Source organism: Wyeomyia smithii, chromosome 1, assembly GCF_029784165.1.
Source record: "Wyeomyia smithii strain HCP4-BCI-WySm-NY-G18 chromosome 1, ASM2978416v1, whole genome shotgun sequence".
In the NCBI taxonomy this organism is placed as follows: Eukaryota; Metazoa; Arthropoda; class Insecta; order Diptera; family Culicidae; genus Wyeomyia; species Wyeomyia smithii.
Window position 1 is genome coordinate 34790050 of NC_073694.1, and position 112358 is coordinate 34902407.

Consider the following 112358-nt stretch of genomic DNA (forward strand, 5'->3'; position numbering starts at 1 on the left):
TTGCTGAATTTCAATTTCATAACAATATTAGTTGTAAATTTTATACCTTCTTGAACAGCCTCGTACATCGAGTTACAGTTCAACAAAACGGACATTAGCTGCAGCATGGATTGTTGTAGGTATTCAATCTTTTCTGGAGTTGGACTACCTAAATCAATACTGGCTGACTTTTCAGCACCAAACACGAATGGTTTGTTACTGTTTGAATTTGAAATATTACCCGAAGGACACTGGCATATGAACAGCCTGGTTTTGCCTGAACAGGTTTTTTTGTCTGAAATTTGTTATCTGAATTTAAATTATTACCTACAGACACACCTGCTAATGAAAGTGCTGGTGATGCCTAAACAGTATTGAAAGTCTTTTGTACCGTGCTGGATCGAAATCCGTACACTTAAGCACATGATAATCTTCAACGGTCAATATAAAATCAAGAAATTACATATTGCTTTAAACTGACATGTTAACTTATAGGTCTACTTATATTTTATCACTATTTTCAAGCGAAATGATTTAAACTACTCTGAAACTCGAAAAAATCATGTTTGATTAGAACATGTTTTGAATCGAAATCCGTACGCAGTTTTTCATCTGAATCGAAATCCGTACACTTTTGAATCGGAATCCGCACGCACGCGATATAGACTGGATTAAAGACCGTACAGCAGTGAATCAAAATCCGTATAGATATAGAAGTACGTAAATGAATTTTATTTTTCAATTTATCTTTAAATTTACGAATAAATATATTATATTTATTTATTACTTGTTTATTTGAGCATGTAGAGTAAAAATACTTCTTATAAAATTCTACACTAAGCAAAAAAAAAATTGTGGCGGTCAATTGGTTCCTAAAGTGTTACACGATTTTCTAATTTTTATATTAGCTGAAATAGTGCAGCTTTCTGTGCAAAACATGTTTTTAAAAAATGTTTATCGTTGTCCTTCAAATTTTAAATGAAGAATAAAAAACTGCTCGAAATGCCCTGAATTTCGAGCAATTTTTCATTTTTCGTCTAAAAATCGAAGGAAAACGATAAACTTTTTTTGAAAATCAAGTTTTGCTCAGAAAATGCGGCTTTTTTTTAATGATATTTAAGAACTGGAATAGCTTCAGGTCCCTATTAAATGATTCGACATAAAAAACATAAAATTTTTCTCAACTACCTTTCCAGGCCCAGATTTAAGGAGGGGGCAAATGCCCCGGGCCCCCCGATTGCTATACCCCACTTCATGATCCAAATCTTCCTCTCCAGCAGTGAAGGTTGGTGGAACTCCTTTTGATTGAGATTCGTAGCCATAAGTTACGGCTCTTTTATCGTAGTCACTAGAACGCCGGAACCTCTCGAAGCTTCTCGGTACGACTTGCCCTCGCGCACCTCTATCACAGCTCTTTCGGGATTGTTTGCCGTATATTTATGCTTGTTTTCTTCCATAAAATGCTGAAAACAAGGATGAAAGTTCAACAAAATATGCATGATACACACGCTGTACGGATTTAGATTCAAGCGATTAACAAGGATCAAAATCCGTACGGCACAGGTTTTGATGAATAAATACTATTTGCACTATTTACCAGACAATACACAGCTAGAAAATGACAAAGACTTACCTTTTCAATCGATTTCAAAAAGATTCACAGAGTAAAACACTTATATCCCACTTGAAAAACGTTTTTATCTGAAGAACGTTTCCTTAGTGAAATTGATTTTTGATTGATTTTTTATTCTTAATATTTTTATTTCATGGCCTACTGGCGCATAGTTCAATTTAACAGAAAGCCAATAGTTCAACGGACATGTACATGTAACTTTTATATGAGTTTTCATTTTTGTAATGCTTAAAACTGAAGAAAAATATCAAGGTGTACGGATTTCGATACTGTACGGGTTTCGATCCAGCACGGTATACCCACATTGACAACAGGTTGCTTAGAATTTCTACGTTGTCTGGAAGCAATAATTTTTGACATTACAGGACAATTAAAGAAATTAGATTTGTGATTTCCCCCACAATTTACACATTTGAAACTATTAGTGGTCTCTTTCACGGGGCAGATATCTTTCGTGTGACCAGTGTCACCACAAATCATACATTTTGCTGCCATATGGCAGTATCGAGTTCCATGACCATAGGCTTGACAATTCCGACATTGAGTAAGATTATGGATTTCTCCATGTCTCTTGAAATTCTCCCACTTTATTCGCACGTTAAATAAAACACGTTTCCAAACATTTCAAATTATTTACTTTTTTACGATCAAAATGTACTAAGTAATTTTCCTGGTGTATTCCAGTTTGATTAATTTTGGCATTTGCCTTTCGTTTCATCAAAATTACTTGGTTGGGAGCAAAACCAAGTGATTCTGACAAACATTCTTTAATTTCCTCAATAGTTTGGTCATTTGAAAGACCTTTGAAACAGCCTTAAACCGTCTCTCGTTTTTGGCATCAAAAGAATAAAATTTATACATTTTTACAGTCAAATACTGTAAAAGATGTTTATGGCCATCAAGAGATTCGGCCAAAATACGAATTTCGCCTTGGCGGCCAATTTGAAAATTAACTTTCACATTCGACAGAAACGATGAAAGCTCTGATCGAAATGCTTTAAAATTTGCTACAAATACCACAATAGGTGGAACTTTAACCTTCTTCATAACGGCTTTATGCTCAGTATGAGAAGTTTGAATTTCTTGATCCCCAACGAAAGAAAGAATATCATACCTGTTAGTCGAAATTTCAGTGTCACTTGGAGGAGATGCCTCACGTTTCCTTGAAGCCGCATCAAAGCGAGCTTTTTTATTTTTTCCAGGCATAACTGGAAAACTTCACTACACTTTCACTTCACTATAGAATTTAATTAGAAATATCTCAAACCAAATTTACTCACTAAACACTCGTTAACGTTAAAAACAAAATTATTACTTTGCGTTTCAACAGGTAGTCTTTCAAGAAGATTGCCTGTTGAAAGCGAAAAACAAAATTTCAATATCTCTCGGTAGTCTAAGACTTAGCCTCGAGCTGTTGGTAAAATGCGACCGTACTGTAGGACAGTTCAAGTCGATCTGTTGACTCATCATCTGTTCATCGTCTTCAGGGCGGCGTACGACTTAGTTAAGAGAAATAAGTTGAGACAGATAATGCGCGAGCATCGTTATTCAGCAAAACAAATTACACTGGTTTGTGCTACTCTTGATAACTCCTCATCAGGATAGTTGGTGAAATGTTGGTTGCCTTCGTGACGCTAGATGGATAGAATCAGGGTGATGAGCTATCAAACTTATTGTTAAACATCGCATTGGAAAGTGATATACGGAGAGCTGACGTGCACCATCACGACGAAATTTTACACGCTTCTAGGTTTCACCGACGAGATCGACATTATTGGCATTTATCGTTGAGCGGTAGAAGAGCCTTTGGACCTCTAAAGATGGAAGCTGCGAGAATCGAGCTTGTCATAAACTCTGCCAAAACGAAGTACATGGCGGCTGGTAGAGAGCGTGGTAGCCTGTCGGATGTTGGTGTTGCGGTAGTGACAGATCGTTTTGAGTAGTCGACGAATTTATTTACCTGGGTACATTAGTGAAGTGTGAGGTTAGCCGTGAGATAAAGATAGCGGTCTCAAACAAGGAAATCTACAGATTGCGTAACCAGCTGAGGTCCCGTACAGAACAAGCACTTTATAAACACTGATTCTTCCGGTGGCCATCTATGACCATGAAGCATGGACACTGAAACAGGCTGATCGGAGATCTCTTGATATTTTTGAGCGTAAAATCTTGCGTTCAATCCTTGACGGCGAACTGGCATACAAACCGGCGTGTATTGTCAAGCGGATAAAGCTTGTAGCAACTCCTCGACAATCAATGCGGATGTATCAATTTTTGACGTAGAACTACGTCTTACGGCAACATATGCAGGGGTCCAATTTCAATGCAGGGATCCTATTTCAAAAACTGAAAACATCGAGAGCGTTCAATTTCTAATGTTTTCAACTCAGTCAGTTTCCAACCTATTTCCGTCATTTTTGCAGCAATCGTTTGGAAAATCCTTTAAGCAGTGCAGAAAATTGTAATCTAACGATGTGTGACAAACGTAAAACTGCAAGTTACAGCATTTGCAAGGCAAGAAAAATTCAACATTGCCTTAAGAACGGCCGGTTGTAATTCATACTTGTTCTCGTGCTAGATGGCAGCAGATAACAGAAATGCAGCACTTACGCTATTGCGTCTTGAAACAAAAACGGTTATAGTTTGACATCACAGCAGAATCTCGACCTTCATACTTATGTCTACCATCGGCAATATCAAACGCGCAACAACCTGCTTCCATTCGACGCGGGGAAGGGAACATTGTCTCCCTTCAAGCCGCAACACGACATGATACATGTTATTTTGTTGTCTTTATGAGAGCTCTAAGGATCCAGCTCAGACAGACAGAATGTCTACAAGAAATCATTTTTTGTATATCCGTATTACGAAACTGAGATAAACTGTGGGAACTTGAAATTGAGGTGGGGCTATTCAGAAGATAGCTCTAAATGAGATTCATTTTTCGCACATTAGTATTGCAACATACAAAATAAAACTTTTCGAAAGTTGGATAATGGTATAACTGGAAATAAAGGAGTCACACAAAGCTACTACATGTATTTGGAAGAGCATAATGAATGGTTATTATTAAACTGCAACTGTGGTTTGATGTTGCTGCAAATGCACAGCAGTGTGATGTTTATTCCGATTCGTTGATACTGTGCATAACCGGCGGTATATACGAAACAAATCCGATTTCAAACAGAGAAGTTCGGCACGTTCTGCTCACGGTGCTGAGTTCGTTTTAGGAAATTCACAACACTTCATTACCAAAGATGTAACGTCTTGAAAAAGACGTTATAGTTTGGCATCACAGCTAAATTTCGACCTTCATACTCATGTCGTCGGTTTCGTGCAACATTAGCACAACTCAAAATTTTGCATTTTTGAGTTTTTGGTGGCAAACGATGCCAAATTTTTTTAGGTTTCATCCCACAAAACCCCGTTTCAAAATTCCCAAAAAAATCCAGAGTTATGAGTAAAAGTGCCGCGTTTTTCTCGGAACTATGATTTTTGAGTTGTGCCCTTTTTGCACGAAACCGATGATGTCTACCATCGGCAATATCAAACGCGCAACAACCTGCTTCCATTCGACGCGGGGAAGGGAACATTGTCATGTTATATTGTTGCCTTTATGGGAGCTCTATCGGTCCGGTTCGATAGATTTGATTTGATTTGATTTTTATTAGAGAGCCTTAAAGCCTGAGGGGTCATTCAGCTCTTCCACCGGCTTGACAGAATGTCCACAAGAAATTATTTTTTGTGCATCCGTATTACGAAACTGGGACAAACTGTGGAAACTTGAAAATAAGGCGGGGATATTCAGAAGATAGCTCTAAACCAGGATAAAATGAGATTCATCATGTCAGAGCGGATATCGCACGCGATAATGAAGCATATATGAATTAATAGTACAATAGTACTCCCATTTTTCATTTTTCTTTCAACAGAGTCAACTTAAGCACATCGATTAGTGCGCTTTTGACGTAGAATTACATCTTATGGCAACATATATAGGGGTACAAATTGTAAAACCCAAAACATCGAGAGCGTCACGAAAATTGCCCACTTTCAAATGTTTTAAACTCTTTCAGTTTCCAACGGATTTCGTTTATTCTTGAGGCAAAAATAATATACGAAAAAATATACGATATTGAATAACCCCAATCGAGTGTGTTTCAGGCTGACGTAAATCTACGTTGCGGTCGTGTCTTATAAACAACCTCTTCAACTTTTTTGTTTAACGGTGTTCTGATGTTCTTGATGACTTTTCTTATAAATTTTATGCAGGCTCTTCGACGATTTTTCAACTATTTCTGCAGATAATTTTTCAGCAAAGTTCACCTTACTCTCTATCAATCAAACATAAACATTCTGAAAACTATTTTGCTTGATTTTGTTGCGACTTTTTGAGGATTTAAAAACGATTCGAAAAAAAAGAAGATTTTTTTTTTAATTTTTAAGCAACTCTGTTTTTTCTTTGGGTTTTATATTTCATTCCTGCAACATGAAAATTTTTATAGAAATTTGAGTTATGGATTTTAAGCGGTGTATGAAAAAATCGAAATAAAAAACCCATTTAGAATTCTTCAGGAAGATGAAGGTTCTTATTTTTTTGTTTCTTATATTTAGTGTTACCTGTAAAAAAATAATTTGAGATTCTAGGTTGAAAAGTTCTAGTCATACATCTACAATTTAACATTTTTCTTGTCTTTCTAACTTTCCTCTCGTCCTCGTTTTCTATTGTAAGCTGTGGTTCTACGAAATAATTTACATCCTATCATATCGAACTCTTTTTTAGTTTCGGATTTTGTGTTTTTTTGTTCATTAGGGTAGAGCGGGGCTAGTTGGTTACGGTAAGTTGGTCAATGAGAATATCTTCGAATCTACGTATCAAAAAAATCGTGTTATATGGGAGATTTGTAGCGGATAACCAGAGAAACTAAATGACAAAATGAAGTACCGTTTTAATAAGGACGTGTAAAAATACAGGTTGGTGCCAAATTGGCCATCAATTCTACTCGGTTTTCAAGTTGAAACTTTTTGTCTAAACAAAGCTAGCCAAATTGAAATAAACATAGCTCAACGTATTATGAAAGTCATTTTGGTTAGTTTTCAGTTGTGTAAAGCAAACTTCCGCCAAAATTTTATTTTCATATATTTCAAGTTATTTTCACATTTAATACATGAGGGGCTAGTTGGTCACATTCTAGCGGGGCTGGTTGGTCATATGTACATCATAAATGAATTCGAGAAACCAAGTAAATGCAATGTCAGGAACAGCGCATTTCGTGATGCAAACTTAATCCAAGCAAAAAAAGCATGTGCTCTTGTTAGTAAAACCATTTAAAACTAAAACTTTTTAGTAAAAATTAAATTAAACTATAAACTATTTAGTAAAAATTATCTCCATTTTAATCGTCATTTTGATGAATATTTTATTGCAAACTATAAATGCTGAGTCATTGATCTGAAATAACTATAACGTACACTAATGCATCGACAAATGCCTTCTACCTGTTGAAAGTTTCGGCGAAAGTAAGCTTTCATAGAAAAAACTAATGTAGCTATAGTTTTGTGCTTGTGATTGCGATGCGAATCTAGAATTTGGCTTCAGTTCTCAATTCAACCCGTATTGTCTTTAATTTAGTTCCCAACCAAACTTTTAGAGAGATTTCAACATATATTTCTCGTCAGGTATGAAAGAGAAACACGTTTTTTTTCATGCAATTATGAGTTACTTTTCTCATGGTTTGGGATTTCGGAAAGCAAACGTATAAACAAAAAACCGGATGCGGTTTGACCTCCGCTGAGACGCTACAGGCTGCCGCAAATGCAGTGAGGAAGGAAAACTGAATTGTCCTTCCGAAATATAAATGGTCAAATTACCCCACACACTGACCAACTTACCCCGGCTGAGGGGCTAGTTGGCCAATGAGACATCCACTCAAAAAACATAGAATATCCGCTAAATCATTAACTATTCTGAACAGTTTATATTTTTTCTAGATGCTATAGACTTAACACAATATTTACATGGAATGAGTTTTTGCCATAAGTTCAACAAGGAAGAAAACGCTCCAAAGGATTCAGAATAAAATTCTGAAAATGATTTTGAAGCGTCCTCCTTGGTTTGGTACACTCGAATTACATAGACTTACTGGTGTTGAAACATTAGAAGCTATGTCAAATAAAATTATTAACAATTTTCGACAAAAATCGTTGCAATCCTCAATTGTTACGATAAGCTCTTTTTATAGCCAATAAGTTAGCAATTAAGTTAGTTGTAAGTTTACTTCCCCTTTTCTGACAAGTAGGTTTAAATCCCTACGAATGATAAGTCCTAATTGCGAAAGCAAACAAATCCTAACAATTAAAATTACAAATTTCTAACAGTGTTGAGAAGTCACCATTTGTGATTGGACACACATACTCATTATTTACTAATATTTATCATAAATACTTAAGCTACTAACAAATCCCCCCTTAAAAAAAAAAAAAAAGTTTTTGCCATAATGTTTCCTACAAAAAGTTACAGAACATTTTGACCAAATATGACCAACTAGCCCCGCTCTACCCTACTCAAAATCGCATCCGAATTCGGGTTTCATGTTTCATGGCGATCGTTATGTTTGTTTGCCCCGGTAGTGAACCATCTAACCAAGCAATGCACAACAAACAAGTAGAATAAGGCAAAAGACCCGTTTAGTGCAGAATCTGTATACAACAAAACTAAATTTATCAAATAGCCATAGTTGAAGCAACTTTACCTCACGCATAAGCTCACGTCGTTGCTGATAATATTTGCCAGCCATAGCTCATATGATTATAATTCTCTTAACACAGAGAGAGATTGCATTTAAAAAAAAAATACAAATAAACAGGAAACCGTAACCGAAAAGCAGTAAATTTCAATGCACTTTTAGCCGTTCTTGAAGCACCTCATTATTCCTACAAACGAATGCAACTGTGTTCTAACTTTTTTTTCGAAGATAATGTAAAACTGTCCACTTTAACGCCTTCCGCCGCTTTTTCCTTCCTATACAGCACACTCTTCGGTAGAATTGCCAGAAAATGAATGCTCTATTTATTAAAATTGTGTATTATATACCTATTTATCAACAGAAAAACGACAGAACAAAAGCATAAGTACCGAGAACGGGGGAAGCCTATTGTAGGATACGCAACATTGGCAAAGCCACAAGAATGATATAGACGTAGAAAAAGATATGGTAATAATAAAATGCAATGATAAAATCATCGTGCTGTTGTTTCATTCAGTTTTCGGAAAAAGTTCCCATCACTGACCGTGACGACGGTTGCTTATTGAACTTGACAGGTAATTTTGCTCCTGATTACCATCGAAGCGTCGTCAGCCAAGGGAACGTACAAATTACAGCAAAATTACAATATTTGCTATTTTGGTGGAGTATGCAAATGGCTTGCTGACTTGGTGGGTGGTTATTTAGAACGAGTCAAATTAGTTCCGCTTGGTTAAGCAATAGATGTTGTATGACGATAGGTGCATTAGTTGTAATTTGAGTTCGAAACTGCATGAGCAATCAGCCGTTGCGTTGAAGCAGCCCTGTCAGATTTGAGTGCAAAGAGGTCAAATTAAAATTTGTAGCTAAGTCAAAATCAATCACATTTTCATGTTTTATGCACCAATCGATTTGTGCAAACAATCTGGATCGAGGAACTACCAAAACATACTACACTCACCTAGTTAGAGACCATGATGACCGTATCGACTGCCAACGCCCATTTAATTCCAGCTGAGGAGACAAATAAGGTGACCTGGTTGTTGTTGCTGCAGCTGATGATGACAACTGTAATGACTGTCATCCGAAGAAATGCACTGCACTGGCCCTAGATGCGGCCAGGTGTAACGTTTCGCTCATTGACCGATCGATATAAAACTGTCCGCGCGAGTATTGGCCGCGATTAGTTTCAAGTTCACCGGTGATCATGTGAGTGCGTGTATTCTGCTGTATTCAAAATGAAGCTGCTTTTCTCAACGGTGCTTGTGTTCCTGAGTGTTTTACTCGCTTTCGGGGAAGCGAGTTCCACCGTTTCGGCCTTACGGAGAACGCTGAAGCAGTTACTGTGGGAAAGTAAAGATTTGCTGAAGTTGTGCGTTTCGAAGAATGACACGCAGTGGGATTGTCTGAGGAGGGAAAGTCTTGCCATAGTTGATAACTTTGCCCGCAGTGAAAGAATCCCGCTTTTTGCGGGAACTTCATTGGTGCGAGTGCAGAATGTTGCTGAAAAGTGAGTTTGTGTTGCAGTTGAAAGTTTCCTGGATTTTTTTTCATGCAAAAATTGTTTATCTGTTTTCAAGTAACCAAGAGAATGATGTGGAGATGACTTTGAATACTGATGGTAACGAAACCTCTTCGGTTGGAGTAAAACAAAGCCGAAACAAAGCGATTCCGAGCGAATCTTGGCAAGACCACGTATTGAATGCATTGGATACCATGCTTGAAACGCATGTTTTGCAGGTGGATCTGCTTCAGGATGGCACCGGCGAGAAGCGGCGAATTAAAGCAAAAAAGCATCTATGGTTTTGGCAGCAAGATGAAAAATCGGCTGTAGAAGGTAAGAATGATCGTGGTTCAAACTTAGAATTCAAGGATCACAAATTTAAAATGTATTATTTATGATACCAATTGGCATAACAATGTTAAGCTCTGACGGAATGTTTTTTTTTTGTTTCAAGTTTATACTATTATGTTATCAGTTTTGTCTCAGAGAGTGTTTCAATAATTTGTTTGCATTTAATTCGGTTATCAACAGAATTTTGTAAATCGACCGATATTTTCTTATAACCTAATGGGTAACAACGAAAATTTTTAAATTTTTCATGCTATCTTACCTACTCAACAACAAACACGTTCAGAGAGAATTATGCATGCTCAGTTCTGTTCAAAATAGCGTCGAAATAAGGAGCCTCGTGCAAGCGGATTAGTGATAACAAAACAGGAAAAAAAATTGGCAAAAAGTTTCATATTGGACTAAAAAACACTCGTGTCATTCAACCGACCTGATTTTTTAACGTGAAACTAAAGCACAAATTAAGAAAGCGATCCATTGTTTGTTCGCAAGAGGCCGCCGCTCCCGACGATGGGTCGGTAATAATCAAACAGCGGCTAATGAAGTGGCTAAAGGCCTGATTGATTACAAGATAATGCGTTTCCGTTTTAATACTGAAAACTGAGGCAGTGAGAAACGGTACGGAAATATTTTTTAAGATTTTTTACTGCCGTTTCTAGCTCATCGGTTGAAATATTGATTGCCAAGTATGAATCATATTGTATCATAAACTCATTTTTTCTAATATTTTTTTCACTAGAAAAATTTATTGGTTGTTTTGGTATTTATAACTAAATTATCAAAAAAAAAAAAAAAAAAAAAAACAATTGCTCTGTTCATTAATATTTGGCTGCAAAGTCTGTTTCAAATAAACAGAAAGATTAAGTTCCAACAGCGAAATGTTAGTACCCAAGCTTTGCTTTTTATGAAACAAATGTCAGAATGCTCTTATTGTTAGTGAAATTAGTTAAACTTCTCAGCAAATTTTTTTTAGGAAAGATCGAGGTTTTTAGCTTTACTACCTGCACAGTAATGTTGATCAGGGTGAGCAATGAAAAGGTGGTAATGTGATACGATTATAGGCTTTAGGAAGGTACCACCGTCCCAGTAGTTGAGTGGGATAAAACACCATGTCGGGTTTATATCCCGTCTGGATGCGGTATATTTCTCAAGGTCTGTATCATATCTTTCAGTTCGCTTATTTTTCGTTACACTGTCTGCCTTAACCCTCTAGTGCCCAGTGCCGCTTTTAGACGGTCTCCAGTTACACTTCTAAAAAGCTTCAATAAGAACTAAAAAATGTTTATAAAGCTCTATAGTGATTTTGACGTAGGACTACGTCTTTGTTTTCTATACTAGATTATACTTTGTGAAATTGAAAATGAAACTGGCAAATGTTGCGTCAGATTTCAAACGATTATAGCGAGCGAACGACTCAATGCATCTTAGTCATTCATATGTCTGTGGATAGATCAATAGATAGAACAATTGTTTGATATAATGTTCAACATTGTTGCTTTGCTGCTTAATGGTGGAAAAAGATGAAAAGTTCCAAGGTCAAGCTTGCCCATATATTTCCCTCGTTATTGGCTTACTTCCCGAGCACAGATAACAATAACATGGACGAAATAAATTTCACTGCCTACATATTTTGACTCAACAAAGTGTTGTGGTTTGTTCCTTTTTCTCCAAGTTGTGTGGCCACGCCTTAATGGCAAAAATCTACCCTGAACTCGATACAAAAGACTGCGTGTAGAAAATTCAGCTTCAGTCTAGTTTGTCACACAATAGCGAGTGGAGTATAGCTGTTAAAGGTACGCGACATTGAGAAACGAGAGCTGCATACGAGTTAACTTCCTGGCACCGCGGAGCATGTTACTTTTATTTTGCATACGGCAGCAACAGTTACCATCGTACGCTGCAGGATATTTTGCTGGCTACTTTTGCAGCGGAGAGCAAATTTTATGCGCGGCCAACAAAATATTCAATTCTACCGGTGGTGGTGCGATCATCAGCGCTCTGTAGCACACATTTCGAGCTGAATATTATTGAATCGGTTCTTTTCAGACCTATAAAAGCTTGAAGATGAGAGTTATGAGAATTTTCGCAGCCACTACTGGTGTGAAATTTTCATGTATTCATGCATCGTTAGTTTTACAATAACGACCATCAAATAGAAACGGTAGTGTTGCCTATGAACAGTTTATCGCAGCATATAATGTATATTTACCTTGTAGTATTTTTCAAATCCGTCTAAAAATTAATTTGGGCACTAGAGGGATAATACATCGCTTTTAGACTTGCGATGAATTTTAATAATGTTGTTATTATCATATTTAAGACGTTTTATTCTCAGCATTGTGATATTTACTTTATAATTTTGCAAGGTTAGTATCCTGACAAGTTGGTAAAACTAGAATGGTTGGCTCTGATGAATATTTTGAGTTACAGGCAAACTTCGATACAAGGTACCCTCGTTATAAGGTACCTTCGATATAGCGTCACTCGATATAAGGTACATTTTACCTCGATATAAGGTACATATTTATATTATGTTACAAATATCTTCGAAATTGGTATGGAAACTTCTATAAACAACATACTTGTTATCTTGTCAACATTTCTGCTTACTATTGATTATTTAGGGAGTGTCCATAAATAAAGTTACACTCAGCGGAAGTTTGAAAAAACGTACAAAAATTTATTTTTGCCGAGAAAACATGATATAGTGTGGATGGGAACGGGGGAGCTGATAAAAAAAAACTAACTTGATGTTTGACCCCTGAACAATCTATGTGAAATTTAAAATACAATGCTCGAAAAAATGTTCCAAATCCAGTTTTTCTTTCATAAACCGCACTTGAACACTTTCTCAGCTGAAACAAGTTTTGATTTAAAAAAAGAGCATTTTTATCAAAAACGTCATAAAACCTAGGAAAAGTTGAAAATATGCTTGAAGTATGTTCGGCAGAATAATGTATTTCTCAAATATGAAAAAATGCCTAGGACATAGTAGGCTTCTTAAATCACACCCCAAAAAGTTTATTGGTATTTGTTTTTTTTTAGACATTTCGAGAATGTGCGTTTATGAAACTACCTGTATGTGGTCTATTTTCATGAGATAGAACCAAGGTGTCTTCAGCAAAGTTTTTCTACATAAAATTACCTACAGCTTTGCTAAAGATTTCATTTTGATTTGATAAGTAATAAAATAAATACAATTATCATCTTCCTTTTAGGCAGATTATTCAAGAATCTATTTGCATCAGAAGTTTTCTCCTTAAGATATAAACAAAATTTGTCAAATACACTATAGCATTTAAATGGCATTTTTGCACTCAAAAGGTTGACGATCACGTTTTTCACGTTTTAAACCAATATGCAATGTGCATTTCTGGGTCACTTTTATGTGCAATGAAAAGTTAGTTCAAACGGTCGTTTTAAAATTCAACGAGGAAAATGCAAGTTTCGAAATCCTAAGGAACGGAGAAATAATTGAAAAAGATCTCATTCCGTAAGCAGATATTCATGGTTCTTATTCATTGAACCAAAAGTTAAAAACACAAGAAGAAAAAAAGAAGTATTTTCGATACAAAAATGTGCATATTTGTTAATAAATGGTAAATAAAAACTAGTAATAATAACATAACGGCTTGAATTTTTTTCAATTTTTAATGCTCTAGACTACCTTTTTTTGACGCGGCTGAAAGTCTCCAACAAAGCAAAAAAAATATGTGATTTGAATTGTATTTAAAACAAGTCGGTTCACACTTATAGTTGGATACTATTTCCAAAATAAACTATACGTAGACAAAAGACAACAAAATAAAGTGTTTAAAGCCCTATTGTTGAAAATGTTTCATGATTCGATATAAGGTACAATTCGATATAAAGTACAAATTAAAATTCGAAATGTACCTTATATCGAAGTTTGCCTGTATTGACACAGTTCATATTTTCTCAACATCATAACAATTCTTAAAATTTAGCTTCTTTTGCAACTTAGAAATACACTAAAGTCGCTTTTTACGCGTGGGATACGTACCGCGTAAAAAAACACGCGAAAAAACCGCGTAAAAAGACCGAGTAAATTCCGAAATCCGCGTAAAAAAACGCATAAATTCAGGAATCTGCGTAGAAAAAGCCGCGTAAAAAGCGACCTAAGTGTAGTGTAGTTCATAACTTTTTTTACCAGAAGAGATTGATTTCTTTACAAAATCCAAAGGCATTTGTTCAGGAGATAATTTTGTTTACTGCAACTTAGTTCGTTCATCATCTCAGTTTTGTTTAAAAGTTGTTTCAAATCAGTTCTCCATTTTGTGTCAGAAATAATAAGAGATAGATAGATAGATAGATAGAGAGAGAGAGAGAAAGAGAGCGAGAGAGAGAAAGTTTTGTGTGAATTAATTTTTAGTTCTAGTATGTTTTAAATATTTTAATTTTTTTTATTCAATATTGTCTCAGACCTTATGTTATTCAAATGTTTTTTTTTTATGTTTTTTAATTGATTCTTCTCTATTTTATCATCCTAATACTGTGGTGGTTGATAAAGAGGCTCCTTAACAAACACCGTAAATGGCTGATCAGTGCCTACCATCTGTACTACGTGTATTTGCCAAAAATCTGGCATAAAATGACCCCATTGTGGTCCATAGCCTCTTACCCAGCGACTAATATCGAGTAACCAAGCGAAAATTATTATTATCATCAATGCTTGGTGGGACCTCGGTCGAATGCTACCACGATAAAGGGGGAAGGGGTTGTTGACCGGGAGCGAGCGACTGAAATAAAAACCGTTTTGCCTTAAATGCTATAACCAAGATGGCAGCCCCTTCACGAGACTTGGTAGCGTGGCCCTAGTAAGCAGTATTGCCAGGTCAATTTTTCAAAAATCTGGAAAAAGCGAAAGTAAAATCTGGAAAAAATCTGGCAGTCATTTTGTGAGGCAAAAGGTAATTTTTTCGGATAAAGTTCTCGGAGTACCCAACATTTGAAGTGACAAAATTACAAAATTTTGCGCCAAATTTGAAGTGATGAAAACAGAGAAAAAAAACCTGGATAAAATCTGGATCATATATGAAAAATCTGGATAAATGGAATTCAAATCTGTCTACCTGAATACATGTTCAAAAATCTGGATAATACAGATAAATCTGGATACCCCATCTAGATAATTACGTAGCTTTATAACAAAGCCCCCCCCCCCCCCCCCCCTCCCTCGCAAGATAATTTTTTTTTGCAAATTTTATTATTAAAAACATACCTTGTGTCATAAATGGAAAAGACAAGGAAGTAATAAAAATTACCCTTAACAGACAAAACAGTAATAAAAACAACAATTAGAAATAATCCAATTTTTTCTCTTAGTTTCGTATTTGCTACGTAGCTTAGCTCCCCACCCTCCCTCTCGTCACTTTTTGTCACAAACCTGCAACCCCCCCCTCCCTCCTCGAATGCTACGTCATTTATGAATGTTCCAGAACGGGATTTTGTGTGATGAACAGAATGAAGGTGTGGTCAACCGGAAGGCGATCAACGAAATCGAACGATGTGTTTGTTGAGGATTAAGGGCTGTTTGTTCAACAACAGCATCATTAACGTGAGTTGCCCGCACAAAGGTTGATTTGACGACGAGAAGGAATTGTTCTAAGCGTAGTTGGAGGCAACATCGTTGGATGGTGTGGAACCGCATCAATATTGTGTTTTATTAGCACATCTCCTGTACTTTTTTGCAACCATTACAACGAATGTGCGTTGTTCATAACACATTTGGTGTTCTAGCGAATGTTCAATACCTATACTGGACGGCTTAAAAGCATTACACTTATGAAATATAACCGGTGCTAGTATTGCCATTGTAATTTGTGCTGGTATTGGTAATATTACCAGAATGCTGCTGTTGTTAAAGCAGTGTAACCGGTAATCAATACTTATGATTTTGGTACTGACTCGGTTAAGGCAAATATGAATGAGCTCTTGTCAATATAGTGTCTAATATAGTGACTACATGTGAGTAACAGAGTAGGCGCGCGTGTGTGCATATGATCTCGGGAGCGAATGTGAGCAAGGAAGATAGCGAGAAAGAACGAGAAATAGCTTGAATGGAGAATGCTCCAGTGTGTGATATCGGTAGCTACGAGAATCTCACTTGAGATGTTGCATGAGTTTATGAGTGAGATTAACAACACTGAAGAGGACACATTGGATGATTAAAGCTTGAATTTTTGCGTGTATGAATGCCGCGGTCGGTAGGGAAGTAATGTGATAGGAAGTGATAGAGCTCCACAGCCTTCACACTAAATTTGGGAGGAAGATTTGGGATTTGGGAGGAAGAGACACTTCCAGAGAAAAGGATGGAAGGACTTGTACACTTCATCTATAAAAAGGCGACAATGCAGTAACTACCGTGGTATTATTCCTAAGTTGATTAATGCCGTCTACAAAGTCCTCTCTCAGATTCTGCTCCGTCGTCTATCTAATTTAGTTAAAGAACTCGTACAACAGTATCAACCTACTACGGATCAATCCTTCACTCTCCGGCAGATCCGTCAGAAATGTCGAAAAATGGTAAATCCTTTAGAAATGTTAAGAATGTTCAGAAAAATCCTTCAACGTGCTCACTTATTACGTCTTTGTGGACTTCAAGGCAGCGTGTGATATAGTCGAACGAGACAAGCTATGGCAAATAATACACCACCAAGGTTTTTCAGATAAACTAACACGTCTTATCCCGGCTACCTCGGATTGAGTGATGTGTATCGGGAACACTCTCGAATCCCTTCAAAGTGTGCCGAAGGTTGAGACAAAGAAATAGAGTTTTGTATCGTGATCGGAGAAGTCCGAAATTCTATCATGAAAGGAAATATTTTTCATATGCGAGATTGCTCTACTATTTAACGTAAAGTTATAACAGATATTTGCCAGTATTATTAAGCAACTTTTCCTGATGATGTTCAGAAAGTTTCCCTGAGATTTTTAAGTACTATTATTAGTAGAAAATCTCCCAGCTGGTCTTGAGGTACGATAGCCCCGCAATTGTCCTGTACACTTAAAAGTCGGCTGCGGAGTCTGTGTATAGTAAAACAGAAGGTATAGTTCCGATACGGAATGTAGCACCAAAAGACTTTGCTTATTAGTAGAAAAGTTTGAAAAAGAAATGATCCGTTTTCGAACACAATTTGCCCGTTGTTTATGATTTCATTACACTTGTGTAACTGAACCCTGGAGCTGAAATAATAAAATTTTTGAAATAAAATCCCGCAAGATTTAAACCGAATTCGAACATAGTTCTTAGTACAGTAGGGAAAATTTTGAAAGTTTCCGTTGTTCCAGATTCATTGAGGGAAACCGTGGGAGCATGGTTGCAACATATTGGGTTGGGGAAAAAGAAATGTCATATTTTGTCAATAGATGGCAACAAATAAAAAAAAAAAATAAACATATCTTTTGTTATACTTATCGCGTCGGGTCACACTCTACGGCTATTTAGAGATGACAATCTGTGCTACAAGAGACGTTTCCACAGTGTTGTGATCGTACGTTTCAGTCTCAAGTTATAGCGCGCCAAATATGGTGTCCACCAAGCAAGAAATTCGTCATTTTTTTACGTTTTTACTACCTGAGGGGTAAAAATGCAACGAAGGCGGTCAAAAAAACTTGTGGAGTTTATGAGCCCGATACTGTAACGATTCACCCAGCACAGCGTTGGTTTGATCGATATCGTTCTGGTGTAGTAGCTGTCGAAGACACACCCCGTACTGGTAGGCCAATCGTCATAAAAAACGATAAAATCGGAGAAATCATCCAAGTAGACCGGCATGTGTGCATTCGCTCGATCGGCCAGGAACTGGGTATAGACCATAAAACTGTTTGGAGCCATTTGCAGAAGATTGGATTCCCAAAAAAGCTTGATGTTCCGGTGCCACACGCGTTGACGCAGAAAAACCTCTAAGATCAAATCAACGCCTGCGATGCACTGCTGAAACGGAACGAACTCGACCCATTTTTGAAGCGGATGGTGACTGGTGATGAAAAGTGGATCACGTACGACAACCTCAAGCGAAAAAAATCGTGGTCGAAGTGCGGTGAACCGGCCCAAACCATCGCCAAGCTCGGATTGACGGCCAGGAAGATTTTGCTGTGTGTTTGGTGGGATTGGAAGGGAATCATCCACTATGAGCTGCTCAGCTATGGCCAAACCCTCAATTCGGTTCTCTATTGTGAGCAGCTCGACCGTTTGAAGCAGGCGATTGACCATAAGCGGCCAGAATTGGTCAATAGGAAGGGTGTTGTTTTTCACCAGGACAACGCTCGGCCTCATACATCTTTGATGACCCGCCAGAAGCTACGGGAGCTCGGATGGGATGTCCTATCGCACCCACCGTATAGTCCGGACCTGGCACAGAGTGTTTAGCATCTCTTCCGGTCCATGAAAAACGCTCTTGGTGATACTAAGTTGGCTTCAAAAGAGGCTTGCGAAACCTGGCTGTCCAGGTTTTTTTTGCAAATAAGAGAGGGGGTCTTTTAAAAGGGGAATAATGAAGCAACAAGTTTGTGAACAAAATAGCGCATATTTGACTTAAATCGGATAATTCTAAGTATGTTAAATAAAGCGACAAATTTCGATCAGAAATACGACATTTCTTTTTCCCCAACCCAATATCAAACTATAAGATTTTGCAAAAAACACTGTTGGCGATCGGTATTTGGCCACTTAGATGTCTAATGGCCGCTCCTGGTCGTCGAATAATGCGTCAAAAACTTAATAAGGTATTCGCTCCTATATTCATCTCTTCGGTTTTTCGCTTTTTTTCGAAGCAGAAGCAATTTTATTTTTACTTCTTGATATAATCGAGTGATCTGAAGATTTACTTTGAAAAAAAAGGACTAAAATTTAACGATAAACTGGACGAATATGAGCGATGAGATGAATATTAGACTGGGACACGGTTATATGGGATGATGTTATTTTTTCGCTCCCATGCACCTTTCGTGTTCCTTATGGGTCCTATAGCAGCTGTGTAACTTTTCAGATCGATTGGTGGAACGAAATTTTTGCACCCGATTTTTAAAGTTTCCATACGATTTTATTTGAGAAAATAAACTTTTTCAAAAATTTTTTTATAGAGATGTCCAGTTGGCTTCTAAAAATATATCAATACATGATATTTGTAGGAAATTTTCCTGGGAAAATGAGCTACGATGCTTGTAGAAAAGTTATTCAACTCAAACTGATTGAATATCTGACGAACGGCTCACCATTGAATTTTTCCAGTAATACTGCTGCAGCATGCTGCTGTTGCAAATTCAACCATGTGATAAGTAATGATATCGCGTAAAATTTATCTTGAAGGCTTCTCAGAAGATACTATGAGCAAAATCACACCTTCAAGCTTAATTCCACGAAAATATATTTCAACCTTAAGCAAGTTTGCAATAGCAACATGCTGTAGCAGTGTAGCTGGAAAAATTCAATGGTGAGCCGTTCCTTAGACATTCAAGCAGTTTGGGGTTAATAACTTTTTCTACAAGCATCGTAGCGGCTTACGGTCTTCAAAAGAGTTTTTCCCGAAAAATTACCTACAAATGTCATGTATCGATATATTTTTAGTACTACTTTACGAACTAATTTCATTTTTGTCATATGACTTACATTTTAAGTTTAGTAAAGCGGGCAATGTATGCAGTTTGCCAGGATGCGAAAATAAACGGGAATAGAAGGTGTGACTTTTAGGCTTAGAAAAACATTTCCCTCCGTCTGGACGAGGGAAAATTTTTTCTAAGCCTAAAAGTCACACCTTCTTTTCCCGTTCATTTTCGCATCCTCGCAAACTGCATGCATTGCCTGCTTTACTAAACTTAATAATTTTAGAAGCCAACTGGAAATCTCTAGGAAATAAATTTTGAAAAAGTGTATTTTCCCATATAAAATTGTATGGTAACTTCAAAAATCGGGTGCAAAAACATAGTTCAACCGATCGATCTAAAAATTAACACAGCTGTTATAGGACCCATAAGGACCACGAGAAGTGCATGAGAGCTAACATTTATTTTTTGTCCCACCCTAATGAATATAGATGTTAAGATTGATGTAGGAGCGATTCCTCTATAAGGAAAGGGAGACGCTCAAGAGGAACCAAAATTCGCCTCCCACCGACGGTTATCATAGACGGTGAAGAACTCGAAGTGGTAAATCAGCGGTTCTCAACCTGGGGTACGCGTACCCCTGGGGGTACTCGAAAGCCTTCAGGGGGTACGCGAAAAAAAATCAGTAATGGCGGACGAAGCAATTTTTCTTTATAATACTTTATTTGTTGTTCAATCTTGCTCTTAAAACATGACTGTTGTAATCAAAAAAACCATAGTTCAATTTTAAACCTGAAATAGAACACCACAACATGACCTACCACTACTCTCTCACACTCTGCGTAAACATTTCAAGTCAGGGGGAAAATCGATACGAAAAATGTCGCCAAGGGGTACGCGGACAAAAAAAGGTTGAGAACCGCTGTGGTAAATGAATTCGTATACTCGGTATCCCTGCTAACCATCGGCAATAACATAAGGACAATATTTGGTGGAGTACAAACCGAAAGCGGGGACCGGCGCAGGTGTATGAGGCACGAGCTGAAGGCCCTTTTTAGAGAGATTCCCATTGTGTACTCAATAAAGTTCGGAAGGCTACGAAAAGCCGGACATTTCGCGGAGATGTTGAACGGTGCGGAAAACTCGGCTTTGGGAACCTTGAACTCACCGGCAAAAGAAACAGAGAGGTCCAACGTCCTACATGGCAAGGTTGAAACGGACCTGCAAGAATTGAGGCAATTTGGGAATTGGCGATAAGTAGCTCATGAATTAACGTCTTTATAAGTTATTTGTTTTTGTTGCATACAGGTAAATTTTTCTCAAAAAATCAATTTTTAGAACACTGAAAATAGTATTGAATTTTTTTTGTACATGAAAAAATGATTGTTTCAATCAACGTTCGACAACGTTAATAGCGATAATTAAAAAAAGGGTAAAAGAAGCGATTTTCAGCAACCTTCATAACAGCAAAGTTGAATCAGTTTTAAAACAAGAAACCAGGCGCATATGTTGTAAGAAGAATCTTTGTAGTGTGAGTATTCGGCCCGTGCAGACGCATACGAGTTTCGTAGCAAGTTTGGTTGTGTACTAAATAGGAAGCTTCATTCTGTGCAGTTGTGTATGGTTGATGATGTAGAAGCTGAACTAAAATATGTTTAGATACCACGAAAATATGATTTTGATGAAATCTCTTGTAATAATTGGTAATTGGTTATTATCCCCACCACTCAAATTTCTAATTATTTTAGCGTTTAAATTTTGTTGTTAAAACAAATCAAGTGAAAGGAAAGCAAAACACCAGGCAATATTTCGGTATTAATATACTTTAGAAGGTTAAACAACACTAAAATCCCCAAGTGAAAATGTGATGAAAAATCCATGGAATTTGTATGAAATTGCACAAAACCTGACATGCACTCATCGCACGAAGAGAGGATTAACAGAATAAAACTGACATTCTGGAAGCCATTATTACCATGGTACTCGTATCACAGTTTCGTAAATATTTTTTTATTTATCGTTAATTCACCAATCAAGAATAAGTCAGTCAGCGAAATGCTTCTTATCGTTATTTATTCACAAAACCAGTTCAACAAATCTTTCTTAAATGTGCATTTATTAAAACGTAAACTAATTCAAAAATTGAAAGCACTTATATTTTGGTTCATTTCTGGTTTAATCAAGAGAGTTAATGTCCTCTGTGAAAAAAATGTACATGTTTAACGCACTTTGAGTGTCCATGATGTAGACTGAAGCTTGGATACAGTTAACCAAAATATATAGTTAACCAAAAATCTTATTTGTATATTTCAATTGCAAACAGGACGAATCCGAGTTAAAAAATATCACATCAGAACATATTTCACCATAGTAATTACTATTACTTTAATTCTTTTGAATTATTTTGTTGAGTTTGTTGATTTAGAATTCAAAACAAGTTCAAAAAAAAAAAAAAAAAACAAACGCTCAGTTTTTAATGCAAAACATTTAAACAAACGGTGGCACGATTGTTCCAGGCCCTTGACGCAATAATTGTACGTTTCACTACCGGTGACATTCACGACACCAAAAAAAAGAAGGTTATCGTGTTTTTATTGTTCGCCAAATCAAACTCGACCAGTGATTATTATGCTCATGTGTCGCACTCCGGCGGAATATTGGCGCGCTGGAGTGTTAGTGTTCAGTAACATAGAAACGCAATTATGGTAGTATGTTTTAATGTGACACCTAGTTTTAGTACCCGGGTACAGCTGATTTTTGTGCATTATCTGAGTCCAAAATGAATACGTAAGAGTGGTTTGATGTTTGTCGCAATACTTCTTAGTTTTGGGTAGGTTTATAACAAGAGCACTCTTTTTGGTTTCAGGGCGCCATCGGCGTCACCGCCACCAGATGATTCCGATGATGATTTTCGGCGTGACGGTGTTCGGAATGTTCGTCATCCCGATCGGATTTCAATTTCTGGCGGCACTCAGCGGAAAGGCTTTCCTGATGGCAAAACTCGCACTGCTGCTGGCGTCGATTAACGGACTCAAAAGGGTAAGCTTGCCGTAAGTATGATGTGCTTGTGGAGAATTTATTGCGTCTGGCTGGGGCGGCACTTAAGCGTGAGTGGAAATGCGAGAATATTGGATTTTTGGTGAAAAACAATCGATTGACACTTGTAAAATCCGATTTGGTAAAGATATGTCAAATAATCCATTGTAAGCACAATCGACTAGTCTAATTTTAATTCCCAGCCTTCCTCTGTTCAACAGGTAGCGAGTCCCGGAGTTCACTATGGACTGTACCACACGGTCGATCCCCACCATCTACCGCACTCACCGGCCTTGTTTTACGACCGTGAGTCGACATTTGGTCCTCGCAATTTGCCACCGACAGAATAGCAGCTAGACTATAGCCGTAGAAGAAAACGTAGCCAATTAGGGAGAAACTTTTTCGGTCTGTCCGGCGCCTCATCGGGGCAACTCGCTCAGTCCACTACGATCGGGGCTACACCGACCCCGGCTCCTCAATTCCTGCAGCTTTGGGGTCACGTTGTACCTCCCTATCATCCAGCATACGGACCGTTTCAACCGCACGGGTACCCACAACATCCTTCATTTGGTCCCGTCCCGGAGGGACCTCCGGGTCCACCACTCTGGACTCCGATGACCCAGTACCTAGCCCTGATGTCCAACGCAGTGTCGGCCAGTTTCCACATGTATATGAACTTCGTGCGGAGTGTCTACGCCAGCTGTCGGCACTTCATGTCCGAACTATTTTGGTCCAACGTAAGAACGCTGATGCCATACTTTGCGTCGCCTTGGATGATGCGGTGGCTGAATGGGGCCGGACCTATTCCACACCCTCCGTTGCCACCCCCACAGCATGCGGCCTATCCACTGCTTGGCCAGTATGGTTACTTGCCAGGTAATTTACCCGAAGCCGGACCAGAAGTTGGAATCCAGTAGAGCGTCGTTGATATATTTTGTAGAATAAAAAAATGATAGACTGAGTAGTGAAAATTGAACGGGGCATTTTATCATAATACATTAGTAGAATTTCAGAAGATAAAAGTGTGTCTATTTTAACAGCTATGGCATACAGAAGCATTGAGTTAATAATAGTTTAGAGTTTTCTTGTATGTTTTTTTTGTAAACTATTTTTGTTAAAATAATTTCATCTCATATAAAAAAATCGAAAAAAGTCATACGATGGTTGGTTATAATTTCGGCTGAGCAGTCTTGAATAAGTAGAACGATCTGGTTTTTTACTGTCCGACGTTTCGTCACTGACATCAGTGACGAAACGTCGGACAGTAAAAAACCAGATCGTTCTACTTATTTAAGACTGCTCAGCCGAAATTATAACCAACCATCGTACAATTCCCAACAGTCGAACTCTCATACAACAATCGAAAAAAATCTGTAAAAACTGAAAAATCTTCAAATTAAGGTAATAAAGAAAGAGCTATACTTCAATATGGAATCTCAACCTCTTTGTTGACGCAGCTGTGGCATTAGTTGCTAAATTGAAGCAGAACAAACTTGTCAAAAATGGTTTCGCATTATCTAAACTAAAATCTCAAAACCACGCAATTACATATGAAATGCATTTTTCTTTCGACCTAGTAAATGTGTCTCCATGATTCATTTATCGCAACCAACACTTCGTTCGGCAGGAAAAGGCGGGAAAACTCATTCATTTCCTATTTGACCGTTTGCCACCCACTGCCGTTCCACCATCCACCGTGAAAGCGGTCACCAACCACGATGTTGCTAACTGGTGGCGCCGCCCAGCGGTCGGGCAAGGATTCGTTCGTGCCAGTCGAGAGAGAGCGAAAGCATTACCCTGTTTTGAATGTGTGTGCAGTGGCCACCATGTGGTGTGTTATAAAAACGGAAAAGCCACCAGCAGATACCGTCATTCCGTTTCGTTCTCCGGTTGGGGATTGATGTTGGCACATGGTTTTTCCCGAACAACAGTCGAGGCAGTGGCACTGGTGCTGCTAGTGAATAAGTGACTCTGGTGCAGTAGTTTTGTGGTACGGTGCAATTTCCCGTGGGACCTGGATGCCGCTGGTTCTCGGGAAGGATTCAAAATATCGGTAGTGGTATATTGTGATTGACGGTAGGGGATTCGACCGGGGGATCATATCTACGGTAACGTTTCCGGATCGGTGCAAATCGTGTTGTCGATTGTGGTAAACGCCATAGTTTAGTTTTGGAAGTAACAGCTGAAAGGATGTTCGGTCACGTCGTTTTGTGTTGACATTACTAATTAACTTTGGAGGGGTGGTTCTATCAACAAGTGCGTTCTGTGTGTTTTTGGTGGTCGTGCCCAAAGGGAAAACCGTTGAATAGCGATATTCGGTTCGTTAAAATAAAGTTTGAGAACGCCAGCATTATACGGTTTACGTTGGAATTTGCATCCGTGAAGCGCGACGTCTAATTTATGGACTCAATTATGAACTAGCCGCTCTTAACGGATTACTGTTGTTGGTTCATGCAATCGTTCTCCGACTTTCTTCAAAATTAATGTTGAGTTCGCTCGAGATATACATTTCTGTGACTTTGTGAGGAGTAATAGAAAGCAAACGTGACCAAGCTTCATATTTTTTATAGATAAAAAATTTACTGAACATTGCTACTTTTTTTTGGACTGACAAAAGACAGCTAAAGTCATTACTATCGGGTATCTTATTGAATCGAGAAACGATTATCATTATATCGTGCTGGTTTTAAAATCTGTCGGCATACATGTGGAAACACGACTTCATTATGATTATGTGTCACAGCTGGCTTGGCAATATTATCATAAAAATGCAAAGTTGCTTAATTGTTTTCGGGGTTTGCTTTCCACGCGAGGGGCAGTGCTTCGTCCTTGCAATAGAGCCTTGAATAACATAGTCAATCTTAATATCCCGTGATTTAACCATTACTTGACAGTACTACGGGTATGGAAAAGTGTGGCAAAACCCAAATTGTTCTTTAAAATTTAGGAAAACCTCAAATTATTGTTGAATACAAAATAACATTTATTTGTGAGCAACTTAAAATGAGGCTAAAATTATGCTTAGCGGTTAGAAAGGCTAACAACAGAAAAGAAAAGCAACACAAGCATTACTCAGATCTACCAGAAATTCCCTCTCGAAAAGATAGACGAAGCAAATAATTCCTATGCAGAATAATCTTAAAATTGAGGGCAATTTTGAAATTGAAAGTTGGAAAAGGTAGAACAATAAAACAATTTTGAAACAAAAACCTACTAAAGATTCAAACTCGAAGATTGCTGATTGTTGCCAGAAGAAACTAAATGAAATATAAGGAAATTTAATCAAGGCCAGATTTACCGAAAAAAGCTTCAGAGAAAGTTTCTGAAAGTAAAAAAGTATGCAATCCTCACATAAACTCATAATGACTTGAAACTTGGTACGAAGTGATTATTGTCAAAAAAAGTATCCTGAGTTAGATTAGAAATCCCCCAGATACTATTTTGACAGTTGAATTAGACCATTACAAGATTCCAAATTGTATTAAATTTGTTAAAAAATCCAAAAATGAGATTAAGAAGACATGTAGAAATAATTTTAGAATCGCAAACAATTCGCCTCTAAACACCAGATATGGTAGATAAGAAAGCCTTTCCCAAAAAAAACTCAGAGCCAAAACAGCAAAAATACTCTCAGAGATCCAAAGAACGAAAAAACTTATCTGAAAATTCCTAGAACCCCTCCCAAATATCAAAACACAGTCCAAAAATTTAATGAAATCGCTGAAGAACGCTAAAAATGTTTACAAAGATTGTAAAAAATTACCCAGAACAAATTACTATTAAGCAAAAACAGGTTTAAAAGGTTTCTCACTGTCCTAAAAAAATCAAGGCGGATTAATATACATAGCGGTATAAAGTATATCACTAAAATCAATCCTGAGGACGCCATTAATTTAGAGAATGAGATCAGTAAAATAAAAAACTGCGAAATGGGCAGAAAAAATAAGAAAAGAAATGTGAAAAATAAAAAAAAACTCTTATAAAAATCAGAATAGATTAAAAACGCAATTTCAAAATATGTTTAGAATTGCAAATGTGAGAATCGCGAAAAAGCGAAAAGGCTCAAGAGGATTACTTTCCAATCTTCACGTAGAATCGTCAAAAACCTTGTTTAAAGGTTAGAAAATGCTCAAACATTAAATTATAAAAAAATTCTAATGGTTGAAAAAGTATGAAACGATACCGTAAGTCGGGGTGAGATTTTGCCATACAAACCCATTGTTCGTCAGCCATCCCAAAGCGATCACAGGACCAATCTTTCTTGAATAAGTTTCCTCGAATACTTAATTAAGAAAGGCTTGTCTCCTGACCCGGAAGAGATGGCTGACAAGTCACGGGTTGGAAGGCTCAATCTCACTTCTATTGGCACAATCTCACCCCGTCTAATGGTAATGATGAAAACTCTTAGACTTACTGAAAAAAAACGCTTTTCAAAGACCAAAAAAACTGCATACTCAAAATCGATGAAATTGTTTATTCAAGGCCAGAAGAAGCCAAAAAAAAAACAATCTCACAATCAATTCAGAATTCATATAATATCCAGAACACAGGATATCCTGCGAACTGTCGGAAGATGCATATAAGAAAAGAACTCCAAAACTAACTTAGCAACACAAAACCATAAAAGCTTCAAGAAATGTTTCAAAATTTTGTTTTGAATTTCCGAAGAGCTGTTTTAAAGATCAGAAAAGCTCACAAAATGGACCAGAAGTAAGCTTGCGAAAAAATCTCAGGAAAAGATGAAAAAATGGACTAGAAGCAAATTTAGAATTGCTAAAAAATCCTCTGAAGGTAAAACGATAAAAATCCAATACAAGCGAAATTTTTTTAAAACCCTTCATGAAAGAAATTCTCCGAGACAAGCTCATACTCGTCAAAATTTCTCTTGATGGTTGAATAAAACCAAAAACAAAGTTTTAAAATAAAATTAAGTTCAACAAAAGCCTTTTTTACAGTCGCTAAACAAAGCTAAGCATATGATTTTAACATGAAGTGAAAATCACACAAGAACTTTTTTATAAACTAAAAATAAGTGATAAGTAAAAAGATTCTATGATAAATTAAAATGGAAAATTCCTGAAGTGATTTCTAAGCAAGAGCCAAATCATTTCATATATCAGAAGTCAAGCATTTCCTGCTGATGAAAAAAAATTCAAAGGTTTACGAATGCCTGAACAGAGAGAATAGATTCAAAGTAAACTCAATAAATTGAAAAAAATATCCTAGGGTAAGCTACAGTTACAAATCCGCAATGAAGGTTTAACAGGTTAACGGAGAAACAGAAAATAATAAATTACAAAAAAAAAAAGAAAACAGAAGGGCCAAACATTTCGCGATCACTCACGAATGCTACAATGCAAGCGTTGCAACGAACAGTTCTAAGTAGTTCTAAGTCAGCCTGGCTAATCTCATTTCTGTGTTTTGTCCAACAGTGGGAATAAGGCACTATTATGATAAGCTGTTTTTACATTGAAAATTTGACGGCCGAGAGATTTTGGTTGCCAACACCCCCGTTTGTGTATTGCCAAAATACGGTAGAGCTTTTCGCCGGAGAAAGTGCTGGCCAATGCAGCTACCGCAAAAAGGCAGCTTTTACTAGTAGGAGAAGTAGTGCCGCTGCACCTACCATTGATGTTACTACCCGTACCGCTGCTACCTACTACCCACTGTCACTACTGCTGCAACCCGCTGACGCTTAGTTAGGACCGTCCTAGAAGCCATCCATTAGAAAAAAAAACTCTTAAGTTTTTTTAAGGGGGAGATTTGTTAGTAACTTAAGTATTTATGATAAATATTAGTAAATAATGAGTATGTGTGTCCAATCACAAATGGTGACTTCTCAACACTGTTAGAAATTTGTAATTTTAATTGTTAGGATTTGTTTGCTTTCGCAATCAGGACTTATCATTCGTAGGGATTTAAACCTACTTGTCAGAAAAGGGGAAGTAAACTTACAACTAACTTAATTGCTAACTTATTGGCTATAAAGAGAGCTTATCCTAGCAATTGAGGATTGCAACGATTTTTGTCGAAAATTGTTAATAATTTTATTTGACATAGCTTCTAATGGCTCAACACCAGTAAGTCTATGTAATTCGAGTGTACCAAACCAAGAAGGTCGCTTCAAAATCATTTTCAGAATTTTATTCTGAATCCTTTGGAGCGTTTTCTTCCTTGTTGAACAGCAACTTGACCAGATCGGTACAGCATAAAGCATTGCTGGTCTAAAAATTTGTTTGTAAATCAAAAGTTTGTTCTTTAAACAAAGTTTAGAATTCCTGTTAATGAGAGGATATAAACATCTCGTATATTTGATGCACTTGGCTTGTATACTCTCAATGTGCTCTTTGAAAATAAGTTTTTTATCATAAATTAGTTCCAAGTACTTAACCTTGTCAGACCAACTTAAAATAACCCCATTCATCTTGACAACGTGATTATTGTTTGGCTTGAGGAAAGAAGCCATAGGCTTATGCGGAAAAATTATCATTTGAGTTTTAGAAGCATTGGGAGAGATTTTCCACTTTTGCAAGTAGGAAGAAAAAATATCTAAACTTTTCTGCAATCGACTGCATATGACACGAAGACTTTTTCCTTTTACGGAAATGCTTGTGTCATCGCAGAACAATGACTTTGTGCATCCTGGAGGCAAATCAGGAAGATCTGAAGTGAATATGTTGTACAGGACTGAACCCAAGACTGAACCTAGAGGTACACCTGCTCTGACAGGAAATCTATCAGATTTTGAATTCTGATAGACAACCTGCAGAGTTCGATCAGTGAGATAATTTTTTAAAATTTTGATTAGGAAAATTGGAAAATTAAAAGTTTGCAATTTCGCAATCAAACCTTTATGCCAAACACTGTCGAATGCTTTTTCTATGTCTAAAAGAGCAGCTCCAGTGGAATAACCTTCAGATTTGTTAGCTCGTATCATATTAATCGGAGCAATTGATGAGTTGTGGAATGCCCATGGCGAAATCCAAACTGTTCATTTGCAAAAATTGAATTTTCGTTGATGTGTGACATCATTCTGTTAAGAATAATTCTCTCAAACAGTTTACTTATTGAAGAAAGCAAACTGATTGGTCGATAACTTGAAACTTCAGCTGGATTCTTATCCGGTTTTAAAATTGGAGTAATTTTTGCATTTTTCCATAACTTGGGGAAATAGCAAATTTGAAGCAGCAATTGAAAATTTTCATTAAAAATTCCATTGTGCTCTCAGGGAGATGTTTGATTAGTATATTAAAGATTCCATCGTCACCAGGTGCTTTCATATTTTTGAAATTTTTAATAATTGATTTAATCTCATTCAAGTTAGTTTCAATTAATTCTGCAGGTAAAAAATTCTGGGAAGAAATTAAATCAAATTGACGTGTGACTTCATTTTCAATTGGACTCACAAAATTCAAATTTGAGTTATGAACACTCTCAAACTGCTGAGCAAGCCTTCGAGCCTTTCGTTCATTGGATACAAGAAAACGTTCACCATCTTTTAAAACTGGAATAGGCTTTGAAGGTTTCTTAAGAATCTTCGACAGCTTCTAAAAAGGTTTCGAATATGGTTTCAATTTTTCAACTTTAGTCTCAAAATTTTGATTTCTCAGAAGAGTAAATCTTTGTTTAATCTCTTTCTGTAAATCTTTATAAATAGTTTTAAAAACAGGGTCACGAGAACGTTGATATTGACGTCTGCGGACATTTTTCAAACGAATTAGAAGTTGAAGATTTTCGTCAATTGTTGGTGAATCAAATTTCACTTGAGCCTTTGGAACAGAATAATTCCTGGCATCAACAATTGCACTTCGTTTTGCAATTCAAGCTCATTATTGAAATTTCTCTCAATATGAGTTTTGTATCTTTCCCAATTAGCCTTGTTATAATTAAAAACAGAGCTCATAGGGTTTAAAACTGATTCATGTGATAAAGAAAAAGTTATTGGAAGATGGTCAGAATCAAAGTCAGCATGTGTGATCAAATCACTATATACATGACTTTGATCTGTCAGCACCAAATCAATTGTTGAAGGGTTTCTTACAGAAGAAAAGCATGTAGGACTATTCGGAGACAAAATAGAATAGTATCCTGAAGAACAATCATTGAATAAAATTTTGCCATTGGAATTACTTTGAGAATTATTCCATGAACGATGTTTAGCGTTAAAATCGCCGATTATAAAAAATTTCGAACGATTTCTGGTGAGTTTTCGTAAATCACTTTTAAAATAATTTTTGTGCTCGCGTGTGCATTGAAATGGTAAATATGCTGCGGCAATGAATAAGATCCCAAGTTCAGTTTGAACTTCAATTCCCAAAGTTTCAATAACTTTCGTCTCAAGATGGGGAAGAGCACGATGTTTGATTCGGCGATGAATAACAATTGCAACTCCACCGCCGGAACCCTGAATCCTATCATATCTATGAACCACGTAATTGGGATCATATTTTAATTTTATGTTAGGTTTCAAAAATGTTTCAGTAATAATTGCAATATGCACATTATTTACTGTTAAAAAATTAAAAAGCTCATTCTCATTGGCCTTCAGTGAGCGAGCATTCCAATTTAATATTTAATTGTTTTATTTAAAATCATTGCTAAATTTTAAATTAGAAACAATTTTAATAGTAAAATTTGTGCCTATTTGAATGGCTTCAAACATTGATTTTGCCTGCAACGTGGCGTTCATAAGATCGAACATTGCCTGTTGCAAAAAAGAAGGTTTACCTGCCGTAATAGGCCCCAGGCAGTTGACATTAGAAAAAATATTTTCGGCAGCAATATTAGCTGGAGTAATAGGTGTACAATTATTTTCCAGCGTGTTTTGCTTACCCATAATAACAGTCATTTTCGAACTACCAACATTAGGCGGTATAATGTTCGAACTACCTGTAACCTGTGCATAAGTTAAACGGGTATGCAAAGGAGTAGGTAATCTATGCGTCACTGGTACGCTTGGAGAAATTTGTTTTGAAGTTGGTTTTAATTGAGAAATTGAATTTTGTTTACCTTGCCTTGCCTTAACAATTGCTAAACGGACTGGGCATTGATAAAAATTTGACATATGGTTGCCGTTACAATTCGCACAGCGAAAATTTTTACTCTCTTTCACAGGACATGTGTCCTTTTTGTGAGAAGAGTCTCCACAATTAAGACATTTTTGGTCCATGTTACAGAATTTGGAACCATGGCCATAACGTTGGCAAGTACGGCATTGGGTGATATGCTTTTCACCTCCGCCATACTTCCTATAAATTTCCCACTTTACACGCACATTATACAAAGCATGTGCTTTTTCAAAAAATTTTAAGTTGTTAACCTCATTGCGGTTAAAATGAATTAAATAATTAACAAGGGAAATTCCAGTTCTCGGACTGTTTTCGCCTCGTGATTTTTGTTTCATTAGAATTACTTGGGTAGGGGCTATGCCAAGTAGTTCTGTTAAAGTAAGTTTGATCTCATCAACGGTTTGATCGTTGGTGAGACCTTTCAATACGACCTTGAACGGCTTGGCGCTCTTCGTGTCATATGTAAAAAATTTATACATCTTTTCAGTTAAATACTGAATAAGACGATTACGACCCTTTATAGAGTCGGCTAATAAGCGGCATTTGCCTCTACGACCAATTTGATAGGTAACTTTAACGTCAGAAATAAACGTTGAAAGTTCCTTTTTGAAAATATTGAATTAAGAAGAAATAGTTACCACAATAGGTGGAACTTTTTCTTTTCTCAAAGAATTGACATTTTGTATAGTTTCATAACTCATAACATCCATTTCACCAGCTTCTTGCTCAGGCAAAATATCAAAAGGATTGCCACTACAGACACTCGAAGTGTCAGAAAGAGATGCCGCTCTTTTCCTTCCCGCAGCGATGCGATAAATTCAAAAGTAGGTAGTCTTGAGAAAGACTGATGGGAAATAACTTTCAGGTAGTCTTTAAAAGACACACTGACAAAACACAAACTTTGAAGCTATAGGCAGTCAAAGACCAGTCCACAAGCAACCAAAAAAACGTCTGATCTGTAGGACAGTTCAAGACGCACTGATATAGCCCAGAGAGTGGATTCCCGGTTTACTAGATATACAATTCTGTAATACACTGGGGCCTTTTTTACGCGGTTGAAAAAGTCCTCGCATAAAAAACGCGTAATTTACAAAAATCGCGTAAGGAAATCTACATTCAATGAATAAATTTGAATAAAAATAACAATAAGTAAATATATGATTGAAAATGATATTAAAATGGGAACAAAAACACAAAATTCGTTTAAAATGTATCAAAGATGATAATTCAGGGCAGCAACTTTTTCTACAATGATTCTACCATATTTTTAAGTTTTAGAATGCGTTCCTCGATCTGAAGTTAATCGCAACGCCCTTGACACGTATCGGTATACAATTATGAATGTTTTTTGTCCCTTTTTCCCGAATCAACGAAATATTATCCATTAATGACAGAAATTTTGGATCAAATATACTAAGATAACATTGATTAAGTTAACAAATAGGAAATCGTATTTTCATGAAACATACGATTAATTTTTTTAATTTATTTACTTTTACTTAGATGTACTTATACTAAAAGATACTAATCTAATGTGATACCGCGAAAAAATAATCTTCCCAACCACGTAAAAATAATTTGCGTTGTTTTAAAAAACGCGTAAAAATATTCCGCATTGTTGGGAAAAATTGTGTAAAGAAAGCCACGTATAAAAAGCTGCATAAAAATAACCTGCGTGAAAAGCCCAGTATAGTTTGTATAATCAAATTACAATTTACTGAATTTGGGCGATGCATAGATGGGTTTCCAATCGATTGCTTCGAGAACGAACGGAAACTAACCGACTGTACAGCATTTGAAATTTGACATGGTTTTCCCTTTTCCCTTTTCCGTTTTCAGGTTTTCATTTTATTCCCCCCTGCAGCCGAATTTCCTGAGAGACGCAGCTCTATACCAAAGAACTTTCAAGGATAAATTTAATTTAAAAAAAGCTAATAATCACATAAAAACGTTTCTAAAGGTTGGAGCCAGAACAAAGATCCCAGAAATGGTAAAAACCCTTCAAGAGTCTCGATTCCAAAGTAAAAATAGAATCTTAGCTTTCATCCGACACGAGAAGAATTTTATTGTCCTCCTTTCTAAGCTCGCAACACAATACAAAATTGGATTACGTTGCGTGACTGAGTGTTCATCGGTCCGGTTTTCCTGTTTGCCCACACAAAAAGAGTTTCAATTTTCGTACATTCGGTATTCTTGTAAGATTTGGACCATTTCGACCATTGTTTTGATTGTTTATGGTAAGAATCGCACCTTCGTTACATATGGTCTTTGCGTCTTGCGAAACTAGGAAAATGACAGAAGTTTAAAAAAGGTGGATCCACTTACAATATAACTTATACTTCAGTCGCAGAGTTCCTTTTCACTCTCAATCATCGCGTGTTAGGGGTAAAAATTTGTTTGCTCTCACAGTTTAAGAGGGAGTAGTTTTCGTTAGCTTCCCCTTAACTATAAGAGAAGTTGGCCAAATAACAAAACATGTAGGTTCACATTGAAGCCACAACCTAACCGTTTTCTAATTTAATATTATAGGAAGATTCACAACTCACCATGGGTGCGTATTCTGCAGAAAGTTCGATTTTATACTGTTTTTGCCGCACCCCAGAGCGATGAGAACGGTAATGCAATGCTCAGTTGATCGCCGAGTTATTTATTTCACTTTTCTTGCGTGCGCGGATGAGCAATTTACAAGAGTTTCACTGGGTTATTGCTCTGTCAAATTAGGAGCATTTTTTTCGTCAGAGAAACTATTACTCTGCGCTCTCTCTACAGCAGATGGTGTGATGCACATTGAATGTAAGCTCACAGTTGTTCAGAGGGAAGAAAACTTTTTCTCTTTAAGATGAAGATGAGCAAAACGAAGCCTGAATATAAATGTAAAATAAACATCGTGAAGCGGGATGATTTTTTTCCTTGTTGGGGACATTATACCACTGCGACCAGTGCTTCGATCTACTGTGGTGTCTGGTGTTCTCTTTTGCTTCAAGTCTTTTCTTGTATAGTCAACTGCTGTATGTTTTAATAGTCACTATCGTGATTGAGGGCATTGTTCTAATGTGGTTTTATGCAGCGAATAAAATTTAAAACATTGTTCGGAGAACAAGCCCATATTTCCCAAGGTCTAGGAGTCTCTTATCAAGAAATTTGCGCCGTTTGGTGATATTGCTGGGCATTCGCACAGCAGATGATGAGCACTTCCACTCTCTGTGCAACAGAAGCGATAATTGTCATTTTCAAGCCTTCCTTTTAGCTTTAGATGAAATTTACTCGGACAGTAACCAGTCCAGTAAAAGAACTAAGATCCTTCTTTGAAAGGTTCAACAATTTTTGTGCGGTCGAAGCGTTGGGCTTGATGTATCGTTTCGCAGCACCTGACCTTTCTCCCATTGTGATGGTTTCATTTCTAGTGCACTAAAGGAAACCCAACAGGATGGTTCAGGACCGATAAGTGTCGTGGCTAACCCATCTCTTGACAGTTCATCTGCTTTTGAAGTAGAATACTTCTCTCAGGAAGTTCGGCTACATAGGGATGTGAAATGAAAATCTAAAACCGAAAAAATTGAAAAATATGTCCAATTTCAAATGCTAATGAATCGGTTAGTATTCGATGGATTTCCTTCGTTCTTGCAGCAATAGATTGGAAAATCTTCTAAGATTCTTCCCAAATGCAGATAATGTAATTTTATTATTCGCACTATTGTACTATTGAAAATAGTCAAGTCTTGTCAAAACATAAAATTCGGCATCTGATTTTTCGTTTTATGATTGCTTCCCAAGCACGGTCGACAGAATCATAGACCTTGCAATTTGAATGTGCTGTTTGTCTGTATAAGAGTAAGGATGGGAAATATCGACTGAAATGGCTATCGATAGTTATCAATGATTTCCTACCACTATCGATAACTATCGATAGCTTTTTCATCCCTATATAAGAGCCTGTTTCATTCGAAGCCGCTCATAGACAGCGACAACAGCAGTCCTCCTTTAGCAACAGCAGTAGCATTGCAGTGGATACCGGGCGGATAGCGGCCACAGCTGTAGCATAACAATGGATAGCGCACTAGTTGCAGCGAATCTCAACATCGATAGCAGCTGGGCCAGCTGATGCAGAGACAGCGAATATCAATGGCAGCGTATAGCGGCCTCAACTGTGGCATGGCTACGGATAGCGTAGCAGTTGCAGCGGGTATCAGCGTCGATAGCAGCTGATGCAGTGAGGCACTTTAGTGAAATGCAGTCTCTGTGCGATAGTGGGCACTAGTAAATGCATTCAATGAAAAGTTGACTCATTTCGACAACTCATGAGTCGTCTGGTTTTGAGTGTTAGCTTTTCAGCTTTTCGCTGTTTATTTTATCACAAGGAATACTTTATTCGCACTGTCAGTGATAACGCCACGATATGATTGGTATCTTATTCGATATTGAACAACAAATGAAAAAATGACTGATACGCAAATAGCCGAGTTATCTTTCTTGTAAAAGTATTCTACTTTATCTTTGCGGTCGTGGCTTTGCACACAACCCTCCTGTTATTTTTTTTAATAAAATGTTTGTTGTTCCTTCAACAACTGCAAAAAAAACCATGTTTTGATTTAGTGCGAGTTAAGCATAAACATTTTACATTGCTGATGTTTTCGTAGTTTTGTGAAACTACGAACTGAAAACTTACTTTTTTATTTTTACTGAAACTAGATTTTGGGAGGTTTAGCTGGAAGAAAGACCACATTTCATTGGTTTTGGCCTTGGACATCAACAAACATTTTCGTTCAAAAAAGCAAAAAAATAAAAAAATGATTCTTAATTTTGAAACCTTTGATTCCGAGCATCGCCGGGCGGGAACGTTCAACTAGTAAAAAACAAATTACAGGAATGATCCTCCTAATTCCTGTAATTTATTTTTTACGTTTGAACGTAGAAAAGAATAAAAAAGAAGGGATTAAAGCCCAAAACCACCTTAAACGCTTCAATCAACTGCCATCACAAAAACAAACGATTGAAAAAAGCACAGAAATATCGCATTCTTCTTGAAGTCAAAAAATATGAAAATTTAGAATAAGAATTCTTGAAAGCCTTTTATTAAGCTAGTTATGGCTAAAACATTGAATTATCTTGAAATAAGCTTACTATATTATTGCTAACTAAATGTATAAAACCTCTTCTAAGGCTCAGATTAAGTCATGAAAATATGTTCAAAATCCCAAAAAACCTTACACTTTTGAAAAGGCAAAAATATGGTCTCTAAATAAGCAAAGAAAGTACAATAAAAAACAAATTAAATTTATAATCATTGACAAATATTTTCAAACGTTGTGGACGACGTTCACTAATTTTTTTTTAGGTATCAGAAATCAAATAAAAGATGAACCAATAAACTAAGAAGCGTTTAAAAACCATTGAAAGGTTAGAAAAGACTGGAACGAAAAATGGGTACACAGTAAATTTGATGAACTGTCAAATAAACGATCTCATAGTTGTGACGAATCTTCAATGACGGTAGAAATAAAGTAATTTAAAAAAATAACTTCTGAATGGCTTTGAAAAAATAATATTAACCTAGATAAAATCTCCCTAAAAGAAGGAACATGATGAGAATGAAGAAATTGAGCCCAAAGTGACTGACAACGTACTTTTGAACCAAACAAGGATCGAAAATCTGAAAAACTCTCCAAAGTAATGGAACAAAATGATTTTAAAATGAGCAAAGAATTTAAAGATTTTTTTATTAAAATTTAATAATGCGTAACCTTTGAATCTGCGTGAACTGAAAAAAATTTATAAAAGATACAAACGGAAAAATCTTGCCGAATTTTAGTCTATAGAAAACTTCATTCGAAAAAAAAGGTTTATTTTACTGACCTGCTTTTTTCTGGAAACAAAAGTTTCTGTACAACAGGTAATTTAAAGCGTTTTCAACACTTTCATTAGCCATTCCACATCAAACGCAAAGTTTATCTCTAGTTAGCCCAAAATTAACACTCTTTTCAACTGTTGTTGCCGTGCGTCATTCCAAGCATCACCTCGAATGGGAAATTCCGGAGCAAGGTTAATCCTTGCTGGCAAAACATGTTGACCAGAAGACCACTCATCACAGAGCCAGTAGTTAGTACGTAGCACAACGTGACTATTTGTTTAGCCATTAGGGGATGGGCGGCAAGGCCAGTTCCGGGTCCGGTATGTGAATGTGAATTTAATTTCAGAGTTCAAAAAAGCAATCCCAGTCCGTAAACAGACGAAATAATGTCAAACAGTTTAGCAGCAAAAAAGGCACTTCGATTGTGAAACGAGAACAAACGGTCCAGCCTTCGAACTGAACAGAAGGGACACTCATTGAATTAAGGCTAACTGCGAATGCGTGTGCCTATATTTAAGCAGCATCTCTAGGAAGCGTGCCGGCGGGAGTCTTTTTGAACGAATCCATCGGAAAAAGGAAAACATCATCGCCTGCCACTTGACCGCGCTCGAGTCACCTACAAAGCAGAGGGACGGAAAGGCAACGCAATGAAAGGAGTCTTCGCGTTGTGCTTTCACGTGATGCTGCTCAGCTTCCAAGCAAAGGTAAGAAGTTTATGTTTGTCCATCTTCCCATTCAGCTAGCTGTCTTGCCCCTGCAACGCAAAGGGGCAACAACGTTTAGCCGAGATTGGTTAATGAAAAGTAAGGCAAACATTTGGAGAGTTGTGAAAGGGTTGACCCGTGGGGCACAATGGATTTACACGGTACGGAACGAAGGCAGAATGCTCAAAAATGTTTGCCGGATAGTTTATCTATAGTGAATGTTTTCTTAGAGTGGTATTGTTGATTTAGGTAGCTGTGCAGAATATTTTCAGGACGATTAGTTTAGTTCTGGAGAGATTCTCTAATTATAAGGAAGTGCTATTTCGAACATAGATTCTTGTGTAGCCAACTTGCGCTTCGTTTAATGAGTCATATTAATCGGCAATAATTTTTACCTTTTCAAAATGAAGCAAAATATATGAGCAGTGAGATTAACCGGTAAGACATTTTTGAGACGTCTAACCTTCGGAGTCTGCTTCCAATTTTGTAAACTTGGTTGGCAGTTTACCAGATGTGGATTTACACATCTAATCATATTTGGTTTTGGACTTCTCTTTCTCCCAACAGTCTGGGAGAACACTCAAAACGTAAATCACAGATGTGCATTTTGGTTCAGAGCGTCAAGAATTAATCCTGAAAGTTTACCCTTTTTGCTGAATCGGATGTCTCGTCAAGTTTTAAGGCTTTAGGTTGAGTTTTCTCTTTGTAGTTTTTGATGGATTTAGGTTAGATCACGGGTTTTCAGATCTTTTCTCCGGATTAGTGAATATATTAAGTGGGAAAGGAGAGCAGGTGCTCCGACAAATATTTTGGTTTAGAATAGTGTTTCACTGAACATAAGATCTGAGAACTTAATGGAAAAATATGTTTTTGGAGGATGGTTTTTGGCAAACTTTTTAGCTTCTTTACGTATTTTAACACAGTTAATTACCAATTTATTTTTGCCGTTATGGCACTAAGATTTTTAAATCTGAAAAATTCAATACAAATATTAATAATTCAAAAGCAGTGGCTCTTAGCAGTGGAAAAAATCAAAACAATATTGTTGATAAAAGGATAACACTCACAATACCAAGAAACACACTTCCAACTGCAGCTAATATTCCACCCCCTTCCACGCCCAATACCCTGATGTTGGCACAGGTGCAGCGTGTCGCTGTTGGTCCCGTTACTATCAATCGACAACAGATTATTATCAATTGCGTGATACAATATTTTTCTCCGGCAATAAATCACACAAGCAGACAATGAAGGCAGTTACGTCAACCTACGCACCGGTAAGTGACGTTTCTCGACTAAATAGTCACAATCCGGCTGATTCGAAGCGTAAGCAATTGCATTACGTAAACATGTTATCATTCGCAAATATTAGAAAAAAGTTGTTTATTCGACAGATTTTTTTTCTGTGGAATATCAAATTAATTACGTCAAAGTTGATGGTTTCACAGAAAATAAATATCACTTCTTAGGTCCAGGTGAAACTCGTATTGTTCTTGACTAAAAAGAAAATAAAACAACAGTGAAATAACGGAATATGACTCTGCTGGTCTGTATGCGCGTGTTCCATTCTGTTGTGAAACAATTTACAGCAAACATTGTACATTTGAAATGCACCGCAACGGACAGACCGAGGCAGAAACTGTATTGTCCAGTTTTGAGGTATGTGTAGAAAGTATTGCAACCTACAAACACGGGGTTTCCGGCTTTCAAACATTTTAGGTCGCTACGCAATCCCATTTTCCCAAGCGCTTCAACTGATAGAGCAGGCAACCCACGTCGAAAGATTATGAAGGACGATGGAAGCCAGAACGACGTGCAATAAGTTGCCGAATGGAAAACAAAAGGTTTGCCCATACATCAACCTGGTATGTATTGTTGAATTGAAATATGACCCGTGCTCCGGCTGGGCAGTGATTCATTTCCCCAAGGGGGTTATTGGATCGCACTCGGCTGCAGTTCCCGAGTTCAGGGATAACGTGCTGCCTCGATGAATGAGTTGAAGAAATGTTCCGTCTCATTGCAACGCGTGTGGCACTCTTTATGCACTGCAAAGCGAGTGGCAAATCAAACAGATCACGAGGCCAGCACCCCGTGAAAAAAGTCTCATGAATTTCTTCTCGTAATTCCTTCGTTGGCTTTAATGATGGTTCATAACATTTCTCTAGAAATAATCAAGCTTTCCACATTGCCCGACAACTTTCTTGCCTGGTTGAACACATCAAGTAATGTAGACACGGTTGACATTCCACGAGCGGTTCATTAATCCGAGTGAATGGAAATGACTTGCAGCCAGCGGAAGCTAATCCCCTCTTTTGTAGTAGAAAACTTGGACTTGGGCTGCAGTTATTTTTCTTCTACCGAATATGGTAATCTACCGAGCGACTCCATCATCGCGTCTAATGCTGGACTGGTCATCCCATGGAATGTTATTAATCGTCGTTTGGCGACATTCGGATACATGTTAGGTAGAGTGGTGCCGTAATGGAAACATGAAATCAGGCAAACGCGCTTCCTGTTAATGGATATTGACGTAACTGGACTAGGGAAAACGAACATGACTGATTGTTTTTCTATGCTTTGGATGAGCATGCTCTTGCTGCGTTCATTCGAATTTATAATGAACACGACTGGAAATTTTGCGAAGCATTGATTCGTAGCCAGTTACAATTTTTGCTTTTCCAGTCTCTCCACTGATTAGTGATTGTCATGTTGGACACAGTTTGGACTGTGAAACTGATCATAACTTGAATTATTAAAACTGCGACAGTGAAAGCCCTAAAATGTGGCTAAATTCTTTATTTAGAAGTGACCCATTTTTTGGTACTTATTTGCACTTTTTCATGTTAAAACCGTATTAGAAGAATAAGATTTCGCCAATGTCTAATGTTTGAAAATAGTTAAATAACTCGAATATTTCAAATCAGTTTGGCCTTTTTTGTTTGCAGGTTTGAGCTGGGTTCCAATTGTCAGAATTTTTGTGTACAAAAATTGAAAAAAAAAACACCATGCCGATAAAGAATTTTCAAGAAAAAAGTTTTTAATGCATTTAAAATCTTTCACTGGTAAAACTTCTATGTTAAGCTTTCGACGATAAAAAAACAATACGAAAAATATAAGTAGGTATGCTAGTGAATTCTATTGCTTTATTAGTAGCTTCGCCTCTGATTACATTACTAGCTATTGGATAAAAAAAAAACAAAAAGTGCATTCTAGAAAGTTCGGCACTTAAAGAAATAGAATGAATAATTTGCAAATAGTATAACTTTTTTAAAAAGTTAACCTTTCCTGGTAATAATTTTGAAAAATTATTCTCATACCCATTCAGGAGAGGGGGAGGGGGGGGGGAGGTCAGAGTAGGTTCAATTTTCACTATATTTGCATCCACGACATGCAAAATATGTCTTCAAATATACCTTAATCAATAACCAAAAAAACCCGAAAACTTAACCTTACTCTGAACATCCGAAAAAATTCATGAAAATTCGTATTCGAGTAGGGCCCCTCTCAATGCACAGTGGTCCAATAAGGCAAAAAGCGGAACTTAATTCCATAGCGCCTTTTAACTTCTTGCTAGCTTAATAGTGTCTTCGGAGCAATTGTTTGTATGAATGATCCGCATAATTGCAAATTATCAAAAAATATGAAAAGTTTACTATACTAAAAATAACAAAAATTTACTTTTTTGTGTTTAGAGATAGAAGAATAGTTTATTCAGCAAAGTTGGAGAAAATTCAAAAATATGAAACTTTGTTGAACAAATGAAAATCCTATCTTTTTTCGGTACAAAGTTATAAAGTACATTACATGGAACTTATTTAAAAGCTAGTTTTTTGTACTTAACTTTTGTTAGTTGCATTTTACATGAAAGTGCAGTTCGGAGGAATTGTTAGGGCACACAAAACACATATTTTTGCCGAGGACCATATATCACCAGGACTTTTCCTTACAATGTTATATCACATTTTATCTTATTTTCTCGATAACTTCAAGAACGGGCAAGGGCAAGTGGAATTATGGTGTCAATAGTTTTCCTTGAAGATAAGCTGAAGTACTATAAACTTCTTTAGGTTCCATTTGTCCCAATCCACCCATTTTAGAGTACGGCGAACATATGTCACAGTAGGTTTTCATATATCAAAAATACTAACTTTTTGTGTTAAGAGATAGCGGAATGGTTTATTAATGTTTTAGAACGTGCAAAAATATGAAACTTTGTTGAACAAACAAAATTTCTACCTTTATTGGGAACAGAGTTACAGAGTATTTCATGTAAAAGTTACTTAAAAGTTAGTTTTTGTACTTAGCTTCTGTTAGTTACATTTTACAAGAAAAAGGGCATACAAAATACACGTTTTTTTTGAAGGCCACACATCTCCAGGACTTTTTCTTACAAAGATATAGCACATTTCAGCATATTTTTTCGATAACTTTAAGAACTTTGAAGTAACTTTTACATGAAATACTCTGTAACTCTGTTCCCAATGGAGATAGAAACTTTGTTTGTTCAGCAAAGTTTCATATTTTTGCACTTTCTAAAACTTTACCGAATAAACCATTCCTCTATCTCTTAACACAAAAAAGTTAGTATATTTGATATATGAAAACCTACTGTGACATATGTTCGCCGTACTCTAAAATGGGTGGATTGGGACAGATGGAACCTAAGAAGTTTATTGTACTTCAGCTTAACTTCAAGGAAAAGCATTGACATCATAATTCCACTTGCCCCTTTTTAATCTATACGTTCTTGAAATTATCGAAAAAATAAGCTTAAATATGATATAACATTGTAAGGAAAAGTCCTGGAGGTATATGGTCTTCGGCGAAAATGTGTGTTTTGTGTGCCCTAACAATTCCTTCGAACTACACTTTCGGGTAAAATGCAATTAACAAAAGTTAAGTACAAAAGCTAACTTTTAAATAAGTTCCATGTAATGTACATTATTACTTTGTACCGAAAAAAGATAGGATTTTCATTTGTTCAACAAAGTTTCATGTTTTTGAATTTTCTACAACTTTGCTGAATAAATTATTCTCCTATCTCTTAACACAAAAAAGTTATTTTTTTATTTTTAGTATAGTAAACTTTACATATATTTTGATAATTTGCAATTATGCGAGTCATTCATACAAACAGTTGCTCCGAAGACACTATTGAGCTATAATGAAGTTAAAAGGCGCTATGGAATTAGGTTCCACTTTTTGCCTTATTGGACTACTGTGCAATGGTTTAACGATTATGAATCTTCTCTTCTTTATAATGAAAATTAGTCCGCAAATCACGATTTATTTGAAGAACGGACCAGCATGTTAGCGTGAAAAGTTTTGTGTTTAAGGGTCCTAAGACCAAAGAAGATTATAAGGCTGGTTTGAGACCTTGCCCTTCTCTGGAAGGGAGGGCTGCACTACAAATGAAACACTATTTTCTGCATAACCCAAAAACTAATCAAGCAAATGGAACCAAATTTGACATGTAAAGATTTTTGAAAGTAAGAAATATTTCTGTGGTAGTTTGACACTTCTTTTCTGTATAAGTTATTGGGAGTAGCAAATATTTCTATGACGGTACGACACCCCTGCTTCTTCTGGAAGGGAGGGGTTCCATACAAATGAAATACAAATTTCTGCATAACTCAAGAACTAATCAAGTAAAATTTTCTGGATCGGAGAGTTTTCATACAAATGAAACACTATTTTCTGCATGACTGAAGAGCTAATCAAGCAAATGAAACCAAATTTGACATGTGGAGGTTCTCGGGAGCAAGAAATATTTATGTTGTAGCTCAGGACTCTTCCTTCTCTAGTAGCTGAATAAAACACAAATTTAACAATTCGAAAACTAATCAAGTAAATGAAATCAAATTTGACATCAGGTGATTTTTGGGGACAAGACATGTTTTTAGGAAAGTTTATACCCCTTGTTCCTCAGAAAGGGAGGGCTCCGAAACATATGAATCACAAATTTCTACATAACTTTAGAAGCAGCCAATTCCAAATTCGGAATGTGAGGATTTTAGAGTACAAGAAATGTTTCTTTGATGATTTGACACCCCTCCCTACTCTGGGAGGGTGGCGGAGATGTGTACAAATATTTTAATCATTTTTTTCCGGAAAATCAACTTCAGAAACCATTTTGAATTCTGAGATGACGAGATGTCTCTAAAACAGCCCAGAATGAACGAATACCACCCAATGGATACACTGGGGTCGCTTTTTACGCGGTTGGTTGTACCGCATTTAAAAGTTTAGATTAGTTATGCTTATACTAAACTTATTTGATACCGCGTATAAATAATCTTCCGAATCGAGTAAAAATAATCCGCGTTATTGTAAAAATATTCCGTTTAAAAAAAACGCATTTAAACAACCCGCGTAAAAAGCGATCCCAGTGTATTTCCGTAATCGATATAATGAAAAATTTTTGAATCTTTTCAGGGTCCCCATATTATGATTTTATTAGTTTGTTTCGCAACCGTTCCAATAATTTTTATTACTAAAGCTGACAAAAAAACAACGAGTTGTTTATTTATTATTTTATTTCGTCTATAAAAGTAATCAATGTGCAATATTTTGATACAATGTTTACTTTCAAACTATGTAATCATTTAATAAGCTTTGTGATTGCGAGTAGAGCTGAAAATTGTTTAAATTCATGCCGAGACCTTATGAAATCGTTGATTTCGCAGTGTTGTTTGTAAGTGGCCATCATACGCTCTAATGGTTTGGTTTTGAAATGATTTGTGCCATAATGATTGATGGCAAAGGTTTTTTGATTTTATAGTTGTTAGGAATTTAGCTTCGATAAAAATATTACAGAATCAATGCGGTGCGAAACGATATTGGTTACAAATAAAATTATTGCAAATTCACGACGCTCGTTTGATGATTGCCTGTTTACAAACACGTCAGAACATCAGAAATGACTAGAACCAGATTTGAGTTCTGGCCGTTTAATTTAACTTTTTATTGGCGGTTAGTTAAATACTATTCAAGCCATTTCAGGAGTCCTCAAGTCAATGTTTTGCAAATTCAAGTATTGAATTTGCAGCAATTGATTCGAGAAATTGATCGATATTAAATGGCCTTTGAAAGCTATCTAGGTTCCAATTCAGAGAAATAATTTTTCGGTGACAATCGCTTTACAGAGTCTAGGAATGTAAGTGATTCTGGTCAGATTCGAAAATAGGCACCAGAAATGAACTTTTCCATTTTTTTAAAGTTTTTAAATTTATGGTACTTTTTTAAATCCCATTTCCAAATATATTGAGAAGCAATAACATCAAAACGCACTAGTTTAGTTGCGTTTACGAGGTTCTTCCAAAAAATGTACTTGATGTGTCCTCCATTTTTATCAATGACATTCTCAAGCGGGGGAAAAATAAACCAGTTCCCTTACACAAGTGTTGTTTCTTTGCCGTTCACCTTATTCCCATGTCGACGATGGCATGTATGGTTGTATGAAACAGTCGGCATGCGATACATACATCCTTCTGTACACAGCCGCCATATTGTCGAGTTTGCTTTACTTTGTACGCTCATTCTTTCTACAGCCGTTTTTAACAGCCGACACACGACATTCGTCATAGACAAAAGAGGGGAAAATGTATCCGGTAGATTTGGGCTGTTAGTAAAACGTGCTGTTTGTATAGTGCTTACACGAACGTCTATATGAAAAATAACCTCTTCCTTCTTCTACATTCCGAAGACATCCTACAAATGCCTAATCGACACTGGAAGTAAATTTTTGTTTCCTTTTTTGATGCTCTGTTGTCAATAGGTTCTCAATGTGATTACCCGACTATCGCGGGTAGGTATCGCAAACACACAACAACAGAAACAGTGTTCTGAAAAGACAATAAAGCAGGTTGTACTTTTGGAATGCCTGTCCTCAAGACAACGCTTGAAACAATGCCTTTCGAACGCAAAAACAAAGTCCCAAAGTAGAATGAGATATTTTGCAGACTTGTGCACAAACATACGCCCAAATCGAATTATTTAACGGATTACGGTCTGCTCTTTCGGGGAGCGACAAATTTTTCGACTATCAGCCATCGTAGGATATGATTTGACAAGTGACATGGCACTCCTTTACCCGCACCGTAATCGAGTGGTGTTTCGTTCTAGCTATGGAACAGGAAGTTTTGTATGATAGCACAGTGCAACAAAAATTGACTTTTTTTCTGCCTTGGTTTCTGTATATAGCTTTTTTTGTGTATTTTGATACAAAACCAAATTTTCCCGAGTTTGAACATATTTCAACTTAAGGGGCAACAATGGCGCCGTTTTGAATTTTAGAGAAATCGGCAGTTTTAGAAGTTTTTTCGACGCCACTTTGTTTTAAGATCAAATATCAAAATTCTAGGAGTTTGTCCACATATTAGCATCTTCTTACCCATTTAAAAAAAAAAGATCTTAAATTGGACAAAAGCTGAGCTCAAACGGTGATTCTACGAAAACGGGTTTGTCATGGTTTTAGTATATTTCACAAAGCAAAATAATATCGAGTATGTCTGAGCATTAATGGTAATGCGCTAATATCTAAAAGTGGTAGTCAAATTATATCTTATATTGAGTAGTCTCAGGAATCGATTGGTAGGTGTCTGATCCACGTAAAATGTCAACAACATCTCAATTTTGCCCAATTCCCCTACAATAATAAACAGGTTTTTTTGACGTTAGATTAACTTATTTGAAATCTGTTTAATGTAATATCAAGAATGTAAACGTTACTCAAAGATACAATAACAATTTGTCTTTGCATGGGTTGCATTTTTGGCTAGGGCCGGTCCAAACATAACAATCTCGCCTCAGCTATGAGACAAAATCATCGCGTCTTCATTGGCTGTTTACCAGAAAAAAGATAGGATTTTCATTTGTTCAACAAAGTTTCATGTTTTTGAATTTTCTACAACTTTGCTGAATAAATTATTCTTCTATCTCTTAACACAAAAAAGTTATTTTTTTATTTTTAGTATAGTAAACTTTTCATATTTTTTGATAATTTGCAATTATGCGGATCATTCATACAAACAGTTGCTCCGAAGACACTATTAAGCTATAATGAAGTTAAAAGGCGCTATGGAATTAGGTTCCACTTTTTGCCTTATTGGACTACTGTGCAATGGTTTAACGATTATGAATCTTCTCTTCTTTATAATGAAAATTAGTCCGCAAATCACGATTTATTTGAAGAACGGACCAGCATGTTAGCGTGAAAAGTTTTGTCTCTAAGGGTCCTAAGACCAAAGAAGATTATAAGGCTGGTTTGAGAGTTTGAGAAACCGGAAGTTGCCATCTTACAATTCAAAATGTTTGTTACCTCCAAAAACATTCACCTGCCATATTTGGTTGTATTTGCTTGATTGGTTCTCGAGCTGTGCGAAATTTGTGTTTTATTTGTATGGGACCCCTCACTTATATTATATCCGCAATTCTGCGGGGAAACCATTTAAAAGGAAACATCACTAGTTGCTAATCACTTGGAAGCACGATGGACAAGTTGTCTTGTCTGAATTAGAGAGGGGTTTCGTCTCCTAAAACACTTAGACTCACCTAGGCTAAAACAAGTCCAACATCAGTTTAAATAAATGATCCCAAGTCCAAACTGATTCCAGCAACAAACGTCCGGAGAAACAGAATATATTCAAATTGATCTCCGGCAGCTGGGAGCGTTCTTCAAGATCACCAATAAAAAGAGTTGTGTTCACGTTCAGCTAACAATTTCGAATGAAAGCAATGCCTTCTGTTTATTTAGGGTATATTCACAGATAACGTAACAGCCAGAGAAAGTAAAAGAAGGTCGCCGTGTGTAGACGCTTTGTTTATCGCGTCTTTAACACCCCTTTGGCATCACGCCATGTTTCAAGGGCTAACATCTCAACATATGTGTAAACGAGATAGCATATCACCGCTTCTTTTCATACATCTTTATCTTACTGCTTTATCTTACAGCGGGCACAAATTAATTTGAGCCCAGGACATGAGTTCATTGTCATTCACTGTTACTCGGTATAGGGATGCCAAAGGCTCGTTTGAAAGTGATTCGCAAATCTGAGCCAATGAGATTTAAACAGGTGAGGAAAAAGACGTAAATCTCGAAAAATAAGCAAAACGTACTTTTGGGTTGCGTCGTAGATCTCGAAAGCAAGCAAATGCCATGTAAAGCGGTATTCCGCATCGTTTAATGGCACAAGAATGCATTTTCAGCCGCATAATTTTAAAACTTGTGAAAACAAACTCGGAATTTTTTTTCTCTTTGTTTTTCGATTTTTTTGTCATCAATTCTAGCAAAAATAAAAGTCATTCAAACCTGAATAGTAAAAAAATACCATTAAAATTCACGTCGAATTGTCTATAGAGATATGCCTCCATCGTTTATGATATAAAATTTCATAATATTTCACACAAATTTAAATGATATCGCACATAATTTTCAAATCAAATCGTAGTTGACGTCAAGAGCTACTGAAAATTAATGAGAAAACATTTTACGTGATGTGTAATATTTTGAAGTTTTTTGCTGTGTGGAATTCAAACCATCTTTATTCACATTACGATGGTATGAATTAGGATGAAATTCTTAAAATCAGTTGTCCTTATCTAGGTCCGTGAGGAATGCCAAAACATTAGAGTCAATCCTCTCATCGCAATAGTTAATATTATAAAAAAATATCTGTAGAAATTTTAAAACAGAGTCGTATTCCGGTGCGTATTGAAGGTGGAAAACTGCGTGTAATTTAAAAAGCATATCTACGGCAGCAACAATGCTTGAGCATTTGAACATTATATTGTCTAAAATAACGAAGTGGCTGGTTATGGAACTAATATCTAATCCGATTGCAACTATGTACGGTTGAATGGTGGTAGCTCTTGCTTTTGCAATCATACGGCGTTCAGCAATAGTTTCTGAAACTTTGGCTTCACTCTGTAATTTAAAAGTAGTAGTCGTCATACAGTTTACATTATTTAACTTAAATTTATCACACTTACTTCTATATGCGTTATGAAACTATTTCTACAGTCCCGTAGCGTTGGTTTAAATGGGTCCTTTTACAACGAAATAATGGCGTAAGATCAGAGGCAGTGAATAGAAAGCTAAAAAACATTCAATGTCTAGAATAAAAATACAGTTGAAAAATATAAATTATTGAAAAACTCTTGAATATTTTACCCAAATTACAGGTGCCTGCCAAAACTTTAGCCACTGTCACTATTACATCTTTGTCTTCGTTGACAAACGAATTGTACTCCGAATAAATGTATCTGAAACGTTTCAGGAATTATGGAACGATTTCATGAAAATTTGTTGCATCAGGGTGAATTGTCTTGAAATCTACATTAATCTGAAAATGGAAAACGATGTATTATTACTAGATGTTTCTCTTTTCATTTCTTTTAAATATATACCAACGATATAGGGTCTTCGAAATGACCTATGATTTCCCAGTCTATAAAGCTTAGAGCTCCTGTCAGAGCTTCGTGGCGGCGGAGAGAGCAGCTACTGACCCACGCTTCCAAAATTTCCTCTTTATGGGATATTCAGAAGCATTTTAGCGGCTGAAATGTTACATACAACAATCAGGCTAATCTGTAATGTAATTTGATATTAAACTTCACGAGACAACAATTCTGATCTGCTTCGTCTAGAAATACCCACTCATCAACAGTAGACTCAGTCTTCTCAGTTGTTGCTTCGAGTTTGTTTTCCGAAAACCGTTTATCGACCCTTTGCAAATATCTGTAGCGATTAAACAGTAGTCCAGTAGCTGCTTTCTTGTTTGTTGATGGGACGTACCACGTACGTAAGTTTTCTTTGGGTAGTTCCTTTTTTATAATTTCAGCCATCTCGCTAAAAGTTTTGCACCCGATATGGCCTTTCCCTAGCCGGAAAAAGTGCTCTACAACCGCTTTTTGAATCATTTTTCTGCAGGTTGCAGTGTAAACCTTATTTCCATCTCTCCGGTATATCTGCAGAAATTCTTGGCCGGAATCGTATCTTTCGCATTTTTCAATCAGCGTCTATAATAAAAAGGTTTCATTTACATAAGCTTCGAAGTTCCAAGGTAACGATAATGATAATCTTTGAACTTACTTCACGAGGACTTGGAGGTTTTTCCAGGTCTGCCTGCGTTGCCTTATCGGAAGTTAGATTTTTTAAAGCGTTGCAGAAATCTATTCTGTCCCACAGGACCGGGAGTAATGCGATTAGTTCACTTTTATTGTCAGCCAGATATTTGAAGTCATTTAATGTAATTGCCGCGGTGTCGAAAATCGAGAGGTGGCCTAATTTGTTAAGGTTCAAAAAATCTCTCGTGCGTTCGTCAGCCATTTTTTTCACTTTTACTAACGATACAAAGACTCGCACTGCAGAACACCCCTCTGGCATCACGCCATGTTTCAAGGGCTAACATCTCAACATATGTGTAAACGAGATAGCATATCACCGCTTCTTTTTATACATCTTTATCTTACTGCTTTATCTTACAGCGGGCACAAATTAATTTGAGCCCAGGACATGAGTTCATTGTCATTCACTGTTACTCGGTATAGGGATGCCAAAGGCTCGGTCTTTAATAAGCGCGTTTAATTGTGGTGCATAGTGCGAAAAATTATGGGTATTCATGTTGAGCTCGTAAACAAATACCCAGTCGTAAAAATACTCACCTCCATTGACGAGTAATGGAAGATACACAGTTTACGGCTGGGTATTCGTATACGAGCTCGATGTGAAGACCCCTATTGTGAAATTCGAGTGATAGTTGTAGTTGAGGGTATCCCTTGTTGATTACAGTATGTTTGAAGTGAATTACGTGTGAAAGGAATTCAGGAATTAGAATTTTAATACATCTTTCTGGTACAGTTAATCGCTCTGCAAATGGCTGTCTCAACAGCGCAGTGTTGTGTTGGTGACATTTCTTAAACGCGTTCGTGTTCATGCGGAGAGTGTATTGTGTTCAAAGTTCATCGCATGTGAAACCCCTTCTCCAATGTTACACTGTACATTTGCTTGTCGCCGATGGCAAGTGCTGCTGAGAGGCAGAAGCCGAGAGAGCGGCAACTGTAATCATGGAAACGGTTTGTTTATGCTCGAGTGCGAGCGCGGCGGCGTGCTTGACTAACTGAATGCTGCGTCAGTGCTAAGATAAGTGCATGCATTTACAGACATGTTTATTTAAAATGCTGGTGGTGGCTTCCACCGACATGAATCAAATACTTATTTTTCAGCATCCGCGTGTTTGTTTTATCCCACGATTTCTTGGAATGATTGTGTGCAGCGTTTTTATATATTTTCTCATTGTTGATATTCATATTTCTTACCTGAGAAAAGACGCGTACCACACAACTTGTTTGTCTGTTTCGCGATATTTTTGAACTGTTAAAATGTTTCAAAATTTTGAACTTTGAATTTGTCCAATTACTTTGTTTCGATATTTATTGTTTTTTCTTTGCTGTTAATGACTTCTCTGACTTTTGAATGATTATTTTTAGCTACGAGCTAAATTTTTGCTATTTATTCATAGACTCAACACAATTGATTAAGGACGTTTGGGTTTAGGTGTGTGTGTCTCCTTTTTTTCTAAATCTATCTTTTTGTCTTTTATAGGGTATTTTTTGCGTTAACGATTGATATTAACGGTGCATATTCATATAGTTTAACTTACAGATGAGAAGGTTGGACAATACCCGCGTTTGAAAAAATTTACTTTTCACAACTCGCATTCGAATATAAGTTACATGTCAAATCTGATGAAGATAGCAACTGGATACCGTATAGTGGCCGCTTCAAACAACGTTATCGCGATATATATTGAATGTTCACAGTATTGATTTTTTATATTAAATATATGAACTTTATTGATTCTAAAATAACAAAAAGAAAGAAAGATAGGTTTTGTTTTTAGTACAGTGATTAATCGTTTAAGTTCGGTTTGCTGTGACTGGTGATCTGGAGATTCATATCGCGTAGCTTACTCTCACAGGACAAAAAATCGGAGCCTCCGAATCAGCTCGTTGATTCGCGATTAGCTTTTGTATCTGACAATTCATTATTTGGTTTAAAAAATTATTCTTCGCACGGGGGATTCAAAAATATCTGATCGTATTGCCTACCACGGCGAATCCTGATCTTTCGTATCCCATCATACTAACACAAATACCTTTCCTGTGACATCCGTAGAGATGCAGAGGTGAACTCGGTCTCATAACAACGTTTGTCGAACTAGCAATCCTCTTCCTATTTTTCCCCAACTGTAAGGACGTGACCGGCGCCGTTATCCTTTTCCGACCGGGCCTATATGATTGCGTAGATAGAAGGTGACTTAAACAAAACCTTCTCTCTTGCTTTTTGAACGTCCTATTCGTTGTTTTATTTTTCACACCGCTAGTGTCAACAGCGCAGCTGCTAGGGAAAATAAAAAAAAGGAGCAAGCAAGTGCTTTTATATAGGACTTGCTTCGATTTAGGTTTTGTTATCAGTCATTTTTTACCTACACTATTGTGTGGGCTCGGTCGGAAAGGGTTATTGATCTTTTTAAAGTGAGAGTTACTGAATTGTTGTACATTGAAGATGGTATAACATCCCAAAAACTATCTATGTGGTTCTCTGTGCAACTTCACTAGCTCAGGTCAATCACGGAGGTGCAACTACGATATGTACGGTCGTCAATGCTCATGCTCATGCTCACAGATAACGTAACAGCCGTTAAGTGAGATCGATATTTTATCGAGAAACAAATTATGAAAGGGCGTATGCCACACCTTATAGAAGAGGGAAAGGTTTCAAACCAATATGGAGATATTTGATACTCCTGAAACATCCACATGCTAAATTTGGTTCAATTTGCTTGGTTAGTTTTCGAGATGTGCATAAACTTGTGTTTCATTTGTATGGGACCCCTCCATTTCAGAAGAGGGAGGGATCTCGAACTATCTTAGTCACATTTCTCGGCCCCTACAACCCCTATATACAAAATTTCACGCCGATCGGTTCAGTAGTTTCTAAGCCTATATGGATCAGACAGACAGACAGAGCTGCATTTTTATATGTATAGATTAGTTAAAATTGTTCTACATTTGCTGCCTTCCCAAATGCATTTTTTGACAATCGGCTTCCGTAGGGACCTTGTTTACCACCACAAGAAACTGTTTTTTCGATTTTGGTAAAAATAGCATATTAGCCAATTTTTGAATCATGGGCATCCGCTCCCGACTTTGGAGAGTTCGGTGAAAGTGCCCTTCTCCTAATCAGGTTCCCCCTGTCGTTGCTCATGACAGGTGTCTATTCCTAATTCCATTATTTTCTTGAAGAAGCTCCTCGCATCGTACCTAGAAATGCAACCCTCTGCCTCCGAAAAAAACGTTGGTGTATTTTTCTGTCAATTGGGCCTCACAGCCATAGCTAACATATCACTCGCTGGCACTCAGTGTCAAACCTCTCATTGGACATAGTTGTCACAGTTGTACCCAACACTTCTCGCGGTGTGGTGCTGGTCGTACTGTGGATATATATCTCCATTGTTCATTCAGGTCCCTTCCAATTTGCTAATCGATATGCTCATCAACTTTCTGCGAATACTCTGCAGCCAGTTGATAACCGCTTTGATTGATATTGATTGATGCTACTGTATCTTCCTCTGGTCTTGGATTTCAACAAGTTGAGTAGCCGATTGTGGATTTTGCATACCACGAGCAGTGTTTCGAAATTTTGACACTGCAAAATGAAAATGATACAACAGCAGTTTCACTTTTACTCTCTTCAAACTGATATTGAGTGTCACCCGAGTCAATTATCAGTTTAAATCATATCAGTGACATAAATGATATGTCCTAATTAATACCTAAATTATTTGATATTAGCCAATCCATTGCATGTAGTTGATGAAGTAGGTAGGTATTTTTATCCTCCACCGCATAAACATCGCTCAAGTAACATAGCGTGTGCGAAATCACAGTAATGCTGCCAGACCTCACGTCTGAAACTTTCGAAAAGTGTCGACCGTCATCCAGAACATGGCTAATCTAAAAACAGACTTCGTAATTTAAGTGTTGAAATGTGTATTTCCGGATATATTTTCCTGCAAAGTACGTGGTAAGGTTTGCATACCTTCAGCTGCGGCAAAGTACACGATCTTCAGGCATTTCTAATTACTTGTAGATCGGAGACTGTGTGATAGAACGGAAGAACTACTTTTGTGTTGGATATAGCTGGCGAGACACTGCAATTCATAGATCAGCCGCCCGCTCCGGATCAGACGCTATTATACGCCGTCCAATATCGGAACCAGCGCTTATAGAAACCCTTTTCAGTTAGCATACGACAAAGCTCTCACCGGGGTTGGGACCTGATCTTCACTGAGGTTACTCATATCCTATTTCGTATCACTAGGAGGTTGAGATGGGAACGTTCTCGGTAGAGGTGATAGGTCGCAGCGGGGCCTTGAATTGCACTTTCTAACATTTGCTAATTTGCTAACTCGGTCATATCTGGAGGCCGAAAATGATATCCAAGAGTCTCTTGAACGTTCGACGTTGATATTTCCTAAACCAAAATGACAGCAAGTATTGAAAATTCATATCTGATATTCTTTTGAAATGCAATTGGCGATTCTCAGACTTGATTATGTTGTTTAATACGAAGAAAAATATTTGAATCCCTCAATATTGACATTTCTAGAACTATGCCCATGAACTAAAAATCGGTGCCCAGTGTTTAAATTTGAAATTTAAATAGAAAATTGTTGACGTAGAATTTCGTTTTATGGCAACACATATATAGGGGTGAAAATTAAAATCCGAAAACATCGAGACCGACACGAAAATTATCCACTATCAGCTTAAAACTAAGTCAGTTTTCAACAGAGTTTCTTCATTGATTCAAATTGGAATTTTGTAATGCTAACTACTGTACCATCGAAAAATTTAGAGCTTCGCTGAACGCATGTTCCGACTAATTACAGCTGAAACAATGCTTTCCCCAGCACAGCCGACACTAAAGTATACTACTTGACTTTATAACCGATTTGTTGATGTTGTTGTTGTTGTTTTACTTGCTATAGTTCACAAAGACACACCTATCGGAAGTTTAATTCTCAGTAGTAACGTATAAAAGTAGGAGGGTGGTATTCAAGACACGACCGCATGACGTTGACTACCGTATTCTTAAAAAAAAAAAAATATTCCATTGAAGCAAATAGTAGAGGGAATTGCAACGCTTCTTTTACAAAACTTCTGTAACAAAAGGTACCAGTTTCCGATTATTCTCGTCCAGAATTCCAGCCATTTTAGTATTTTGCAGTAGCCATTTATTACTAACAGCCACCAGCATAACGGGTGAAACCGGCACGAGATGACCGGTACTATTTTGTCTTTACTCCTTTCAGCTGCTAACACCTAGCGCTGTCGTGAAATTAACATCAACATAAACATGCATTTTTGCAAGGATTTTTCCGCTAGCAACAGCAATTGTAGAACATAAAATTCAACTAACCGCTTCTATTATAAAACTGCGAGGCACCAAAAGGTGCCAGTTGCTGATTTCTTGTTTACTGGTTTCCGTCCAGAATTCCAGCCATTTTAGTATTTTGCAGTAGCCACCAGCATCACGGGTCAAACCGGCACGAGATGACCGGTACTATTTTGTTTTTCCTCCTTTTAGCTGCTAACACCGAGCGTCCGTATGTATCCGGTACGGTTTAATAATGAAACTGATGGGGTGAAATGTTCGAACGATACGTTTTATACCAAGGCTTCGTCAGATAATTAGAAAAAGGGAGGGGCTACATAGATGATGGAATGGTAGAGACAAATGTTTCTTGAAAGCTGCGCCGGCCGCTGTCGTAATATTAACACCAACACAAACATGCATTTTTGCAAGTTTTTTTCCGCTAGCAGCAGCATTTGGTAAAACAGAAAATTCAATTTGCCGCTTCTGTAACAAAATTTCGAGGCACCAAAAGTTGCCAGTTGCCGATTACATTGTTGTTTTCTGGTTAATCTACTAAAAGCCACCAGCATAACGGGTGAAACCGGCACGAGATGACCGGTTCTATTTTGTCTTTCCTCCTTTCAGCTGCTAACACCTAGCGCTGTCGTGAAATTAACATCAACATAAACATGCATTTTTGCAAGGTTTTTTCCGCTAGCAACAGCAATTGTAAAACATAAAATTCAACTAACCGCTTCTATTATAAAACTGCGAGGCACCAAAAGGTGCCAGTTGCCGATTTCTTGTTTACTGGTTTCCGTCCAGAATTCAAGCCATTTAAGTATTTTGCAGTAGCCACCAGCATCACGGGTCAAACCGGCACGAGATGACCGGTACTATTTTGTTTTTCCTCCTTTTAGCTGCTAACACCGAGCGTCCGTATGTACCCGGTACGGTTTAATAATGAAACTGATGGGGTGAAATGTTCGAACGATACGTTTTATACCAAGGCTTCGTCAGATAATTAGAAAAAGGGAGGGGCTACATAGATGATGGAATGGTAGAGACAAATGTTTCTTGAAAGCTGCGCCGGCCGCTGTCGTAATATTAACACCAACACAAACATGCATTTTTGCAAGGTTTTTTCCGCTAGCAGCAGCATTTGGTAAAACAGAAAATTCAATTTGCCGCTTCTGTAACAAAATTTTGAGGCACCAAAAGGTGCCAGTTGCCGATTACATTGTTGTTTTCTGGTTAATCTACTAAAAGCCACCAGCATAACGGGTGAAACCGGCACGAGATGACCGGTACTATTTTGTCTTTCCTCCTTTCAGCTGCTAACACCTAGCGCTGTCGTGAAATTAACATCAACATAAACATGCATTTTTGCAAGGGTTTTTCCGCTAGCAACAGCAATTGTAAAACATAAAATTCAACTAACCGCTTCTATTATAAAACTGCGAGGCACCAAAAGGTACCAGTTGCTGATTTCTTGTTTACTGGTTTCCGTCCAGAATTCCAGCCATTTTAGTATTTTGCAGTAGCCACCAGCATAACGGGTGAAACCGGCACGAGATGACCGGTACTATTTTGTTTTTCCTCCTTTTAGCAGCTAACACCGAGCGTCCGTATGTATCCGGTACGGTTTAATAATGAAACTGATGGGGTGAAATGTTCGAACGATACGTTTTATACCAAGGCTTCGTCAGATAATTAGAAAAAGGGAGGGGCTACATAGATGATGGAATGGTAGAGACAAATGTTTCTTGAAAGCTGCGCCGGCCGCTGTCGTAATATTAACACCAACACAAACATGCATTTTTGCAAGTTTTTTTCCGCTAGCAGCAGCATTTGGTAAAACAGAAAATTCAATTTGCCGCTTCTGTAACAAAATTTCGAGGCACCAAAAGTTGCCAGTTGCCGATTACATTGTTGTTTTCTGGTTAATCTACTAAAAGCCACCAGCATAACGGGTGAAACCGGCACGAGATGACCGGTTCTATTTTGTCTTTCCTCCTTTCAGCTGCTAACACCTAGCGCTGTCGTGAAATTAACATCAACATAAACATGCATTTTTGCAAGGTTTTTTCCGCTAGCAACAGCAATTGTAAAACATAAAATTCAACTAACCGCTTCTATTATAAAACTGCGAGGCACCAAAAGGTGCCAGTTGCCGATTTCTTGTTTACTGGTTTCCGTCCAGAATTCAAGCCATTTAAGTATTTTGCAGTAGCCACCAGCATCACGGGTCAAACCGGCACGAGATGACCGGTACTATTTTGTTTTTCCTCCTTTTAGCTGCTAACACCGAGCGTCCGTATGTACCCGGTACGGTTTAATAATGAAACTGATGGGGTGAAATGTTCGAACGATACGTTTTATACCAAGGCTTCGTCAGATAATTAGAAAAAGGGAGGGGCTACATAGATGATGGAATGGTAGAGACAAATGTTTCTTGAAAGCTGCGCCGGCCGCTGTCGTAATATTAACACCAACACAAACATGCATTTTTGCAAGTTTTTTTCCGCTAGCAGCAGCATTTGGTAAAACAGAAAATTCAATTTGCCGCTTCTGTAACAAAATTTCGAGGCACCAAAAGGTGCCAGTTGCCGATTATAGTTTCCTGGTTAGTCCGTCCAGAATTCCAGCCATTTAAGTGTTTTGCAGTAGCCATTTACTACTAAAGCCACCAGCATTACGGGTGAAACCGGCACGAGATGACCGGTACTATTTTGTATTTCCTCCTTTCAGCTGCTATCACCTAGCGTCCGCATGTCACTGGTGCGGTTTTGGATTCAGAATTATGGGGCGCCGGCCGCTGTCGTAATATTAACACCAACAAAAAAATGCATATTTGCAAGGTTTTTTCCGCTAGCAGCAGCATAAACATCGGAAACAGAAAGTGACAACAACAATAACAACAAAGTCAGATCGATTGTATCCGTTAGTGTCGACTGTGCTTGGGAAGAGAGGTAGTGATTGGCTGCGCGGTATGATTTAGACAATCGATATTAATTACCAATTTTTCAATAGTGTATCTCAAACAATAGTTTGTTTTTGTTACATAAATTTAACCGTAAAAGAATTTCTGATCGATTGATGCCAAAACCTCGAAAACCTGATTATAGATGACTGCAAAATAAGCGCTCAAAACCTGAACACTTTTCTCTGGTTTTAGCTGGTTGAATTACTAGATTTTCAAATTCAGGGGCCTAACTTCGATATAGACGTTAGTCAACGTCAAAAGCTAGCATGCAGCAATTTAGTCTTCATTATATAACCGATTACTTCCCTTGCCAATTCCTAATTAACAATTTAGACGTGAAATTACGCCTTACGGCAACATACACAGGGGTACAAATCGAAAAACAAAAAACATCTTGGAACTCCAGCAAAACTAGCTTTTAATCAGAGTTGTTGAAGTTTGAATTCCCTGCTGGTAACTGAATCTGCTTTATTTTCGCGGAGCTATGTGCTCGCTGCTATGAAGAAAACTTTTCCCCCGATTGGTTGCTTGTGTAACGCGAAACTTCCATTGCTTAAATTTTTTTCGACGAGAAGAATTTGAATGACATGTTTTTATTTTTTTTGCCGAATAGAAGAGTACTGAATTTGGAGTTAAACTGCATTAGAGAAGAGGACAGTTTTATTATTGTTGGTGTTTACATTGGCTCGGCGTCAGTAAATTAGCACATTCTCTAGATAGTTTAATTAACAGAAACATTGAGTGTGAAACGCCCGATTGAGCCAGTTAGGTAGATTAAGTGTTGCATCTAAACTTTCAAAGAGTCATTCCAACAAGTGCCTATGAATAAACTCCTACAGCATTACCACCCCGCTGGCACTTCCCCAGGATTGCTGCTTCTCATTGCTGGAATTCGAAACTGTGGCTTCTACTTGAAACCCGTTATCCCGGCATCGGGTGATGATGATGTGGGATGTCATGGTGACAAATCTTACGGAACGTGCCGGCAGAACAGTCGGCTAGATCATCGTTCTCCTTTACTGGTGGGACTCATTTTCACTCGAAATGAGTATGATTAATGATGGTACATCTTTTGACGTTGGCCCACGTTCGAAGAGTCGACTTCTTGAAAGTGCACACTCCTGATTATCTAAAATTAATGGCAACGTCTCTTTCACACATGCCCACCCACCCACTTGTAGGCACACCTTCGCGTGGAAGACAATCGAAGAAGCTGACGTCAAATATCTTGCAGGAGGTGGCAGTCATCGCGACAGAGACTCAATTGAAGAGATAGTAAGTCCGTGTGGATGCATTGTATCCTGTCGTTCCCTGCGGGATAATTTGGTTACCGGCACACGCACGTCAATGCCATCGTCTTCGTCGTCGTTGAACGGCTCAACCAGAAGTAGAAATGGGCTGCAACCACCGAAAGTGCTTCCGTCTTGGGTTTCCAGCTTTCGGGGGAATGCGGTATAATTTCGTTTGCTCGTTCGTTCGCTTTACGGTAGAGCGCGCGTATGGTAAATTAATTTTGCCTTCAGGAGCGTTTATTTGAAATGCAATATATGTGTGTTGGAAGCAGGAGGGCTGTGAGTGGAAGACATGGTTTCGGTGGATACTAAAATGCGGAAGAATTTATAATCCAATTGCTATGGGTATGGTTATGAAAAAAACATATTATGAAGTCTTTTTAAGACTCGAAGAAATAATCGGAATATAATTATTACAATTGTGTTACCAAACGGATTTTCTTGCTACTCCAAAATACCGAACAAACCAACTTTGGTGGAGAACGACCACAGAAAACCCCCGGCCAAAGCAGCGTGTATTTGGCAAACGATGCCCCAAATTAACAAACATTTATCTAGCGCTTCACGTTCGGTTCCCGGCCAGACCAGACCGCGGTGAAAATGATTGCGTTCTATTTGTTTTGTCATGTCCACCCGATGTCGGAGCGGCGTGAAAGTGTAATCAATTGGGGATGTTTCTTCCAGAGCGTTGACTCGCACCTCGCATTCAATCGAACTGAAAGTGGGCGACCACCGTATCGAACCGGAGGTGGTTATTCCCTACTGAATTAATCCGTGATTGTGGGATTATCTACAAATCAAAATCGGAAGTAGAAGGAAATCGTGAGCAGCTGTGCTTTACTTTGGGGGTTGACCAGTTTGAAAGAAAAAAAAAAAACGAGAATCATAAAATTGACAAATTGTTGAAATCATATAACAAATAATCTGTCATCCAGTCGAACCGTCCCATAGTGGGTGGCTCCTCGTACAAAAGTCGGTCAAAATCTGAATTCTACTTTAAATTATGTACAATTCTTATTTTTACAAGCTTAATTTATTTTAAAAATCAGGTTTTCGAAAAATTGAAGAATACCTCATTGAAGTACGATCAGTTTTTTATGATTAATAAAATTGCAATTTTACGGTATTTTTATATACATTTAGTTTATTGCATTCAAACCCTACACTGAATTTAAAATTCGATATCGTTGACGATTAGAAAACTTATCGAATGGGGGGAAAATTTTCATTAAATTCTACTATCAACTTTTAAAGTAGATTATAAAACTCGTTCGCAGACACATCGTTCAACTTATACGCTCAAAACAATATTTTAGAATGATTAAAAAAATACGAGTGCAGTATATTTTGTTGAATCAAATGCAAAAGGATTAAACAATTTTGTTATAAAATTTTAATCACTGATAAATAAAATTATGTTTGGCCGATCTCATGTACGCCAGGTTACAGGTGATTTCCATATTCAAAGCTACTCAGTTTAGAAAAAAATTTACTCATTTTATCCTTGTAGAAGACTGAATCACTACGACCATTTTTTGATCTATTGTGGTATGAAAATTTGCTAATGATATTGTTTCAAAATTGAAGTTCAACAGTAATTTTGAATACTATAGCCAAAACTTAGAATTGGAACACTCGCTCATTGAACGAAATGAATTTATAAGTTTTTTGCCTTTCTCCTAGTTTCAATTGTTAAACAGTGCATCCCAAATAACAAAACGGGTTTTATCAAAGTTTTATAGCGCTGTTTTGGCTTTATTGAGCGCTAGATAACTTTGATAAAACCCATATTGTTACTAGGGATATCACATTTACTGACATACTGTAAGTTCTCCGAATCAAAATATCAAATTGTTTAATATATTCGATAGTATTTAGGAATCCGGCGGAAGAGTTGCAATTATATTCCATCGTGCTTATCTTAAAAATCAAGTTTTTTCCCAGTTTGAGACGAAAGATATCAAAATTTTGGGCAATGAAAATCTGTATTACTGCAAAATTATGAAGTTTGATACACCCAATATTTGGTCGCAGCTTTCTATTTACTGTGGCAATGGCGGTTACGAGAAACCAATGACAGCGCAGTTATTTTTTAGTTTTTAAATAGTTTATTTGACACGGCACGATACAATTTATGTTTAACTGAGCCAAGTACATTTTTTTTAAATTCTAAATTAGCAGGGAAAAGAGGGAGGCCTTTTCTTTATTCTCGCGGCCGACTACGAGCTAGTGGGGATTTAAGGTGAGAGGAGGGGAGTTACAATTTTGATTTTAACTATATTGAGTTATACGATTTATTTATTTGTACATGGCTAAGCAGTGATGTTCTATTTGAGCAGTTTGGACTGAGGTGTCTGCGTGAACATAAAGATGCCGAGTCTTCGTTTGAGTGTCTCCAGCTTAGTGTATCATCTTCTTTCAGCGTGTAGCGGGAATGGTAATCTAACAAATAGATAGAAGAGTTTCATATTTTAATACCAGCGTGTTTTATGAACACGTATAGCTGTGTCATGTACTGGAGATCACCGCTTCCCAGAATGTCTCTAACGGGTACGTTCGGTTGTTTTCCTCGGGCCCGAAGGGAATCTATAAGCTCAGACCTAACACCACAGTATTCGGTACACGACCAAACAACATGCTCGATGTCATGGTAGCCATCGCCACAAACGCAGTGATTACTGTCTACAAGCCCTATACGAAAGAGATGCGTGTTTAACGTATAGTGATTGGACATAAGTCTGGACATCACGCGAATGAAGTCCCGACCTACATCCAACCCCTTGAACCATGCTTTCGTCGATACCTTAGGAAAAATGGAATGTAGCCACCGTCCCAGTTCATCTGAGTTCCATGATGATTGCCAACTGTTGAGTGTTCTCTGACGCAAAATGCTATAAAATTCATCATAAGCAATTGGTCTTTCATAAATATCGCCGTCAATAGCACCCACCTTAGCTTAAGAGTCAGCCTTTTCGTTACCCGGAATCGAGCAATGAGAAGGGACCCACGCTAAGGTAACCCGGTAATTTTTATCTGTTAAAGCACTTAAAAACCGCCGTATTTTCCCCAGGAAATACGGGGTGTGCTTCACAGGCTTCATTGATCGCAGAGCCTCAATGGCACTGAGACTATCTGTGAAGATGAAGTAGTGGTCTATGGGTAGGGTTTCGATGATTCCAAGAGAGTACTGAATAGCAGCAAGTTCTGCGACGTACACGGAAGCAGGAGCATCGAGTTTGTAGGAGGCGGTAAAATTTTCGTGGAAAACACCGAAGCCAGTGGACTCATCTAGATTAGATCCGTCAGTGTAAAACCTTTTATCATAACTCACATGTTTAAACTTATTTGAAAAAATCTTAGGGATCTCTTGTGGACGCAAATGATCCGGGATACCAATAATGTCTTCTTTCATGGTGGTGTCGAAGAATATAGCATTGTTAGAAGTATCTAAAGGTGCGACATCGAAGGGAACGTATGAAGAAGGGTTAATATCTTGAGCCATGTAGTCAAAATATAAAGTCATAAATCTGGTTTGGGATTGAAAGTCGACCAACCTCTCGAAATTTTCAATTACTAATGTGTTCATGACCGTACATCGAATTAGTAACCGGTAAGAGAGATTCCAAAAACGATGTTTCAACGGAAGAATACCCGCTAGCACTTCAAGACTCATCGTATGGGTCGACTGCATGCAACCCAAGGCAATACGCAAACAACGATATTGTATTCTCTCTAATTTTATAATGTGCGTGTTCGCGGCGGAGCGAAAGCAGAAACAGCCGTACTCAAGAGCTGACAATATCGTTGTTTGGTATAACCTTAGAAGGTCTCCTGGGTGAGCACCCCACCAAGTTCCGGTAATCGTACGAAGAAAATTAATCCTCTGTTGGCATTTTTGTGTCAGATACCTAATATGACAAGCCCAGGTGCATTTAGAGTCGAACCAGACCCCGAGATATTTAGCGACTAAAACCTGAGTGATCGTTTTACCCGTTAGTAGGAGCTGCAGCTGAGCTGGGTTATGCTTCCTAGAAAAAACGACCAACTCAGTTTTCTCCGGAGAGAATTCGATACCCAGCTTAAGAGCCCATTCAGACAAATTGTCTAAGGTATCTTGCAATGGTCCTTGCAGATCGCCAGCCTCGCTACCAGTAATGGATACAACGCTATCGTCTGCAAGTTGCCTTAGCGTGCATGAATTTGCAAGACATTCATCGATGTCATTGACGTAAAAATTATATAAGAGAGGACTTAAACATGAGCCCTGGGGGAGGCCCATGTAACTAATTCGGAAAGTTGTCGAATCGCCATGTGAGAAATACATATGCTTTTCTGACAACAAATTGAGCAAAAAGTTATTCAAATTTGGTGAAAGTCCCTGCGAATGAAGTTTCGCGCTTAAAACTTCTACAGAGACAGAGTCAAAAGCCCCCTTAATATCCATGAACGCAGAAGCCATTTGCTCTTTTCGAGCAAAGGCTAGTTGAATTTCAGTAGAAAGCAACGCTAGGCAATCGTTCGTCCCTTTGCCCCGGCGAAAGCCAAATTGAGTATCTGAAAGTAACCCGTTTGTTTCGACCCATTTGTCTAACCGTAAGAGGATCATTTTCTCCATTAATTTCCGGAGGCAAGAGAGCATCGCAATCGGCCTATATGAATTGTGATCAGAGGCAGGTTTCCCGGGTTTCCGAATAGCAATTACTTTCACCTCCCTCCAGTCATGCGGAACAATATTTAGCTCAAGAAACTTGATGAACAAATTCAACAAGCGTCTTTTTGCAGAGCCGGGTAGATTCTTCAACAGGTTGAATTTTATTCTATCTAACCCTGGAGCCTTATTGTTGCACGACAGGAGAGCCATTGAAAATTCCAACATCGAAAATGGAGGCTCTTCCGTAGTTACTAATAACGCGTCGCGAAAGGTTTTCTGTTCCGGTACAGAGTCCGGACAGACCTTTTTGGCAAAATCGAGTATCCAGCGATCTGAATACTCCTCGCTTTCATTCGAAACGTCACGGTTCCGCATGCGCCTGGCGGTATCCCAAAGAGTGCTCATCGCTGTTTCCCTGGACAACGCGTTTACGAACCGCCGCCAGTACCCGCGTTTTTTCGCCTTTACTAAGCTCTTCATCTGCCTGCCCAGTGCCTCGTACTTTCGAAGCAGGTTGACAGTGCCGTACTCCCGGTAGTCCTTATACGCCGCGGACCTTCGCGCGTACAGCTCAGAGCACTCTTTGTCCCACCATTTGTTGGGAGGGCGCTGTCTAATCGTTACCCCGGGTATCGGTTTCGTCTGAGCTTGAGTCGCGGCGTCGATTATCAAGCCAGCTAAGAACGCGTATTCTTCCTCCGGAGGAAGTTCCTCGTGAGTCTCGATAGATTGCGCTATAATAGACTCATAACACTTCCAATCAATATTACGTGTAAGGTCGTAGGAAATATTGATTGGGTTCGGGGGAGTTGAACCATTAGCAATTGATATAACGATTGGAAGATGATCACTACCGTGGGGATCGTTGATTACTTTCCACCGGCAATCTAACGCTAGTGATGTCGAGCAAAGGGATAGGTCAAGCACGCTTTCACGTGCTGGAGGATTAGGTACACGTGTCGCTTCCCCAGTATTCAAAACTGTCATATTGAAGTCGTCGATCAAGTTACAGATTAAAGAAGATCGGTTGTCGTCGTACAGCGACCCCCATAGCGAACAGTGAGAATTAAAATCTCCCAATATCAAAAAAGGCGCGGGAAGCAACTCTGCTATATCAGTGAGATGCTTCTGTTCAATCCGCGCGGATGGAGGCATATATAACGAAACAAGGCATAGGTCTTTTCCATTCATATTCGTTTGAATGGCAACGACTTCAATATTCGAGATCGAGGGGAGGTCGATTCGGAAGAAGGAATAGCACTTTTTAATCCCTAAAAGTACCCCTCCACCGTGTGAGTCTCGATCTCGACGAATAATGTTAAAATCGTGGAAATTGAGTTGATCGTTTGAATTGAGAAAGGTTTCACAGAGCGCAAATGCGTCACAATTGTATGTATTTATTAAATGAGAAAATAGATCGAATTTGGGGATGATACTTCTGCAATTCCACTGTAATACAGTGATAAAATTCCTAACCTCTTTCGCCGTATTAGTCATCGAAAGTTATGATAGCTGAAATGAGGGGCCAAGTTGCTGCTAGTTGCATCAAAAAGGTTTTCACTGTAGGAAGAAGGGCAAGAAGAATATTTTGTAGGGGATCTGGTATGTTGAATGTTTTAAATATCCAGTCCACAATATCAGAAAATTTTATGAACCCTGTTTCTTTTTTATCTTCTGATCGAGAAATGGGTGCACGAGGGGTTTTTGGTGCCCCAGGAAGCGGTGGGTACTCCTGGTTTGATTTAAAATTAAAACCGGGAGGTACTTGCTTCGGTTTTTCTTCACCGCTTCCTTTTTGTGTTGGCTTATTGGTCATTCCGCTAGGGGTTATCTTGCGACCTTTGCGAGAAAGATTAGGAGAGTTGACCATTCTCCTCTTGCTAGATCCTTCTGGCATGGCATAAGAACACCCTTCGACGGGATCGTCAGATGTACCCTCATCGGTTGGCAAAAAGGAAAAGATGTTTCCTGTCGAGGGTGGCTCAGCACATTTCAGCATTTCTGCGAAAGAGCGCTTTGATCGTTCCTTGAGGGAACGCTTTATTTTTTCCTCACGCTGTTTGTACGCGGGACACGCCGAAAGGTCATGCCGAGTTCCCTCGCAGTAAAGACACTTTTCAGTATCCTCACTGCAAAAGGTCTCAGCATGATTACCTCCGCACTTGCTGCAGCGTGCCTTGTTGCAGCAGTAGGTGGCTGTATGACCTAACTGCTTGCAGTTTTGGCAATGCATGACCCGCGGTACGAACAGGCGCACAGGCAGACGAACCCTGTCCAAAGAGATGTAGTTCGGCAGTGCGGATCCGGCGAATGTTACACGGAAGGAATCCGAAGGGAAGAATTTCTTCTTCCCTTCTTCGATGGATACTGAATGCAATTGCTTGACATCCAGTATCTTTACATCTTGAATCAGGGGGTTCTTGAAGCAGCCAACCCCGTGACGCAAAATGTCATCGACCGTGAGGCTTCCTTCGGTAACCACACCGTCGATCTCCACGTCCTTGGCAGGGATGTACACGCGGTACTCACTCGTGAAGAGCTTGTAGCTAGCAATTGCGTTTGCTTGCTTCAAGCTACTCACAACAACTCGCAGTTTGTTCGGTCTAACCTTTGTAATTTCGGTTACGTCCGAAAACTGTTTTGCCAGGTCCTTGCCGATTTGAATTATATTTAGAGGCTTCTTTATGGGCCTGAAGTAAACTACGAACGGACCTTTCGAAGCATCTGGGTAAGCTTTCACCCGTGTTGCCGGTACCCTTGGTACGGGGCTAGGTAGCGGGGAAGGTAGAGGGGAATTGATGGGGGAGATCTCAATCTCTTCCCCAGTTGTTTCCACATCCAGGAATAGTTGCACCTGCATGTCGTCCATTTTGCGGGAGCGTTACGCTCTACCGCACACAAACGATTAATATTCGAATGTGGGGGAGGGGTCAAGTAGTTGCTATTAAATTTTAAAAACAATTTTTCAAACTACAATGGATCAAAATAAAAAAAAGGCAGTAATACTAATACTAATAACAATAGTAATAATAATAATAATAATAATAATAATAATAATAATAATAATAATAATAATAATAATAATAATAATAATAATAATAATAATAATAATAATAATAATAATAATAATAATAATAATAATAATAATAATAATAATAATAATAATAATAATAGTAATAATAATTATAATAATAACAATAATAATAATACTATTAATAATAATGATAAAAATTCTAAAGTGAATACTTCACCGAACGTCTAAGTCACGACCTCACGGCTGATAGTAGGATTAATCGAGCGTCTCCGCAGAACAAACAATGGCGATCCAGCTTCGTGTTGTGACACAGTGGCCGTATCCTACACGCGACCTTGTAGATGCCACTTGTAGTTAACTTTCACTCGCTCGATCGTATGGTGGTCCGTGCTGCTAGCGGGGTAACAGCGGTGCGGGAGAATTATTCTTGCTGATATATCAGCTGCGTATCGGATCACTGGCGGGGTAGCCTGCCCCTACCAGTGTGCAGAAGATGTTTCTGCCGATAAACTACCGGCTATTGTTATCGCGCAGCACAAGAACTAATCGACAAAAAAAACATCCGTACGATAACTCGTGTATTGTTATTTTGCAAACTCAAACGGAGATGAACAATTTGCGTCTAATCGAGACGAAAGCAAAACAACGAATGACAGCGCAGTTATGGGGAAGGTATGTTTACATAGTGGTGAAAATTTCCTCAAATTCGAGTCAGTGGATCAAAAGTTTACGACGATGGAACGTGAGAAAATTTTACACACTTACGTTGAAATACTGGCGTGGTCAGGTGCAAAAATTGTGAAGTACCTCAAATTCCCCAAATCAACCGTAAACAGCGCGCTGAAACGATTCAATAAAACTCTAACGTTGGATCACGCTGATCACAGCAACCGCAGAAGTGGAACGACTGACAAGCGGTTACGATAAAAAGTTCCGGAACAGTTTGGACGAACCCTGGGATCACCCTGAGCGATTTGGCTATGAAGTTTTCGGTACCGTTGAATCTGTCGCCGTGAAGGCCTGCGGTCGTTCCACGCCAGCAAGCACCCCAACAGTACCCTCAAGCAGAATCGCGTGACAAAAAGCCGCGCTTGACGATAAACATAAGAGCCAGTTGAAGAAAAGTGGTAGAACGATAAAAAACAGCTGATTTACATAGATGGTTGAAGAAAATGGCGGATCGAGTTGACAGTTCCACTGTGCAGAAAATGATGGGCGGTATAATACGAAAGGTGCGTGAATTCATCCGAAACTCAGACCAATATTTTTTCTGTGTATTTACTTTGAAGGTCAATAAATTTGCCGCAGAATGATATCTCATAATTTTTTCTATGTGTTTTTTCAAGAGTCTCATTTTGTTCGGCGGGTTTCTTAATTCAGTCGTCCGCTCCGGGTCAGACACTGTCGTGAGTCGACCCTAACCTAGGAAACAGACGCTCAGAATAGCTAAGCTTTCTCCGAGGAGGTCAGCCCCATTTTCCTGCCCTGTCATTTAGCCATTTACCAACTATGGATGGATATAAAAAAAGATAACGCGGCCAAATATCGAGCTTTGGCGATATGCGCTGTTATGGATCAAATCTCCTTCAGAAACACCGCGGATGCAATGTGGCCACACATCAAATGATACAGTCGATCGGAACCAGCTATGGCACGAATACGGTTTGCCTTGGATCGTGCGATGGATTGAGACAATGAAATGGACTATCCTGCACGTTGTTTACACTTGAGGGTCCGACAAGCGGGCATTGAGACGAGATGCTCAGTTTCTAGCATAGGTAGTCAACTTATAGGCTTCGCAGATTACTTCGATGTTATTGAAAGAAAATTTGCGCCGACAAAAGCAATCTACGCCAGGCTATAAGTGGAGGCTAAGAGAGTTGGACTAGAAATCAATGCGTCGTAACCAAGTATATAAGGCTCGAAAGAAATCAACATTCGCCATCCTCGAATGGTGATCATGGAAGGTGATGAACTTAATGTGGTGAATGAGTTCATATAGTTGGTATTCGTGGTACCTTCGACAGTTATACAAGCAAGAAGATCCAACGACGTATTCACGCTGGAAATCTGACCTATTTAGCCCTTCGCAGGACGTTTCAATCCAGGACTATACTCCACCATACAAAACTGACGATGTACATTACCAAACCCGTAGTTCTCTATGGCCTCGAAACCGTGACACTGTTATACCACTATCCTCAGTGCGTCTTATGTCGTTTTCGTTTTTGCGGTGTAGCTACCCCGCGGACTACACTTTGTCCTATCACTGTTTTTTTTTACATTTTCCGGACTATCTCGGACTATCCTTTTACTGTCCCGGACAGTCAGCGCAAGAAACAGAGCGCAATTTTGAAGACACCAACACATTCACACGTATGTGTCAAAATCAAAAACAAAATGTGTCAAAATCGGTTTGCTTTGATTATCGTTCTTCGCGTGTCAAACATCAGGCTGAATTTTATTTATTTTATCTTGTTATTTTGTCATTTTTCAGTAAATTAGCAAATTTTTCGTACAGTAGCACAAATGCGATAAAAGACAATGGCGATAATGACCAAAACAAAAGTGACAGTTACCTCTGGTATTACGCACACCATTGCAACTGCTCGGAAAGTGTTTTTTTTTTCAGCTGCAAAGCGTAGTCCGGGACGGGATAGTCCTGCCGTAAAAACGAATTCGACATTAGTTTGTGTAATATGCCGGCATAAGTTGTGTTGAGGTTGTCTACGTCCCAAGTATGATGACAGTTCTTAAAGGTATGCTATTCACGTCGATGCATTAGTATTAGTGATCGTTATGAACTTTTTCCAATTTTGTATGAAATTTGAAATTTGAAAAATTTGATTTTGCATTTTAAACTAAACTTATAAAACATACTTTCCTAAAAAGTTATAGAAATGATGTTGAAACATGTTTTATTTGTGGGGAATACATAAACATGCTGCGGTTTAGGTAAAAAATGCTGTTTTTCATCAATTTGCCGGTAACCTTCTTGCACTTTTCGTTTTTTTCTTGTACTCTAAGGCCGTGAGACGACAAAGTGACGTAAGTGCCACTTTCTCGAATATGAGTTTTTGATGCCAATTTGTTCATTATTCGAAGACCTTTCTTTTGGTATCTTCCTTTTCGTTGTTACTTATTTGTACGTGGCATAAAATCAAAAAAACAAAGTGACGTTGGCACACATTTCCATACAAAAGTGACGAAGAATTCTTTCGTTTTTGGGCCGTACTGAAAAACTGATCACTTGGATCTACGTCACAATGTCATCTCACGGCAGTCTAATAGCGCTTCTAAATAGAGTCGCTTATGTTTCATACAGTAACAAAAGTCATGAGCTATGACAATGACTAAGATTATGCTCCAACTATTAGAAATATAGCATTTTTATATATTTTATTTCGACATATTGTCGCAATTTTTCACACTAAATCTAAATTAATATCAATTTCTAGTGTGTTTCAACTGGAGATTCACTCTCCAATAAAAAAAATCAGATATAAAACAACATAAAACGAGAAATTTCCAAAATTGTTCTGATTTCCATACAAAACGCGAAATTTTTCATAACGAGATTTGTTTGTGTGCGTGGATAGACAAAAATGTAGCATACCTTGTAGAACTGTCATCATACTTGGGTCTACGTCAACCCTTCTGTTTACTGTGTTGGGGGTACAATAAATATGACACATCTCTAAGAATGGGAGATTTTAAGAGCTTGTGGCTCTGTCTACTATGCGTGTCTTGTCAAAATTAAATCTGTGTTGAGTGTTGATGCAATGTTCGATCAGTGCCGTCTTTTCGCTCAGTTCTCTCAACTGGTGATTGTGTGTGTCTGTGTCAGTGATGGCTTCCAATTTATTGCTCAGTTTATTTACATGGGATTTATTTCCTGATAGTTTTGTTTTTAATTTGTTGGTAGTCATTCCAATGTAACTGTTTTTACAGTCATTGCAAATGATTTGATAGATTATGTTGCAGCTGTCCAATTTGTTTGTGGGGTCTTTAACATAGCTGTGGAACTTGCTTACAGTAGAATTAAGTCTAGTGGCAATGGTCAAGTTTGGAAATTCGCGTCTGAAGGTTTTGATTAGTCGATCGGTGAGCTTAGGAATGTATAGTGGTGATCGGTAAATGGTTTCGTTCTGGTGGTGATCCGGTGTTGCTGCTGTTGGTTCACTATTAGTTTGAAGCTGAGGAGTTGCGATGCTGTTGTTTGTTGGTTGTGACTGGGCGACAGGTGTTGATGATACGGTTAGCACTGGGGTATAAGTTGTTGGGTCCGAAGTGTGAATTATCTGCGTTGATTGAGGTACGGAGTGTTTTTTATCATATTGGTTGATAAGTCTGGACACTAAGGTGCTCGGGTAGCAGTTGGACGTAAGGTGTTGGCGAATAATGCTGTTGGTGTCGATATTGTCGTGTGTGGTTAACGAGTTCACTCGATGAATGAAATCGTTGGCAACGTTTATTTTGTGTTTATATTGATGAAAAGAATAAAAATTGAGCATTCTTCCCGAGGCAATGGGCTTGCAGTACCATTCAGATGTGAGAGATTGGTTATCGTTGCGAATGACGTCATATCCAGAAAAGGTAGTTTTCTCTCTTGTTCGGTTTCTATGGTGAACTGTAAGCGTTGGTCTTGACGATTAAACACTTCTAGCACTGTTTCAGTCTGATCTTTGGGTATTACAAGCAACAGGTCGTCCACATATTTTCGTAAAAAGGGTATATCGAAAGGTAGTTCGGCGAGAGCTCTTTCTATGATATCTTCTAGCACTATGTCTGCTAGAATTGGGGACAGGGGGCTGACCATTGGGGTTCCGTATGTTTGAAAGTAAAACTTGTTATCGTACCTGAAGTAACTGGCACCCATGCAAAATTCAACAATTTCCAAAAATGAAATGACTACCAACAAATTAAAAACAAGACTATCAGGACATAAATTCCATGTAAATAAACTGGCCAATATATTGGAAGCCATCACTGACACAGACACACACAATCACCAGTTGAGAGAACTGAGCGAAAAGACGGCACTGATCGAACATTGCATCAACACTCAACACAGATTTAATTTTGACAAGCCACGCATAGTAGACAGAGCCACAAGCTCTAAAAATCTCCCATTCTTAGAGATGTGTCATATTTATTGTACCCCCAACACAGTAAACAGAAGGGTTGACGTAGAAAACCTCAACACAACTTATGCCGGCATATTACACAAACTGAGACGCACTGAGGACAGTGGTATAACAGATAGCTCAGTAGAACTAGAATAACCATAATACGGATTAGATTGAAAGCTCACCATTTTACCCTCCACTTTGTGTACTATATGTAAGAAGTTTGAAATCTATTTGACCAGTTCCTGTGTAACCAATTATGTTTGTGATTCTATTTATTAAAATGTTTAGTGAATGTTATTGATACTGACGAAGAAAAATTATGACCACTTGTTTAGGGAACAAACCACTTGACCTAGTTCGACCAAAATTATTGTAAGTTTGTATCCAAATTATGTTCAACGTTAATAATCTCTCAAATAAAATCCCCCAAATCAGTTTCCCTCGAAAAAGGCGCAAACCAAGCGTCGAAACGTCGGGACGAATTGAAATAGAGTCGTTCTTAATTAGGATTTTTGACTGCTAAGCCGTAATCACCACATATTAAAAATCTACAGTCGACCTCTGAACGAACGGTAAAGACTTGTTTAAAAAATTGGTACACACTGATTAGGTTGTAATTTTTGAACGAATGATTGAAAATCGATCAAATTTTGGCTGAAATTAGACGGAATGGTATCAAATATAAGACCCGTCAAAAGATCATGTGCACCGACGTGGAAAATTTAACTCGGTACCACAGATAAAACGGGAAAACACCTGAAAATCAATCATTCGACGATGTCCCGAGTCGTGGAGTCATTCAGAAGACCCAGACGACTCTGCGTCGGTCTGGCAGCGGTAGAAAACCGAAGACTACTGATCTGGTGAAAAGTTTTGAGTCTCGGCCAAATCTCTCGATCGTAGCGAGGTGCGGGCGTGCGGTTATGAAGAAGATATTCTATGAAGCAATGATGTAGAAATTCAACCATAATGTAGTAGTTTCTGAAAGATTGGAGAAAATCAGACTTAGGACGGGGGTAGGTTACACCGCCCGATTACTGATCAAACTGTCTCGGGCATGTTACGCCACCCTATCTAAAGATCGCCAGCGTAGAAAAGGTAGACCACAAGTATACTGGTGGACGTGCAAGATGGAGGATGCTGATGACTAAGAAGAAGAGTGCGTTGGTTCCTGCAGAACGGTCACCAATGATGCTGGAGCTGACGTCGTCTCCTTCATCTGACGTTCCTGAATTTCGGATACAGACTAAAGCGTTAATGACGTTAATCATGTGGAGTGAGGGTTTCATCGTGATTGCCAAATCCCGATAAGTTGGGTTAGGCACCGGAACTCGATAGAGTTCTGAAACCGCTGGCATGAAAAATTGGCCCCCGAACTGCTCCGAGTAGTTATGCAGAGTTGCCTCTTACCGGAAAGGTTGAGGATAGTTTTATTTTAAAGGCTGGGAAACCGACAGGAGACTTACGGGCATATAGACTTGTCTATCTTCTAACTACATATTACGGACAAGGCGCCTGAAATTACTGATCCTCAACAGACTAGCGAGGTACACAGATGGGGTAAAAGGACTGACAACTAACCAGTTCAGCATTCGGTTCAAGGGAAATGCTATCCTCATCGTCACCAAGGTAGCACTTCAACGCACTTGCGTGTCTCCATAGTACACGCGCGTCGGAGTCTGCATTTGCTCGTGCCCCCGTACAAGATTCTAGAAAGTTACTTTTAGAAAAGAGTGCTAGTTTACAATACTGAAGAGAGTAAGAAATGCGTCCTAATAATCGCAACAATACCGCAATGTTTCATCCTGGGTTCGGTGTTGTAAATTGTCATGTATGAAACTGTAATGTTTTGTCGACCGAGAAAGTTGAGTTGACGGCCACGCATTTTACATACGTGTTCTACGATTAGTGACACTCCAAGAAGCTGGTATTGGCGCATCATAAGATGGACGCCATAGTTGGGAATAATCGCAAAAATCTTTCTAAGAGGGCCTCAACGGTTGTTGCGGCATTATCTCGTATGATGTCTAACAGCTCAGCAGTGAATGGCAGCAAAAGGAAACTTATAAGCAGTGGAATCGTCAATACTCAGGTAAGCTGGCGTGTTCCAAAACGCAAGTTACTAATAGTTTTCCTGGTGCCTATTAGCATCGCTATCAACGAGGACATGGAGTGCGTTGATCTACGTAGTGTAAATGGTATTTGAAATATGGAGAGGTTAGCTTCTACTTGGTACAAATTCTATCAGGCCAGTGTTGGTCGGATACTACTCTGGACAATTTAGTTTGGAGGATATGTGAGACTCGGACATCCGTAGGGAGGTTTGACAACAAGGCGGGTTGACCACCGACATGTCGGTGAAAGCCAACTGCCCGTCTCCGGGTAGTAGTTAAGAGCCGTAAAAGAAGGTGCACCCAATACAAAAACCCCTCTCGGAAGTAATACCGTACGGATGTTCATGGGCTCTCTTTTCAGGTGTCTGGTCACTGATTGATTTCCCTACCATTTAAAAACATAAACGGCTGGATAATGCGTACCATCGGTGCCAAGTGCACCTACAGGAATAAAATAGACCTCACACGTGGTCCTTAGCCTCTTATCCAGTCACTCCTATCCCTACCTCTACGCGGTGCCAGCTGGGATACGAGCAACCAAGGGAACTTGGTCGTATGCTGATAGGGAAGAAGAAGTCTTTTGAGTTTCCGAGCGTCTGTCCTCCATGTTAGGAGCGGCTCAAAACGGCGTCTGTACTCCAGGTTAGGCGGCCGTTTACCGTCCTCGTGCCAACGTGGGACTCTAAACAGTGTTGTGTCCTCCGGCGAGATAGGGGGTTGGTGCGCAGGCCTCAAAAGCCGCCACCGTAAAGCACTCACAAGTAATGAACGAGAAACAAAGAAATTCGGACTGGAACAATCGGCACAGACCCATGCGACGAAAACGGACTAACGATTGGAAACTCGGGACGTGGAACTGCCGATCTCTCAATTTTCAAGGGAGCACTCGAGTGCTCTCCGAAGTATTTAAATCCCGCAGGTTCGACGTCGTAGCGCTGCAGAAGGTGGGCTGGAAAGGCTCAGTGGTACGTACGTTCCGGGATAATCATGCCATCTACCAGAGCTGCGGCAACACACATGAGCTGGGGACAGCTTTTATAGTTATGGGCGAGATACGGAAACGGGTGATTGGGTGGTGGCCAATCAGCCCTTGAATGGTGATAAACATCATAAACGTGCACAGCCCTCACCTCGGAAGTACCGAAGACGACAAGGATGAATTTTACGCGCAGTTGGAGCGTGAGTACGACCACTGCCCAAAACATGAGATCAAGATCGTCATCGGGAATTTCAACCCGGGTCGGCCCGGAGGAGGAATCAAACCGTTTATTAGAGGGTTCAGCGCGCACCAGCGGACCAACGAGATGGGCCTAAGGCTCATCGACTCTGCCGCCTCCAAGAACATGGCCGTGCGTAGTACCTGCTTCCAGCACAACCACCTACACAAGTACATCTGGAGGTCACCAAATCAGACGGAAACACAAATCGACCACGTTCTGATTGATTGTCGGCACTTCTCAGACAACATCGACGTTAGATCATATAGGAGCGCTAACGTTGACTCGGACCACTACCTGGTGATGGTTAAGGTGCGCCCAAAACTCTCCCTCGTTAACAACATTTGGTCGACGCCCGCTCTGGTTAGATCTCGCGCGACTGAAGCAACCTAACGTCGCAGAAAACTACGCGTATTCGCTCGAAGCTGCGCTGCCGGAAGAGGGCCAGCAGGAGGAAGGTCCTCTCGAGGACTGTTGGAAAACAATTAAAACAGCCATCAACAGCGTAGCGGAGAACGTCATCGGGTATGTGGAACGAACCCAACGGAAGGAGTGGTTCGACGACGAATGTAGAAGGGTGATTGATGAGAAGTATGCTGCGCGGGCGGCTAAGATGCGCAGTGCCACTCGTCAGAATGTGAAAAGACGCCGACAGAAATTTTCCGGGAGAAGAAGCGCCGCCTGGAGGACAAGGAGTTTGCAGAGCTGGAACAGCTGCATCATTCTCAGGAAACGCAAAAGTACTACCAGAAACTCCACGCATCCCGCAGAGGCTTTGTGCCGCGAGCCGAAATGTGCCGGAATAAAGGTGGTAGTATTCTTACGAACGATCGTGAGGAGACCGAAAGGTGGAAGCAGCACTTTGACGAACACCTGAATGGCGCCCATGCAGGAGACCATGGCGGCGGGCAAAGCTATCCCGCCGGTGCGACAAATGTAGAAGACGTGCCAGCCGCAACGATAGGCGCAGTTAAGGATGCCATCAAGCAGCTGAAAAACAATTAATCGGCTGGGAAGGATGGCCTCGGAGCGAAGCCTATTAAGATGGGCCCGGAGAAGTTGGCCAGCTGTTTGCACCGGCTGAATGCAAGAATTTGGAATACAGAACAGCTACCGGAGGAGTGGAAAGATGGGGTTATCTGCCCTATCTATAAAAAAGGCGACAAATTGGACTGTGGAAACTATCGTGCGATCACCGTCCTGAATGCCGTCTACAAAGTGCTTTCCCAAATCATTTTCCGCCGCCTCTCACTCATAGCCAACAGATTTGTGGGAATTTATCAGGCCGGCTTCGTGGAAGGACGGTCCACAACGGACCAAATCTTTACCATATGGCAGATCCTTCAGAAATGACGTGAATACAGAATCCCCACACACCACCTATTCATCGACTTTAAAGCCGCGTATGACACTATCAACCGAAAAGAGCTATGGAAGGTCATGGACGAAAACGGCTTTCCGGGGAAGCTGATTAGACTAATAAAGGCTACGGTGGATGGGACGCAGTGTTGTGTGCGGATTTCGGGTGGATTGCTGGGTCCATTCGAATCCTGTAGGGGGCTTCGACAGGGTGATGGTCTCTCCTACCTTTTATTCAACATTGCGCTACAGGGTGTAATGAATCGAGCGGACATAAACACCCGGGGTAAGATTTTCAACAAATCCAGTCAATTCGTTTACTTTGCTGATGATATGGACATTGTTGGCAGAACAAGTGCGGCGGTGGCAGAACAGTACACCAGATTAGAACGCGAAGCAGCGAGGATTGGGTTGCAGATAAATACGTCTAAAACGAAGTATATGCTAGCCGGCAGAGCTGAAGCCGACCGACAATGCCTGGGCATTAGCATTACGATCGACGGCGATGAGTTCGAGGTAGTCGATGAGTGGTCTAACAACAATGCTCGAAGAACACCTGCGAATGCTCGGAGTTTTCGAACGACGAGTACTAAGGATGATCTTTGGTGGCGTGCAGTAGAACGGAATATGGAGGCGAAGAATGAACCATGAGCTCGTGCAACTCTACGGTGAACCCAGTATTCAGAAGATGGCCAAAGCTGGACGGATACGCTGGGCAGGGCATGTTGCAAGAATGCCGGACAACTACCCTGCGAAGATGGTGTTTGCCTCGAATCCGGTAGGCAGAAGACGACCAGGGGCGCAGCGGGCCAGATGGGTAGACCAGGTGGAGCTAGATCTGGCAGAGAGTACACGGTGTCCCAGGGATTGAAAAGCGTCAGCCAATAACCGAGTGATTTGGAGAAACTTTGTAAATCAGGCCATGCCATTATGACGAAATGCCAAATGAATAAAAATAAATAATTAAAAAATATACTTTGCTGGTAGGATTTCACGTAATTGAAAGAACTTGTATGTCATAAAAATATTGCTTAGGGACTAAGAAATATTTACTAAAATTAACGCGCATAAGAAATAGAAAAATTTTGAAAAGAATATCGATATTGTTGGTTTTATCCGACTTTGGGCCACTGTGCATACGCGTCTGTAGAGTTTTGTTTTGATTTACGAGCTACAAGTTGTGTAGTAAGAAGGGAAGCCAGCTGCAATTCCAAGAACATATTATTGATAAGAAAACTGTCCCCACCAATGGTTCCAGATGACAAATTTAGTACATATGCCCCATAGGGAGTCCAAGCTAGTGACAGACGCTAACCATATCTTCACTTTCCCTCTCTCTGTTTTCCTCTTTCTCATTTCCCGCAGGCCTGGCAAACGGTACGGAATCCGTTCGAGTTCATCAAGCCCCCGGAGAAGATACACCCAGTGACAGGTGAGAATTGATGGCCATTGAGATGATGGTTGTTAACTGTGGCAGCGCTGCTGTGGAGTGATCGTTTGGCTCTGGCTGCTCGGACTATGGGGAGCTAGGGGAGGGAAAAACAACTTGGCACATCAAAGTGGTCGGTCAGTTTGGAGGACCACCGCTGGCTGGCTGGCGGCATCTAAAAAGACAAAAACCGTATCCAATTTCACAAGGAACCGTTTAGGACTATTTTTAGCGCCCGAGACGCCCGTTGACTTTTCGCACTCGTTCGTAGTAAACGGTGAAGTCATGTGGAGCTCCAATTTCATTGCTTTTTTTACGTGGTCTCTCTTACGATGGCTGGCAGTATTTGGAGAGAAAGTTTACTAGTATAAAGTTCCTGCAGACATTAGAACTGTGTAATGTGATAACCTGCAGGTGGGCTGTCTCTTTATATCCGTGCAGATGATGTTATTTGAGCGATATATTAAACAACTCATTATCCAACTATTTTAATTAGGTAGCCAAACCCTTTATGACTGCATGTTGAACTTCGGTTGTTTGGCTAACTGGCTTCCGGCTTGTTTGAATGGAAACATTCATTTTGATAGCTCTCGGCTTGTCTGTATAATGCGTGGTTTATTCCACAGAGAATCTAAATAATGCAACTGTTGTTTTTGATGTGCCAACTGTCCAATTAGCATGTTAAACGCATAAGGGAATGAAAATTGTTCAACAAGTTAGTTATAGTGCCATAATTAATGTGTTTGAAATTTGATAAAAACCTTTTACAACTCAAGCGCAGATGAAACGTGATTTTTATCTGGTCTTTCTTAGGCTCGAGACCAAAACCAAAATTTTTGGAAAGTTTTTTTTGGCCAAAAGAAAAACCGCGGTGTGGGAGTGTGAATTGAATTACAAATAAATACAAAATAATATCCGAATCGTTGGAGTGCTTTTCACCTTTTCCACGGTTGAATCGCTTAACAAGCGGAGAGCGAAGAATTAACAAGTCAACTGATAACCTACCCCGTGTGACTAAACTTTTTCCATGGGAAAAATAATTTTGCTAACTGTTGCGTATAAGCTTGACGGACAGGTGTCACCCTTCGAGTTGAGAAGGTGTAATTGAAGTGCAACAAGGATATCGCTCACCCCCGCGACTGTTGGTTAAATTTTATTACTCCTGTGAAAGAGTTTTCATGTTAAGCTCAAGATTATAACGTTTGGGAAAGGTTTCTTACCTTCAAAAGTGTCCCAATAATTTCGCTTCATTGCAACGCTATTGTTGTACTAAGCTGTCATCGATGGAAAAATGAAAATAATATCTTCAACTTGACTTCAAGGGGGTGAAAAGTAAAACCCGTGACAAAAACTTTTTCGAAACACTTCTCCTTCCCCAAAACAAACTCCTTGCAGGTCAGCACCAGCTTCATGTAATTCATAACAGTTAGCGTCGGCTCGTTGTAAAGTGTCACAGAATCTAAATGTTAATGTCATTTTCGTCGGGCTAATCTCTCACGCTAAGATGTCGACAAGACAACTTGACGTGACGGCTAGGCCACTTGAAGCTGCCAGATGCACACCGGCACTATGCATAGAATTGCTAAATTTGATTTGAATACATTTCACTGCGATGAAGAATGAAGGTTGATTACAATATCCGTTCTGCGTTTGACCTAAAAGTCTCCGGATGAAGAGAGTTTGGGGGAGCAACAAATGTTGCGTACAGCCAACTAACGAATTTCATTTTGATTTATATATCATAAGGTAGAGCAGAATTATTCAGATTTATCAGAATCCTAAATCTAAAATGAAGAGGATAATAAAATTTACATCCGGAATTTTCTCGGAATGTTTTAGATTGCATGCACGTCACTTCGGAGGAAGGAGAGTTCTTCTTTAAGAAAACAGCCCCAATCGTTGCAACCCCCAAACATGGACGGCTTATTGACATCCTCAGTGTGGCGCCGGTAATGGACGTGTGTGGACTGTATTTCGTGACCGATCCGGATAAGATTGTGGAGGTCAGCGTCAAACATGTCGATGTGAATTGCGATCTTGGTGGGCTAATGGCCTTCGTCGACGGGTGGGAGCTGAATGGAATGTACTTTCCCACGGAGCAAGATCATCCCAGAAGTATGGAGCAACGGGTTGAGGAGTTTTGCAACGATCCAAAACTATGGCCGTTCAAACCGGTACGGAAAGCCTTTCGGTCCAGTCAGAATGCTGCCTTGATGCAGTACCGGATACCGATCAGTGGTTCGTTCGTCGTTTCGGTTCGGTATATTCGTAATCCCGACCGTGAGTGACTGAATCTTGAAACTTTTTTAGTGATGTTTATTACTGTATAATGATTTTTTGTTTCAGCTTGCAATGTTATGGCGGAAGGAGTGGCTCCATTCTACACACTGGAGAACCATGGCAAACGTCGGAATTGCTCACTAACGGCAGTGTTCCCAGCGGTGATGTCCGTCGTAAGCGTGGATGTGGGAGAACGTAAGGATGGCGTCAGTTATGATGTAAGCTCCAATTTAATATCAAAATAGATTCTACTTAAATCTGATTTTCTATTTTCTGATTCACTGATAAGCAATTTGACAATCTCAGCGATTGTTAGCCTCAGTTGCCATTATTTTCTATTATGGACATTTTCAACCTTTAAGTATTTTTTGATTTTTGTATTTTTTGATTTTTGTATTTTTTTCTGGGTAACACCCTTTTAATGATCCAAAGTTCAGAATAAATTATTCTTTCTGGTCTTTAGAAACAATTTTTGGCGATTTCAAACAAAACTTGGGATCATCATGTCGATTGGCATTTTATGGTTTTTAGAACAATGTATCGGCTATCCCAACTTTAAATAGAAAAAAAACAACTTAAACACACATGTCCAGTAACATTCATGTTACTGTTGAAAATAAAATGATAGAATAAAATAAATCATGACGTCCAGTGAGGACATAAAAATCATAACATATGCAGTTGAATTAGCAGTTTTAGGTCCTTGAGAACGATGTTTTTGCCATTCTGAGCCTAAATGAAAATATTTTTTGATATTCTAAGCTTAATATTGATTTGTTTTTATGATTCGGGTCCATATTTATCCACCATTCTAAGCTTATTTGGGATCCTTTTCTTATTAGGGAACGGTTTTGCGCTCATTTAGAGCTCAATTTGGAAACATTTTCTATTTCGGCCTTTTCTGGCCCTTTGAAGGGGTTTCCAGCCATTCTGAGCTTAATTTGTGATCATTTTCTATTTGGGACTTATTTTGGCCTTTTGAAGGGTTTTCCAATCATTCTGAGCTTGATTTTGAATCATTTTCTATTTCGGCCTTTTCTGGTCTTTAGAAGGGGTTTTCGGTCATTCTGAGCTTATTCGGGATTTTATTCTGTTTCGGCCTTTCCTGGCCTTTTAAAGGGGTTTTCAGCCATTCTGAGCTTAATTGGTGATCATTTTATATTTCCGCCCTTTTTTGCCTTTTGAAGGGTTTTTCAGCCATTCTTAGCTTGATTTGGGATCATTTCCTATTTCGGCCTTTTTTGGTCTTTAGAAGGGTTTTTCGGCCATTCTGAGCTTTTTTGGGATAATTTTCTACGTCGGCCTTTTCTGGCCTGTAGAAGAGTGCTTGGTCATTCTGAGCTTAATTTGGAATCATTTTCTACTTTGGCCTTTTCTGGCCTTTAGAAGGGGTTTTCAGCCAATCTGAGCTTGATTTGGGATCATTTTCTATTTCGGCCTTTTCTGGTCTTTAGAAGGGGTTTTCGGCCATTCTGAGCTTATTTGGGATAATTTTATATTTCGGCCTTTTTTGACCATTTGATGGGTTTTTCAGCCATTCTGAGCTTGATTTGGGATCATTTTATATTTCGGCCTTTTCTGGTCTTTAGAAGAGTTTTTCGGCCATTCTGAGCTTGATTTGGATCATTTTCTATTTCGGCCTTTTCTGGCCTTTAAAGGGGCTTTCGGCATTCTAAGCTTAATTCAGGATCATTTTCTATTTCGGCCTTTTCTGTCTTCTGGAAGGGTTTTACGGTCATTATGAACTCCATTTCTATTTTGGCCTTTTCTGGTATTTCGAAGGGTTTTCTGGCCATTCTTAGCTTGATTCGGTATCATTTTCTATTTCGGCCTTTTCTGGCCTTTAGAAGGTTTTACGGTCATTCTGAGCTAAATTTGGGTTCATTTTCCATTTCGGCCTTTTCTGGCCTTTAAAAGGGGTTTTCGGCGATTCTTACCTGAATTCAGGATTATTCTAAGCTTATTTGGGATCTTTTCTGGTCTTTAAAGGGGTTTTTCGGCGATTCTAAGCTTGTTTCGGGATTTTTTTATTTAGGCCTTTTCTGGATTTCAGAAACGTGTTTCGGCTATTCTGAGCTCCATTCGGAATCAATTTCTATTTCGGAATTTTCTGGCCCAAAGAAGGGTTTTTCGGCGATTTTGAGCTTAATTCGGGACCATTATCTATTTTGGCCTTCTTGGCCCTTAGAAGGGGTTTTCAGTCTATCTGAGCTCAATTTGGGATTATTTTTGATTTCTGCCTTTTCTGGCGTTCTAAAAGGTTTTTCAGCCATTCTGAGCTTGATTTGGGACATTTTCTATTTCGGCCTTTTCTGGTCTTTAGAATGGTTTTTCGGCCATTCTGAGCTTAATTTGGAATCATTTTCTATTTCGGCCCTCCTGGTCTTTAGAAGGGTTTTTGGGCCATTCTGAGCTTAATTTAAGATCATTTTCTATTTCGGCCTTTTTTGGCTTTTTAAAGGGTTTTTCAGCCATTCTTAGCTTGATTTGGGATCATTTTCTGTTTCGGCCTTTTCTGGTCTTTAAATGGGTTTTTCGGCCATTCTGAGCTTATTTTGGATAATTTTCTATTTCGGCCTTTTCTGGCTTTTAGTAGAGCTTTTGGCCATTCTGAGCTTAATTTGGAATCATTTTCTATTTCGGCCTTTTCTGGTCTTAAGAAGGGTTTTTCGGCCATTCTGAGCTTATTTTGGCATCATTTTCTATTTCAACCTCTTCTGGTACCTAGAAAGGTTTTTCGGCCATTATTAGCTTATTTGGGATCATTTTCTATTTTGACCTTTTTCCGGCTATTCTATGTTTAATTTGGGATTATTTTCTATTTCGGCCTTTCGAAGGGTTTTTCGGCGATTTTAAGCTTCTATTTCGGCTTTTTGTGGCCTCTAGAAAGGTTTTTCGGTCATTCTGACCTTATTAGGGATCATTTTCTATTTCAGCCTTTTCTGGCCCTAAGAAGGGTTTTTGTGTGATTTGAGCTCAATTCGGGATCATTTTCTATTTTAGCTTTTTCTGGCCTTTGGAAGGGTGATTGGACCTTTTCCAGCCTTTGAAAAGATTTTGCGGTCATTCTGGGCTTGATTCCGGATCATTTTCTACGTTTGTAGATAATTATGAGTATAATTTAAAATCACCTTTCTCAGCAATTGAAGGCAACTCTTAGCCATTTTTTGGGATCGTAATTTGAGCATTTTTCTGGCATATAGAAATATATTATGTCAGTTTTGAGCATAACTTTCATTTTTAGAAACTTATTCTGATTTTTTACGATTTCGCAATCTATGTGTGGTTATATATTCCACTATTAAGCTGCCGCTATTCGCATAATAGTCCTATGTGAAAGTTGCGAGTCCTATGTAAATTTTGCGAAAATTGGTCCATTTTGGCATGTACTTTAAGAATAGCCATTAGAAAAGTAAGGTTAACGTATTGAAAACACATCCACTGCAGCCAGATTGCAGAAAGCCCTGTCTAAAGAACATTCCAACGGTTTAGGCAGATTGAGAAAAACTTACGGTACTTACACCACAGATTCTCAGGAAACACTGGAAATTATGATGGAAAATCACTTCCCAGGATCATATTCGGATACTAATGAAGTGCAGGATCAAACTGAAGAGCAGCTAAGCTCACATGCGACTTGGACTGAATCCCAGGAACTTGCCTGTTCTATATTCAGTAAATCGAAGGTTGAATGGGCAATAGACTCTTTCCAACCATACAAGTCTCCGGGAATGGATGGAAGTCAGCCAGTTATGCTCCAAAAGAGCAAGCAACTGCTTATTCCAATTATTACGGAGATGTGCAAGGTGAGCCTAATATTAAAATACATTCCATCTAGTTGGAGACAAACTAGAGTTATTTTCATACCAAAAGCCGGAAAACGAGATAGGACAATTCCGAAAGCGTTTAGGCCAATTAATTTAACTTCCATCTTTTTGAAAACTATGGAAAAATTAATTGACTACCATATTAAAACAGTATATATGAAATCCAATCCATTAGGCAAATTTCAATTTGCTTACAAAAACAACGTATCAACCACTGACGCGCTACATATGTTAGTGGGAAAAATCGAAAAATCCATCCATGCCAAGGAAATTTCCCTGGCAGCCTTGCTTGATATTGAAGGAGCATTTGATAATGCGGCTCACAACTCAATGAAAATGGCAATGGAAAGGCATGGCATAGACAGGAACACTATAAAGTGGATTCATGCCATGCTAATAACTCGCGAAATAACAGCTAAACTCGGTGGGACGTCCCTAACAAGAAAACGACGAAAGGATGCCCTCAAGGAGGGATATTATCTCCCCTGTTATGGTCATTAATCGTGACGATCTTCTTCGGAGCCTATCGGAAAACGGCTCCGAAGTGATAGGTTTTGCAGACGACGTAGTGATTTTAGTTAGAGGGAAGCACGACAGCGTTATTTCTGATAGAATGCAAACTGCACTCAATCTCACAGCTCAATGGTGTAAACGAGAGGGGTTGAGTGTAAATCCATCCAAAACAACTATTGTTCCTTTCACTCGAAAAAGGAAATACATGATTCCTAAATTGCGATTGGAAGGCACCGATATCAAGGCCACAAACGCCCTATGGGTATGCAGCAGAGCCATTGGAAAAAGCTGGGGTCTCAAACCCAGCAAGATACACTGGATATATAAAACAATAATCATACACAGAATAACCTACGCCTCGTTAGTTTGGTGGCCCAAAACCACTGAAACATCTACTCAAGCTAAGCTAGGTAAAATCCAAAGGTTGGCCTGTGCATCCATTTGTGGAGCTATGAGAAGCACTCCATCAAAAGCCCTAGATGCAATACTTCACCTTCTTCCACTTCATCAGGTGGTTCAACTAGAAGCGGAAAAAAGTGCTCTAAGGCTAAATCGACAGTGCAACCTAAAAGAAGGAGATCTAACAGGACACCTGAGAATACTGAAAGATTTCCAAATAAATAATCTAATAAAAAGTAAGGAGGATTGGCTGGAGAGGAAACCAAATTTCGGAATTCCTTACAGAACAGTAGAGATAGAACGAGAAAGTTGGCAACAAGGTGGACCCACAATTCGGGATGGTTCACTTTGCTTCTACACAGACGGTTCTAAAATGAATGGTTCTGCGGGGGCGGGATTCACAGGACAAGGAATTAATAAATTTTTCCCATGGGACACTGGCCAACAGTATTCCAGGCGGAAATAAACGCGATAATAGAATGCACGAATTCGTGTCTGGAAAGAAATTATCGACACGCAAATATATGCATTTTCTGTGATAGTCAGGCAGCACTTAAAGGCCTGAACTCTTCTTTCTGCAACTCTAAACTAGTGTGGAAATGCATCCTGTCGCTCCGAAAGTTAGCTATGAAAAACCAGGTGAACTTATACTGGGTTCCTGGTCATTGTGGAATCGAAGGAAACGAGAAAGCCGACTTACTAGCCAGACAAGGGTCATCTACTAACTTTGTTGGCCCAGAACCTTTCTGTGGAATCTTCCCGAGCGCTCTGAAAGCTGAACTCGGTGAATGGGAAAAAGCGACCATCAAAGCAAACTGGGATGTCATAAGTGGATTACGACAATCGAAAAGATTCATAGAGCCAAATCGCGAGAAGAGCCTCGTGCTGCTCAGATTAAATAAGAAAGACTTGAGGACTTTCACAAGTCTTATTACAGGGCACTGTCCGAGTAAGCATCATCTCAAGAAGATAGGCAAACTTGATGATGATAAATGTCGCCTGTGTGGCATCGAAAGCGAAACTTCAGAACATCTACTCTGCGAATGCCGAGTATTAATACAACGCAGATTACGTATCTTCGGTAAGGGACACATAGAACCTACCGAAATTTGGAGGGAAAGTCCGGGTGAGGTAATAAACTTCATATGAAGTGCGTTGCCCAACTGGTATAAATGTGCAATGTAGTAAAGACTCGCCAAATAGTGATGTACTTGCTCGTACGCACTTAGAGTAAGGTGAAGCATACCACAATAGATCAAACAATGGTCGCAGTGGTTCAGTCTTCTACAAGGAAAAAAAAAAGGTTTGATTCCCACAACCTTGATTTTAATGACTACTCTTGTAGAGCATGCTAAAATGGATCCATTTCCGCAAAAAATTAGAAAACAGGACTTCTACATAGGACTGTAATGCGAATAGCGGCAGTAAGGGTGTTTAGACGTATTTTTTGTTCGTTTCTGGCATTTGGAAGTGTTTTTCGAGGTTTCTTGTTATTATTTGGCATCAGTTTCTTATTTTAGCCTCAAATCGCTCTTTGTTGATTCTGTACATAATTTGAGATTTCTGTATTTAAAACCAATTTTTTATGGATTTAAGGCGTGTTTCTGATTTTGTTTTTGTATGATTTTTTTTCTTTGGAAACTCTCTGTTTTTGTTGTTCTTAAAGTCAGATTTTCTATTTCAGAGTGACGCATTTCAACCTGTGATTCTTTTATTGTTACTTTGGATGCTGGGTATTGGATTTTCGAATATAAATTTCTGCCGATATAAATAATCTTCAATTTTCGATATTCGATTGTCCATTTTCTAATTGTGTACTGCTGTATGTTTGACGTAGAGCTGTGTCTTCAAGGAAGTACTATAGGAGCGTTAAATGAAAATTTAAATTCGTCCAAGAGTACTGCATCTCCTGCTAACTGCTTTCAGAATATGATTGTCTTCTTTTTCAGCCGCAACATAATACATCGTGTTATTTTGTTACGTGGCTGAGAGCTTCTTCGGACCAATGCCACTGTTTGTTAACACGAATTGCGATTCATGTTTCGAATATTCGTTTACATACGGCATAAAACCTCGTTGCGACTTGAAAAACTGAGGAAATGACATAATTTGCCAGAAAAAGGCGGAGCCACTTACAAGCAATGCTGCAAATTTTTATTGTCTTTGATAGATTTTCAGGTAAAACTGAAAGATACGAATATCAGTTTCAACACGAACGAGCAATCAGTTAACAGTGATAGTGCTGACAGGCAACGTTTCTGTAATTTCGCACACGCTTTGTTACTTTAGCGCCACAAGTACCCGGAAATATCTCTGACGTAGCGAGTAGTGCTTCCTCCAGGTTCAGGTTACCATTGATGAAGGCAGGAAAAAGAACGAGGAACTCGTAGCTCCAGTGGAGGCAACTGAGAAATAGATAACTAGAGGGCGACTGCATCCAAAGAAGACCAGACAAACGCACCTCGTTCACAGCGATCTGCTCTACGAGATAGGTTGCTAAGCGAATGAGACATTCCTCGGGGAAGGCGGCCCCCGGGAACACAAAGAAACGGCTGACTGTGCTACTCTCGAGGGATAGCACACCAAGCGGTTCAAGGTCCGCCGGAAAAACCGGCCGCAGTGGAGGCTGCGGAAAATTCTTGGGTTGCCGTAGTAGGTAGAAGCATGCGACGTGCCAAGATGGCAAAGCGGCCAAAAGATTTAAGAAGGTCAAGCAGGTGCAAAGGAGGGGGGACGCCCTTATATTGAAAACGAATAGATCTAAGTACTCATAAGTCTAAAAGTAGATGAGAGGCAAAACCCAGCTCAACGACCTTGGAATGGATGTGCGGAGCATCCACCGGTCGCGCACTGGCGAGTTGATACTTGAGCTGAGGAAAGACGCCAAGAACAAGGATGCTACCTTGTCTTAGTGTCGATGGCTGTTTGGTCTTAGTGCCGAAAGCTGAGAAACCACCAAGGTCTATATGCCCTATCTGTCTGCTGGAACCTGCGAGCAAGGTGCTTGAGAGGATTATCCTCAACAGACTTGTGAAGGGTGGCAAGCAACTAGTTCGGTTTGCGGAAGGGCTTTTTTTTACTTTTTCCGTCACCAAGACGGCTGACGTAGCACTCCAGCGTAGTGCTAGGACTTTTAACCGGATATATTCGTGATCCGGTTATCCGAAGCTAGGATCACGGATGTGTAAACGAATATTATTCGGATGTCCGGATATCCGGATACGGATAATCGAATAGTCGGATATCCAGTATATCCGAATATCCGGATTTTTTTCTGTCTTTTAGGCCCGTTCGAATGAAATGTAACGCAAAAAATGGCTTTTACCACAATCCCCCATCCCTTCGTAAGTAATTATTTGCATAATTTTCATTAAACTATGTTCGGATACAATATCCGGATATCCGACTATCCGAAAATCCGGATATCCTGTCGGGTAATATCCGGATATCCGGTTGATCCGGATTTTGGATATTTGTCGGATATCCAAGGTCGGATATCCGGATATTTTAATCCGGATAGTCCCAGCACTACTCTAGCGTGAGAAAAGCCTGTTAGCATCACGATCAAGGAGGATATAGATTGCTTCGAGCTGGTCTCGAAGTACGTTGCTGGTTTAACAAGCCAGTCGTCGTAGATTCGTGTTTCGGCTCGGGAAATACTAATATGTGCCAGTAGGATCGCAGCGCTAGCCCCGCAATCGTCCTATACACTTAACAGTTGGCTGCGAAGTCTGTGTGTAATAAACAGAAGGTCGAATTCTGAATCGGAATGTAGCACAGTACCAAGACCAAGATTACTTCGATCAACGTGACTCAAGGGGCATACGAGGTACAGGTTATCAGATGGCAGCGGGAATGGTCCAATTCCGCGATGAGTAGATGGACGCATTCCAAAGGTATCTGGAAGGGTTGAGAAGCGCCATGGTTTAGTAAACTTCCATCTGAAACAGGTCCTGTCAAATCACAGCTGCTCCAGGCAGTATCTACACAGGTTCGGGCACTCGGGGTCCCCCATGTGTTCCTAGTGCGTGGATGTGGAGGGGACCGCTAAGCATGCCTTCTTCGTTTGCCCTCGCGTATGCCTATTGGAGACGAACATTTTTGTTTGGGAATGTGTTCATAGGAAACTATAATTGTTCAGTTATGACTTAGTCCTGTTAGCTCTTTGTGGTGCTTTCTCAAGGTCGGCAAACAACTTTCGGGGGACTTATGCAACTCAACGACTTACCGTTAGTGAAGCAAAACTACCTAGAAACGTTCAGGAAAGGGTAACTGGCTCTTTATAAAATAGGAAAAATCATGTCATAAACCATTTTGCCTTTCCCCTAGAAAGGTATAGCAATCACTGGAAAAACACAAGGTATAAAAGTGCTCCAAAGGGTCGAATCTCGTATATCAATCGACTTAGTTTGACGAGCTGAGCATTTTCTGTATGTGTGTGTGTGTGTATGTGTGTGTGTGTATGTGTGGGTGTATGTAACGCTCTCCCAATCTCACTCGATTTTCTAAGAGATGGCTGGACCGATCTTCATGAAATTAATTGCAAATGAGAGGTCTAGATGCCCCATAAGACCCTATTGAATTTCATTACAATCGGATTTTTAGTTTAGAGGTTATGTTTAAAAATGTGAAAATCACTAAACATCATTATCTCAGAAACTACTCAACCGATTTTAACAAAATTAATTTTAAATGAACGAGCTACTTAAAAATCCTTAACTTTTGAGTTTCATGAAGATTGAACGTGTGGTTCAGAAGTCATTTAAAGAAACATGTACTGGAAAGTGTTTTATCTCACTCATGTTTCTCAGAGATGGCTGAACCGATTTCCACAAAATCAGTGTCATTTGGAAGGTCTAATAACCCCATAAGACCCTATTGATTTTTTTTGCAATCGGACTATTACTTTGCCTGTTATGTTTAAAAATGTGAAATCAAGCTATGAAAAGAAACATATTCCGAAGAACACATAAACTCACTCTTTTTTCTCAGAGATGGCCGAACCGATTTTCACGAAATTAGTGTCAAATGAAAGCTCTAGCTGACTCATAACACCCTATTGAATTTGACTGTAATCGGTCTGTTACTTTGTGAGTGATGTATCAAAATATGAAAATCACGAAACTTCATTATCTCAGAAAGTACGCAACCAATTTGATCAATTGTATTATCACATGAACAGGCCAGTTAAGGGTTAACTGATGAATTATGATTTAACACGTGGTTTCAAAGTTTGGCTGCCCTATACGTTCCCATTTCATTTGATTATAATCGAACTAAGCAACCGTTATGTATTAAATTGTTAATAAAACAACGAAATTCTATCATCTCAAAGATTACACGACTTATTTGAACATGACTAGTGTCATACGAAATAGTCATCTCTCAAACTTACAAATAACAAACTTCATAAGAATTTGATATGTGGTTCAAAAGTTATGGAAAGAAAAGAAATTCAAAGGCTATTTGAAACTATACCTGCTTTGATCAATATATGTGGCCACAATATAATTCAAATGTGGTATCGTACCATTTGAATGTTCCCGGTATCGCTCGTGATTGAATTGTTCGAAATTAAGATATTTTTATTTCGCTATTTATTGAGCATTCACATTACGTCAAATTTCATTTTTGTACTTCTATTACAACATCATTATTTTAGAACCCAAAAAGTGAATACACATTTTTGGATTGAAGCGTTCATGTAAATCTATTTTTACAAATAATGAGTTTGAATGAGAAAGGCTGGGTCTGACCGCTAGGTGGATTAATTTAGGTTTTTTCCTAACCATCGATGTACCGCTAAACGACGAACGTTGGTGCCCATTGATAAACGATGCGCAACAGGAGAGGAGAGGGACATACTTCAACGACTCGCGTACCGGTCGACGTCGATTGTTCTGAAGAATCACACGGCTTACATGGGATGCCAGTCAGTAGAATCACACAGCTCACACAGAAGATCCGCCGCAGCGGAGTGCAAGGCCTCAAAGTCACGTGAACTGTATCCAAAAACGCCCACGTATTCGAACGGCGGTACAGGTGTAAGCGCAGGGAAGTTGATTCCGGCCCTCCGTAGTCGCCCCATGACGGACGTCGATCCCCGGCTCCGGTATAGATGGCACTCTGGCTTGACCGCCAGCTAACTTGTCACCATTTTTTCCAATTGCTGGCTATCACCTTTTCCAAGTTTACGGCTTCACTCAACTTCCTAATTATCTTCTTCAAGGGTTATTTCAAGACTATCCCTTCTCGATCTTCATGTTTTCGATCTTACATTTGTCGCTCTCGCACTCTCTTTTATTACCCGGATATCAGATACCAGTTTTTCGTGCAGTTGTTGAAGTGGTATAATCTTTTTCTGGATCGTTTTGTAAAGGGGTGGGTAATTTAGTGCGGACTTTTTGCCGTCTTTTATCATTGTGGTTTTTTCGTTACAAATATATCTTGTGGTTATAACCGTTTAAGAAATGAGACTGTCCTTTCTCCGAGATATACATTACGGATGCTTTAGTGCCTCCGTGTTAAACCTCAACATCTGCTCTGAATGTTACAGGGTAAACACCGGAGGTCTTTTTTAGGCCATTTGGACAGTGCCCCCTCACTTCCCAAAACGGACGTGAACATCGAACATTTTTACGCAATTTCTACGACGCCTAATTATCTGTTGAAAAATTTTACGGACAAGTTCATTTAGTAAACAAAAAAAAAAAAACTAACGGCAATTACCAGCAAAAAAAGCCTAACATTTAACTCTACACAAACCACACCAAAACGACTCATATTCGGTAAAGCTCCATTTAAAAAAAAAATCCGGTTACAAAACGTCGGGTTGTTCAATTTCAAAACTGATGACGTGGTTGGATAGATTTTGCTACACTTTTCCCTTTGGGAGGAATGATGCAGTAGCGAGAATCATTCCAAAAAACATCAAACGAAAACTTTTCTAGCATTTTTCGATGGATTTCTTGATATTATTCGACGATTTACATCACGGTGGGTTACGCAAAGCGTAGTCATAAATCTCTCTGGGTACACTTGTTTCGATGTTTCCAATTTAGGTCATAGGGCGATAGACGTATTTTCGAAGATGGGTCTCAGCGCTTTCAGATATTACGAGTCTTTAACATCGCGACCTATCTTGGGGATGAATCCCTGTTGTTGGTTTGCTTTTTGAAACTATCGAACAGAAGTGAAGATTAAAGTGCAGCTTTAGACCTAGTAGAACTATGATCTGTCACACGATCTACACTGAGACGCGAAAAATTGTCAATAAAGTAATTGTAAAGAGATGGGTTCACACTTTGGGGTACTAACAATGAGTTTATTCCGACGGGACCAGTCAACGAAAGAATTGGGCAAGCTTTACCAGTTTTCGACCGAGCAAACAACAATATACAGTTAAAGAATAACGTGAATAGAAGTGGGCCGAGGTTGCTTCCCTGTGGTACCCTGGAAGTACTGGAAACCGCTGAGGAGACACACGGGTAAAGTCGCACCCGATGGATTCCTTCAGCTGAGCACGAGTTTAACCAATTTTTCGACGGAAGTTTTTCGACGACATGTGCAGCACATAGACGCGATTTTCAAAGGATAAAAAAGTCACCTCAGCTCGGACGCTCCAATCCATGCTGATCAATTGAAATAGGTTTAGTTTCTCAAGTGATTCAAAATTACTTTACTCAGAAAAATCTCGAATAAAATGAACACCGCCGAGAGACTGGTAATACCACGATAGTTTCAAGGTTTCTTCCAGATTCTGGGAAATTATCTTGTTCAAAAAATGCATTATAAATGGCTACCGAAGAATCGACTACACCAACAGAACACCACTGTCGAAATCCAACCCGGCTCAGGAACAAGCGAATTCTTGAGTCTTTTCGTTGCTGAAGCTACCATAGCTCATTAACTATGAAAGTGGACAAATCCTAGAAGTCAGCAGGGGAACAGAGACAGCTCAGATTCCGTATCGACATCAATAATTGTCCTCTGTACAAAGACTGGCGTGAAGTGTTTCGCAAACATTTCACACGCCTCATCAGGGGATGTTGACTGCTCAGAATCAAGGCTAATGTTGGACGGAATGCTCCCTCCTCGTTTTTTCTATTACCCCAAAACTTCGAGAGTAACGCCGTCAATTCGAACTCTGAATTTTTAGCTGCCTGTAATACAAGGTACTCCAAGTAGGGCATCGTTTAGAGGAAATCGCCATGATGTCAACATCAGCGCATTCAGTGACAAGAGCTCTGTTCTGATTCTTAATTATTGATGTTGGATTTCAGACTTAAAATGTTGAATTTTATTTTTTGGATTTAGGATTTTCTTTATAAATGCTGATAGTTATTTTTATTTTCAATTTACTTCTAAATTTTGAGTTTAAGATATTTGAATTAAACTTTGATATTTTCTATTGATGATGATTTTTGATTCTGTTGATGATTAATTATCAATTGCTGATATCCAAGTTATTTTTTAGACGGACTTCGGTAAAATCACTATGAATCTTTATAAACGTTTTTTAAGTATTCATTGAAGCTTTTTAAAGGTTTGACTGGAGGCCGTCTGAGGGTGGTACTGGGCACTAGAGGGTTGATTTTCATTTTAAATTAAAGGCGATGAATTTTTGATTTTGAATATTAAGTGTTATACTTAACTAATCAAATATTCACTAATTTCTCGAATTTTTTTCACCAGTGCGATCGATTGGATGCAGCGGATAAACTGGACATCGGCGGCTCAACCGGGCTGGACTCAACTCACATGGACCTATCGAGCTCGGTATGCGGCAAAAGTGGCGAGCTCGGTCCGGAACAGGCGATTTTCTGTGGCACATCGACGGTTCGGCTGATTTCCAGCGGTCGGTACGCGAACCAGGCCCGGATTGCCGTCCGGCTGGCAGAGGAAAACGACATCCCGTTGGCTACCGTGCTCTGTGACATGAGGCGGAAGAAGAGGAAGTAAAAAAAACCTGTGTCCGGCAATGAAGTGCAATGGTTTGCAGCAGTACACAAAATCTGTAAAATAGTGAAATGCAAAATATGATCTCACTGTGTGTTTTTTGATGGGTCGATTGCGTAGGTAACGAACCATTTGGTATAGGGACAATTAATGTGCAGACTACACTGTTAGAGATTTAGCTATTACTCACTTTTCTACTGCATTTTATCTTGCTCTTGGGGAGACTTCTCTACTTTGTGCCAGGAAGGGAAAACAGCAAAAATGCAAGTGAAATTCAGAGAACAAAAACGAGCCGATATTTATTTAAGGTGTATCAAAATCAACATAAAATAACAGTAAATGAAACTAGAAAACAATGCACAGGAATATACATGCATCATGCGTAGAGAACTACAGAGAAATAAAAGAAATGAATGTTAACTTTGACAGCCATCGGGCGTTTTAATTACGGGAACCAGCCGCAAGAAGGCGCTCACAGGCGGCGTCATCGCCATACTCGGCCCGAGCTAGATCACAGAAGGTCTCCCGGAGGCAGCTTTGATCGCAGCCGGCTGCCAGCAGAGGATCGGCCAGTTTCTGCTTTAGCTGCCAATACTGCAGCAATTCGGCCTCGGAGTCGGCAAGTTTTCCTAGCAAACCGTCGATAGATTTTGGGCTGAGGTCACTTAAACCGTAGTGCTCTTTGAAGGTGTACGCCTTGAACCAGGCCGGCTTGCGGTCCGGATGTTGGTTGGCTTCGGTTAGGTTGTACAACCACGATTCGTGGTCGAGGATTTCCTACGGTTGAAAAAAAAAACTATACTTCAGTGTGTTCGATAAAAAAAAACCGTTCAACTCACAAATGTCGTGGGATCAGCGTAGAAGATTTTGTAGTTGGGGTTGAGTTGCGAGAAGGTAGTAGTGGAGCCTCCATTCCAGGCCACGTTAACCGCCGCGGTAGGGTCGGATTTCTTGTAGAACACGTTGAACTCATCGACATGCGAGTGGCCGTTAAACTGCCCCTGGATGATGTGTGCGAATCTTTCCACTATCTTGCGGTACTCTCTGGTCCAACCGATGTAGCAGTAGTTATCGTAGGAAGGCACGTGCCCTAGGATGTGAACTTTTTCGTCAGCCTTCTCCGCCGCCAGCAAAACATCGTGCAACCACTGAAGTTGATTGGTGAAGTAGTTATCGGTTAGGAAAAGCCAGCGATTGTAGTTGAAGCAAAAGTTATTATTGAGGCCAATGACTCGATGTCCTAGAGGGCTTAGTACGGTGTAGTAGCCCGCGTCTGCGAGAGTTGCACTGACATCCTCCGGAAGCCAATCTTTCCACTCCACGGCTACCAGATCGTACAAATACTTGGAGCTTAGTGTATTAGAAACGGTGTGAGGGGCGTACATATTCGACGGATGAGCTTCGTGATTCCCTAGAACGGGATAGAATGGAATCCCAGCAAATCGTTCCTTGAGTAGACGGTAAATTTTCTGCATCGAATCGATATTGGTTTCCAGCGTGGTATTCCAGGTGAAATGGTGAATGATGTCCCCAGTGAAGTAAACGGCATCGATTTTGGGATGTTCGGCACGAATTTGGTCCATAACATCAACTACGGCATGCCACGGGGTGTCACAAGCGTGATAATCTCCCCAGAATCCAGCTGCATTACTTGAATCGGCCGGATCAAGATCCGGTACGACGCGACAGCACGTCCCGGAACCACAATCGGCATTGATTCCGACAACGTATTCCGGATCGTAGTGAATGTCGGTGAGATGAACAATGGTCAGAGGTGTGTCGGTAGAAGCAGTGACCGACACTTTGGATGATTGTAAAACCTTCTCGGAAGGGCTAATATCCACTGACGGATATCGATCACTGAGAACATCCGAGCTGGTAGCGACACAATTTTCACCTTGATAGGTGATTTCACAAATTCTATACACCGTTGGTAGTGCGTTATCTAATAGCTCCAACATGTACAGAATCATATCTGCGTTAAGTTCAACGTGACCTTCGCAGATGTACGGTTTCATGTTGTAAAGATTGCAAATATCCTTAGCCAATTTGACCAGAACTGCCTTCTCCTTGTCCACAGTTTCTTTGTATATTTCGAGAAAGGTGTAACTGGCTGACAAACACTGCAGACACAGTTTCGTATTTTTCGCGTGGGGCATCTCATCTAGCGTGATTTTCATTTGACTGGACTTGATAAGATCCAACAATCGATCAAAGTTTGTGGAAGTTTGATTAGTGGTTTGGAAGTGCTTGAATTCCTCCAGGAATTCAACCAAATATTGTTCTAAAAAGAAAACAAAATAATTCTTTGTTGTAATGAGAATATTGTTTCGAACTCACCGATTTGCACTTCCACCGTTGCATCTTCACAAACTAAATTGCCCTTCTGACAAAGAGTATTATCTCTTTCGACAATAGATTTACCCTGCGATCCTATTAGGTAAACTGCAAGAGCAAATAACAATGGTTTCATTTCGATGCCTGGCTTGAAGCACGATGTTTCGAGCACTACTGAACAGCTGCCCGTAGTTTTCGGCTGTTCTTAAAGCTTGAGCTTGTTGATGAGAGAATATTACAGAATCCACCGGTGATTGATTTGAGAGCAGTGCTGATAACAGAACCCCGAAATGAATACCTACTGTCTGTGCTGTACCGTTTGTGAAGGTATCTTATCGATTTAATTGCCTCGTGTGAGAATAATGACATAATAAAATGGACGGGCCGTAAGATGCTGTCTGTACACGGTTGCCGCAAGAGTGGAGATAGGAACTTACTTTTTTATTTATTCAAATTAAGGGGATGCTAGTGCATGTCTTTTTCACTGATTAATATTATTTCAGTAATTTTATAGCATCAAAAACAAATATTTAAATTTTCTTCGTGAAAATTTGCCGATCAGACTTTGGCAAATTTTGCATTTCAAGTAAATTTACGAATTCTGTGGGAGAGTTAACAGTAACCTCTTGGATCGTAACAGAATACACTGATTTGTACGAAAGCAATTATTAATCCATTAATTTCCCATTGCAGCTATTTATTTAAATTCATCTCCTCGATGGCAGTAGAAATTGAGGAAAAACAGTTAAATTCGACATTAAATGTTACTGGAACCAACTAAATTGAACAAAAAAATCAATTAGAGAAAAAATATTTTTTACTAAACATAGACCGTTAAGCATCAAAAACGTCTGTTGTGTTACGAAACGATAGTGGATACTCCGTTTAACAGTCCTGTTTATAACCTTCACACCGTTCAAAAACGATTGATTACTTTTTGGAATGTTCTTTATCTAGTGACGTATAGCTTTTAACCATAGATTTTTTTTTATCTACCTGACAAGCGCCATGACAAGGAATAGATTGAAAGTGGTCCAGAGCTGCCAAGGTTTGGGCAGTCCGTCAGGCGCCGACCCGCTATCGAATGCAGCGGCCTCCTACATCCGAACAGCTATTCTACAGGTCAATTCATCGCTAGGGGATATTTCTTAGTTTAGTTGTCTAGCGGCCATCATCTAATTAGGACGCTAGCTTAGGCAAGTTTTATATTGGGCACTACACTATAAACATCGCAGCCCAGTGACCAAAGCGGAATTCTATTGCGGTAGTAAACATTGTTTAGTTATTACAAATTTCTATAACTAGTTACTACCGCAATTGTATTTCTACAAACAATATGTGAAATAAACGCAATCAAATCGAAATAACAAGCTATAATCAAAAAATATAATCGAAAAGTTGTAAGCACAGTCACATTTATCAGGGTTTCATGTCTTTAAGCATGTCGTCGTGCAAAACAGTCTAAACTATCGTAGTATAATCTTATTATGTATAGACTACTAGCTGCTTAAAATTTATGTCGGAAGCCTTCTATCATGTGCTAAACCACACATTCCTGAGTATTGGTATGGCTTCTATCTCGTTAGTAAAAAACTTACTGCAGCTCTTTTCAAACTGGAGCTTGGATTGTAAGTGGACACAATTTGAAAGCCATAATTAGATTGTGTTGATCTTGCTATACTATTGGCGAAACATTGAAAGTCTTGGAGTTCCATCTCACCTTGTGGGCTGGACGAAATCAAATCGCACAAATCGATCTTTTACGGCGAAATGGGGAAATGCAGAGTGCTACAGTCAGGCTTGGTATTATCCTCAATATGTGAGAAGAGTAGAGTGAATTTTCACCGTTTACTTCCTGTCCAGTATAAGTGCTGCTTGTAGTAATTTTTGCACTACACTTTTTTTTGTTTTGTGTTGTGATTCTGTTGCTCGCAGAAAAACTAACACACTTGCTGCTTACGCACCAGCTGAGCGAAACAAGAGTGGTGAATCACTCTACAGAGAATACACAGAAGAACGCCGCGGTGTGCACTGCTGAGATAAATTTGATAGCATTCGAAGAGCAGACATGCGTAATAGGCGGCTGGATTTATTTTGCGTAGAGCTACGTTTTACTTTAGCATACCACATAGGACTGTGAATTGGAAAGCAATTATCCAAAAGAGGGCGATATTTGTCCCTTTTTAAATGCTTAAAAATCGGCTTGTTTTCAACCGATTTTCATCATCCTAGCAGTAATCGATCGGAAAATTATACCAAATGCAGAAAAATGTTGTTTAATTTTGCAAGCAATTGTACTATTGAAAATTTCCAAGCCTCGTTAAAACGAAAATTAAGTCCTCTGATTGGTCGCTTGCTGGCTCTCCCTGAAAAGGTGGACAGAATAGTATACCTGTTGTGTAGTTATTGAGCGTAATGTCCTTTCGTGTGAGAAAGCTTACATCAGTTTGTTATCTTCAGGGAGAGATTTTTCAGATTTCGCCGCGGTGTTTTTTTTTTTGCATGCTTCTCAGATACACACGATTCGATTTCTCGCCAAGCAAGTACGTTGCTTTGCCCACCGGTGTGCGAGCAGTTGTTTTCGCAGAGGAAGATAATCTCCAGATGAAGTAATCGAACAGATTTGACAAAAGTGCAAAAGAGTTGTTTTGTAGCTTAAAAAAGTCATTTTTTTCATAAATCACGTTTAGACAACCTGAAAACAATATTTTAGAAAATCGAAACCTCGAATCTTTTTGCATTTTCCATTCTAGAGAGCTTGAAATGGCTTGAAGCGTTGGTTTCATAAGTTCAAAAGACAGGTTTTTTGATGCTTAACAACTTTGCCGAGGACACCGAAAAGCTAAAATGTTCCAAAAAAATGCTACAGCTGTTTAGAATTGAGTATGTCTACAAGTCGGCAGACCGATAGTGTTGGCAGAAAAATTGATTTTTAGCATTGAAGCGTTGAATCGACATACTCAACTTTGATCAGCATTTTTTTTGGGACAACCTAGCTCATTAGTGTCCACAACAAAGTTGTAAAGCATCTTAGATACTATACTTTAACGCAGAGTAGTGCATTATTAAAGCGTCATTGAGCTCTCTAAGAAGGTAAATACTAAAAGTACGTTTTCCCATACAAATTTTCTTGCATTTTGGAAATACAATTCACTAAGCGGAGACAAGACCAATTGAGTTCCGGTAAGTTTAGACGATACCAGCAGAGAAATTCAACGGCGCATTATGGCAGGAAATCGTGCATACTTTGGTCTCCGGAGGACGCTCCGATCGAGTAGAATTCGTCGCCGCACCAAGTTAACCATCTACAAGACTCTGATCAGACCGGTAGTCCTCTACGGGCATGAGACATGGACTATGCTTGTGGAGAACCAACGCGCCCTTGCGGTCTTCGAGCGGAAGGTGTTGCGTACCATCTTCGGTGGACTGCAGATGGAAAACGGAGTGTGGAGAAGGCGAATGAACCACGAACTGCAGGAGCTGCTTGGGGAGCCATCTATCGTCCACACCGCTAAGATAGGCAAGTTGCGGTGGGCTGGGCATGTTGTAAGGATGTCAGACGACAGCCCGGTAAAGATGGTTCTTGAAACCAATCCGTCAGGGACGAGACGGAGAGGTGCACAGCGGGCAAGGTGGATCGATCAGGTGGAAGACGACTTGCGGACCCTACGCAGACTGCAGAGCTGGCGAACTGCAGCCATGGACCGAGTGGAATGGAGACGACTCTTACGTACAGCAAAGGCCACACCACGGCTTGGGACTGTTTGGTAAGGTAAGGTAAGTTTAGCATTGTTTGGGATCCCAAAATGGAACCACAAAAGTTTGGTTCGGAAAAATCGAGCTCTTTGACCCATCCTACTATATATGGTGTTTTGATGATATACGGATCCCGAAAGTTGTAACAGAAGTGCTCTTCCACAATTTGCTACAGTTTGATTTCCCCACGGTACTGTAAAGTTTGATGTTGTACTTTTTCAACCTAATTATACAGTTGAATCCCGCTAAAACGACATTTGTTATAACGACAAATCTCGCTATAGTGACATTTTCAAAGGTCCCTCTGTTTTATACTAGAACTATTCGTTTTATTGCGACATTTCGCTGTTACGACCTTCCTCTATACAGTAAGCTTTTCATACACCATGTGTAGAATATGTGTATTTTATTCTGGAATGCATTCATGTCACCTTCATTTCTTATTTCCAAAAAAAAATAATTCATATCGTCGGAATAAATTAACACTTTCAGTTTTTTGAGAATAGGGGAAATGTCTTTAACGTATAAGATAAAGAGTATAGGTCCTAAGTGAGAGTCTTGGGGGCACCAGAAGTGATTAGAATCGGATTTGAGTTATGTAACTCAGGGAAGTTACGTTGGTCCATTGTTTTTTTGTATTTTTCAACGATAACTGTCTAGTTTTGACACTAGGGTGGTGGTTGCAGATTTATTTCTTCCGGATGTTGTGTCAACCTCAAACGATGGATACTCGGTTGCTATGATTGCAAAATGTTTTCAACAGAGCCATTGGAGTTGTTTACTGGGTAACTGGCGATAAGACTAAGAGTACCGTTTTGATTCAAACTTCGAACAATCTCAAACTTCGAACACTTCAGAATAAAAATCGAATTTGTATAGCTAGTGTAATAAAAAAAGTATAATTATCATATACCATTTTGTTCATTGTAAAGTCCTTTTTCCAGTGATGTTTAACATTTCACTGAAGGACCTCTTCCTGGAAATCAGTAGGCGTTGAAAAAATTGACAGTCAGTATTTTTCGTTTGGACTCGCCCTCTTAGCCGTTGGCGTTAAAGTGTGCTGTTATTTCGATTCAGTTGTTTCAACAGTTTTGATTCGTTTTTTCTAATATTTGTGGTTTTTGGACATTAGTAAGGTAAATATTTGTTAAAACAGAATATTGATGTAGTGATTCATGCCAAATTTCGGGAATTTAAGGAAAATTAAAGTGTTCGGAATTTGAATCACATTTAAAAACAATGATTCATATTTCGAACATTTAACAATCATTTCTGTTTTAGGAAAATATATCGCAAATATGGAGTTTCCTGATCGTAAATCGTAAATGTATTGAACATGCTTTGGGTGCGATTAGAGCTGGGGCGTCTCTGCGTTCTGCTGCGAAACAGTATAATGTGAGTACGACAAAACTCTTTGAATGTAAACATCATTTTGAACGGAGAAATGTTGTTGGAAAACCTAAATTTTCACGCCTGAAGAGGAAGTTGAAATCGTCGATTGGGTGGAAGAGATGGCTGCAGCAGGACTTCCGATTTGTAAAGAAATTTTAAAAATAAGCGTCGGACAATATGCAAAACGAGTCGATAGGCCTAATATATTCTTATCCGGAACCCCATAACGAGGCTGGGTACAAAGATTTTTGAGACGTCATTAAATCCATATTAAATTCTCCGAACCGCATTTTTAATATGGATGAAAGCGCGTTCGAAATGGCAGTAAGTGCTAGAAAAAAGAAAGTGTTAGCTAAGAAAGGAACCAAAAATGTACAATCAGTCCAGGGAAACTCGGCTCGTGAGTCCTACACCGTACTTATGGCTGGAGTAGCTGCTGGCATCTTGGTGCCTCCTCTCGTTTTGTTCCCATTTAAAGAACGACTGTCGAAGGAAATTATTCGAAGTGTTCCAAAAGGATGGGGTGTTGGGCGTACAGATAGTGGTTGGATGAACTCTGGAGTCTTTTATGAATATATGGCAAATGTATTCTACCCGTGGCAGAAGGAATCAAAAAATGAATTTCCTGTTGTGATCTTTGCCGATGGCCATCGTTCTCATGCGACTTATGAAGCCGTGATGTTCTGTAAAGAGCATCAAATCATTCTGATATGTTTACCGCCAAATTCAACACACTTTATTCAGCCATTAGATGTGTCTTTTTTCAAGCCAATGAAAGCAGCATGGGATACTGAACTTACCAAATGGAGGTTCAACAAAGGTGGAGCAACAATCACGAAACCGGATTTTGCGCCTCTTCTATAAAAATCTATCAATTCGATGGATCATGTTGGTACCACACTAGTTAACGGCTTCAGAAAGTGTGGCTTAGTGCCTTGTAATGCTGAATGCATAAATTACGCGCCATTTCCAGATCCGTATTATTTAACTGAGCAGAGAAAACGAGATATAGTCGTTCCTATGAATACTTCTCAATCAACAGAAGGAAACATGCCATCGTCAATTTTTTTCAAAGAAATAAACCGCAGACTTTCACCAGAAACTTAGCATAAATGTGAGATACAAAAATATAATCTTTTTTGGACTGGCGACCCTGAAACAACACATTTGTTCAATTTTTGGAGTAAGGTCAAGCATGAAGCCGAAGGTTTACCAGAGTATTATGAAATTGATCCTACGTTGATTGGTTTGGATCTAGCAGTTGATATCGACGAAAGCTCTACTTCAAATTTAGCAAAAAATTGTACACTAGAAGCAACAGGTATTATGACAATTTTTCTTGAAAGCATTCAATAATAATTGTGCAATTATTTCAAATCAGACGATTGAAATAAATGATGGAAATCAGTCACGGTTTGTTAATCAGTTGTGCTTGTCAGAGAACATGCAGGATGATATTGGTATAGTTGACTGTAATTGTAAGCAGAAAAAAAAACAACTTTCATTCGATGATATTAATTTACTCAATGTTTCCATGTAGATAACCTTTTAGTAAATCACGTCTCATCCGATTCAATTTTAATCGATAACGACCCAATTTACGATTTAGGTATTTTTATTTTACAGCAATAAATATGTTGGACGTTCATGAAATATGATCCATTTTAAGCAAATGTAGATATAACAGCGAATCACCAAAATCAATCCGAATCGGTCGATCAAGATTATATTACTAGCTAAAATAAAAAAAAATTGTATTATTCAATTTATAAATTTATTTATATCACTGCTTCCAAGAATTTCATGAAAATCTGTTAGCACCGCAATTCAATTTAAGAGTTGGGTGCAATGTCTGTCCAATAAAATGAAAGGTTTAGTTCAAACATCCTATTAGGCCCATTAGGCCTGATATTGACTTTGTTTTTAATATTTAATTCCATTCGTAAGATAGATTTTCCGATAAACGTTTCAATTCGTGAAACGCAAATTTTGTGATTGTAAAGGGCCCATGAAATTTTATTGCGAGACAAATGTTTGCTTTTTTGCGACATAGCAAGGGTGTTCGAAGTTTGAGACAGAAGTGTTCGGAGTTTGAATCACGACCTAAAGGTGTTCGAAGTTGGAATCGAATCAGAACTTTTTTATATCCCTATTTTTACGTAAAAACCAGTATGTATTTTGTTTAACAAAGTCTCATTGCAATAATAATAAAATTACCAAGGTGTTGAACCTTTCAAACCGATAGAAAACATTACTTGGGTACATTTCTCAATGAATAAAGTTACAACATAGCTTAAGTGTTCGAAATTTGATGCAACACGGTACATATAGTCAAAAAGGTGCAGAGTTGATCATCGACGTAACGTTTTCAGGCCCAGGACTGATTACAAACTGGAGGGATCACGATGGCTACACCAATATCGGCTGGTCTAAGTGGCAAGCGACGGCTTAAGCCAACGCTCCAACCATCCGCGGGTGAAAGACATCGCATTTAAATACCGAGGTAGAGCTCCGTGCAGCATTGGGATCTACAGAGCGATCTCCAGCGAAGGAAGCGACAGCGATTGTTCCTATTGTCGGAGGCTGGGAAACTGGGATGGGTGACCCGTCAGTGTATAGACCTATCTATCTGCTAAACACGACGGGTGAGTGCTTGACAGGATTGCCTTCAAAAGACTAGTGAAGTACTCGGAGAGTGTAAACGGTCTCAAGGCCGGCAGTATCCATTCGGAAAATATCCCGATATCGCGATTATCGTACAAAACTAAAAATTCTAATATTTTCTGTGTTCGAAATTTGAAATGTCCGTGCACATGCGCGAGTGACGGCAAGCGAGTGGCAGTTTTCAACGTCAGATCTTATACCTTTCTTTCTCCTTTCTTCTGTTTCACAAATACATCGCGAGCAAAGATGAAAATAATCGTGTGTATGGCAACTCTGATCGCGAAGGATGCATGTGAAAGCGAAGAGTAGCATTGCCAAGTCTTTATCCCTTCCCGATTCCTTACTACTACCCACTCGGGAAAAAAGTGTAATGCTGTTCCTGAACGGTCTTGCAGGTAACCAGTTTGGTTTCCAGGAGGGTATCGCTGTACAAGATCCTTGAAACTTACTTCCATAATCGAGTTAACAACACGGAGGAGGGTCTGAAGTGTGTCCCAATCACCGCAGGAGTATCGCAAGGTTTCATTCTGGGCTCGATGTTGTGGAATGTCATGTACGAAGGGGTGTTGAAACTAAAGTTCCCTGTATAGATTGTGATCGTTGACTTTGCGGACGATAAGAGTGTCTAAACGACTACTGCACCGCTATCTCGAATGATGCCGAATAGCTGCTATAAAAGTTATCGTGGTAAACTGGAAAGTGTCTAGGTAGATGTACCTGAAGGTTGCGAGTGCGTATCCTACAGTGTCACTCGATGCATTCTGCATCCTATCTGCGCCGGTCAGCATCTTCATTAAGCAGGACGAAGATGGCTTCAACCATCATCTTCGATGGTCAGAGAACAGCGGGAGGGTTCATTTCCGCGAAGGGTAGATGAACGCACCGACTAATCCTGGTAGTACCTGGATGGGTCGAGAGGCGCAACAGAGAAGTGAACCTCCATCTGACACAGATTTTGTTAGCCCATGATTGCTTCAGGCAGTATCTACACAGGTACGGGCACGCGGGGTTCCCGGGTGTTCCAAGTAGGTGGATGCGGAAGAGGCCATTGAGCGTGGTATCTCCGTATGCCCTCGTTTTATGCGTGCGAGGAGCGACATGATGGTAGTGAGTGGGTCAGATATTAGTCCAGACAACCTCATCCGGGAGATTTGAGAAGACTCGGACATCTGGAACGCAGTTTGCGCAGCTGCCTCACAGAACTTCCTGGAGCTACAACGTGTGTTGAGGGTCAACCATCAACAGGAAAATGTGGGTACACAGACAAGCTCTACGGCTATCGATTATTATTCATATAAACTTAATCTGCAGGATTAACGTCCGATTTTATCCCGCAGATACCAATGTTTTTGAACTGATGAATGATAAAACCGACGTCAAGGCGAGCTTCCCGTAGCTTCTAAAGCTACTGTTCCTTACCGCCCGACACAAGTTTGATGTTCCGGGGGAAATAAGGAAGCAGAAACTTTCAAAGTTTGCCAAAAAATACATGATTTGGCGAGCGATCTACTCATGTGGTAAGCTGAATGCGTCGTTCGAGACTACCACGACTGTAAACGGGTTGATCTACCTCAAGAAATGTCTAGAGAAGCCTCCGCTTCCTCTGTTGAAGCAACACGAAGGCCCTACGATCCTCTGGCCGGATCTAGCTTCGTGCCAGTATTCAAATTATGTCCGGGAGTGGTACGAAGCCGACGGGATCACTTTCGTACCCAAGGTCATGAACCCCCCAACGCACTGGGAACTGAGGTCCCTCGAAAAATGCTGAACTTTTATGAAGCAGGCACTATGGAAGCATCCCAAAGAGGTCAAATCTGAACATGAAAATAATGGGTTCGAGCTTACTAAAGGGTTATATTTTTTTGTTTGAAAGTTTGAAAAGGATCGGTCAACTAGGTAATTCTCTATAGCATTTTTCCATGATGCAACTTGATCTTTGGGTAAATTTTATCTTCTTCAATCGTGTTTCGTTGGACGGTAATACGTTAAGCTTGTATAACTCTCCTCAGCGCTCGTACATTGTTTATGTGTGAGGGAAATTGCTGAGTGAGATGAACGCTTCATGCTTCATACTAGCTACAAGCATTTTTATATTATATTTTCATTAGCACCAAATTCTTCTTACATGTTGTGCACATATAGAATTGGGTAAAATTCCTTCTGTGTCACTAGATTTACTGCATTTTTTTCGTGAAAATATATTAAATACCAAAGATGAAAAAAAAATGATGCAGTAATGCGGTGTATAATGTAAAGACATTCCTTTATCACAGTCCATCAATGAACATGCATGAAGATGAAATACTGCGATTGTTAAGCCAGCTGAGTGGACCAGATGATCAAACAAAGAATAATTAATAATCACTTTCCGAAGCGTTTCTGCCCAGCTCAAGGTATAAATGGATGCCTTCACTGTTCAGTGAGAGCAGAAAAAAGAAATAGTTACAATGCGTTCAATACTTTTACTGTTTACGTGCCTCTATACCATTCAAGTCCAGGGCCAAAATAATATGTGTGAAATTAGAAATATCGGTGCGAGTTAATATCATCACATAAAAATCTGTAATGAAACATTTTTCGATTAAATAGGGGAAGCCGAGAAGTTATTTTTCGACGCATTTCGGGTGAGTTTCAACAAAGCTGAGATGTCAACGGAAGCGGCTAGAATCGCTGCTTGCATCGAGAATAAATCACTGAAGCTAACTGAGATTCCAGGCTGTCTTAAGGTTTGTTTCTATTACAACTGTTTTTATTTCGTGTAAAATATTTTCTTCTACCTCATCCGCAGCCAAAATATTGCTTACTTTGCCGCGGTGCAATGTACGCCTTAATAGTCAGCTACAGATCAAATTTGGCTGGTGAATCCCCCCAGGTAACGATGGGAACCTTGGCTAAAGACTTTGTCTGGTGGCCAAGTTTGAGAAGGAATATTGTGCACGACTTGTCGATATTTATTTGGTGAGTTCTAGCGCAAAACGAGAATTTACCGCAATTTCTTATTCTTTTTTAAATCTTTTCGCAGCCTACAATAGCGCAAATCCTTAAAAGGAACCCTAATATAACGCCCAACCAAATTTGCTCGATGATATTTTCACCGATAAAGTGTTCTGAGCATTACCGTGATGAGTTGAAATCAAAGCAAATAACTCTTAGCCCTCGTCATGGCAAGCTTCCAGTTGGGCAGAATCCCGTAACTTCATCTCCAGTTAAAATTCTTCACATCACCGACATTCATTATGATCCCAAATACAAGCATGGTGTCAAATATCTTAAAATAACAATATAGTTCACTCTCGAATTTCCCATATATTCCCGTGAAGACAGACAGCAAATATATTAAATACCAATATAGTTCACTTACGTGAAATTATGAAGACAAATTGAAAATGACAGAAGCGTTAGTCACCTTTTCGACCGCTAGGTGCGCCACTTCTGATTTTGTTCTACACGACATGCGAAATAGAGTAACTTTTGACAATAATATTACCCTAATGGGTACACTGAAAAAAATTCACATTTTATTGTGAAGTGGACTCGGCCGAATATTTTATAACAATAAAGTTCGCCTATGCATAAGGCAATCCATGGGTGGTGTTCCACGGTTTGTACGTTTGTCGACCTCCGACAATATTTTGAGTTGTAAAATGGCGACTTCCGGTGACTGGGAAACTGCCGAAAATGACCAAATACCACCTAATATGGGTGTTTTTTTAACCAGAATGACGCTCAGAGGCCAGAAATTGTCTCGAAATGCCAGTTTGAAATCCAAGATGGCGACTTCCGGTTTTTGAAAAATCAGACAAAATTTTGAATTGTAAGATGGCGACTTCCAGTGATTGGAAAAAGAGGAAAACGACCAAATACCACCAATATGGATGTTTCTTTAACTAGAATGACGCTCAGAGGCCAGAAATTGTCTCTGAATACCATTTTGAAATCCAAGATGGCGACTTCCGGTTTCTGAGAAACAGCGAGATATGACCAAATACCATCCAATATGGGTATTTCCGAAATCGTGATGATGCACTGAAACCACAAATCGACCTCAGACAACATTTTGAGTAGTAAAATGGCGACTTTTGGTGACTGGAAAACTGCCGAAAATGACCCAAAAACAACCAAATATGGGTGTTTCTTTAACCAGAATGATGCTCAGAGGCCAGAAATTGTCTCCAAATGCCATTTTGAAATCCAATATGGCGACTTCCGGTTCCGAAACAACAGTGGCAAAGACCAAATAACACTCATTATGGGTATTTCCGGGATTGTTATGATGCACTGAAGCTAAAAATCGACCTCAGATAACATTATGAATTGTAAAATGACGACTTCCGGTGAATGGGAAACTGCCGAAAATAACCAAATAACACCCAATATGGGTATTTCTTCAACCGGCCGATTTCCATCCAATATGAGATGTTTCGATACCAGAATGATACACAGGAGCTAGAATCGACCACAGACAACATTTTGAATTCTAAGATGGTGACTTCCGGTTTCTGTAGAACAGCCGAAAATGACTAAATAACACCTATTATTGGTGTTTCTTAAACCAGAATGACGCTCAGGGGCCAGAAATTGTCTCCAAAAAAAAATAGCCTAAAGGGACCAAATACCACCCAATATGAGTGTTTCTTTAACCAGAATGATGCATGGAGCTAAAAATTGACCTCAGACACCATTTTGAATTGTAAGATGGCAACTTCTGGTAAACAGCCGAATACTACTGCATATGAATATTTCCGTAATCGAAATAATGTATAGAAGCTAAGCATTGACCCTGGACACCATATTGAATTCGAAGAGGACCACTTTCAGTTACTGGAAAACAACGAAAATAACTGAATACCACCAAATATGAGTGTTTTCGGAATAGAGGTGATGTACTAAAGGCAAAAGTCGAGGAGGTAATTTCAAACGATATAAACAAATCGCAAGAAATCAATGAATTGGGAATGTTGAAAATTATTGAATTAAACACAAACATAGGCGGGACGAAGTTTGCCGGGTCAGCTAGTAAATACATAAATATGCTGGTTAAAGCAAAGCTGTAAGTGATGAATACGAAGATTAGAACTCGAGAGCAAAAAATTCGGAGGGATAAAAAAAAAACAAAAAATACTTTCAACAGGAAGAAAACTAAACATTAAATAATAGTTTTTGCATAACAGTTGTTATCACTAATTATGTTTGTTTTGTTGAATATCTTTTATATATAATATAATAAAGCTTTTAAACCAATTACAACATGATATGTATCCATACTTAAATTGTTAAATTGATAGAACATTCAAGTGTCATCTAAGCTAAAAGTTGCACAACAACCTTATACGACTATTGACAACCATTGTGCGGTTTCTCCTTTTATCTTTTTCACGAGGTAATTGAAATATTCATTTAATTGTACACTTCGTGGCCTGATTATTGAGCTTGAGCTTGACGGCCGCACATTTCGTAGTTGCTTCCCGTGATGGATCTGAGCTAGTGAAGTTACACAGGGATCCACGTATATAGCAACTTGGGATTAGTTTACCATTTACACGTCGTGGCCTGATTATTTGTATATTTCTTCTTCGTGCCTCGATAAGCTACATCTATTATATTATCAATATTTAACTCCCGGAATGGCGTTAGTTTTACATACAAACAATATACGCACGAAATCTGCAACATATTTTTGTCTGTGAAAGTATGAAATTGAGTCAACTAAATCTAAAATTGAGTAAATTCAGTTTCGTGTGTGAGAATGTCACACGCTCACAGAAATTCAACAACAATGCACAGTGGTACAGTAAGGCAATGTAGGCGGACACGAGTTTTTCGATGCGATTTTGTGGTTTTAGAGTAAATTTTTTTTCTAAAAATTTGTTTCTTTTATTTAGTCTATTTTTTATGTGCAAACGAAAATTGGGGTGGTCCTGAAATCGACTAAATGAAAAAACTAACTTTTTATTTGCATAAATAAATGTATACATTCATCGGCACAGTTGTAGATCAACTAATTTTAAGCAACTTTCGGTATTTCTTCACAATATTTATATTTGTTCTATCAAAAGATCCCAAAAAATATTATTTATGTTTGCCCTAAACGGAGACATCAATATATCAAAAGGGCCTATTTTCAAAATAGAAATAGTGAACTTTCATCTGTATAATATATCGACAATGTTTTTTCGTCAAAATTGGCGTATTTTTGATAAAAGTCACCGAAGAAAACTTTGTTTTTAAATTTGAATTGAAAAAATAGAGCGAAAAGACTGTTTTTGGAAACCAAATTTCATGTCTACAAAAAAGTTTTTTTACAAAGTTACTTAGAATTAGTTGGTCTACAAGTTTGCCAAAGAATGTTTTATTTCGTTGATTTTAGGACCACCCTAATTTTCATTCGCACATGAATAGAGGACTATGTATAAGAAACAACTTTTTACAAAAACTATGGCTTTAAACCGCAAACTAAAATCGCAACGAAAAGCCTATGTCCGCCTAAATTGCCTTACTGTACCACTGTGCAATGAGTTTAGTTACCTTTTTCACCACAAGAGGGGGTGTTCCCTGTCTGCAAATATCTTAAAATAACAATATAGTTCACTCTCGAATTTCCCATATATTCCCGTGAAGACAGACAGGGAACACCCCCTCTTGTGGTGAAAAAGGTAACTAAACTCATTGCACAGTGGTACAGTAAGGCAATTTAGGCGGACATAGGCTTTTCGTTGCGATTTTAGTTTGCGGTTTAAAGCCATAGTTTTTGTAAAAAGTTGTTTCTTATACATAGTCCTCTATTCATGTGCGAATGAAAATTAGGGTGGTCCTAAAATCAACGAAATAAAACATTCTTTGGCAAACTTGTAGACCAACTAATTCTAAGTAGCTTTGTAAAAAAACTTTTTTGTAGACATGAAATTTGGTTTCCAAAAACAGTCTTTTCGCTCTATTTTTTCAATTCAAATTTAAAAACAAAGTTTTCTTCGGTGACTTTTATCAAAAATACGCCAATTTTGACGAAAAAACATTGTCGATATATTATACAGATGAAAGTTCACTATTTCTATTTTGAAAATAGGCCCTTTTGATATATTGATGTCTCCGTTTAGGGCAAACATAAATAATATTTTTTGGGATCTTTTGATAGAACAAATATAAATATTGTGAAGAAATACCGAAAGTTG

At 39.0% G+C, this 112358-nt stretch overlaps 4 protein-coding genes across 10 annotated transcripts; 3 read left to right on the forward strand and 1 right to left on the reverse strand.

Moving 5' to 3' along the window:
* Positions 1-9471: 9471 nt before the first annotated feature.
* Positions 9472-24001, forward strand: LOC129718387 (uncharacterized). 3 transcript variants are annotated; one of them, XM_055669143.1, is made up of 4 exons: positions 9472-9865; positions 9936-10192; positions 22638-22810; positions 23011-24001. In XM_055669143.1, exons 1-4 carry the CDS (start codon positions 9594-9596, stop codon positions 23155-23157), a joined length of 849 nt encoding a protein of 282 aa, XP_055525118.1. In that variant the 5' UTR covers positions 9472-9593; the 3' UTR covers positions 23158-24001. The 3 variants fall into 3 exon arrangements, with proteins under 3 accessions (XP_055525118.1, XP_055525120.1, XP_055525119.1); XM_055669145.1 differs by having other exon boundaries at positions 9474-9865; positions 22638-22821; positions 23029-23161; XM_055669144.1 differs by having other exon boundaries at positions 9477-9865; positions 23029-24001.
* A 680-nt stretch (positions 24002-24681) lies between these two features.
* LOC129718389 (corticotropin-releasing factor-binding protein) lies at positions 24682-95472 on the forward strand. 5 transcript variants are annotated; one of them, XM_055669148.1, is made up of 6 exons: positions 24682-24956; positions 38070-38427; positions 79000-79066; positions 80903-81343; positions 81410-81561; positions 94777-95472. In XM_055669148.1, the coding sequence occupies exons 2-6, from the start codon at positions 38371-38373 to the stop codon at positions 95041-95043; spliced, it is 984 nt and encodes a 327-aa protein (XP_055525123.1). In that variant the 5' UTR covers positions 24682-24956; positions 38070-38370; the 3' UTR covers positions 95044-95472. The 5 variants fall into 5 exon arrangements, with proteins under 5 accessions (XP_055525123.1, XP_055525122.1, XP_055525124.1 ...); XM_055669147.1 differs by having other exon boundaries at positions 24682-24915; XM_055669149.1 differs by having other exon boundaries at positions 24682-24883.
* LOC129718388 (sphingomyelin phosphodiesterase-like) lies at positions 95314-97694 on the reverse strand. The gene is made up of 3 exons (XM_055669146.1): positions 97381-97694; positions 95880-97324; positions 95314-95817 (listed from the first exon to the last, which is right to left on the reverse strand). The coding sequence occupies exons 1-3, from the start codon at positions 97511-97513 to the stop codon at positions 95482-95484; spliced, it is 1914 nt and encodes a 637-aa protein (XP_055525121.1). The 5' UTR covers positions 97514-97694; the 3' UTR covers positions 95314-95481.
* Positions 97695-107630: 9936 nt separating this feature from the next.
* LOC129718390 (uncharacterized) lies at positions 107631-109392 on the forward strand. Its single transcript, XM_055669153.1, has 4 exons — positions 107631-107721; positions 107779-107915; positions 107978-108147; positions 108212-109392. The coding sequence occupies exons 1-4, from the start codon at positions 107637-107639 to the stop codon at positions 108219-108221; spliced, it is 402 nt and encodes a 133-aa protein (XP_055525128.1). The 5' UTR covers positions 107631-107636; the 3' UTR covers positions 108222-109392.
* The last annotated feature ends 2966 nt before the right edge of the window (positions 109393-112358 follow it).

Bases quoted from the DNA above. Each gene is read 5' to 3' on its own strand.
- LOC129718389 (XM_055669148.1), top strand. From the start codon at position 38,371: ATGAAAGGAGTCTTCGCGTTGTGCTTTCACGTGATGCTGCTCAGCTTC. The intron at 79,067-80,902 runs GTGAGAATTGAT...GGAATGTTTTAG, and splicing joins GAAGATACACCCAGTGACAG to ATTGCATGCACGTCACTTCG. The intron at 81,562-94,776 runs GTAAGCTCCAAT...TTTTTTCACCAG, and splicing joins AGGATGGCGTCAGTTATGAT to TGCGATCGATTGGATGCAGC.
- LOC129718388 (XM_055669146.1), bottom strand. From the start codon at position 97,513: ATGAAACCATTGTTATTTGCTCTTGCAGTTTACCTAATAGGATCGCAG. The intron at 97,325-97,380 runs GTGAGTTCGAAA...TTTTCTTTTTAG, and splicing joins AACGGTGGAAGTGCAAATCG to AACAATATTTGGTTGAATTC. The intron at 95,818-95,879 runs GTGAGTTGAACG...TTTCAACCGTAG, and splicing joins ACGCTGATCCCACGACATTT to GAAATCCTCGACCACGAATC.
- LOC129718387 (XM_055669143.1), top strand. From the start codon at position 9,594: ATGAAGCTGCTTTTCTCAACGGTGCTTGTGTTCCTGAGTGTTTTACTC. The intron at 9,866-9,935 runs GTGAGTTTGTGT...TCTGTTTTCAAG, and splicing joins GTGCAGAATGTTGCTGAAAA to TAACCAAGAGAATGATGTGG. The intron at 22,811-23,010 runs GTAAGCTTGCCG...TTTAATTCCCAG, and splicing joins CGATTAACGGACTCAAAAGG to CCTTCCTCTGTTCAACAGGT.
- LOC129718390 (XM_055669153.1), top strand. From the start codon at position 107,637: ATGCGTTCAATACTTTTACTGTTTACGTGCCTCTATACCATTCAAGTC. The intron at 107,722-107,778 runs GTGCGAGTTAAT...TCGATTAAATAG, and splicing joins GTGTGAAATTAGAAATATCG to GGGAAGCCGAGAAGTTATTT. The intron at 107,916-107,977 runs GTTTGTTTCTAT...CCTCATCCGCAG, and splicing joins AGATTCCAGGCTGTCTTAAG to CCAAAATATTGCTTACTTTG.